The sequence below is a fragment of the Patella vulgata genome, chromosome 3 (genome assembly GCF_932274485.2).
Source record: "Patella vulgata chromosome 3, xgPatVulg1.2, whole genome shotgun sequence".
Classification (NCBI taxonomy): Eukaryota; Metazoa; Mollusca; class Gastropoda; family Patellidae; genus Patella; species Patella vulgata.
Genome location: NC_065881.2, coordinates 84,249,821 through 84,393,999, shown reverse-complemented (window position 1 = coordinate 84,393,999; position 144,179 = coordinate 84,249,821). Strand labels below are relative to the sequence as shown.

The following is a 144,179-nucleotide window of genomic DNA, read 5'->3' as shown; positions in this document are numbered from 1 at the left end:
CTATTTGGTTTATAACACGTCAAAGTCTAGGGAAATAGATTCTAACATTTTGTCTTTCTATCCGAATAACGACATGTTTCACATTGGCAGATAACGGACAACGAGCCAGTTTCTTGTTCGGTATTCGCGAATAACGCGTAACGAGCTAGTTTGTTGTTCGTTATTCAACATATATGAAATTGGTAATATAATAGAGTAACTTTTATAGACAATAAGTCATGAGTGGGGTTTTATGAGCCTAATTAATTTATAACTCTTCAAAAACGTTAGTTTGTTGTTCGTTATTCAACATATTAGTAATATAATAGAGGAACTTTTATAGAAAATACGCCGGGAGTGGGTTTTTATGAACCTAACTGGTTTATAACACTTCAAAGTCTTTGGAAATAGATTCTAACAGGTTGTCTTTCAACCCGAACAACAAACTGGGTCGTTGTTCATTATTCGCCAATATGAAACAGCTTGTTGTTCGGGTAGAAAGACAGGTTGTTAGAATCTATTTCCCAATATAAAACAGCTCGTTGTTCGGTAGAAAGATCGGCTGTTACAATCTATTTCCCAAGACTTTGAGCTTTTATAAAACACTTATAAGGCAGTCATAATAACCCACTCTCGGCGTATTCCCTATAAACATATTTTTAGTATGTTTTCGTGTCCCGCCATACAATCGAATCACGTGATAGCAAATAGACCTTTCAGGGTAACCGATTTTGAGGCTTTTACATTTGTTGTTTATAGACGTGTTAAAACTGACAAATGCATTCCTTCAAACAGTCTGTATTTCAGAAATTCCACTTCATTGACATACATCGGTATCATGATATCTGTTAGATATAGTCATACATAATTATATTTACTTGTCAACATGGGTCGTGGACTGGTGCAATACATGCGTTCCATCAGCGCAGGGGCGGATCCAGAGGCTCAGCTACAAATTGCAAAACAACGCTTTTTTTTAGATAAGTGGTACGGTCGTTATTGTCAGATGGTGGGATGGGCATTTAAAGCGCGAGATAATTATATAAGCATATGTGATATCACAGTTACTGCTTTGCATCAATTAAACTGAATCACAATGTAATCGTATTAATTCATAATAAAAACTGACGTCAAACGGAGACGCCCTCCGTGTGTATATATATGCACAAAATGGCGATAGAGACCATGTACTTCTTAAAACTGTTCAAGGCCGGGGGATGGGGGGAGGAGACGCCCCCCCCCCCCCAAGATACATCGTCTAAGATACCCCTCCCCACCTCCAGCGGATAAAAGTCCTGGATCCACCCCTGCAACGATAATACAATATGAATTGCTACAGTTAAATCTTAAAGACGAAGCTAAGTTTATATAATGACTTACCGGTCTGATCATATCTGTTAGATATAGTGACACTCGTGATATCATACATCCATTCTAGATCTACTTGCCACCACGGATTAAAGTCGGCGTTTTGAGTCATTATACAAGAATCGTTAATACCCCCATCCTTGTTTCCGTCAACGGCCTTACTAGCGGGAATAACTATATTACGACCCATTGAGCTTTGTTTGGTTGGTTTTCCTAAAGCAATGTTGCCACCCCCTGAAAAAAAAAAGAATTTAAAAAGTATAACTGTCTGAACTTATTTCCATTAAAGTAAACGTTTCTGCTCCTCGACCATCCGATTTAATTGCACTCGTTTAACACTGAACAGGGTAAAAGATGATCCCTTTATATGAGTATAATAATTGTAAATTTATGTTCAGGGCAGATGTACAAAAGGATATCTTAAAAATTCTGTAGTATTGACATGGTTACTAATCTTAGGAATTTTGAACGAAACATCTGACCCGTGCAACATCTATAAGGCTTCTTTGAATGGGGCGAATATAAAAAAAATCAGACCAGTACAAATCATTTGAACGATCGTCAGTGTTTGGTGCCAGAGGCAATAACTCTGTAAGGAATTGATTCGTCTTTAAAATATCGACTGGTTTCGTCATAGGGACTAGCCGTGTAATCGTAATATGTTCCAAATCAAAATCGCCGAAAACTCTTCACTTTTGCGTGTTTATACAAAATATTACATCTATGAATGTAAAATTAAACATAATTTACGAAATAAAGATCAATACTTTGAATTGTTCGAAACTGCGTCAAATTTAAGACATAAATGGATTTTTTTGCTGGAAACAAGACATCTTAGACAAATAGAAATAACATTTAAGTATATCGTATGCAACCCTTCCCCTGAACATTGGGCAACACATGAATAGCCTGATGAAATGAAATGGGGTTTAACGTTCTACTGTTTTACCCCGAACTGGGCTAATGAAGACGGGTCTACGCCATATAGTGTGCTATGAGGGAAATTTTGCCCGGACAGCGGCACTACGGCCTATTCTTTTTTTGTACCACCGAATGCTTAGACAGCTGTTCTCCGTTAAATAATTAAGAATATACTGTGTAATTATATATCTTTATAAAGAGGATATTCTGTAGCTAATTATTAATTATCATTTCCTAATATCTGTGGTTTAATGGTCGAGTGACGTTAGTGATGAATTGTTGTTTCAATATATTACACAATGTCTTAATCTCGAGACCGACAATTAAAAAACTTGCACGTACTTTGCAATGAAATACGTCACACGGGTCCAAAATGTTAACTAGTATAAATAATGTACCCTTGACACATTGCCCGTACCCATTGTCCGTACCGTTATTTGAAATAATAATACACCAACATAAAAGGATGACGTCACATGTATATTTTTATTGTTTTCTCTAATGGTAGGCCATATATTGTGACAAAGATACCATATGCTTGTTAAAACAAAAACAAAAATATGTTATATTCCCGATTAAAATGTGGACCTAGACAACTGAAATTAAAGTGTAATATGGTTGTTTTACCTGGTATTTTTTTACATTCATATCTTTGATTACAGGTGTCACTGGTTTCATTCACTGAAACAAAGTTTAAAGATCACTAGAAGAACTCCACGAGTTGTTTTTAAATAATGTAAGTAATTATGTCAACATATTCTTTCCATAAGTAAAACTCGATCCCGAACATCAATGTTACAAGCCACAGGTAAATTTCAACGTTAGCGATTTCCGCCGTTCTCCGTGAGTAGTCGTAACTCTCCACCTTTGAACAAGTCGTGGCGCAATTTTAGTCCAACTCATATTCTAGTTTATTTTTCTATGAGCATGACCAGGGGCGGATTGGGCCCGGGCACGGGCTCCCATGTCGGAGCAGCCTCTTTTACTGACCGCTGAAAAATGAACCCCAAATATGCGATTTGGTGGCATATCTGATTTTAATCTCTGTCAAATAATATATCTCATAAATCGATTAATTTAGGCCAAAACCCCGACCTGCAAATAATTTACAACCATCAGCCTGTGAAATTATCATATCGTCATATTATGCAGGATTCCGAATTCCGGCCCACACCCAGCACACCCGGCCCAGAAAGTCTATTATACCAGCCCATTCCAGACTCCAGTGATGGCGTGGCGGCCCGTTAAAGCCACCGGCCACACACAACATGATCATCATCGCTCCATCGCCGGGCCAATACACCCCTCCCCCCCCCCCCATATAATGTTCAGCAGAAAAGGTTTTTTTTAGACGAATTGGACAAAATTATTTTTTTCATTTTTTGTCCGACCGGCCCGATCGCCCGATGGCCCAATCCGCCCCTGAGCATGACTATACTTGCGCCACGGCTTGATTATTGGTGCAAGTTACGACCACTCACGGTGAACGGCGGAATCGCTTACTTGGACTTTTACCTGTGGCAGGTAACGCTGACATTGATATGTTGATATAATTACTTGCATTAATTAAAAAAGAATATGAATCTTTTCCCATTACCTTTAATTATGGTCAATAAAAATAAAGTATATTGTTGATTAGGTAATCAAATCCAAACAAGCCAACAGTGAGGCTGATGTCCCCCGCCGAAATTGCAAAATAAATAGATGACACATATTAATTAATCGCACATTTATTTTTTTCACTAAGTTTCATCACTCTCTATCAGATAGAATCAAGATTATCTTGTCCCAAACCATCGACAAATGAAATCGATTAGCTCTGCTTAGCTTCAGCTCGAAATGTTAATTATTGAACTCAGTCAAGACATTCACCTAATGAACATCTACATATACATCAAGTTTAAACATTCACCTAATAGACACCTATGCCAAGTTTGAACATTCTACCTCAATTAGAAGGAGAGTTATTGTGTTCCAAAGTTTCTACCAATCAAATTGCTTATCACTCTGCTTACCCTCAGCAAAAAATGTTCATTATCGAACTTAGTTAAGGTATTCATATAATAAATCTATACACCAAGTTTCATCAATCTCACTTAATTAGAACTAAAGTTATCGTGTCCCAAAGCATCAACCAATCAAATTGCTTATCTCTGCTTACCCTAAGCGGAAAATGCTCATCTTCGAACTCCATCAAGGCATTGACCTACTCAACACATACACCAAGTTTGAACATTCTAGCTCAATTAGGAAGAGAGTTATCGTGCCCCAAAGTATCAACCAATCAAATTGCTTATCTCTGCTTACCCTAAGCGGAAAATGCTCATCTTCGAACTCCATCAAGGCATTGACCTAATAAACACATACACCAAGTTTGAACATTCTAGCTCAATTAAAAGTTATCGTGTCCCAAAGCATCAACCAATCAAATTGCTTATCTCTGCTTACCCTAAGCGGAAAATGCTCATCTTCGAACTCCATCAAGGCATTGACCTAATCAACACATACACCAAGTTTGAATATTCTAGCCCAATTAGGAAGAGAGTTATCGTGTCCCAAAGCATCAACCAATCAAATTGCTTATCTCTGCTTACCCTAAGCGGAAAATGCTCATCTTCGAACTCCATCAAGGCATTGACCTAATAAACACATACACCAAGTTTGAACATTCTAGCTCAATTAGGAAGAGAGTTATTGTGTCCCAAAAAGTGTGACGGACAGACAGACGGACAGACAGACAGACGGACGAACCCATTTTAATAGTCCCCTGCTTTCTTCGAAAGGCGGGGGACAATTATGAAAAAAATTGTGATTGGAGAGTAGTCTCGGTCACCCAGAACCTCCTAGTCTTCAATATTTGACGTCAAGTCCATTGCCCATTCGTAACCGGGAGTTTGGTTTTTAATGTGGTTGATTATCCAGTATCTTTTGCAAACTCAAGTAAGAATTGCGCCCCTTCCCATAATAAATCCCATAATTCTTGGATTAATATAAACAAACATGCATCGTACGTGACGACGAATTAGGATTAATTTTAAAAAGAGAGAAATTTAACAATAAAAAAATTAAGAGTGTTTGATGCTGAACTGGCATGCAATCAAATGGATTTTTTGAAATGACATTCTTAAATCAATTTCATGGGCGTAAACATCTTGTTTTAAGAGGAGTTACATGCCTTAGACGTTGTTTATGATAATGCAAAAGACCGGATCATCTAGCCAATGACCTATTAGTCTCAAATGTTGACAACGCATCCAGACTAATATTCGTAGAATATTTTTCTGGGTGATAGAGACTAATTGGAGAGTGTAATCAAGAAAGTAAACACCACAGCCCAGCTTAAAAGAGTGGGACCCTGGGCATAACACAGAATTAAACGGTATGCAAGAAGAAATTACATAATATCTGATCAAATAGAAATGTTCATTTGGAATTTAATATAGTTTTTTTTCTCTTTTTGCCATCAACCCAATAAACCAGGGGGCCTTGTACCTTGGCCCATGTTTAAGCTGGGATTGTAGTGAACACATATGATTGATCGACAATGTACTAAAAGACTCTTTTACAAAATCTTTAAATAATACATTATATAAAAGTCTCACACAGACACCAGATACGAATACTATCTTATTCGAGAGCTAGACGACACAATTGCTGGACTGGGCTGTGTGGGAACGGTTTCTCTGCTATTGTAACCCTGTAGACGGCACATTTGAAAAGCAGTGCCCGGGTCTAAAACATTGGGATGGATATTCCTGCAATTTGGTATTAATTTTGTCGAAAAAAGCGAGCCGTCCAGATTGAATGACAATCGCTAGCACATGGTTTAATCCAGTCTAAATCGATTTGACATTTGATTTAAGCACTGACGATTAGACAAGTTCATGAGGGCTCGTCATAACAAAACGACACCATAACCATAGAATGAATACCCGTTGGCTGGACTGGTTTTAATATTGGTCAATTTGTTTTAAATATTTGAAATCAGCGGCTCATGGTTTCACGGTGAAATAACCACATGACTATTGATTGGAATAGACCAATACTTCGTGTTTGTACAATGTCTAAGACTCTGGATAAGATTTGGTTAGAATATTGCGCACTTTAAGATACATTATGGGAGATTAGATAAAGAGCTGGTAGTTCTCACTATAGTAGTTAAAAACTAGATACTGTAAGGAGAATTTGCTGAAAATTTAACCTAATCCAATAAACATCGCAGGCTAGCGATGCCATCGAGAGTTGATTATGATCTGGATAAGTTAATTAATGTCTAATTAATAATTGATATAACATTTTTGACCTAAAGAAAGACCTGCAATAGGCATATTTATCTCTTGCATATTGTATGTTTAAGTGAAACACAGCGAAATATTATCGAATACTTACTCGGTGTGCCATATACTTCCACTTCACAAAGTGTTAAGAAATTTGACTTTTCAATGGATATCTTGACAAATCTACCTTGGACGCCCTTATTACACCTGATGATGTTGCTACCTGTTTTGTGATCAACCACTGAAGCACAACAGTTACCTTCTGAAGAGTTGTTTATCGTTGGATCAGAATCAAAGACTTCATAATTAACGTCATGGAGGCGTTCAGCTGGATAGAAAGGAAGACGGTTTAATTACATACATTAAAACCAGTATGAAAAAATATATACGATATAAGGTCTCATTACACAGAGAGAGAGAGAGAGGGGGGGGGGGGAGAGGTTTAACGTCGACTTGACAAAAACTAGGTCATTTCAAAACTAACATATGATTCAACTTTATTTCAATAATTTGCTTGTGCGTAGGGGTCTGTAGCAGTGGGAGGAAACCGGAGGACCCAGAGAAAGCCCACGAGGTTGCGAAGGCGACCCTACTCCTTGTCACGTACAACCGGTGATTCGAAACCACGCTAGTTGACAAATGACAGACCTTATGATACAGCGCGGACGTTCTAACTATTAGACCAAGGAACACCTCAAGACCATACCATGTGACGAATAATATTGCGATTCCTATATAGTTCTTACCCCCGTAGATACTTACGATAAAATGTCTGTACTTACCATAATCATCCCCTTCAACCACGTTGTGCACCTCTATAAAACGAATCAGAAATGTCTCCAATAAATCCAGGAGGATCCAGGGTTGATAATCGCCTTTCTCTGTTTGAAAACAGGTACTTGGGTCGTTATCTAAAGCAGCTGTGGGTGGTTGTACTACACCAACAGAGCTCGTTGATATAGAGTTCGAACTGATCACATTATTCTCGTCTATAAAGTATAAGTTATAAAACTAAGACGAATATGCTTAAAGGCAATACTAATGAAATATTCTTTAACGCTTATAGTATATATATAGCCTTCACAAAAAGTAGGGGATATTGAAATGCAAATACCTATGCAGGTTGCGATATGATAAATAGTCATGGACATTTGACATGCTTTGAGAGCATGTTCGTTCACAGATGAAGAACTTATGGCCCCAACAGAACCACTGAGCTGCACATGCGACACGCAGTAACGCCATACATGTGGGAGGGGTTTATTGTCAAATTTGACACTTCAAGGAAGGGTTGATGAAAACTGCCGCGTGCTGGTTTATCTATCCATGTTTGCTTTCCTATCGGTTTACGCTTTACTGTTTAGCTTTTCTTTGCTTTAGTGTGTTACGTTTAATTTTTTAGGGAGACGTGTTCGTCGACGTCAACTTCAACCAACAACACTGCAAGAATTAACCGTGGCACTGCAAGAGGAGTGGGCCAGATTGCCCCAAATCGTGATTGGACGGTTGATTAGGAGCATGCCACGACGAATTGTTGAATGTCTGAGGATTGGTGACGCAATTACTCATTATTAAGACAGAAATCAAAACCGTGCATTTTCACTTTTGACATTGTATCTCATTGTATCTCTGAAATGGGCCGTCAGATAAGCCGCCCATATGAACTGTTTATGTTCATGTGTAGGCAATTGGCCTGCTATTAACATACACTGGTTACCGCTAAAAAAAACAGCAGTGCATTTCCGCAGCTTTGTATTGTTTCTGAATATCCCCTACTTTTTCTGAAGAGTATAAGATGAATGCATAAAGGCAATGTTAATGAAATATTGCCTAAAGCTTAATATGTATCCGATGAATATGCGTAAAGGCAATACTAACGAAATATTCTCTAACGCTTAATATACGATGAATATGAGTAAAGGCAATGCTAATGAAATATTATATAACGCTTAATGCATAAACACGTTAGCCAAGTCCATGGCAGTGAATCAACTGTTCACAATTGTAATATTTAAATTCATCCATGGTTGGGAAATGACTTTTAATCTTTATTCAAAGAGAACAACCTGACACACAGTAAATTAATTACGCGTTCTCTAAAGGACCGCAATAATAAAACAAAATCATAAATACCCATAAATACTACCAATACGCAAATTGCTATAATAGAAAGTAATATAGTGTGTGACGGTTCAGAATCTTACTTGTAATCAGCAAGAACATTATGCAATCTTACCATTCATCAGCGTGAACAGTATAAAAACTTACTGCAGTAATCAACCAATCGGATTAAAATACAGATTTATATTTCGTTTCGTTTTTTATACTTTCGATGGCCTCTCCTACATGAAGATCTTACGGGTTGTAGTGGAAGATCGCGTCAGGTCATGCAAGTGACTTTTGACCATATGACGTTAGACATGTGATTAACCAATCAGCTTTGATGTTTCTAGTGGGTTACTTACAGTTCCGTGTACCTCACGCCAAAGACTCGCCGTAACAGACGTTTCATTGGCTAATCCCTCACATCACCCAGAACGCACAATAAATAGGGTCGACTGTCCAACCTCGTGGGTTTTCTCAGGGTCCTCCAGTTTCTTCCTACTGCTAAAGACCCCTACGCGCAGAATTATTGAAATAAAATGAAACCATATGTTAGTTCCGAAATTACCTAGTTTGTGTAGAGTGGACGTTAAACCATCTCTCTCTCTCTCTCTCTCTCTCTTTCTCTCTTCCGTCTTGCATATTGATTTCATTTTAAGCAAAATCACGTTTCTTTATGACAAATATTTGTCAATCGTCACCCTGTCATTGCGCTCAAACACTTATAATATATTATTAAGCATTATATGGAACAATGGCTCTGACTTCATTTTATTTGTTTTGATCTCAATATATCATATATAATGGACTACATGAAGCGAAACTGTGCGAAACTGTTTAAATTGAAAAAAAAAGACGAATAAATTATTTACCAGTGTAAAAACATCAAATTAGGTCATTTCAGGACTAGTTCAACTTTATTTCAATAATTCGTAGAGTTCTTTAGCAGTGGGAGGAAATCGGAAGATCCGGAGAACGCCCACGAGGTTGGACAGGCGACCCTACTCCTTGTCAAGTACAACCGGGGATTCGAAACCACGCTAGTTTATTCAATGACAGACCTTATGATACAGCGCGCACGTTCTAACTATTCGGCCATCCAACCACAGTCTCATTACAACGAGTAAACACGATTTGTGCTTAGGATATACAGCCTCGTTATATGTACTCACGATATACGGTATCATTTACAAAAGTTTAAGATCATTGGTCGCTAACCGCTACTCATCTTGTTATTCTCCTTGGGGGTGATGCGCTTCGAAAAGCTTATAAGGCTCAGTCAATATCAGTCCGATCGACATGAAAATTAGCATGCGTCATCTTTGAACAATTCTCCATCGAATGAGATAGATGAATTTCATCCGATAACATTGCCACTTCCTGGTCCATAGTACGATCGTATTTGTTTTTTCCCATTTATTTTCCGTCAGTTGTATTCTGTCAATAGACGTGGTTGCGACAGACAAAAATGGTATATATCCATAGATTGGTTTTCAGACTCGCATACGAAAAAGTGGACATGACTACTCAAAACTCGGTCGGGGCCCAAATTGTTACCTTACACAAGGAAGGATAATCTGAGCGAGCAAAATATGCTCGTTATTGAATGTCCAATCCAGATGTACACAATGGTGCGATGAAGTATCCCTCTGACAAAATGTTTATGGACTAGGAAAGAGAGGTCGACCAAGGAACACCTCAAGACAATACCATGTGACGAATAATATTCCCCCGTAGACGTACGTAACTAACGTACGAAAATTAATTGGTGGCTAGCTTTTTTTTTCGCACGTATACAGTGAATGGCCATTTTGCTCAGTAATCCCAGCCAGAATTTGGCTATTTTCTAAATTTGCGTTAAAGTTTAAAATATTTGTTTTAGAAATGAAACACATTAACTATTACTCAATCCCAACGCTAAAAACATCAACAGAATTGATTATGTATATCTGAAATAGACCCGACCGACGCACAAAATAGTGCAATATGGCGGCCTCTATGAACAACCCTCGCAGACGCTGTCATTGAAGACAACGTCAATTCTATGAGTTGTAGATGTTATTTTTGTGAAAAAAATCATTGGAAGAAGAGAGACCATGTTGGGACTGTACGAATTATATAGTCTTTATGGGTGCAACGGACACAATGCTGAAGATAAACCTATTGTTTACAATGTTGACCTCATGACCTGTGATGTGTCGATCACGTGATATGGATATCATGGCTACTGACTGTGTCTGAGTTACTTCTCCGCAGGTAGCGTGTCTCAGATGTTCAGAATGCCCCCGTAGATACGTACGATAAAATGTCTGTACTTACAATAATCATCCTCGTCAGCCACACAGTGCACTACTATAAAACGAATCAGAAATGTCTCCATAAAATCCAGGGTTGATAGTCGTCTTTCTCTGTTTGAAAACAGGAACTTCGGTTGTTATCTATAGAAGCCGAGTTATATAACAACTCACAAGGAATAAGGTCGCCTGTCCAACCTCGTCGGTTTTCTCAGGGTCCTCCGGTTTCTTCCCACTGCTATAGACCCCTACGCGCACGCAAGCAAATTACTGAAATAAAATTGAACCATGTGGTCGTCCCGAAATGACCTAGTTTGTGTCGAGTGGACGTTAAACCCCTCCCTCTCCCCCTCTATATATATATTTATATAATAATAATACATTCTACAGTAGCAGATATCGCTTGTGTGATATATTTCATAAGGAGATATCGCTTTACATTAATTTGATTGGTTAGTTGAAAAGGAAATACTTTGTTTATTTTCAAAGAACAGTTCATTTCTTATTAAAAGTAACTTTTTTTTTTTATTAAAAATGAACTATTGTTATTCAATTGACCTTGATGGAAACACTGGGTCAATATAAAGGACTTTGCAATGGTTGAATTGCTGTCAAAAAATGATGTATCACTACGCCGTAATGTTCAGTAAAGGTGAAATCTACAGCAAAGAACTAGATTTATCTATTTTTGCATTTAAGAAGGGATTGGGTGATCCTAGTGTAGTAAAGACCAGTAAAACGAAATTTTGAACTATAAAAAACGAAACGAAATAGGAGATGTGTTTTAATCAGATTGGTAATTAACAAGAAATGAAATGAAATGAAATGGGGTTTAACGTCCTACTGTTCTGCTCCTAACCTGGGCTAATGAAGAAGGGCATACGCCATACAGTGTGCTATGAGGGAAATTTTGCCCGGGCAGCGGCACTACGGCCTACTCTTATATCGAATTCCAACTGCCAAGGAATCTTTTACGTGCACGCCAATGTGTACACGGGACCTCGGTTTTTCGTCCCATCCGAACGACTAGACAGCTTTTCTTGTCAGCCCCTCCGTCCTGCATCACTGACAAGGGAGAACCACGCCGGAAAATCTGGATGAACTTTCTCGGCCAATGCAGGGATCGAACATCCGACCTCCAGGCTAGCGAGCTAGCGTCTTACCCACTTAGCCACGTGATCCCCAATTAACAAGAACAGTATAAAAACCTACCAATAATCATCATGTAAACCTTCATTCCAGGATCGGATTCTACATCCACTTCTTTTTCATTCCTTGTATAAAGATGGCATTCTCTTCTTTCTTGATGAAAAGCAACCCCCGCACAATGAGGTTCATCTGTACAGGCATACATACACGTATTTTTTGAATTTTTCGACACTATTTTGAGTGCGGGTTTTAATATCACGTCATCCGCAACATTCGTAAATCCGAACCAGTAATCGTGACTACTACAACTTAATTTGAACATCAGGTATAGAAAAAGAAGCATTGTCAGGAACTGTGCAAACATGTTGTAAACTCTTACTATTAACCAAATATTCCTGTTAAAATAAATATGTATATATAAAACTTAATAATAATAAGATATACAACATGACGTCATAACGTTTTCATAAATACATAATGGCGCATAACAGTAATATAAAATATAAGTTTTTGAAAACATCAAATCATATAACATTATGCAGCATTAAGTTTTGGGTGATATTTCTTAATAAATTGCCGTTCTTTATTTACTTGCTTAACGGAATTGGCAATGCGGAATCTGTGTCGGTTCATACTTATGTTGAGTTGTGATTCTGTTGTACCTTTATTTCCGGCTAGGACTTTTTGTTTTGGTGATAGTATACGTGTAGACCGACCATAAACCGTGGTTGGCATTTCTGTTGCAGCAACTAGCCGGGATGATACATGATGCATGGTTAGCACATGCGCGTTGTATCATAAGGCCTGTCATTGAGTCAACTGGCGTTGTTTCGAATCCTAGGTTGTACATGACAAGGAGTAGGGTCGCATGTCCAACCTCGTAGGTTTTCTCCGGGTCCTCCGGTTTCCTCCCACTGCTAAAGACCCCTACGCGCAAGCGAATTATTGAAATAAAATTAAAACCATATGTTAGTCCCGAAATGACCTAGTTTATGTCGAGTGGACGTTAAACCCCATTTCTCTATCTCTATCTCTCTAAATTAGATAAACATAATTTATCTAATTTCATGTAGACAATGTGACAATCATTACGTGGGGGTGGGGGACCCAAAATGCACTTCGAGAAAGAATCAACGGTCACCGGTCAGACATAGTCATCCAAAACGACAAACCGGTCTCAATTCACTTCAACCAACCAAATCATGATATTTCTGATCTCATTGTTACGCCAATAGAAAAGGCTAAGAGTGGTTTTGAAACTACAGAAGAAATTAATTAATTTTTAAATGACAAATTGAAAACAACAGCCCCCCCCCCCCAGGTTTGAATATTGATACGGCTCGCGCAAGCGCAATAACCCCTTTTGTAGTCAAATTTATCGCAACGGCAGCAAGTGCATCCAAAATCATCAGAAAACACTATACTGATCTCCAAGAAAACACCAGGAAATCGTCACACAGAAACTTATAATTGCATACAATTGTGGTTCTCACCCGAGAGCCTCAAATATCAGAATACCACAAGTGACACCGAAGGAAGACCATCAGCGCCACCAACACCAAAAAAACAGCGGAATCAACTTTGTACCTAAACCTGATGTATTGCATGTATTTTTAATAAACTAGAGGAAGTATCACGAACCAAACTTTCATCATCCTACGTCAGGGCTTATGTGGAGACTTATCCTCTTCCCCAAATTCTTAAATCTAATCCAACTCTAATAATAGATATTGGTGGACTAATAACCCAACCCTAACCCTAATAATAGATACCGCGGACTAGTGAGCATTCCCCTAAATTAGAAGGAGAGTTGTTGTGTTCCCAAAGTCCCTGTGCAGAAAATGCTCATTATCGAGCTTAGTCGAGGTACTGATGTAATGAAACTATACACCAAGCTGCATCACTCTCACATAATTAGAACTAGAGTTATCGTGTCCCAAAGCATCTATTAATCAAATTGCTTTTCTCTGCTTATCCCTAAGCAGAAAACGCTCATCTTCGAACACCATCAAGCCATAGCCTAATGAACGTCTACGTTAAGGTTAAACATTCAAGCTCAAATAGAGTTATTGTGTCCAAAAAGTGTGACAGACAGACCCATTTCAATAGTCTCCTGCTTTTTTCAAAGGGCGGGGTACAATTCATTAATGAAGTGTAGTGAGCAAACAGGAGCAAAGCCCGCTAAGAGAACATTCTTCAGTGACAATGACACAGAGCATGTCTAAACTCGTTGACGGCAGTTGACATGGTAAACATGTCTTGAACTGACACTGGAACGATGGCCAAATATTGAAAATTTGTTGATTAAAAATAAAATATTATGATCATTGTAGAAATTAAATATTTTAACCAGGTGGAATTCAGATGTGTCAATCAAATAAAGAAGGTTGCGTTCCCTTTTCACTTGATGTGAATTCTATTTTGTTTTAAAAAAGGTTGCCATATATAATTTCTTAGATATCAAACACAAAGTTAAGCTAACGTGTCTTGATATTTAAAATTAATCAAGGCATGTTTTAAAGTGTCAAACGTTTGTGAAAGGGGAACTTAGTTTTCATAACCACAACTGAAAAAATGCCATATAATTCCATGAGTATTTTAGAAAAAATGAATCGTTGATGTTCTTATGTTATTGTTAAATTAAATATCACCATATAAGATTGTGTGAAACTGAACCATGTGCCAGTATTCTACTCTGATAAGACAGTTCGCGCTAGGTTTTCTCTTTTGAATATGATATACAACCAATTAATTATGCATAAATTGGTTACCATGGTAAACAACAAAATTATTTTTATTTGGCGGATTAAAAAATATTGTAGCAGAAACAAATTAAGATGTGCAAAATGATCTTTTGCACCAAAATTCATATTTAAAATATGGAACCAGGCCATTGTAATTATGGTCATAACACAGTCAAAGAGAAGTATCATGGATTTCGGTAAATTTTAGAAAAACCGAAACAAAAATATATTACTAAAGGAATATGTTGATGAAATTTTGTACAAGAAAATGAAATGAAATGGGGTTTAACGCCCTACTGTTCTGCTCCAAACCGCGCTAATGAAGACGGGCATACGTCATGCAGTGTGCTATGAGGGAAATTTTGCCCGGACAGCGGCACTACTGCCTACTCTTATATATCGAATTCCAACTGTCAAGGGATCTTTAACGTGCACGCACGCCAATGTGTACACGGGACCTCGGTTTATCGCCCCATCCGAACGACTAGACGGCTGTCCTTGTCAGGAAATTTTGTACAAATGTTTGGTACCCCACACATTATATGCACAAAATTTCATCTTGATATATGCAATAGTAATATGCGTTGCTATGATATTCATTTTGGCTGTTTAAAAGGGCAAATTTATCATTTTTTCAATTTGGCAGCACCGCAGCTATGGAAACTTCGGATGGCCATAACCCAGTCAATATTTTTGTGATTTGCATATTTTATATATCAATAGGAAGTTGTTTCAGACCCCTTTCAGAAAAGCATTAAATCACAGTTTTTAAAAATAAGAACATGTAACTGATCTTGTAGTGACGGGTCACATATTACTAATTCTATATCTGGTGAATAACGAACAACAAACTAGCTCGTTGTTCGTTATATTATTTGCCAATATAAAACAGCTCGTCATTCAGGTAGAAAGATAGCTTGTTAGAATCGGTAACACTTTGCAGTGTTATAACCCAATTAGGCTCATAATAAAATACTCCTAGCGTATAAAAGTGCTTTACTATATTAATACATGTAATTCCATCTTTGGTGGGGGGGGGGGGGATCACGTGGGTAAGACGCTGGCTCGCTAGCCCGGAGGTCGGGTGTTCGATCCCTGCATTGGCCGAGAAAGTTCATCCAGATTTTCTGGCGTGGTTTCCCCATGTCAGTGATGCAGGACGGAGGGCCTGACAAGGACAGCTGTCTAGTCCTTCGGATGAGACAACAAACCGAGGTCCCGTGTATACATTGGAATGCACGTAAAAGATCCCTTGGCAGTTGGAATTTGATATAAGAGTAGGCGATAGTGCCGCTGCCCGGGCAAAATTTCCCTCATAGCACACTGTATGACGTATGCCCGTCTTGATTAGCCCTGTATAGGAGCAGAACATTAGGACGTTAAACCCCATTTCATTTCATTTTATTTCATTTTCATCTCTGGTGAATAACGAGCAACCGACCACAAGCTATCGCCAGTACAGTATTATTCTGAAATCGTTTCAACTAACATTTAAAAACTATAACACCCCATATCAACACAAAACCCAATACTAACCCTACCTCTCTCACAACGGAAACCCAACCCTTGTTATATAATGAAATACCCTCAATAATTAGGCCTATTCCATTTTCCCAGATATCTAACCTTACGGCGCTGGGCATACTACAAATGGTTCATCAATGTCCGAACTGACGACACAAGTTTAGAAGTTTTTCTTAAATTTTCACAAGTTTGGAAGTCTGCCACACAGAAACAATACGAAACGAATTCGGGCGGAAGGGAGCATTACTTATAGTGTTAAATTTGATCATTAAGACCCTAACTAAATAATTTCAGTTGAAAGGTATCCGCATGTGATAGTGTTAAATTAGATCATTCAGGCCCTAACTAAATAATTTCAATTGAAAGGTATCCGCGTGTGATTATTTAAAGACTTACCCGTGACTTGGTTATACTCTTCGTTGACATCAAACAAAATATAATTATCTTCAAAATATATCAAAGTTAATCAAATCATAAACTTTGAGATATATCACATTGGTAGCAGTTTTCACTCATCATTCTAAATGCTGGCTGCGCGCACCTGTCTGTAGAATAAAACATAACAATTTTAAAGATATATTGTGACAATTCGTGGATCGATAACAAACAGTCCTATGATACGTCGAGTTTGTTCCAATACATTATCAGCTTTTAATTTATGCGCAGGTGAGCAACTATTTAAAAATAAGTATAGCACACATCTGAAAAGTCCTCGATTCTGATTGGCGGAAATTCACTATCTACTGGAATATACCACCCCTCCATTCTAGTCCTGGGAAGATTCACGGCGAAATAACACAATTACTGAGTACAATGTTTCCAGTAACTATCGCTGCCTTTTAGGCCAATCTTTCACAATATTTAATCCAACACTGGTAACGACGGGCCAAGGCCTTCCTTGTTTAAATGTCAGTATGTTTAAATAATCCTTGTAGCTTACATTTGTCAGATCTCCTTGAAGTATATGTTCCTAAAAGAAATCTCATATCTTCAGTGGACCAATGCTTGTACTTTTTGTTCAAGCCATAACATGACACATGGCCTACAATATACTTAAACAGTAATTTGAATGAATGAATGAAATGTAGCTTTATGGCACGCCAGCTCCAACTGGGATATATTGCTCAAAATATTTTGTGATAACTTTGAGGCAAATTTACAGGAGCTAAATCGCTAGTATTTGGCACCTAGTAATGGACACAAATGGGTTGCAACGCATAAAATACAGGTCCTCTGGTTTCCTCCCACTGCTGAAGACCCCTACGTGCAAACGAATTATTGAAATAAAATTGAACCATGTTTTAGTTCCGAAATGACATAGTTTGTGTCGAATGGACGTTAAACCCCATTTCTCTCTCTCTCTCTTTATCTCTACTTACACTTGTCAATATATTTTTTTCTATATCACCACTAAATATAGGTAAATATAATGGATATGCATCTACTACGATGACCAGCTAAATATAGGTAAATATAATGGATATGCATCTACTACGATGACTGGTTAGAGTGCATCAAATTTCCCACTATCAATATTTTGTATCGGCCAGGTGATTTGATTATGAAACTGGACGAAAAAAACAATAATGTAAACATTTCATTGAAAATGGGTAATATTTACAGGGTCAACATCAACTTTTAACACAATCTGATTAAAATACGTTTCGTTTTTTTATTCTTTCTATGGCCTCTACTACATGAAGATCTGACCAGTTTTAGTGGAAGGACGCGTCAGGGGCCATTCGAGCTGCCTTTGAACCTATGACGTCAGAAATGAAATGAAATGTTGTTTAATGGCACGTCAGCTCCAACCGGGCTATATTACGCCAAACATATCCTGAATCTATCGAGACAAATTAAAACAATATCACATAATTGAATTTATATATGTAAATAAAAACAAACATCACAGAAAATATATTAATTAAAAATAAATATAACAAATCTTTTACATATATAAATATTTAAAACGATATACATGATTAAATATATACAATTAAAATTGAGAATAAAAGTTTGTCTCTTTTAAAAATGTTATTACTTTATCATATAGCTCCGGTTGAGCAAATAGCTGGCGTAATGACTGGCAACGGTAGTATTTAGATCTAATATACTTGAGATGTTTGCACTCAATCAAGATGTGTTTTACTGTCAAAGGAACATGACAGCGAACACAATGACGTCAGATATCAGCATTGATGTTTCTAGTCGGATACCCACAGTTCGGCGCATCGCACGCGAAGAACTCGCTGCGACAGACCGTTTCATTGGCTAAAGTCTCACATCAACCATGTCCTAGTGTAGTAAAGACAACTAAAAAAAACGAAACGAAATAGTATCTGTGTTTTAATCAGATTGCTTTTTAAAACTTTCGATGTTTCCACGTGACATTTATGAACTAAATGTAACATTACAATAAAAAAAACAACTGACAACGATTTGATATTTAAACGATTTTTTAAGGTTTACTTTTCATAGAAAAAAAATAATTGATACATCGTAAGTGAAATGTTCCTAAATGCCCCACATAAATATGAGAAAACTTCCATTAACGACAGTATCATTTGGTACAATATAGAAAGAAAAATGAATCATCATATGATGAAATGAAATGGGGTTCACGCCCTACTGTTCTGCTCCGAACTGGGCTAATGAAGACGGGCATACGACAGTTTGCTATGAGGGAAATTTTGCCCGGACATCGGCCTACTCTTATATCGAATTTAAACTGTCAAGGGATCTTTTATGTGCACGCCAATGTGTACACGGGACCTCGGGTTTTCGTCCCATCCGAACAACTAGACAGCTGTCCTTGTCAGGCCCTCCGTCCTGCATCACTGACAAGAGGGAATGCAGGGATCGAACACCCGACCTCCAGGCTAGCGAGCCAGCGTCTTACCCACTTAGCCACGTGATCCCCCGAGAGAGAGAGAGAGAGAGAGAGAGAGACGGCTTAACGTCCACTCGACACAAACTAGGTCATTTCGGGACTAACACACTGTTCAATTTTATTTCCATAATTCGCGTGCGCATATGGTCTTTAGCAGTGAGAGGAAACTTGGGGGGGGGGCGGAAGAAAACCCACAAGGTTGGACAGGCGACCCTACTCCTTGTCACGTACAACCCGGCAACCGAAACCACTCAATGACAGACTTTATGGTACAGCGAGCACGTGCTAACCATTCAGCCATCCAACCCCCCTATTATCAAATAATAATAGCGATCTAATAAAGGATCAATTTTTAACTGTTGAAAGTGTAGACCTCATGGAATCTGTATGCCTTAAATGTTATGTGTGGTTTAATGGTCGAGAGCGAGACATTAAGTAACATATTGAAACAACACGAGTGACTAGTGATGTAAGCTCGAGGCCATTAAACAACTTAAAATACAGACACTCGCACGTGCTTTGCCCATCTTCATTAGCCCAGTTCGGAGCAGAACAGTAGGACGTTAAACCCCATTTCATTTCTTTTCATTTCCCCCTCTCTATCTCCCCCTCTCTCTCTCTATTTGATAATAGAAAAGTGTTTGCTGATCTCAAAGACATATTATCTGGTATATTATTGATGGATAGGGCATAGTAACAGCTAACTTGGTTATTTGAAGGTGTGGTGAGTTATGACTGGGCATTAGTCATTAAACACATATTGAACTATAACTCCTTGATTGACTTAAGAGATACCATTCCAATAAAAGCTATGAGCGACACAGTGGGTGGACATACAGAGCAAATGTGGACACTCTTGGGGTTACTTCCCTTTATTGGGGGTGGGGGCGAATATTTAGAACGTACGCGCTGTATCATAAGGCCTGTCACTGAGTCAACTGGCGTGGTTTCCAATCCCCAGTTGTAAGGAGTAGCGTAGCCTGTCCAACCTCGTGGGTTTTCTCCGGGTCCTCTGGTTTCCTCCCACTGCTAAAGACCCCTACGCGCAAGCGAATTATTGAAATAAAATTAAACCATATGTTTGTCCCGAAATGACCTAGTTTGTGTCGAGTCAACGTTAAACCCCATTCTCTCTCTCTCTCTCTCTCTCACTCTCTCTCTCTCTATTTTAATTAAAACTGAATACATGTACTTACGCGTTCTATAGCTCCTCTAATTAAATAAGTTGACATACAAGATTTTTCTATCATCACTAAAGTATAAACAAATTTGGGGCGAGCGGGGAGGGGGGGGGGAGTTATGTTCCTCTTAGCAATGGTCATATTACAAGAAGCAGTTTTAATACTAACTTGCTGAATGCATAATATTACAATACTTCGCAAACCGTTCATAGCAGTTACAACTTTCTTCCATTAAGACATTTTTATGAAATCATAATTCCCAAAGATTAAGAGTTGGGCAAGGAAATGATAACCAAGGAACATGGAATCATATAAGATGCAAGAAACTTCAAATGCACGATATCTTTGTTTGAGAGTTTCTGAAAGAAAATGGACTGGGCCGATGGAAAATTAATATGGCTTTTCTTTTTGATCTCGCAGAAACAAAAAACTCAGACAGGATCGAGTGAGAAACGCAGTATATATATATATATATATATATATAAATTCAGACTATACTTCTTCATGCTTCATAAAGTTGGATTTTTCTACTTGATTGCAATAACGCATTATCCAAATTATGATACATGGGTGATTTGGTTACATGTTGTAAAAACAGAAGGTTGAAATAAGTTGTTAAAAGGGATGGTGAAATATTAAGGTAATTCCATCCACCTGTGACTATAAAATCTGTTATCAAAGAAAAGTTGTCACCTAGGGAATCTAAAATTCATTATTTAAATTTTTGCCAATATAATAAATGAGTTACACTAATATGAGCCACTTAGTTTCCACTTCGCCATGGATTATGATTTTGTCAATAAAATAAATGAGTTAGACTAACAAATAGATGATTCCAGATCAGTGTGTGTGAAATCAACCAGTTTAATTCAACATCCCTCTGTCATTGGGGGAGGGGGGGAGCTACCATTGAGCCATTGAGTCAAGTGGCATGGATTCGATTCCCCGCCTGTACGTGACAAGGAGTAGGGTCGCCTATCCAATCTCGTGGGTTTTTCTCCGGGTCCTCCGGTTTCCTCATCCAGTTAAAGACGCCTACGCGCAAGCGAATTATTGAAATAAAATTGAACCATATGTTAGTCCCGAAATAACCTAGTTGGTGTCGAGTGGACGTTAAACCCCATTTCTTTCTCTCCCTTGGGTCCTCTAGCTCATTTGCTTCGTTCAGCACTACACAGTTGCGGGCGCGTAAACATAAAAGTGATTTACGAAGCGTTAGCTGACTTTTCAATGTCTCGTTTTCGTGATAAATATCACTGTAAAATGCGAATTTGATATCAGTTATATTTGAACACTGCCCATGTAAGAGCGTCCTGGTAGAACAATAGGGGGGTGGATGGTCGAATGGTTAGCACGTGCGTGCTGTATCATAAGGCCTATCATTGAGTCAACTGGCGTGGTTTCGAATCCCCGGTCGTACGTGACAAGGAGTAGGGTCGCCTGTGCAACGTCATGGGTTTTCTCCGGGTCCTCCGGTTTCCTCCCACTGCTAAAGACCGCTACGCGCAAGCAATTATTGAAATAAAATTAAACCGTATGTTAGTCCCGAAATGACCTAGTTTGTGTCGAGTTGATGTTAAACCCCATCTCTCTCTCTCTCTCTCTCTCTGTGGTAGAACAATAGATGGTGTTGCCTATAGTTGTTCGCCGATCGTTATCTCGCCGACAAGCAGCTATTTTATCCAGGTTGACATAAAGTTCATGCCACATTATAATTTTTTGCCCCTTGTCACTACGTTTTTGTCAATCACGGCGCTGAGCAGCGTGAATAGAAAATATGTGTCAATATCCTGGCGTTTGGAGTTATTGCTGGGAGCAAATTCTTGTGAAGGAGAGGATCGGAAATGGAAGACAATGGGAAAGAATCTCGAGATCTACCTGTCAATTCCGTCTGTTTAGTGAGAGTTAACAGAACTTTTGTACTTGTCTTTTGTCATCGGCCAACATAGCAAAGGAATCAGAATTATGCTGAATGATGTAAAAGGTTATTGTGCAAATCTTCCCACTAAAGATATATATGTCATTTCAGCACGAATATAAGAAATGCGTTTGCTGACATAGTAAGTGATAATGTCAGTGGGACTAGCCAAACCAGGTTCTATAGTTACCATTGTCTATGGTTACATATAACTAAAAGAAAACGTGTATACACGAGCGTTAATCTATGGGTACAATTTAGGAATATTGGGTGGAAATTAATCTCTGGATAGATAAAGAAAATTAACTAATTTAATGGTCCATTGTTCATTATTGGCTGTTAAGCCGAGGAACGTATTTTGTGAGAAAATGGTTTTCCATTATTATTTTTTTCGACATGTCATCGACTTTCATTTTATTTTATTTACAATGTTACAATCACTTCGATGATTGCGTTCTATATATCGTAGATGTGTACCCCTCTCTCCGAAGTAAATATTTCGACAACCATTACAAGTCAAGATATATATGTGGGTTTTTTTGTGTTACAGTTCATAATGTCGTTGACGTTAAAAGTAAAATTATAAAAATTACTGTGCTGTTACATGGGATATGGTCGAAGATCGGGACATTTAGATACATAAAAACAGGTCCTTGCCGGTCCTTGTGATAGATGAATTGAATTTTGCTTTGGTTAGGAGGCGTTTCAGATTAGGTATCTGTCTTTGTGATTTAATAAATTGAACATTGTCAAATATTGTTCTGAGGTTGTCGTTTGATGCCATGATTGTCCTGCTCTCGTGCATTGTTGAAGGGCGTTGGCATGTTAGGGGTTATGGGTGTAGACAAAGGTAATAATATTATCCGAACTGTCTTTGACTTTAGTAGCGCTCAATATTTGGATATCAATTACCAAAGCCTTATGTATCTCAACTTATATTACCCCGAGGGGGTAATGCTGTTTTAAAAATTTCTTTTTAGCTTACCTTATCTGACAATCCGGAGGTCTTCATCTGTCATAATGGTGCATATTTGTCTTCCTAAAGAAAAGTGCATATTAGTTTTGGCATGGCGTGGATGACATATTCATAACAGAGATAGTTTTTGGTATCTGTTTCTTTAAAATGCATACCCGTTTAAAGTTTTCCCTCGTTTCATTAGAGCCCCCAAGAATGCGATTTGTAGATCGTTTGTTTCAATAGGGAATTTGATATTTAGATCTAAATCAATCATTATTTCTTGTAAATCTGCAACGCTGCATCCCAAATAGAGAATACGTCGCGTAGGAATCGTTTCAACTGATTTTCTAAATAAAATCTGTAATCCATGCCATGTTTAATTTCTACAATGGAGTATAATTTTTCCTTTAGAATTTCCTTTGTTTAATTACTTAATTGTAGTGCCGACTTGGTACCCATCGCTATACCGAGAATCTGTTTGTAAGTTATTTCGCCAAATGTAAAATTGTTGGTAGTTAGGATGATTCGTATAGCTTTGAGGATGACGTATTTTTGTCCCACGCCTTTCGAAAAAAAGCAGGGGATACAATAACTGTCTTTCAAACTGAGCTGGAATGTTCAAACTTGGTAATGTGTGTTTATTAGGTCAATGCTTTGATGGAGTTCGAAGATGAGCAATTTCTGTTTAGGATAAGCAATTTGATTGGTTTAGGCTTTGGGATACGATAACTTTGTTTCTAATTTAGTGGAGTGATGAAACTTGGTGTATAGTTTCATTACACTAATACCTTGACTAAGTTCGATAATGAGCATTTTCTGTTCGGGGTAAGCTGGACCCTTATTCACGAAAACTTAAACTAAGATACAATCGAAATTTTAAGAAATACTGCAATTCGATTGGCTGACCAGTAAAATCAATTTGCATATATCCAATTTGCATATTGGTCAGCCAATCGAATTGCAGTATTTCTTAAAATTTCGATTGTATCTTAGTTTAAGTTTTCGTGAATAAGGGCCAGGAGCGATAAGCAATTTGATTGGTCAAGACTTTCGAACACAATAACTCTGATTCTAATTGCTTTAGAATGTTCACACTTGGTGTAGGTGTTTATTAGGAGAATGCCATGATGCACTTCGAAGATGACATATGTCTGCTTAGGGTAAACAGAGATAAGCAATTTGATTGGTTGTTGCTTTGGGACAAGATAACTTTAGTTCTAATTAAGTGAAAATGAGGACACTTGGTGTATAGCATTGAGGGGGGGGGGGCGAATGGTTAGCACGTGCGCGCTGTATCATACGGCCTGTCATTGAGTCAAATGGCGGGGTTTCGATTCCCCGGTTGTACGTGACAAGGAGTGGGGTCGCCTGTCCCCAACCTTGTGGGTTTTCTCCGGGTCCTACCATTGCTAATGACCCCTACGCGCAAGCGAATGCTTGATATAAAATTGAGCCGAATATTGATTCATTATATCAGTACCTTGACTAAATGCGATGGTGAGAATTTTTTGCTTAAGCTAAGGAGCGTTAAGCAATTTGATTGGTCAAGACTTTGGAACATAACAACTCTGCTTTTAATTGAGGTAGAATGTTTAAACTTGATGTTTATTAGGTGAATGTCTTGACTGATTGAATGATTAACATTTCCCGCTAAAGCTAAGCAGAGTTTATCGATTTCATTGGTCGATGATTTGGGACAAGGTAATCTTGATTCCATCTGATAGAGTGATGATAGTTGAAAAAAATGAATGTGCGATTAATTAATATTTGTCATCTATTTATGTTGGGTTTTCGGCGGGGGACACCACACCCTCACTGTAGGCTTGTTTAAAATTCTTTCATGACTGCATTCAAAATTTTTGTCCAACCAATATTCTAATGTTGCCATACATGTTATAAACATCCAAGGTTACGAAAAAGTCGCCATCATTTAGATTTTGGGGTAATGTATTAACAAAATGTATGTCATTCCGAAAAACAGATTTTACATTTGGCACGTACTGTTTAAGTCAGATATCAATGTGATTTGATAGTTTATTAATAGCAAATGCAATTATTGGTCTGAACGGAATGTCGCCTGGTTGGAAAACACTGATGAATTCGGCATTGTTTGACCTTGATAATCTTGGAATTGTGGACGACCATAAAACTGGCTTGTTTTATACTCGAATTGCAGGAGATAATCCTGTTTGTTGTCCGTCAGTTCGTTTATGTGGTTTTGAATTAAGCTGCTTATTAATGAATGAATGAATGAATGAAATGTGGTCTTATGGCTCGCTAGGTTCAACAGGCCTATATTGCGCCAAACATATGTTGAATGATTCGAGACAAAATATAAGAAATAACAAATATATATTTATATCCATAAATAAAAACAAATATTACAGATAATATATAAAATTAAAAATAATTTTCATAATATTCCGAATTCATAGCGATGGCACCCCCTTGTATCGTTAGATTTCAACGAATTGATAGCAAACTGTACCTCCTTAGACACATTTGATTTTGCATTTCGGTGTACAGGGTGTGGTCACGTCCTTACTCCGCCTGGGGTTGAAATGACTTTTGTTCCTCACAATTCATCCGTTTTACCGAAATATTCCTTAAATGGTAGCTTCCTAGAGACATCGTTGATATCACACTCTGATTCCTGTATATTGGATCTAGGCCTGGGTGTTAATTTTAGGCCTTTCTGTAGTAGGTTTATCTCGTGATGATTTAAAGTAGTCAAGTCTCTAACTCAATATCATCCAAAGTCTTACACATTGAAAACACGAATTATTTGTCAATTCAAATCAACATTGATGTTGTAATGTTACCGGGAAAAGATAGGCTTCTGATATCCAATATTTAAGACAAAATAAACATGTTACCATTGGTACACGAATCGTGTACCATAGTGCGTTTCGGCGTCATTTTTAACAAGTGACCAGAAAGAATGAGGCTAGACATATTCAACAACTTATGTCAAACGGGGACGTCATATCTTATCTGGAGAGCATGCGCAATACACTGGAATAACCAGACGCTAGAAATTGGTATTTGGTTGAGACTCATGCCGTATTTCGCTGGACATAACTGATTTGAAATTGAGTCAAAACGGAAACAATTGAATGTAAATCAGTTTATATACAATCAGATTACATTATTATATGCGTTGCGACCCATTTCGGTCAATTTCTAGGTCCCCAATATTAGCGATTTAGCTCCTTTAAATTATCTTCGGGTGTACTGGTCCTCGCGATTGGGTATTGGGGTCACGTGGTTGGGGTGATGCTGAGTTTTCTTTTTGTATTGGGATGGGACTAGGTGCGATTGGAGTATTTAACAGACTAATGAATTGTTCAACACTGCTCCGGAAAGTAAACAGTTATAAACACAACACTCATTATCTAAGATGGACAGATCACTTTGAACTACCCAATAGTAGAAACCCAACAGTTTTCTATAATTCTCAACGAATTTCAACAGCTTTTCAACAATGGTTTGAAACTTAACATTAAATACAGAAACTCTTGCTTAAGCAGCACAACTACATGATACCCGAGTTTTAGAGAATAGGTAACTAACACAAAAAATGTATACAAATTTGTTAATCTGTTGTATATGGGATCAATGAGTGGAAAAGTAATGGCCCATTGTTAATTAATATTAAGTCGAGGAACGTATTTTTGAATACAATTGTTTTCCATCTTTTCCTGTAGGTGTTGTACATCTGAAAATGTGTCTATTTCCGACGATGTTAAATGAATATCATACGCTGTTAGTACTATTTGAGAGAAGAAATATAGCATATTTAGGAAAACAATCCAGCTGTATTAAGTAATAATATTTAAATAAAGAGTGGGACGTTTTCGCTTTAGCATTACCAAAATAGAATATATATATATATATATAAAATGAAATGAAATGGTGTTTAACGTCCTACTGTTCTTTTTTTAAATACGAAAATGACCATAAATAGCTAAATGTTTTAATGTTTTTCAATACGACATTCAATAGCTAAAAACATTTACTTTCGATACGAAAATGACATTCAATACGACGAAAATCCGCTTTGTAATAATATTTGGTGTAGATGTTGGAATTTGGTCAAAAAAGAAAGCGGATTATTAATTTTTTTTCAGGTAGTGAAATTAAGTCCACAAAATCTGAATAAGGCACATCATAACAATTATCACAGCAACTGAAAAAAAAAAGAACACAATTTACATTACACTAGCTAAATATATTATATCGTACCTATCAATGTCAAAGTATTTGGTTATGTATTTAAAATATTCAATGTTTATACAATATTATGTATTGTGCATTTAATTATGTGTACACCCATGTACATATGTACTATCTATAGAGAAAGGCTTTGCATAGGCTGTCTGTTCTCAAATCCAATTGAGATATCCTAAATCAAATCTGGTTCTTAAGAATAAAAAGTTCATAGAAATACAAACAGTATTTGACCGAAGTTTGAATTCCTGTCACGTGTTTGTTTGTTTTTATACTATTATTCAAGTGATAGAAAATGAATTATAATGTTTTCGTTTCTAATTTCCTTTATTGGTCGATTTGATAAAAGCACCATACCTAATATTTAGTAACGAACATCTTTATGATTGGCAAATGAAGGACAAGGAAGTACAATTATTTCGATGGAAGGGCAATAACTCTGCTAATAATCTTCGTCTTAATTTTCTATATATTTTCTATTTATTTGACGAACAGCTATAATGTGGAACATATTGTGTTACATCATACTTTCTATATTTTATTTACCGAAATTATTCCCCACATATGATTAACGGCTCTAATTTAAAACCAATTATGCAGCATTATTTATAAGTTCTAAATTTAATAGAAGATGCACAAACCTTGTATTTCCCGCCCATTTGAGCTACCTGTTGGACCTTTGGTATTGTTATCTCCATCTCCACATACAACAGACATTTTTCCTGACGTACATCCAACACCAGTACGAGTAAATCGTGACGTACAATCAGCTGTAGAGTTAGCACCTTTGGGGCATTTAAAATCGTGAATCCCCAACGGCACAATACTAGCAAAAGATCTCTCATTAACCTCCACAGCTTGGGGGAATCCCATCTGTCGACATACAACATCCCCTTCGGTCTTTGTAATTCCATCAGCACAGATGGCATAAAACTTGTTATAGTTGTACTGTACAACATTTCCCATTTCTAGGGCTTTACGAAAACTTCCATCCAGTTTCACTGTAATCACAAATCAATTCCAACATTGAGAGTATCTCTAAGCCTGTGTTAGTACCTGCACTATAAGCTTATACCCTAACGAGTCAATAAAGAATACAATTCAACTGAAATTTTGCTGCATCAAACAGACTAATACTTTTACCCATATATTGGCGCCGCTACATCTCGTTGAAATTAACACCAGGACCACCGGCACCGTTTGACTCGAAACCTTGACGCCAGGAGACCCAATATAGCAATCTCCAATAACTACAGACAGTCTCAACATGGCATCGGTTAATGATACTAATCGCTATTATTGCTACTAAATATTCTTAAATATATAATTCAAATATGAAAAGTATACATATAATGAATCTGGGAATTGTTATGTTTGTGGTACTAATGTAATTTATGTATTTGTATGCTTTGTTTCTGGTACAAATGCGATTTATGTATTTGTCTCCGTTTGTGGTACTAACGTTATTTATATATTTGTATGCTTTGTTTATGATACTATTGAAATATGGGAATTGCTGTGTTTGTAGTACAAATGTAATGTATGTATTTGTATGCTTTGTATGTGGTACAAATGTGATTTAAGTATTTATATGCTTTATTTGTCGTACTAATGTGATTTATGTATTTTTATGCTTTGGTGGTTCTAATGTGATTTATGTATTTATATGCTTTGGTGGTACTGACGTGGTTTATGTGTTCATATGCTTTATATGATAATAAGGTGTTTTATATATGTTTGGGGGTATTTGTCTCCGTTTGTGGTACTAACGTTATTTATATATTTGTATGCTTTGTTTATGATACTATTGAAATATGGGAATTGCTGTGTTTGTAGTACAAATGTAATGTATGTATTTGTATGCTTTGTATGTGGTACAAATGTGATTTAAGTATTTATATGCTTTATTTGTCGTACTAATGTGATTTATGTATTTTTATGCTTTGGTGGTTCTAATGTGATTTATGTATTTATATGCTTTGGTGGTACTGACGTGGTTTATGTGTTCATATGCTTTATATGATAATAAGGTGTTTTATATATGTTTGGGGGTACTAAATGTGATGTGTGTTTTTGTAACTTTGGTGGCACTAATGTGATGTATGTATTTATATATTTATACATGTTTGGTGGCACTAATGTGATGTATGTATTTATATATGTTTGGGGGTATTTAATGTGATGTATGTATTTATATGCTGCTCCACGTTTTCTGCACACTAACCTTTTCCGTGGCAATACACAGAGAGAAATTTCTGTTGAACTGGTGAAGTTTTTGTCGTTGCACTCCGCGGTTGAAGACGGGGGTAATTATGGTACTCCTGATTAGTAGAAACATACCACCAATATGTAGCGGATGTTTCATCCATCTGGTAAGGTAGACCACCATGAAAGCCAAGACTATTACACGCAGCTTCAGCCATTCTATTTGGATATGCTCCATTAGAATCAATTACCAACCCTGTTTTACCACCCTTCGTCACCTGGACATATCCGTAGTTACTTCCACCGCCAGATAAAGAATATTTAAAAGCTGAAAATAAATATCATTTAGGACAATTAGTATAGAAGAATTTATTAATTATTGCAGGTCAGGTAAGTAGGATGTTATCAAACAGTCGATGTATATTATGATACGCGTGTTTAAACAGCTTTCTGAATATGTGTGTAATTTAGAATTAGCACGTATGTCACCCACGCGTTCCCTATAAAATGCACCCACCATACTTCCATACTCGGGCTATACACAACATGAATAAACAAAGGAAATGAAATGAGGGCTAACGTCCTACTTTTCTGCACCTATCTTACTAATATAGTCGAACATGGGCTATGAGTGAAATTTTGCTAGGGAAGCAGCGTCTCAGCCTACACTTAATGTAAGCCAAAGTGTCACGGCAAGCATCCCACTGAGACGCATGTTTAATACGCCAATGCATTAGTCGTCGCATTTCGTTCGTTCGTTTCTGATATTTATCGACACTGATTTTATCTATAAACTGTTCAGTTGCAGCAGAGGCGGACTGTAATCGCATACAATAAATCAACATAATAATTATACAATCCAATAAATTCAAGAAAAGATTTTACCGCCCTTTAATGGCAGACAAAAATATCTTACTGTCATTGTAGCAATATGCGACCGCCTGGTGATCCTTAGTACAGTTAAACTTAGTTGCATCTGTTGAAAACTGGCAGGAGGTTAGATTATCCTCCTTTCCAGTACAATTAACATCATATATCCAGGTTACGAGTGGATAACCCCCCGAGTGACTAGTCAAGGCCTTTCCGTGTGTTGAAGTAGTTCCACAGATAACTTTAGCCGCATTATCATTCCACCGATCTACACAGATAGATCCCCAGATACCATGATACATGACCTCCACGCTGCCATCGTCAAAGATGTAACCAGTTTTCGTTACTCCATCTTCTGAAATAAACAATATTCAATCCATTATCTTGTGTGGAAGCCAAAAAGCACAAAAACACGAAAAACCTTAATCTGTACCAATGCATTGTTCATCTCCTAATGTTATGTGTATATATATAGCCATAGATATTGGCTATAAATGTATAATTTTAATATCTAAAACTGTATATAATTATGCATATATGCAAACTAAAACACATTTGTTTTCAGAAAAATAATAATAATAATGAATATTTATATCATTTATATGGTGCGCATTCCATCCAAGCAGTAGAGACTTTTGGCAAGTGGAATTTTGCCCATCCGTATCACGTATCGATATCGTCATGTGATACGTTGCGTCAATGTAGTTTTAGAGTTTTGGCAAATTTTCGCGCCGCGTACGCATGGTAGCTGAGCTGAGTTCTATTACAGCATGATGCCCGTTATCTACCAAGATCAGCATCAGTACTAGTCAAGTACCTGGCCTACACATTCCTCGAGCTCGAAGGTCGCTGAGCTATTTAAAATTTTAAAAACAAATAGTGTCCAATCTTATTAAAACTCGACAGCAATTTTTGGTTTCACTAATGTATCATTTCAGAAAGTATATATACCCCTTTTATAGATTTGAAAGTACCACCTCCGTAAATTTAGCACGTAGAACAAACAGCATGCAGACAGACAGACAGGAAAAATATGAAAACTCCGCTAAAAGCTCATAAATTCCAGTCTTGTATCATGGTTAAAATCACATCAAATATACACCTTCATGTTCTAGGATACACATAGATTCATAAAAACTCTACGGCACAACATTTCAGCGTCAAAAAGTAGCAACCAATATGGTAAAAAGACGACGATGTTATATGGAACTTTTCCGTATAAAAACTGTTCGATACGTGCTGCCGTATCCGTGTGTCGTATCACGTATGAGAAATACTCACGAATTGATGACATCACACTCAAAATCGATACGGATACGCGTTACGGACCAGGAATTGACGCTTGCCAAAAGTCTCCACTATCCCCAATGCACAGGGTCGTATAGCTCATGATGAATTCAAACATATAAAGCTTTCGTTTTGATTTTAAAGTTTCCAATCATTATGAAGATTTGAGATACCCAGGTAAAGATTTCTATGGTTTCGTCGAAATCGTCCAGACTGTGGATTTGTTCTTTGAAACAGACGCCAACTTACCAGTAGAGTTAGAATCAGGTTGGCACAATACAGATGCTCCTATTTCATTCGGACACGACTGTTTGATAGTGGAAGGACAATCTCTTAATCTACTTTCTGTACCAACACAATTAAACGACTTCTTCAGGGTGTCTTTATAAGCAGTTCGAATATAGTGCAAATTTAATGGATATGGAAATAGAGTGCCGTTTTCCCCCATATCCCGTTCCCGGCACACTACTTTGGCGGTGTTTTCATTAAAACCATCGGCACATAAGATCATAGTTTCGCCTTCATCATCATAAACTTTAACAACTCCATATCCAAATAATATGCCACGGACTAAAAATTCAAAAGACACATTACATACACATAACATACACATTTTAAATAAGAATTTTATAATAGAATTAGTACTGATTTCACTAACATATCATCTAATGTACAATTGTGCCACTGATCTCACTGTTCTTCTGATGTACATCATTATGTCACTAGCATATCCTCTAATGTACAGGGGGATCACGGTGGCTAAGTGGGTAAGACGGTGGCTCGATCCCTGCATTGGCCGAGAAAGTTCATCCAGATTTTCCGGCGTGGTTTCCCCTTGTCCGTGATGCAGGACGGAGGGACTGACGAGGACAGCTGTCTAGTCGTTCGGATGGGACGAAAAACCGAGGTCCCGTGTATACATTGTCGTGCACGCAAAAGATCCATTGGCAGTTGGAATTCGATATAAGAGTAGACCGTAGCGCTGCTGCCCGGGCAACATTTCCCTCATAGCACACTCTATGGCGTATGTCTGTCATCATTAGCCCAGTTTAGGAGCAGAACAGTAGAACTTTAAACCCCATTTCATTTCATTTCATTTCTAATGTAAAACAGCTACCAATAAGGTTTAATCTATGCAAGAAGTGATACTTGGTGTTCCAGAAAATGCAAACATTATCTTTCGTGTAAACACAACACACGTAATTGTTCATTGTTAACTGAAAGGCTGAAAGAGTTATTTAGCTCTATATGAATACTGTGTGGTGAAGGTATGATTTCAGTAGGAATATCCCCCCACAAATGGTTCAATTCAGTTCAGTATTTACAAAAATATGATAAATTAAAATTCCATTGGTCTATGGTGCTCGAGCTTAACGAGGCGCCGCCAGTTTATATTCGATTTTAAATAATAAATCTGTATATTAAGCCGTGGTGAGTAATTTGATGAAAATGCAAATCAGGCATCGAGCCGTTCAGATACATCTTATTGAATGTTTTAAATGCAATGGGGTTTAACTTCCTACTGTTCTGCTCCGACGGGCCTAATGAAGACGGGCATACGCCATACAGTGTGATACGGCCTACTCTTATATCGAATTCCAACTCCCAAGGGATCTTTTACGTGCACGCCAATGTGTACACAGGACCTCGGTTTATCGTCCCATTCGAACGACTAGACAGCTGTCCTTGTCAGGCCCTCCGTCCTGCATCACTGACAAGAGGGAACCACGCCGGAAAGTCTGGATGAACTTATTGAATGAAACATGAATTACAATTGAACACACACAAATTACCTGAACTGTCTTTACCTAATATTAGTATGAATAGCTGACCCACCTTTATCAGTAATAGTAAGATCTCCAGTACATATGGCTTGAGCAACAGGGTAGCTATTAGTACAACTAGCTGAAGCTGGAACTGTTGGACAATCGCTAAGACGAGATTCACTGCCAGTACAACCATAGATTGTGTCCATCATCGTATCGTTGCTGATGCTACTAGATAAACGGGATGATATTCTCCCACTCTTGTAACTAAACTCTTTACAAAATACCCGGGCTGTTGTGTCTGTGAAACCTTCCTGACACAGTGTCTGATATTTCTTCTGGCTAGCATTGTAGATAGATACATATCCATGGCTTGCTCTATTATATCTATTTACAAATTTAACTGAAATTATAAATTCAAATCGTAAGCAAATCAGGGGAAGGGGAGGGGGCGAATGGTTAGCGCTGCGCCTTCTATCATAAGGTTAACTGGTGTGACAAGGAGTAGGATCGCCTGTCCAACCTCGTCTGTTTTCTCCGGGTTCTCCGGTTTCCTCCCACTGTTAAAGACCTGTTGAAATAAAATTGAACCATGTGTTAGTCCTGAAATCACGTAGTTTGTGTCGAGCGGACGTTACCTCTCTCTGGTAAGCAAAACAGGTCGGATCACGTGCATATGATTAAAACCTGATTACACTCTTGTACTCTAAAGAATGTATGGACCTTTCATCATTTTGAAATAAGAGAGGAGAGGCGTGGAATCGATACAATGCCAATTAACTCATCGAAAGACTTTATGATCCAAAGTTCAAGCGTTAACCCACCACCAATCCTGCTTCTTAATAGTTTTAATATACGATATTTTGTACAAGAAAATATGACATTTAGCGTTAATAAAGTCAGCCATAATTAATTAAGCTAAAACCCTTAGCCCTCCCATCGGACATATGATTATGAAGTGTCATCGTTATGAAATTGTCCACTCGATTGGAATATAATAAAATGTGTACCTCAGTATTATGCTTTGTAAACCTTTCTAAACCTTCGTCGGGTTTTCCGGCTTAGTTCCCCCTTGTCTGTGAAGCAAGTCGGAGGGCCAGGCAAGAGGCAATGTATCGATGTTTTGATGGGACGAAAAACCGAGGTGTCGTGTACACACTGGCGTGCACGTAAAGATCCCTAGGTAGTAGGAATTCGACATAAGAGTAGCACACTGTATAGTGTATGTCCGTCTTCATAAGCCCAGTCGGTGCAGGGCAGTAGGACGTAAAATCCCCATTTCTAGGGTGACCCACCATAAATAAATATCTCCATATATCTCGACAATTTCGCCACAATATTTATATATATGCCAAGCCTCAAATCAGTTTCACACAATTATAGTCACTAAATAAACGATCATGTTCTACTTAATAAGCTATGACCATTAATCATCTATAAATAATAGACTGAAAACTGGTTCCATGTGTCGTCTATAACATCCAGACACTTTTGAGTAAAAGATAGGTTACGTGCCCTTGTTTTGAAATTAGTCTCGCTTAACCAGTCTATCGACCATTCTAGGGCTGATTGACAGGTCGGGATAATAAAGACTACTTTTTTTACGAAACATAACAGAAAGCTAGAACAAGAAATTGAATTTAGAAATGAGCACGTTAGCTAGCTCAACAATTGTTTTAAGAAGCTTGTAAAAGTAAAATGAAACTACTGCTAGTATCATGTTCCTGTCTAACCCGAGTGTTTCTGAGATATTATTTGTACTAAACCAAAAGATGCCGCTCTTAACGGTACAGTTAATGATAAAGCGATTTAAAAAATGAAACGAACGTAATTTCTAAATCTGCTGTAATAACCAAGAAGCTTAATTTCACTGCTATTCAAAATCGTCAACAATAATTTTTTTACGGCTGTAATAGTTGATAGATTTGTAGAGAATTGCACGTGCCATGGCTATTTATAGTATCATACTGTCAGAAAGTTGGCCTCGACACGGCGAATGTGCACGCTTCAGTGGTAGTCTCGAACTATCAGCGGTGGACTGTATTTCTGTAGGTGCGTGGGCCACCCTACCATTTCATCTCCGGTTTTCAAACCGATTTCGTCACCCGAGATCCAAACCGAATTGTTCTGTTCACAAAAATCAGTTTACAGAAGATATTGCTGACAATTCCAGAGTCACAGAACTGTTCTGGTATTACTGTCATTGGTTCCAAAAAACCCCAATACATCCTTTGTGTCCACAGTATGTTATTTCTGGTTGGATATGGAAAGATAACATACGAATTAGTGGCGAAATTCTTGGAACCAGAGTGTAATATCTCCCTTAACAAGGAGTGAGCATTAAGGAATCTTTGGCCTGAACAACAGAGTTCCTGCCTACTCGCATGCCAATGTTGACGTGCATGCCATTGATGACACAGGTGGACTTCGCTTTCAGTACCATCTGAACAACAAGATCTTGTTACTTGCCAAACCCCCGTGTCCTGCACCACCGACAAGGTATAGGTTATCCTCCACAAAAATATCCCTTTTTATGGATACGAATATTCTCCTTTACTTTTGATTCTCTATTTTCTACCCTAGATCGCACTTTGAACATGGTAGAGACGTTTCTATGTTTATCAGTGCGGTCTGAAATTTGGTTTGTCGCCATTATCTTTCAACGCAAATAACTCAAGTTTTCATAAAGGTTCAGATATTACAGTGACAGTTGAATCAATGCATCATTACTATTTATTGCAGAGATTTTGGCATCAGCTACGGGGCACCCTAATTTACTTATTTACAATATGTATGAATGAATGAGTGAAATGGGGTTTGACGTCCTACTTTTTCTGTTTCAACTGAGCAAATGAAGATGGGCATGCGCCATGCAATGTGCAACGAGGGAAATTACAACCACCAAGGTTTCCTCTACGTGTCATGGTATACACAGGTCGACTAGGGGGAATCACATCGCGAAACTTTTTGGAACTAGACGTTAGTCCTTTTCAGATCTTCCGACAAGGGGGAACCACATCGGGAAACTTCAAGGAACTTTCGCGGCCAGCTCCGGGGTCGTTCACGGGACCTTCGATTTAGCGAGCCAGTGCCTCGTGCACTGAGTCAACGTATATGTCAGAATTATGCATTAAACCACACCCAACCCTCCCATTATGTCTCTGTTGCGAAATGTAGTGGAATTAATTATTTACCTTTTTTAAAACAATATATTGTAGTGTAAGATTTTGTTTTACAGGTTTCAGTCTCTGACCATCCTGTATTACTACAGCTCATCAAGCTAACATCGTCTGGACTACATGTTACATTTGATTTCCAATATCCTATTGAGGGATCTCTCACAATCCTACTAATTGTCCTACCAGCCGATATATAGCCCAACTCTTTACACACTAAATCTCCTGCTAGTGACTTCAAGAAATAAGGTGTTTCATCACATAGATATTTCCAAACACCGTTACGGTTCACTTGTATGGCCCCTTCATTGAAATTAAAACCACCAGTTAAACGAACTTGTTTTTCTGTAAAAGTAAACAAAAAAAAAAAAATAAATAAAAAAAAACTTATTAGAACAATCAACGTGAATTAAAACTAGATTTCTCTTTCAAGAGAGTATTGAGAATTTCGATTGTCAGCCCGGAACGTTTCGAACTTACATAATTAAAATCGAGTGCACGGAATTCAGTTTTGTCACAGTTCTGTCTGTCCCTACAACTGGGGGGGGGGGGGGGGTAGAATCGTGTTTTAGCCGTGTCATAGTTGGTTGAGATTTTTTTTTACCCTGTCGGCGAATGCGTTGTAGTCCAAAATTCCTTTTCAGTCCATGGTCAGTATTTCTGAGCGAATTCAATTCTGAAAGGTAACTTCCAATCGAGTATCTCCCGTGAACGTCCTGAAGACTAAAAGGGGCATAACTCTGTCTACGGTTGACCCTGTGGATTCAGACAAGACATTATCAATGGTGATTCCATGACATTTGCTTGATTGTGGCAATTTTTGTTAGCATACGTAACATCATAATCTTTCTAAAAAAAATCGGGGGGGGGGGGGGGGTTGTGTGGATATCTTTTATTAAAAGGAATATATGGGCTGTGACGTCATCTTGTTACACGCTATCCCTATTTCATGTCTCTTAGTTCCTGATCATTCCGCTTAAAACTCAAAGCATAATGGTAGGTGGTTGTTATTTAAATAGTCTTAGTCCATGTAACCTGTGTATTGAGGTTATTGTTAAAACGGGACAGGGCCTCATCGAGTGGGGGTTATTCAATCCTAAATGCAAAATAACCGCTCCTAAATTCAAATACGCCAGATAATACTTCAGATTGGGCCACTATTGACGCCGTGGTGTTTTACAGGGATGTAGTGGTATCTACTATGCGAATCCTGATCATATATTCCAAATATTTATCGATATCTATACTACTGAGTCAATTAACGTGACAGGGCCTCGTGGGTTTCTCCTAGACCCCACTGCTAAATACCCCTACGTTTAAGCAAGTTATTGGAATAATCTTGTACCCCATTATCTCTTATGTATATAAATGTCAGTCAATAAACTGTGGTTAATACAAACAGTTATTCAGGATAGAGTAGATAACGCTATCTAACACTCATGACTTTATGTTGCTATTTCGGTTGTAAATATTATGTGCAATTCAATAAATTACGTGAAATAAAATGGAGTAGGTATATGAATCACTCATTTGGTAATTGCCGGATTACTAATATTATTGTTTTGAAAGGGAAAGGGGGTGCAATGAAATAGGTTTCGTGTCCTACCATTCTGTGGTTAAAAGGCCAATCCCGATAATATTTTGGAGAATAAAACTGCTTAATTTTGTGTTAAAACTCCTTAACATCCCGTACCTAAGGGCCGAACAACTAATTCAATATTTGTGATATATTTTCAAACAACTTACACCCGTCAGTCTTCATCTGGAAATAGAGACCGGTGTCCCAAGCTGTATTATGCAGTGTCTGGATAAAACCAGACTTTTATTTTATAAAAAACAATGTGTAGGTGGAATTTACCTCTCGTTATCCAGTACGGCACATGGGTCATTCGCTGTATAGACCTCTAAAGAAACGGCGATATATTATCAGGTCACCCAACGAAAAAATTGACCAGAAATCTTAAAAGGGTTACGTGTTTGGATAAGCATTTTTGACGTTCACGTCCAAACAACTCATTATTTTGAGCTGTAACTTTGAGGCAGGGTAAATACACCATTCCTCTATATTTGGCGCTTAAATTTCATACGAACTCGGACTTTTCTTTTTGATACTCTGTTCAAATCGGGATAGTCCCTTTAAGTAAGAGGGGAATATTAAGGATGAATGAATAATGTGAAATGAAATGGGGCTCAGCAACATGAAGAAATGTTTTATTTACTGACAATATCTGATGATAAGTACGGGACTCATGCCCCTTGATTACAAGAACAGCCTTGAGACAGGAATTATCAATGTGTTGATCTATTGCATGTCTTTAAGTTACGACCATACTTGGCCCGATAACTAAGTAACATGTCTGCTATTAATAGTTTGGTGCCTATCAGCCTATCAGCATGACGACCTACAATTTGTAATACAACAAAGAAACATGTCTGCTAATAATGAAAATGGGCTAAAGCCATACAATGTGCTTTTAGCGAAATTTTCCCAGGGCAGCGGCGATGTGGCCTACTCTTATATCGAATTCCAACTGCCAAGGATCTTTTACGTGCACGCCAATGTATACACGGGACCTCGGTTTTTCTTCACATCTGAACGACTATGCCTTATCCCTTGTCAGGCCCTCTGTTCTGCACCACTGACAAGGGGGAACCACGCCTGAAAATCCCGATGAGCTGTCTCGGTCAAGGCAGGGATCGAACAAGCGACCTCCAGGTCAGAGAGCCAACCTCTTACTCAGTCAACGTACTACAACATAAGACAATCAGGTGCTCTAGTAACTAGGTATACTAACTTACCGCTAGCTGTATATACAGGCGTAACAAACAGCAACAATACAGGTAAAAGACAGGTAAAATCAATCACCATATTGATCCACACTTGTAGTAACTTAAAATACAAATTGAAATAGAAATGGCCGACTGTTTTATAACGTTGAGTTATATCGAATCATTTTCCTTTTATTGATTGCGCAAGCTTGAGTCTCTAGATTTATAATCACTCAAAAATAATCGCAAGCCACACTGACAAACAAAGACTTTTTGTATTGCAACATTTTGATAATAAGCCATTGCTAGGCAGATGAGGTATGTGTGTTACACCCACTCTATCCTTGTAATTATTTCTTTTCCCCAATCGTTTAAACATTGCATAGTGTAAGATAAGATAGCGACGGGAAGTTAACTTGTGGTTCGTTGTTTGCTTGGACATGGGTAACAGGACCTACTCTTATATCGAATTCCAACTATCAAGGGATCTTTTACGTGCACGCCAATGTGTACACGGGACCTCGGGTTTTTCGTCTCATCCAAACGACTAGGCCCTCTGTCATGCATCACTGACAAGTGGAAATCACGCCGGAAAATCTGGATGAACTTTCTAGGCCAATGCAGGGATCGAACATCCGGCCTCCAGGCTAGCGTGCCAGCGTCTTACCCACTTAGCCACCGTGATCCCTTAGGCTCTAATGGACATTGTCGTCATATGCAGTTTTGGCTAATATGATAATGGATAACTTTATTGAACAAGGAACTCAACCCCAGGCGCTTCTCTTCTTGATCGTCTTCGAAATAGCCCAACTACGACCAACACCAAACTTGACATGCTTCGTCATTTTACAATTGATGTCACAACGTCAAGATGGCTGCGATGATATTATGCTTGGCTCTTTGCCCACTCGTATTTTTGATATAATAACCTTATTCTATCCATCACTGCACATGCTGTCGTTTGAATTATATTAAAATTTAAGACACGTGTACAATACAATGATTGTTTTAAACGTACTTAAAATTTAAACAGTTGCACCAAAGGAGTAGTGTAGTGTCGCCTAATCACTGGTAAAGCCCCCAGGGGGCAATTGAATTATTGAAATAATACTGAACAAGAGAATAGTCAAGAACTGTCCTAGTTAAACCCCAATTCTCCCTATCTCACCGCATGACATAGTGTATGTCGAGTTACACCTCATTTCCCTCTATATATGTATAGTGTTGTATACTCGTGCATTGAAAATGATAAACTATATACAGCAGGAGATCTCGGATTCGCTCCCGGTCTTGGCCGATAAAGTTCCTCTAATTTTTCCAGCGTGGTTTCCCCTTGCCAATGGTGTAGGAAATCTCGAGTTCTCTCCCGGTCTTGGCGGATAAAGTTCCTCTAAATTTTCCAGCGTGGTTTCCCCTTGCCAGTGGTGTAGGAAGACCGAGGGCCTATCAAGGAATATAAACCAGCCAGCTAGAGATCGAAGCGCGACACTCTAGGCCACTAGGCCATCCCAACCTGCCTGTCACTGGCGCCGGACGGTGAGTCTGACAATCTAAATTGCCCAGTTACCAATAGTTCTAGCCTGTTATTTAATTCTGTCTGATTTTAGTTGTATCTTTATACTCATCTAGAGTAATAGTGTCACATTGTCTGCATAATGGGGTATTCTACTCTGCATTTAGTAACGGAAAATACATTTAGTTTATAATACACTTCTATATTTAGTAACGGAAAATACATTTAGTTTATAATACACTTCTATATTAAGTAACGGAAAATACATTTTGTAAATTTGGTAAGGTATCTAGGTAAAATTTTAAAATCACCAGTTTCACATTTTAAGCCATTGAAGAAGGTAAGTTAGTTTATTTAAAATAAATGGTTCTTTTCGATTACTAGAATGTTCAATTTGCCGTCAAACTGAATCTATATCGATGTCATCCGATTGATTTGCATTCCGATTATAGTTATTGTGCAGTGCGAGGGGAGGCAGATGCGTTTCTACTTCAATCTCCTTAAAATTTGTCTGCTTTTCTCCCACTACTGAAAGACCCCTACGTCCAGGCGAATTGTTGAAATATAATTACATCATGTGTTAGTCCCACAGTTTGTGTCAGGTGGACGTTAACGGTTGTATGGCTCTTTTCTTTGGAACCTTAAATTAGACGAACATGGGTCTAAATGCACATATTAATATACTATGAACTGTCCAAATTAAAAGACAATCGTTTACGCCTCCTGTGTCTATTCTACATGTCTTTGTATTATTTATCTTTTGTATTATTCCGCATTATCTTGGTGGAAATGTGTTTCTTAGTTCATTACAAAATTTTAAATATTATGGAAAATACTTAGTTGGAGGTTTAGTTGCTCTCGCCACCTCTTCTGAGAACGTTCTTCCATACCCACGCTGGTATTCAAGAGTCCAGTACCTTGACCACTCAATATGGCATTTAGAAAATGGCAAATCACCAGTTTGCTTTATGTAGCATTTGTTTAAGTAGACTGTGAATCGTGCACACAAATCCTATTTTCCTAGTGATGGGGTTAACGTCCACTCGACACAAACTAGGTCATTTCGGGCTAATACATGGTTCATGCGCGTAGGGATCTTTAGCAGTGGGAAGAAACCGGAGGACCCGGAGAAAACCCACAAGGCCGGACATGCGACCCCACTCCTTGTCACGTACAGCCGGTTAATCGAAACCACGCCAGTTGACTGGATGACAGACCTTAGGCCGTACAAATTACTGATCTAAAATAATGATATCAAGTAATATGGGTAGATAGTGACTAATTAACTAACTTAATTAATGGCAACACATCTAAATAATTATACGATACACCTGTCCAGATAACCAATAAGCTGTGGGGGGTCACAAAGTATATGATTTGTTCGTTATTAGTAAATTGTGCCTTGTGTAGTATGGGTATTTTTGTATTAGGCTATAAGCATAAGGTGTGTATGTATGTATACATGCAGTCTAGAAGGATAGCGTGTGTTTATTAATGTCTACACATTATGAACATAGTGTATATACACAGCCAGTGAACCAATTCTAACACATTGTACAATATAGAACACTAAAATCGATACTTCCCTGGCTATATTTCTATATACAGATTAATATTTATGTTCCCATACAAAGAGTATTATTGGTATGGTAATTACCTAAAACATGTTGTACTTGTAGATATTATTAGGGATCGAGGCTAGATTTTAACACTTGTCTTCAAAAGGCGAGATCAACAGCTTATCTGCGCTGACAGAGAAAGAAAACGTTGGCATATTAAATAACCGACATTCAATTTATATTTTATCTGTCCGGGCTGTCATCAACCCACCCACAGTTTCACGGGTTTGGACACCAGTGTTCAAAATTTGCGACGGTTCTTAGTCTACTAGCATGGGATTGTGATTATCATATACACGTCTGTATTGAAGAGAGGGAGAGAGGGATGGGAGTTTAACGTCCACTCGACACTAACTAGGTCATTTCAGGACTAACATATGGTTCAATTATATATTCAATAATTCGCTCGCGCGTAGGGTTTTTTTGGGTAGTGGGAGGAATTATACACAAAGTAGAACCATTTGCCGTAAGACACAAGACGAAAATTCACTCGGTAATTATTCGCCGCTTACAATGAAAATATATCTTCATTACATCTAAAAATGTTCGAAAGTGAACCTCTCTGTAGTTAAATTATTGAAAAGTGAATAGAACATTATGAAAGATTTCGGAAAGATTTCACAAGAAGCGCATCATTTGTCTGGAGCGGTGTCATTATCTACAGATGAGTTTGGGTATTGTCAGGGGTCAACTCTATGATTGAATGCCACAACTGAGACATGCCAGGCGGAGAGACATTTTAATAAAGGCAAAGCATATGAAATAAAATTTTCATTCGAATTACGTAGGGTCGCTTGTACACCATAGTTAACAAATGACTTATTCCCAGTTAATAAAAATCTATTTATAGTGTTGTGAAATAACGCCACGATAGCGTGGTGATAGAAAGTCAGGTTGTACTATTTTGTATGGCATATATAAAGTCCTACTGCAATGTTTTGATGTTTTGTATAATATAGTGTGTTGTAAATTAGAGTCATACTGTAATGTTTGGTAAAGTGTTCTCTGTAGAGTTTTCTATATTAGACAAGAACTATAATAAGGTGTTAACTGATTAATCACTCACTATCATCTGCTGTTACTTTTCAGACCGACTCATTTCAAATCTAGTCGTACATTCCCATGTTTTCTTATAAAACAACGTAATATGGGAGAATATAAGGAACAAAGACAAGAACCGGATATTAACGATACTGGATGCTCTGTAGACGACTATTCCTCACACATCACACCTAAAGATGGCAGATCTGTTCAATCGAAACACGCTTTTCAATACAATCACCAAGGAATGGATAAACCAGTGAGGAAATGCAGTTCAGAAGGAAACTCAGCCAAGTCAGGCCTAGCATCGTTCACTGGTAAAAAAGAAAATGGTCATTTGGCGATAAAATTTAATACACAAATGAGAATTGAAGAATCTCAAAATTTCCCATTGGAACATCGATCTGCTAAATGCGATGGAATTACAACATGTGCTCATTTACTTTGTAATAATCCAGGAATGTGTGATGGCGGCCAGGTAGAATCATGTGTACCGACCACTGGGAAATCGGATCTACTACAAAACACCGCGGAACCGAAGCACGAGGAGAGAGAAACTGCTGAAGAGCTCGACGAATATATACATGTACAATATGTATTTCATGGAAATAAACCCAGGGATGCTATTGGACCAAATCTGGCAGAGGAAAATAAAAAGCTGAAGCAAGAAAATGAAAAACTAAAACAAGAAAACGAAAGGTTAAAACAAGTAAAGGGTAGAACAAACGAAGTTAAATCAGGTTCTCAAACCGGTAAGATTTTATTGATAATCATTATGTGCCAAAACTTTAAAAATACCGTTTCCGTTTTTCACAATCAATTATTTGGCATTTTATCAGCATTACCTGAGATTTGAAGCTTGTTATGTGAACTTTGAGGCTTATTCAAAAAATAAGCTAAAGGTGCATTATTTAAGTACTAAATCTGTCTATTGTAGGTCTTCCTTTATGCCTCAAATGTTATATAAACTATTAATTAGAAATGAAATGAAATGGGGTTCAATGCCCTTTAACTAATGATTTAAATGTATAAAGCTATTTAAAAAAATAATTGTATATTCTAAAATACAAAACTATTCTGAATATTAACTATGTGTCCACAATAGCACAACAAAATGTGTCAAGACTTGCGTCTGATTTTTTCAACATCGACATTCCAGAAATGCATCAATTAGTAATAATGTATAGGTTTAGAATGATGTATAGATCTAGTTTGCAAGGAATTGTTACTCCAGTAATCAAAAATATATTATGAATGTAAAATGATTTTGTTTTCTTTCAATGCAAGCATCTGATTTTATACTCTTCAAAAAAAGAAACGCATAGTGACATTTCGTCGTCGGTATACCCTCGCTCTAGCATTGCCTCGTTGCAACAGGAGAGGGAGAGAGAAATGGGGTTTAACGTCCACTCGACACAAACTAGGTCATTTCGGGACTAAGATATGGTTTAATTTTATTTCAATAATTCGCTTGCGCGTAGGGGTCTTTAGCAGTGGGCGGAAACCGGAGGACCCGGAGAAAACCCACGAGGTTGGACAGGCGACCCTACTCCTTGTCACGTACAACCGGGGATTCGAAACCACGCCAGTCGACTCAATGATAGACTTTATGATACAGCGCGCGCACGCTAACCATTCAGCCATCCAACCCCCCTCGTTGCAACAGGAACCGGAACCGCGAATCGTCGCTGAACCAAGCTGTTCTCCAGCGTTGCTATTGCCATACCCTGTGTGTCTGAACCCATTGAATTCGGATTTGACGGTGTCGGCTCGGGACGTCTGGCTCGTAATCCGGTTTCACGTAGGCGTTTATGGACTGTCTGGTCTGAGATCCTCCGCCGTCCAGGAATTACTGCTGTAGTAGAGGTCGCTGTTGTGAATTGTCTCCGCAAATGACAGGTGGGTTTACTCTTGTCTGGCCTGGGCTTGGGCGGTCACGTGTTGAACTTCGCTGACGGTACCTATCCCAAAGGTACTCTTTGAAAGATTCAGCAGCCTGGCTACATCTATCTGGGATTCACCTGCTTATCACTAACTGTTAACGTTGTTGCGTTGGTCTTCGTTCAGATGTGGTATCACTTGGCAACATGTACAACTGATTTTGAAACCGAGAACCCCGGCATTTTAAAGGCCTTAGATTTGGGTTTCATGTGAAATGTTTGTGACGTTGTGAAACTCATGTGTCTTTGTGCAATCAAGCAAAAACAAATTTCGGCAAAAAGTATGACCAGTCACAATTAGTTACCCTACATTGAAAACCAATAATGAATTTCTGTTATCCTTACATAATGACATTAAAAACAAGTTAGATTTATGGAAACAATGGTCCGGTTCAAATAAGAAAATGATGAAATATGGGCTGTGCGTTTCATTTTTTGAAGAGTATATTTTGAACGTGGATTAAGCCGTGCAAGATATATTGTTCAGAAAGAGTATCTTGTTGTTTGTTACAGTTGTAATACCGTTGACGAAAAGAAGTGGTAGGATGGCAAAGGAAGATCGAATGAAGTTTATTGTCCTAATGCCGTATCTTATTGAACAATTATATCCAAATAATCTAATTACCATGCTGTTTTCAAAGTTTCTCATCAACGAAGATGAAGCTGAAAAACTTAGGATAATACTAAAGAATGAGAGCAAGGGAAGGTGCACCGAGGAAATGGTATACATGTTACTTAGATGTGGCAATTATGCATACATAATTTTCCTGAAGTGTTTAGAATTAACGGGCTATTCGACTTCCTGGCTTATTATTGCAATACATATATATATAAAAAAACGTAACCCGCTCATCACCAGGACCAAATAGTATTAAGCATTACTTCTGGCAGTAAAATACACCTGAAGTCCTGTAACAGGCGCACCACCAGAACACAGTAGTATTAAGCATTACTTCTGGCCGTAAAATACACTTGAACGTCCTGTAACAGGCGCACCGCCAGAACCAGGTAGTATTAAGCATTACTTCTGGCCGTAAAATACACCTGAACATCCTGTAGTGATTGAATTCATGCAATATTTACTGAAAATATATTAAGGGTCATACTATACAAAATTAAAATTTCAACAACGTTTCTTACCTTTATTTGTCAGAAGTGTTTGAGGGCATCATTAAATATCCTGGTCACCAGTATCATGAATTGATCACAAAAGACCATCCAAAACGTGAAGAGTTTATCAAAAAGGTAGAATTAGAATTAGAAGAAATATTTGATTCAACGGAGTTAGTAGTCATTACAACATTAAGGTAAGTATAATGAGCCGACTCTGACTATATGCGGGTGTCCAATTGTCAGTCCGGAACGACGAGAATGCATTCGATTTAGACGGAATAAAGTCCGGTTAAAGTCATAGCTTTGCAAGTCACGATAATTGATGTGGTGTCAGAAAGCACGTGACCTAATCAGAGCCTTCAGACCTAAACAGGAGCATTTTTCTGTCAGTAAGGCCTTGAGTATAGCAAAACAGTGACGGCAAGGAAATATGTTATAGGTATTCACATTCTGCTTATCCTTAATTTAGTTGATTTCATAAGACATATAGGCAAAAAAAAGGATAATTAATATTGACAGTTCCTGTCGGTGAGTGGTAAGACATTTGGCAGAATTATGGAAAATGGAAACTTCAAAAGCTGTATGGTATGCATTTAATCTCGTAATAGAAGCTTCATGCCTCTTAATTAACCCTGGGCTTATGGTCTCAGGTTTTCGTAATACTCTTATTCAGGGTACTTCCATATTAATTTGTTAAAATAATCTTTTACAGGAAGGGCTGTGTTCAGGTAACGTTTCATCTGCTATCACTGGGTTCAAAGAATGAACGCGAACTTCGTGAAGTTTTAGAATCCAAGGTGAAATCTGGATACATTGGTGATAGCAAAGTATCTACAGAAGGATTTTCATTTAAGAAAATTGAAAGAGGTATTCATTGATTACTGACCTTTTTGTTTCATATATTTGCATATCACCCAAATTGATTTCTAATCATATTCTTGTACTTTGATGTAATTTGTTGTTTGTATGTATGGCATAATAATTGACATATGATTGTAATTTCATCTCTTTTTACAACAAAGGCAATGGCGAGGAAATGGACACTGACGGCAATGGCGTTCACGATTCGCAACTCGTAACACAGGAAACTTTTAATCAACAAAAACGAAAGATTGAGCAATTGCAGGGGTTTAATATGAGATTGCTACAACATATTGCTGAATTAGAAACAGAACTCGAAGAAGGTTGGTAACGACTGAACAAAATATTACCTAAACTATCCTTGGCTTTCGAAAACCTGTTGCGAATCATTGTCAATTGAAACACAATGGATTAAGCTATTATTATAGACGTGATATTCTTAATTATTTATAATACACAACCACCACCAACCTTTGCAAGGAGTTAAAACATTTCCCATTAAAACTCTAATTCTTAAATTGGCAGGCTACATAAAATAGGTTTGTTTACTGTGGTAGTATGGATGCCCGTTGATGCCATGATATTTTCTCGAATTCTCAAAGCGAAACTGGAGCGAGTAGTCGAGAGGTGAGAAGCAGAAGGGCTGCAAGTCGAGAAAGGCAAGGGGTTTCAAACGCGAAAATGCAAGAAGTCGAGGATGAAGGCTGAAGATTACAAAAAGATCACAGCTGGGTTCCATAGTTTACAACATGCGACATTATAGGGATATAAACTAGAGCTAACAGTCCTAATTTCTACATTATTCAACAAAAAGCTGATTAATAATGACAAATTAATCTGGCTTTAAGAGATTATTTGTATATGGATGCTACGTAGATAAATTATTAATTTAACCCTACACGAGTTCTCGCTTTAAAAAGTATTTATTAAAACATGTTATTAAAATTGTATTTTTAAGATGAGGAAAACTCTAACGAAAGAATGACCGACCTTGAGAATGAAAACCAAACCTTGCAGTTGCAAATAAAAGCCTTATCGTCCAAACTCCAAGAGAACGAACAGAGAAAATATGACGAACAGGAAGTATACTACATTGGATCTTCAGAAAGTAAAAAGAGTACAGGTACTTAGTTTATAGAATTTTATACCAAAATGCATTTTTGCTCCCGATATTTTTACAGTAGTCATGCACGATACGCCCACATTTTGAAAAAAACATGGACAGAGAATTGGGAATATCAGTATGGCTCTTTGTCTCATTGTCCCAATATTTCACATCGAAAAAAATATGTTAAAAACTGTACCCTCTAAATCGTTAAGATGGTTTTCAATAAAGGTGGGGTAACTTGGAATTGAAAGATTATATACTGAGCGCCATTGAAAACGCATCACTTAGTTTTTCGTATAGCAAAATGATCCTGTAAACATATCTTATTTATTTTGCTTCTTATTGTGAATAATATTCAAATGGGAACACATCAATAACAACACATTTCTACACTGATGGATGTTTAATCTGTAATCAAGGGTACAAAGTCAGAGGGGTCAAAACCAAAAGTACGACCCCTGCAAATGTGTAGGGCGGTCCGGTGATGAAATGTGAAGCCTCCCCACACCATTACACTTTCCCCACCCCATCGATCCGTTTCGGAGACGCAGCAGTCTGCAAGACGTTCCCCAAGACGTCTCCACACACGTTGACGGCCATCAGCGTGATAAACATAAAAGCGACTCTCATCACTGAAGAGCACACTTTGCCAGTCTACTCTTCTCCATGTCTGATGTCCTTGAGCCCATATCAAACGCCGCTGACGGTGATGATCCCTGAGGATAGCTCCAACATAGGGTCGCAGTCCTACTTCTCTTAGACGACGTCTTACGGTGTTGGCACTTACTGGTCTGGATGTAGCGGTCTTGAGTCTGGGTTGTAACGCGTTGTTGACCAAGACGTTAGTGGACTGATGACAATTGGAGTGTCTGGCAATAGCACGCGTAGACATGCCAGCCCTGGACATTCCCATGGCTTCATTCCGTTGATTTTCAGTAAGTCTCGGCATCTCTAGCTCGATTTCTTCACACGTCCAAGATTGACGTTTCACAGTTCATGTACTGCACATTAAGTTGAAAACATGCTTTTAAAGGGCTCACACACAATGCTGCACGTGAATATTGGGTTTTTCATGTGCATCTTGTGCAATTTTTTTTTTTGCACACGGGCCGATATTTTTTGTGTTTGGGAGCATTGTGTGAAACAATAGTTTATAGTATTGCATAATATTATACATACAAAACCACCTAGTAATAAAATATTTGGGAAAAAAAAGTGATGTGTTTTCTATAGCGACGTTAAATACTGACAGTGTTCGTACGCTCATGGAATCAATGTTGCCCACCAAATTTGAAAACCATGTTAGCCGCTATCACATTCACAACGGTTTTGGCTAAGGGGGCATAACTCCGGAACAAATGGTCACGAAAACCTATTTATTATTAAAGCTGAATTTTGATTACAAAACTACAGAAATAATTAAATAAAAAAAAAAGTTAACGCCCTAAGCAGTCGCCATACCTGTTTTCCTGTTTTCAATTTGTAGAACAAACAGTAGATATAAAGAAAAAAAAAGATTTTAGCTGTGAAGATTATATATACACTTTTTTTTGCTTGTATTTTTTCTGGAGATTTCCGGTTATAATTTTGTGTAGATCAAATTAGCGAGTGGACATTTTTCAAGGTGCTATATTATATCCTGTTTGAAGATAAAGATCAAGATTTAGATAAAGAGCTGGTTGTAATTGCTATAATAGTTCCAAAATAGATAATTGAAAATGAATATATCGAAATTTCAGTCAAATTACTTTATTCTGAAATCGCTATCACTGTTTGAAGTTTTGGCATAGGTTTATTTTGGTAGCAACGTTACATGGTCATGGAGACTCAGTCTCGCTTCCCCATTTTTAAAGTAAATCATTAAATGGCTATCGTATTTCTGTCCTTTTACATGTGCACCACCGAGTGCTCTAGAAAATTGATTATAGGCTTGGCATGTGAATAAATGTCTGAATAAAAATTTATATAACATTTGAAGCCAAAATAATTCCCTGCAGTAGACAGATTTAACTGGTACATAATGCATCTTAAACTGGAGCGAGTAGTCGAGAGGTGAGAAGCAGAAGGGCTGCAAGTCGAGAAAGGCAAGGGGTTTCAAACGCGAAAATGCAAGAAGTCGAGGATGAAGGCTGAAGATTACAAAAAGATCACAGCTGGGTTCCATAGTTTACAATATGCGACATTATAGGGATATAAACTAGAGCTAACAGTCCTAATTTCTACATTATTCAACAAAAAGCTGATTAATAATGACAAATTAACCTGGCTTTAAGAGATTATTTGTATATGGATGTTACGTAGATAAATTTTTAATTTAACCCTACACGAGTTCTCGCTTTAAAAAGTATTTATTAAAACATGTTATTAAAATTGTATTTTTAAGATGAGGAAAACTCTAACGAAAGAATAGCCGACCTTGAGAATGAAAACCAAACCTTGCAGTTGCAAATAAAAGCCTTATCGTCCGAACTCCAAGAGAACGAACAGATTCTTTGTAAAGTACAACTACTTGTTCAACAGAGAAAATATGACGAACAGGAAGTATATTTGGAATGTCCAGTGGAGTCATACTACATTGGATCTTCAGAAAGTAAAAAGAGTACAGGTACTTAGTTTATAGAATTTTATACCAAAATGCATTTTTGCTCCCGATATTTTTACAGTAGTCATGCACGATACGCCCACATTTTGAAAAAAACATGGACAGATAATTGGGAATATCAGTATGGCTCTTTGTCTCATTGTCCCAATATTTCACATCGAAAAAAATATGTTAAAAACTGTACCCTCTAAATCGTTAAGATGGTTTTCAATAAAGGTGGGGTAACTTGGAATTGAAAGATTATATACTGAGCGCCATTGAAAACGCATCACTTAGTTTTTCGTATAACAAAATGATCCTGTAAACATATCTTATTTATTTTGCTTCTTATTGTGAATAATATTCAAATGGGAACACATCAATAACAACACATTTCTACACTGATGGATGTTTAATCTGTAATCAAGGGTACAAAGTCAGAGGGGTCAAAACCAAAAGTACGACACAGATGTCAGTAGCGCGTGTGTCCTCCACGGGCCATCATCACGGTAGGCTACAGCATTAACGCGACCCCTGCAAATGTGTAGGGCGGTCCGGTGATGAAATGTGAAGCCTCCCCACACCATTACACTTTCCCCACCCCATCGATCCGTTTCGGAGACGCAGCAGTCTGTAAGACGTTCCCCAAGACGTCTCCACACACGTTGACGGCCATCAGCGTGATAAACATAAAAGCGACTCTCATCACTGAAGAGCACACTTTGCCAGTCTACTCTTCTCCATGTCTGATGTCCTTGAGCCCATATCAAACGCCCCTGACGGTGATGATCCCCGAGGATAGCTCCAACATAGGGTCGTCGTGCACTGAGTCCTACTTCTCTTAGACGACGTCTTATGGTGTTGGCACTTACTGGTCCGGATGTAGCGGTCTTGAGTCTGGGTTGTAACGCGTTGTTGACCAAGACGTTGACGGTCACGTGTTGATCCAGTAACTCGAACACGTTCCACCAACTTACAATAGTGGACTGATGACAATTGGAGTGTCTGGCAATAGCACGTGTAGACATGCCAGCCCTGGACATTCCCATGGCTTCATTCCGTTGATTTTCAGTAAGTCTCGGCATCTCTAGCTCGATTTCTTCACACGTCCAAGATTGACGTTTCACAGTTCATGTACTGCACATTAAGTTGAAAACATGCTTTTCAAGGGCTCACACACAATGCTGCACGTGAATATTGGGTTTTTCATGTGCATCTTGTGCAATTTCTTTTTTGCACACGGGCCGATATTTTTTGTGTTTGGGAGCATTGTGTGAAACAATAGTTCATAGTATTGCATAATATTATACATACAAAACCACCTAGTAATAAAATATTTGTGAAAAAAAAGTGATGTGTTTTCTATGGCGACGTTAAATACTGACAGTGTTCGTACGCTCATGGAATCAATGTTGCACACCAAATTTGAAAACCATGTTAGCCGCTATCACATTCACAACGGTTTTGGCTAAGGGGGCATAACTCCGGAACAAATGGTCACGAAAACCTATTTATTATTAAAGCTGAATTTTGATTACAAAACTACAGAAATAATTAAATAAAAAAAAAAGTTAACGCCCTAAGCAGTCGCCATACCTGTTTTCCTGTTTTCAATTTGTAGAACAAACAGTAGATATAAAGAAAAAAAAAGATTTTAGCTGTGAAGATTATATATACACTTTTTTTTGCTTGTATATTTTCTGGAGATTTCCGGTTATAATTTTGTGTAGATCAAATTAGCGAGTGGACATTTTTCAAGGTGCTATATTATATCCTGTTTGAAGATAAAGATCAAGATTTAGATAAAGAGCTGGTTGTAATTGCTATAATAGTTCCAAAATAGATAATTGAAAATTAATATATCGAAATTTCAGTCAAATTACTTTATTCTGAAATCGCTATCACTGTTTGAAGTTTTGGCATAGGTTTATTTTGGTAGCAACGTTACATGGTCATGGAGACTCAGTCTCGCTTCCCCATTTTTAAAGTAAATCATTAAATGGCTATCGTATTTCTGTCCTTTTACATGTGCACCACCGAGTGCTCTAGAAAATTGATTATAGGCTTGGCATGTGAATAAATGTCTGAATAAAAATTTATATAACATTTGAAGCCAAAATAATTCCCTGCAGTAGACAGATTTAACTGGTACATAATGCATCTTAAACTGGAGCGAGTAGTCGAGAGGTGACAAGCAGAAGGGCTGCAAGTCGAGAAAGGCAAGGGGTTTCAAACGCGAAAATGCAAAAAGTCGAGGATGAAGGCTGAAGATTACAAAAAGATCACAGCTGGGTTCCATAGTTTACAATATGCGACATTATAGGGATATAAACTAGAGCTAACAGTCCTAATTTCTACATTATTCAACAAAAAGCTGATTAATAATGACAAATTAACCTGGCTTTAAGAGATTATTTGTATATGGATGTTACGTAGATAAATTTTTAATTTAACCCTACACGAGTTCTCGCTTTAAAAAGTATTTATTAAAACATGTTATTAAAATTATATTTTTAAGATGAGGAAAACTCTAACGAAAGAAAAGCCGACCTTGAGAATGAAAACCAAACCTTGCAGTTGCAAATAAAAGCCTTATCGTCCAAACTCCAAGAGAACGAACAGAGAAAATATGACGAACAGGAAGTATACTACATTGGATCTTCAGAAAGTAAAAAGAGTACAGGTACTTAGTTTATAGAATTTTATACCAAAATGCATTTTTGCTCCCGATATTTTTACAGTAGTCATGCACGATACGCCCACATTTTGAAAAAAACATGGACAGAGAATTGGGAATATCAGTATGGCTCTTTGTCTCATTGTCCCAATATTTCACATCGAAAAAAATATGTTAAAAACTGTACCCTCTAAATCGTTAAGATGGTTTTCAATAAAGGTGGGGTAACTTGGAATTGAAAGATTATATACTGAGCGCCATTGAAAACGCATCACTTAGTTTTTCGTATAACAAAATGATCCTGTAAACATATCTTATTTATTTTGCTTCTTATTGTGAATAATATTCAAATGGGAACACATCAATAACAACACATTTCTACACTGATGGATGTTTAATCTGTAATCAAGGGTACAAAGTCAGAGGGGTCAAAACCAAAAGTACGACCCCTGCAAATGTGTAGGGCGGTCCGGTGATGAAATGTGAAGCCTCCCCACACCATTACACTTTCCCCACCCCATCGATCCGTTTCGGAGACGCAGCAGTCTGCAAGACGTTTCCCAAGACGTCTCCACACACGTTGACGGCCATCAGCGTGATAAACATAAAAGCGACTCTCATCACTGAAGAGCACACTTTGCCAGTCTACTCTTCTCCATGTCTGATGTCCTTGAGCCCATATCAAACGCCGCTGACGGTGATGATCCCTGAGGATAGCTCCAACATAGGGTCGCAGTCCTACTTCTCTTAGACGACGTCTTACGGTGTTGGCACTTACTGGTCCGGATGTAGCGGTCTTGAGTCTGGGTTGTAACGCGTTGTTGACCAAGACGTTAGTGGACTGATGACAATTGGAGTGTCTGGCAATAGCACGTGTAGACATGCCAGCCCTGGACATTCCCATGGCTTCATTCCGTTGATTTTCAGTAAGTCTCGGCATCTCTAGCTCGATTTCTTCACACGTCCAAGATTGACGTTTCACAGTTCATGTACTGCACATTAAGTTGAAAACATGCTTTTAAAGGGCTCACACACAATGCTGCACGTGAATATTGGGTTTTTCATGTGCATCTTGTGCAATTTTTTTTTTTGCACACGGGCCGATATTTTTTGTGTTTGGGAGCATTGTGTGAAACAATAGTTTATAGTATTGCATAATATTATACATACAAAACCACCTAGTAATAAAATATTTGGGAAAAAAAAGTGATGTGTTTTCTATAGCGACGTTAAATACTGACAGTGTTCGTACGCTCATGGAATCAATGTTGCCCACCAAATTTGAAAACCATGTTAGCCGCTATCACATTCACAACGGTTTTGGCTAAGGGGGCATAACTCCGGAACAAATGGTCACGAAAACCTATTTATTATTAAAGCTGAATTTTGATTACAAAACTACAGAAATAATTAAATAAAAAAAAAAGTTAACGCCCTAAGCAGTCGCCATACCTGTTTTCAATTTGTAGAACAAACAGTAGATATAAAGAAAAAAAAAGATTTTAGCTGTGAAGATTATATATACACTTTTTTTTGCTTGTATTTTTTCTGGAGATTTCCGGTTATAATTTTGTGTAGATCAAATTAGCGAGTGGACATTTTTCAAGGTGCTATATTATATCCTGTTTGAAGATAAAGATCAAGATTTAGATAAAGAGCTGGTTGTAATTGCTATAATAGTTCCAAAATAGATAATTGAAAATTAATATATCGAAATTTCAGTCAAATTACTTTATTCTGAAATCGCTATCACTGTTTGAAGTTTTGGCATAGGTTTATTTTGATAGCAACGTTACATGGTCATGGAGACTCAGTCTCGCTTCCCCATTTTTAAAGTAAATCATTAAATGGCTATCGTATTTCTGTCCTTTTACATGTGCACCACCGAGTGCTCTAGAAAATTGATTATAGGCTTGGCATGTGAATAAATGTCTGAATAAAAATTTATATAACATTTGAAGCCAAAATAATTTCCTGCAGTAGACAGATTTAACTGGTACATAATGCATCTTAAACTGGAGCGAGTAGTCGAGAGGTGAGAAGCAGAAGGGCTGCAAGTCGAGAAAGGCAAGGGGTTTCAAACGCGAAAATGCAAGAAGTCGAGGATGAAGGCTGAAGATTACAAAAAGATCACAGCTGGGTTCCATAGTTTACAATATGCGACATTATAGGGATATAAACTAGAGCTAACAGTCCTAATTTCTACATGATTAATAATGACAAATTAACCTGGCTTTAAGAGATTATTTGTATATGGATGTTACGTAGATAAATTTTTAATTTAACCCTACACGAGTTCTCGCTTTAAAAAGTATTTATTAAAACATGTTATTAAAATTGTATTTTTAAGATGAGGAAAACTCTAACGAAAGAAAAGCCGACCTTGAGAATGAAAACCAAACCTTGCAGTTGCAAATAAAAGCCTTATCGTCCAAACTCCAAGAGAACGAACAGAGAAAATATGACGAACAGGAAGTATACTACATTGGATCTTCAGAAAGTAAAAAGAGTACAGGTACTTAGTTTATAGAATTTTATACCAAAATGCATTTTTGCTCCCGATATTTTTACAGTAGTCATGCACGATACGCCCACATTTTGAAAAAAACATGGACAGAGAATTGGGAATATCAGTATGGCTCTTTGTCTCATTGTCCCAATATTTCACATCGAAAAAAATATGTTAAAAACTGTACCCTCTAAATCGTTAAGATGGTTTTCAATAAAGGTGGGGTAACTTGGAATTGAAAGATTATATACTGAGCGCCATTGAAAACGCATCACTTAGTTTTTCGTATAACAAAATGATCCTGTAAACATATCTTATTTATTTTGCTTCTTATTGTGAATAATATTCAAATGGGAACACATCAATAACAACACATTTCTACACTGATGGATGTTTAATCTGTAATCAAGGGTACAAAGTCAGAGGGGTCAAAACCAAAAGTACGACCCCTGCAAATGTGTAGGGCGGTCCGGTGATGAAATGTGAAGCCTCCCCACACCATTACACTTTCCCCACCCCATCGATCCGTTTCGGAGACGCAGCAGTCTGCAAGACGTTTCCCAAGACGTTTCCACACACGTTGACGGCCATCAGCGTGATAAACATAAAAGCGACTCTCATCACTGAAGAGCACACTTTGCCAGTCTACTCTTCTCCATGTCTGATGTCCTTGAGCCCATATCAAACGCCGCTGACGGTGATGATCCCTGAGGATAGCTCCAACATAGGGTCGCAGTCCTACTTCTCTTAGACGACGTCTTACGGTGTTGGCACTTACTGGTCCGGATGTAGCGGTCTTGAGTCTGGGTTGTAACGCGTTGTTGACCAAGACGTTAGTGGACTGATGACAATTGGAGTGTCTGGCAATAGCACGTGTAGACATGCCAGCCCTGGACATTCCCATGGCTTCATTCCGTTGATTTTCAGTAAGTCTCGGCATCTCTAGCTCGATTTCTTCACACGTCCAAGATTGACGTTTCACAGTTCATGTACTGCACATTAAGTTGAAAACATGCTTTTAAAGGACTCACACACAATGCTGCACGTGAATATTGGGTTTTTCATGTGCATCTTGTGCAATTTTTTTTTTTGCACACGGGCCGATATTTTTTGTGTTTGGGAGCATTGTGTGAAACAATAGTTTATAGTATTGCATAATATTATACATACAAAACCACCTAGTAATAAAATATTTGGGAAAAAAAAGTGATGTGTTTTCTATAGCGACGTTAAATACTGACAGTGTTCGTACGCTCATGGAATCAATGTTGCCCACCAAATTTGAAAACCATGTTAGCCGCTATCACATTCACAACGGTTTTGGCTAAGGGGGCATAACTCCGGAACAAATGGTCACGAAAACCTATTTATTATTAAAGCTGAATTTTGATTACAAAACTACAGAAATAATTAAATAAAAAAAAAAGTTAACGCCCTAAGCAGTCGCCATACCTGTTTTTAATTTGTAGAACAAACAGTAGATATAAAGAAAAAAAAAGATTTTAGCTGTGAAGATTATATATACACTTTTTTTTGCTTGTATTTTTTCTGGAGATTTCCGGTTATAATTTTGTGTAGATCAAATTAGCGAGTGGACATTTTTCAAGGTGCTATATTATATCCTGTTTGAAGATAAAGATCAAGATTTAGATAAAGAGCTGGTTGTAATTGCTATAATAGTTCCAAAATAGATAATTGAAAATTAATATATCGAAATTTCAGTCAAATTACTTTATTCTGAAATCGCTATCACTGTTTGAAGTTTTGGCATAGGTTTATTTTGGTAGCAACGTTACATGGTCATGGAGACTCAGTCTCGCTTCCCCATTTTTAAAGTAAATCATTAAATGGCTATCGTATTTCTGTCCTTTTACATGTGCACCACCGAGTGCTCTAGAAAATTGATTATAGGCTTGGCATGTGAATAAATGTCTGAATAAAAATTTATATAACATTTGAAGCCAAAATAATTCCCTGCAGTAGACAGATTTAACTGGTACATAATGCATCTTAAACTGGAGCGAGTAGTCGAGAGGTGACAAGCAGAAGGGCTGCAAGTCGAGAAAGGCAAGGGGTTTCAAACGCGAAAATGCAAGAAGTCGAGGATGAAGGCTGAAGATTACAAAAAGATCACAGCTGGGTTCCATAGTTTACAATATGCGACATTATAGGGATATAAACTAGAGCTAACAGTCCTAATTTCTACATTATTCAACAAAAAGCTGATTAATAATGACAAATTAACCTGGCTTTAAGAGATTATTTGTATATGGATGTTACGTAGATAAATTTTTAATTTAACCCTACACGAGTTCTCGCTTTAAAAAGTATTTATTAAAACATGTTATTAAAATTATATTTTTAAGATGAGGAAAACTCTAACGAAAGAAAAGCCGACCTTGAGAATGAAAACCAAACCTTGCAGTTGCAAATAAAAGCCTTATCGTCCAAACTCCAAGAGAACGAACAGAGAAAATATGACGAACAGGAAGTATACTACATTGGATCTTCAGAAAGTAAAAAGAGTACAGGTACTTAGTTTATAGAATTTTATACCAAAATGCATTTTTGCTCCCGATATTTTTACAGTAGTCATGCACGATACGCCCACATTTTGAAAAAAACATGGACAGAGAATTGGGAATATCAGTATGGCTCTTTGTCTCATTGTCCCAATATTTCACATCGAAAAAAATATGTTAAAAACTGTACCCTCTAAATCGTTAAGATGGTTTTCAATAAAGGTGGGGTAACTTGGAATTGAAAGATTATATACTGAGCGCCATTGAAAACGCATCACTTAGTTTTTCGTATAACAAAATGATCCTGTAAACATATCTTATTTATTTTGCTTCTTATTGTGAATAATATTCAAATGGGAACACATCAATAACAACACATTTCTACACTGATGGATGTTTAATCTGTAATCAAGGGTACAAAGTCAGAGGGGTCAAAACCAAAAGTACGACCCCTGCAAATGTGTAGGGCGGTCCGGTGATGAAATGTGAAGCCTCCCCACACCATTACACTTTCCCCACCCCATCGATCCGTTTCGGAGACGCAGCAGTCTGCAAGACGTTCCCCAAGACGTCTCCACACACGTTGACGGCCATCAGCGTGATAAACATAAAAGCGACTCTCATCACTGAAGAGCACACTTTGCCAGTCTACTCTTCTCCATGTCTGATGTCCTTGAGCCCATATCAAACGCCGCTGACGGTGATGATCCCTGAGGATAGCTCCAACATAGGGTCGCAGTCCTACTTCTCTTAGACGACGTCTTACGGTGTTGGCACTTACTGGTCCGGATGTAGCGGTCTTGAGTCTGGGTTGTAACGCGTTGTTGACCAAGACGTTAGTGGACTGATGACAATTGGAGTGTCTGGCAATAGCACGTGTAGACATGCCAGCCCTGGACATTCCCATGGCTTCATTCCGTTGATTTTCAGTAAGTCTCGGCATCTCTAGCTCGATTTCTTCACACGTCCAAGATTGACGTTTCACAGTTCATGTACTGCACATTAAGTTGAAAACATGCTTTTAAAGGGCTCACACACAATGCTGCACGTGAATATTGGGTTTTTCATGTGCATCTTGTGCAATTTTTTTTTTTGCACACGGGCCGATATTTTTTGTGTTTGGGAGCATTGTGTGAAACAATAGTTTATAGTATTGCATAATATTATACATACAAAACCACCTAGTAATAAAATATTTGGGAAAAAAAAGTGATGTGTTTTCTATAGCGACGTTAAATACTGACAGTGTTCGTACGCTCATGGAATCAATGTTGCCCACCAAATTTGAAAACCATGTTAGCCGCTATCACATTCACAACGGTTTTGGCTAAGGGGGCATAACTCCGGAACAAATGGTCACGAAAACCTATTTATTATTAAAGCTGAATTTTGATTACAAAACTACAGAAATAATTAAATAAAAAAAAAAGTTAACGCCCTAAGCAGTCGCCATACCTGTTTTCCTGTTTTCAATTTGTAGAACAAACAGTAGATATAAAGAAAAAAAAAGATTTTAGCTGTGAAGATTATATATACACTTTTTTTTGCTTGTATTTTTTCTGGAGATTTCCGGTTATAATTTTGTGTAGATCAAATTAGCGAGTGGACATTTTTCAAGGTGCTATATTATATCCTGTTTGAAGATAAAGATCAAGATTTAGATAAAGAGCTGGTTGTAATTGCTATAATAGTTCCAAAATAGATAATTGAAAATTAATATATCGAAATTTCAGTCAAATTACTTTATTCTGAAATCGCTATGACTGTTTGAAGTTTTGGCATAGGTTTATTTTGGTAGCAACGTTACATGGTCATGGAGACTCAGTCTCGCTTTCCCATTTTTAAAGCAAATCATTAAATGGCTATCGTATTTCTGTCCTTTTACATGTGCACCACCGAGTGCTCTAGAAAATTGATTATAGGCTTGGCATGTGAATAAATGTCTGAATAAAAATTTATATAACATTTGAAGCCAAAATAATTCCCTGCAGTAGACAGATTTAACTGGTACATAATGCATCTTTAAACTTAGTATTTGCTATCTATATAATATAATGCAAACAACGTTTTTGTTCATATATAGCAGAAATTCAGTACTTATATTATTACAGTCTGCTTAACATACGTCTAAAATCTATATTTGTGATAGGTGTAAGCAATAACATGATGAAAAGAGCACTACCAGGACCAAGTCCACCATCTACAAATGATCCCGAAACATCAAAAGAAGATAAAGCAGCACATATAGCTATTCATGATTTTAAACCGTCAGAAGATGGCGATTTAAAATTAATACAAGTAAGTAAATAATATAGAATAACAATTGACAAAGTGGCAAAATTGTGTAGTGATAGCTCTGTTTTTGATTATTTTTTTTGCATACTGATTCTAAAATATAGTTCACATATTAATAAGTTACTAAGGACAAAGTTTCGAAGGTTGAAACACGAATGTGTGCTTTCTGGTAAGTATTTATTTTTACTTTGATTGAGAGAGGGTTATACTAGCATTGCAATATTTATTTTTTTAGGGGATTGCTATATTTATTTTTATAGGGGATGGGGCGTGGGGGTATACTACTATAGGATGGGAATATACTATTATTGATATATTTATTTTTATAGGGGGTGGCATATAGGATATTAGGTAAAAAATCAGAACATCGGTTGCTAGCAGAAAACCCAAACAAGTAAGGACAAAATATTCAAGTGTTTCATCAAAAAATATTGATCAACTCAATAGTAATCTACAATTATAAAACAAATAAGGATAGCACTTAATGTTAACTTGCACTTATAATTTAATATTTATCAACTCTCAAGTTATTTACAATAATTATTACCAAAAACATAATTATTCTGTTTTTGAACTATGCAAATCACATCGGATCTTGAGATATGTTCTCATGTGATACGTTATAAGATTGCAACTTTAAAAGGTTCTGATTGATACTACAAAACATTTAAAGATCTTTATGCTAGAATTTAAGTCAAATATAAAGTCTTAAGGCCAATTAAAAATCTAATATAATTTTTTTATATTATTTTCAGGACAAGAGGCTATTTCCCTTCAATTTATGATAAAAAGAAACATGGTCTTGAAAAATATCGGTATGTACTGGTATTATTTGTGAAAAGTACGGTTTTTGGAACTTAATTAGTCTTGATTGGCTGTTATACTGGGTAATAAAATTCTTACAGTAATTTCCGGGTAATAAAGATGAAGCGGTTAGCGATGGGGCATTTTGCTGGAAGACGTTTGCTTTCATCTGAGGTGCTATGCAATTCCTACATCAGTGCTAAACATATGCGAAATTCACCGAAAACTGTTACCTTCACTTTAGGAAAAGCGCTAGAAGCCAATCAAACTTTAATTATTTCTGACTGAATGGGATTGGGGAACAGGCCTAACATATGTAAAACCACTCTCACTGATTGTTACTGCATGGGTTTGTTACTCTTGATCAGTTGTAACGACCTCTCTGGACGACCTGGGATACTTACTGCTAGGGGAATATGTGTCATTACCTGACAGACTACTTTTTATATTCAAAAGTGCTTAATTACATAAACAGTGTTTACATTAAAAGATAAATAATAGTTTGTTTACAATCACATTTATGTTTTCGGTAGCTGGTATTATAAAGACATTACTCGTGATAGAACAAAATCTATATTAAAGAAGCAGGCAGTAGAGGGAAGTTTTTTAGTTCGGGATTCAACCAGTCATCCTGGTTTATACACAGTCTCCATCTACACGGAGACGGGTAAAGACAGGTAAGTTACATACAAATCAGACTATATATAATGCTACAGAATGAACAGCGGGTACAGACTCGCATTCGATACACAATTAGTTACGAACAAATCAGACTGTTTAATGTTCCAGAATAAACGGCAGATACAGACTCGCAGTCGATGCACAACAACAATTAAGTAGTCTTGTCAGAAGGCATAACGGTGCTAAAATTATTACCCTTGACCAAACGAAACCAGTGTTTGTAATATAGAAATAGATATTAAATATTATTATAAAGAAAGATATAGCAACGGACAATTCTAATTACCCTTGTAAGTAGAGCTCTAGTGCGACATGTATTAGAGCAATTTGGTCATTACAGTATTCAAATCTTATACATCGCTTCGTACTTGTCTATATTAGAACATACTATTGTCACAGGAATGAAATATGTGTGTCATTTTTGCGCACACTGGGTACTGGAAATTATAGGGAACATTGGCCAGCAAATGCATCCTTGTATTAATTGAAACTAGAATTTCAACCCATTAGCTGTTTATCGTACTGACTTTAGTAATGATGATAGAGACTAGACGGAAATTTCCTTTACATTATCTAGTTTTTAACTATTAAAGTGAGAACTGCCAACTTGTTATCGAGTCTCCCATAATGTATCTTTAAAATCATATGTGTGGCCCAATATAGCCCGGTTGGGGCTGATGTGTCATCAGTCTCACATCATTTCAATTTTTTCACCTTATTGAACCCTGTGAACGATCTGTCGAACAAAATAATCATCCTGTCTTTAGTTCAATTAGTTAAACCTTGTGAGCATTCGATCTGTATGAAATCGATGCCTGTGTCTTGTAAATGTTCCCATTAACTTCAAAACATAACTATGGGACATCCTTCATCCCCTGCTTGGACGACTTAGCTTATTTTCTGTCCATCTCTTGTAAAATGTGGGCGCATCTTACATAGATAATTGGTGTTGAGTTTATAACTGTTTAGTTTCTTGAGCAGTGTTGAGTAATAAAAGATACATTAGTTAAGAGTTTAATAAAAAAAATTGGTCATTCTTGCAATAATAATTCAAACATAGATGATAAAAAAAGAAAATATGGAAAATTTCATTCAAATTACTTCATTCTCAGACAAGTTATCATGGTTTGTAGTTTTGACAAGATATGTGCACAGTGGTAATCGGGACTTAGCCTCTCTTTCCCATTTTTAAATTGAATTTTCAAATGGCGAACAGTTTTAATCTAGTTAATATCTCAAGTATCAGATGCCATCGAGAGTCGATTATGGTCTTGTTTTGTTAATACATGTCTAGTTAATAGTAGTTTATATAACATTTCGTGCCTAAAGAAAGACCTGCAATAGGCAAATTTAGCTCTTGCATAATGTATGTGTAATTACCCTTAACATAAACATAAGCAGCACATGATTCCTGAATGTTTATACGTTTGAATCTTTCAGGGGAGACACTGTATCACATTACCATATTATGAAGAATGCCAAAGACATGTTTTATATTTCTCATCTACATTGTTTTGAAACCATTCCTGAACTTATACATTACCATAAGCATAATTCCGGAGGTAGGATAACACTTTTACTGGAAATTATTCACAATGTAAACATACACAAATGATTAAACATTGAGCACTCGCTGTATATTTGATAATGACCGGTTATATGAACGTTGGTATGAAATGAAATGGGATTTAAACTCCTATTTTTCTACACCAAACCGAACTAATGAAGAAGGGACGTACCTTGCAGTGTACTGTGAGGGAATGTTTTAAGTTGTGACAAGATAGTCCTGGGTTTTGAATTACCATAATAATCTTATCATTAGTGAGAGTTCTGTTATATTATACTCTAATAATCAAGCCATAAGAGTCACTCTGATATAACGGCTTTTAAAATGTAGCGCATTACAGTGGTCAGTCAAGTCAGGCCATCTGAACACCACTATCGAAGAAAATAGCAAGATGGCAGTAGAGATTATAAAAGATAAATCAAAGATTTAGTTTAACTTGTTGTGCAATGGATAAAGTAACATGCAGCGTGATGTGGTTTGATTGGATTGTAATAATATTGTTTATTCCAATACCATGGGTTTTCTCTGTGGTCTCCGGGTTCCTCCATTGGTTAAAGTGCCCTGTGCCTACATACATTTGATCACATGTACTCACGAAATGACCCCCTCTCTCTCTCTACTTTGGCTATTTACATACACATATACTATTTTAGGTTTGATTACCAGATTACGAGAACCACCAAACCAACTTAATAAACCAACAACAGCTGATTTGGATCACAGTAAGTAAATGTATTATATATTTTACAGCAATAAATCTTCCGTAGAGTAGAGTACATTCCGATCATTTCAATTTAAGGCCTGTGGGTACAAAACAATTTGGCATGCACGTAAAAGAACCTCTGACAGTTGAAATGCAATATAAGAGTAGGCTCTAGCGCCACTATACGGTTTTCTTACGTGTACGCCAAGGTGCATACTGGACCTTGATTATTCGTCACACCCGAACAACTATACGTTGTCCTTTGTCAGATTTTTGACTTTAGGCATTCATTAGCAGTTCACTATATGTTTAATGCAAGGTAATTGTATTTCCAAATGTTTATTCGTTATTAGTATGCAGTTATTGTCATAGCATGTCTGTGTTCTAGTTACTAACTGCAAATAACTTGTACTAAAATATCCAACTAATTAGAAAAATTGTCGACAACCCTCTTAATCCATTTCTACGGAGATATGGAGTTATTTCTCCGTTACTTTATACCACAATATACTATGATGCCCTTCAAGGCTGCTGGTTTGTGTATACATTATTTGGCCGACAATACTACATTCTTTTTTGGTAACAGGCGAATGGGAAATTGATCCAGCTACTTTAAAAATATGTGAAGAGCTTGCTTCTGGTTGTTTTGGTGTACGTATTACTTATATTTAGATATATATTATTGTTTGTCATGCTTATATTATCATCTTTATAAATTTATATTCATTTATTGTCCCTCAGCCTTCCTAATTTAAGTCAGCTAGAGTGAATAAACCTGGTTTAGGTGTTTATTAGTTGAATGCCTTGATGGAGTATGATCATGCGCTTAAACAATTTGGTTGGTCCATGCTTTGGGGCACGATAACTTTGGTTCTAAGTAAGTGAGAGTGGTAAAACTTGGCGTATAGTTTCATTACATCAATACCTTGACTAAGTTACATGATGACTAGTTTCTGGTTAGGCTAACCAGAGACTCAAAACTGATTGGTCGAGACTTTGGAATACACAATTTTCAAACCTGGTGTAGGTGTTTATTAGGCGAATGCCTTGACACTGTTCGATCATGCTCATTTTTCAATAAGGCTAAGCAGAGATGAGCAATTTGAATGGTTAAGACTTTTGAATACGATAACATTGGTTCTAATTGGGTGCGATTGGCGACACTCAGGGTATAGATTCATTATATCAATATGGGAATTACCTGCTTAGCCTAAGTAGCCAAAAGCAGTTTGCTTAGTCAAGACTTTGAAACATAACAACCCTGCTTTTAATCGACCGAGTTCGACCGTGAACATTTTCTGCTCGATACTTGCCAAAAAGATGAATGTGCAATTAATTAGTATGCAGCGGTGGCCATCAGTCTCGCTGTTAGCTTGTATATGTTTTTGTTTATATCAGTTTGTCATGAGTATTCACAGGCACTTGAAGGGATTAATATAAAACTTCTTACTACTGCTTGACTATATATTACAGTATCATAGAAAGTTTCTCACTGGCCATGTTAATTTCACGCTTTCAAGATATTTCGTTTGCTATCATCTCACAATACTCACTAGTTCTAACATTTCCAGTCATTTTATTGCCAACGAGAGTTTATTTGATCATTATACAACTTCCAATGTAATCAAATTGGTCATTTTACAGAGTTATTAAAAATCAAACTTGAAACGTGATCATTTGGCTATTCGTATATCTTCGACGGACCGGAAGTAAGACGAACTGAGATCAAAGGAATTCCCTTTTGCTTTTGTTTGTAGCAGTCTGTATCACCCAGTCCCTTTATAAACCTACCCTTACTCGAAATTTGTCTAGGGACTGGGTGATTAGACAGCACCAAAACACAAACATGCGTGTTTGCCCGGTGAAAAATATCAGGCTTTTGAAGTTATAGGGAGGCACTAGACACTGTTTTACACTGATTTTAAATATTTTAAATTTATTAGTCAATTTAAAAAAATAACGGTTTCTGAAAAAGTGATGAAACAAATAATTTTTTTATAATGATCGATGCTTGAAAAATCTATTATAGCAGATATCGGCGTAAACTTGATCAGAGATCTCCGGTTTTTTTTGATATTTTTTTATTTCGGGCACTTCATTTTTGCCGAATAAAAGGCAAAATGGTTTTTTTTCCTCAAAAATATATTAATTTTTTATCACTTTACCTGCCTACCTGAGAGATATGCCCCCCCCCCCACACACACACACACACATACACTGTTTTACGTCTATACAAATTGCAAAAATAAAATTGTTTAATTATAGATATCACCTTTATAAAGCCATTTTACTTCTGATCAGTTAAATTTCCTAAGTATGTATTTTCCTATGTATGTTACCTAGCAATGAGAGTATTCAGCTGCCATTCTGAGATTCTTAATTCGCGATCAGCTATGAAGGTCAATTTTAGTATTAGTAACACGCCTCGACCACTCATAAATCAGTGCTTCCCCAACATGAAGTCGTTGACCTCATTTCGTCTTACTTCCGGTACAACAAAGATACGAATAGCCAAGTGATCACGCTTCATGTTTGAAGTGCCTGTGTGAATATTATAGACGTGATCAAATTATTGTAGATTCAAATATTTTATATGCCTACAGTATAGTTGGCGTATATTGTCATCACTTCGTTTAGTGATCAGTTGTGTGTGGGCATGGGTTACACTATTAGTTCGTCAGGTTCTTCAAGATACAACTCCATATAATACTTTTAGCATTCTACCAAACATATAATGTACAGAACTTCTTAAAGGGAACGCCTCCTTAGTAAGATTGTCTTGAGGGAGCCTTACTGCTAGGTCAGCGCTTTGGCCTTCTCCTAGTTCCAACTAGTTCTGGTTTTAGCTTGGGCCCTGGTTCCATCTTAACTTACTTACCCTCGTCCTGATCCCCTCTTTATACTCATTGGCCGTTGTCAGATGTCAAGCCCCAAAGAGTCGGCTCTTCAGTCGAGAATAGACTATGCTCTGATTCTGTAATGTATTTGTTGCAGTTCTACCTTTGTGTCCTACGTGCCTACTACTCTATTCGCGCAGTAGCCTGCATGGATATTGTAACCCTTTGGTGGTTGGAGAGCAGGCAGGGATGAATCTTTTAAAATTACATTAATGGCTTCCCAGTCAAAGAAGACTCGTTTGAAACGTATGTCGACCGAGGATACGGAACCTAATAATATACCAAATAAAAAAAACCCGAACCTGGCCTATATTTCTGGTTATACAGAGTACGGATGATACTAATTTAGCAAAAACCACTCCTTTCTTGATTGCTTAAGGTCGCCTCACAAGGTGTTACCTACGTCAAACGTATATCCATCAGACGTAATGGTAATATTATCCAAACCAACACCTATATCCTGACCTTTGATAAACCAGATCTACCTAGGATGATAAAAGCTGGTTTTCTTGCCATTCCACTTACCTCTTACATCCCAAATCCATTGCGTTGCTTTCATTGTCAGCGCTTTGGACAAAGTAAAAACGTATGTAAAGGGAACGCAACGTGTGCTCGATGTGGACAAGATAGTCACGAAAGTACATCTTGTCAACCCGACCACCGTTGTATTAACTGCAAAGGGCCTCATTTTGCTTATTCCAGAGAGTGCCCTACATGGAAGAAAAAAAAAAGTTCAGCAGGTCAAAACAGAAAAAAACATACCATATCCTGAAGCAAGGAAGTTGGTTGAGGCTGCAACCCCAACATTTGCAATGTCTTTTGCAAATGCAGCCAAGCCGAAGTCCACTTCCATTGCTTGTCAGACACCTGCTGAATTTCCGGCTGCGACGGAATTCTCGTCACAGAAGAAACCTATACCTCCAAAACATGTCAATGTTTCCCTCAGCACCCAGACTAATAATAAGTCTGGGGAGTCTGGGATTGAGGAGACTGTGCCCCCCACTCCTCAACCACTTGGTGGAGATCAACCCAAAAACACTAACAAGGAACGTTCTCGTAAGGGCATTTCAAAAAGTTCAAAATTAAGTACCTTCCGTAGTAGGAAGGGTGACGAGGATCCTGTCGGAACCTTTAACAGGTTCGGGATACAGGACAATCTCATGGATGTTGTTGTAGAAATACATGACCCCAAACAACATCACAGAACTCCTGTTAAACCTCCCTGAAAATGGCCAATTCCACAATTCAATGTAATTGTCGTGGTCTTAAACCAAATTTTAAAGAAGTTCAAATATTAATTCAAAAATTTATCCCCATAGCTATTTGTTTGCAAGAAATTTTTTTTAAAGAATTCAGATATCTTAACACTGAGACACATTTTGTTGCCTGTCATCATTTTGCTAATAATGATGGTAGAGCACACGGTGGTGTTTCCATTTTCCTTAATGGAAATGTTCCGCAGAGTAAAGTCACCCTCAAATCGCCTATACAGGCAGTTGCAGTGAGGGTCACTCTACATATTCCTACCACACTCTGCTCTGTATATTAACCACCTAGTTTACATCTGAACCCCAGAGATCTTTATGACCTTGTTGCGCAACTTCCCCTCCCGTTTATAATAACGGGAGATTTCAGTGGTCACCATTCACTCTGGGGTAGTCCAGATGATAATATCAGAGGTAAACAAATAGCGGACTTCATTAACATTAACAATTATTAAATGATGACTCGCCTACTTATCTACATCCTGCCACAGCTTCTTTTTCTTCCCTTGATCTAACCATTTGCTCTCCGGTCCTGTTTCAGGATTTTACATGGAGGCAATAATCATGCAGGCAATAAACAATAAGCAGCTTGTATCTGCTACTATCACACGAGTTTAACGGCAAGGACACCGTCCTTTGCTGGCTCCCCAATCATGTTGATATTAAAGGGAATGATCAAGCAAACTTAGCTGCCAAGTCTGCTTTAGATCTTCCCATGTCACAATTTCTTTTGCCTTTCACCGATTTCAGATCGTCCATTAACTTTTTTATATATGACCGCTGGCAACGGTCTTGGGATCTTGCAGACACAAATAAACTTCATCAGGAGACTGGCCAAGCTCCTATAGAACCAACAGGAGGGATAAGGTTGTTTTGTGTCGCTCTCGCATTGGTCATACTTTTTTAACTCATATTTTCATTTTGAAGCGAGAGCCTCAACCAGAATGTGAAGACTGTCATGTTCCTTTGACAGTTAAGCACATTTTGATTGAGTGCAAGCATTTCAAGAATATTAGATCGAATTTTCACCGTTGTCAGTCATTACATCACATATTTGCCCAATCGGGATTATATGGTAAAGCGTTAGACTTTTTAAAAGAGACAGGATTATATCATAAGTTTTAATTGTATATATATATTATTTCATTTTTGTATTTAATATTTATATGCATAAAAGTTGTATTTTATTTTTAATTTTACAAACTGTGATATTGTTTTTATTTATGCATATAATGATTTTCTGTGATATAATTGAGCCTGTCTCGTAATATTCACCATATCTTTGGCGCAATATAGCCCGGTTGGAGCTGACGTGCCATAAAACCACATTTCTTTCTTTCTTTCTTCGAAGAGCGCCACCTGGTCCAGAAAATATATATTATAGTACATATAGACTTATGTGAACTGTATTAATATTGACTGTGATATAGCCCTTGGTGGAATGAGGAAACTGGACTATAAATGGGTGTCATCTGATCCAGCAGTTTTATTGCTAAGATTAAGCTACACATATGGATTAACAAGTTTTAATTATATTTTCAGATCGTATATAAAGGCCTGTTTAATGGCCTTCCGGTGGCTGTTAAAACAATGAAAGATTTAAGTATGTCTGAGGCGGGTTTTATGGACGAGGCTAGAACAATGACGTAAGTAACACTTACAGGGTTGTAAACACCTGTGTATGTTGCAGACAGAATGAGATGTTTAACAGGCGATGTTGAGTTTTTGAGTTTGTACACTCAATTTTGACTAAATGTGCAGTTTAGTCGAGCAAAACCAATTGTATTATATCGGCTAAAGTAATGATCAAAACCAATAATAATCAAATAGTCTATGTAAATAGTCTTTGTTTTTGAGTGCTGTCATATCCAAAAACTTCAACTGGTAACTGATTTATACAAGAAGATATTTAAGTTTTTGATGATTATTTTCCTTGCAGACAATTAAGTCACCCGAACCTTGTACAGTTATATGGTGTTGTTACGAAGACAAAGCCATTTTGTATTATAACAGAATTAATGAGAAATGGTACGTTTAAATTAAACTGTTCTTGCTTGAGGGCGACACTCTTTGAAATAACCCGGATTCTCCACCAACTGAAGTATGATCAACATGAAGGTTTACATGCTTGTTCCTTTGACAATTGCACTTCGATCGATAAACTTTGATTTTTGATGTCACATTTCCACGATTTCAGCGTATAGCGACATGCTTGATTGCTAGTGCATAGTTTTCAAAATTTATCATACCCTTTCTCTTTCCAGGTGCATTATCAACGTATTTGAAGCGTCATAAGACAACAATATTAAAGAAGTCGGCGACCATGTTAGATTTTTGTTTACAAGTGTGCTCAGGAATGGTTTATTTAGAACAGCGAGGATTTATACATCGTGACTTAGCGGCCAGAAATTGTCTGGTGGGAGAAAACCAGGTGATTAAAGTGGCTGATTTTGGTTTATCTAGGTAAGTCTATATTTTGGTTTAACTGGGTATCTCTATAATATGTTGGTTTAACAAGGAAAGCTTTAATGTTGGTTTAAACATGTATTATGCAAGAGCTAAATCTGCCTATTGAGCACTGGGCAAAAATGTCAGGGTATCACTAACTGGCAAACCGACTGGTGTCTGCCAGCTTATTGTGTGCTAGCTTGACTGAGGGAGCGGTTGTTATTTCTTGATTACATGGTAAGACGATTTCGGGAACATTGAGGGGTGCCAACGTACAAAACACTCTGCAATTAAACGGCGGAAAATGTAGTTGACAGAAAATAATTAAGAATTTACTTAGGCCTTAAAATGTATGATAAATGGATTGGACAGTGAGTAACGGAAAATACATTCTGAAAAATGAACCCTCCCACAATGAATTGAGATGACTGACTTTGAGATGTCTAACCGCAGTTTATTTATAGCTTGTGGTATCTTCCGACGAATGCAAAGTTTTGAGAGGGCTGTGAATCAAATTTTTGACAGATTAATTAGTTTGAATATGTTTTTAGTCCAAATATATCATCAAATCACACAGTTTATACGCGGGGAAGTATCTTTAATTAGATATTAATTAATTGATCCAGGATATAATCAACTCTCGATGCCATTGTTAGCCTGCGATCTTTAGTGGATTTGAATACATTTTGTGATGGATAATTGAACGTAAAAAAGGATAATCGAGACTTTGTTTATTATAAAACCAACTTTAGTACTGATAACCAAGCCTAGCCGAAAACTGAATCGTTAATATCTTAATTGGTTCAGGGTGTAGCAATTTGGCTGAACTTTTTAGCATTTTCGGTTTTCATTATCTATATTTTAACTATTATAGCGAGAACTGTCAGCTCTTTATCCAATCTTCTTACCCAGTCCCCCTTTAACAAGATATGTCTATATTCAGCGACTTGAAGTTAGTTTATGGTTTGTGGTTCGTTATTCACCAATAGTTTGTAGTTTGTTAATGGCGAATATCAGAATTAGTAATGCAATAAAGGCGCTTTTAAAAGCAGTACGTCAGTGTGGGTTTTTATAAGCTGAATTGAGTTATATCACTTCAAGATCTTAGGATATATATTCTAATAAGCTATCTCTCTAACGAGCATTTTTATACTACTAATTCCATATCTAGCGAATGACGAACTACAAACTAGTTCGTGGTTCGTTATTCGCCAACTGTGTATATTTTGGTTAAACTAGGTATGTTCATATTTTGGTTAAATGGGGTGTTTATATTTCGGTTAAACAAGGTATGTCTAGATATTGGTTATGCCAGTTAATTCTATATATTGGTTATGCTAGGTAAGTCTAGATATTGGTAATGCTAGGTAAGTCTAGATATTGGTTATGCTAGGTATTTCTTTATTTATGTTAATTAAAACTGGTTAATTCTGCATAAAGACGATGGCAAACAATCTGAAGCACTATTTAGAAAAAAAAATACAAAATTTCAGCTTACATGTGGAGTGAGCCAAATCCCAAGCTGCACAAGTACTGGTATAACCATATGATTTATACACATTTGCATTTATGTGTGCAAGAGTTATAAAGTTGTAAGTGATCTTTGTGAGTTTGAAGTCACTCATGCATTTATTTTTACGGTTGTTAAGTATTGTGCTTTATTTTGTTAAGGGTTGTAAGGAATGATGTTATAACATCTCAGTAAAACAATACTTTGCCCATTTTAAGACTAAAGTGTATAGTTTTCTGTAGTGACGCGTGCAATGCTAAGGAGCAAAAGCTTTCCATTACTCTTCTTTGCATTCATATTCGCAAAGGTGCTTGAAGTGGATATTTGTTTTTTTCCATACTCTCTGAACGAGTAGGCAATTCATGTTTTTCTGGTACATATTATCACATTTAAAATATAATTAGGTATGTATCATACAGAGATATATTTTAGATATGTGTTGGATGATGAATATCGAAGTTCTGTTGGAACAAAGTTTCCTGTCAAGTGGGCAGCACCAGAAGTTCTGTGTTATAAATTATTCAGCAGCAAATCAGATGTATGGGCTTTTGGTAAGTTTTACATCGAAACAGCAAAAACAATTCGCTACGTGAATGTTTCATTGCCTGCGAGTTAACATAGTGTTAGTTTTTCTAGAAATGGGGAATTCCCAGTTATTCCTGGTAGAAGCGCTTGTATGGTATGTTGTTATTCGTTGTATATTGTGATGGTATAAGCACTTGCTGTGTATAAATCATTTTTATATTGTGATGATATAAGCACTTTTGGGGTATAGATATGTTATTATCACTTGCCGGGTATAAACTTGTCATTTGTATATTGCGATAGTATAAACATTTGCTGAGTATAGATATGTTATGTGTATATTGCTGGGTTTAAAGGACAATATCGGTGCCAGTCATTAACACATATGTGATAGAACTGGTTAAACACGTTCCAAATATTTTTTTAGCACAGAGATCATTACTACGATAGCTGAGTAATCAATGTTTCAACAATAGGAAGTGACGAACGCAAAAGGAAAACACGAGTTATCCCTTTATATAACTGAATGAAGTGACGGGTGATAACAGATGCATGGGCGAATTTCTGCTCACTAATAATTCCTTCGAAGACCAAAAGTTGTTGTATGGGACTGTGAAAGGATATCTGTCAATTCATAAACAAAATTGACTCTCACTAGATAAGAGAACATGAAAGAAAAATAGAAAAAGTCCGTGCATTACACCATGTTTTATAAGTATAGAATGAATAAACACCCGTGAATGTACGGACTGTTTCTATTTATCTCGTGTTCTCTTATCTAATGACATGCAATTACTTTTTTAAATTGTCAGATATACTCTTACAGTCTCATATAACAACTTTTGGTCTTCGAAGGAATTTTTAGTGAGTAGACATTCGCTCATGTATCTGTTATCACCCGTCACTTCAGCCAGTTACATAGAGTGATAACTCGTGTTTTCCTTTTGCGTTCGTCACTTCCTATTGTTGAAGCATTGATTATTCATCTATCGTAGTAATGATCACAGTGATAAAATAATATTTGGAACGTGTTTAACCAGTTCTATCACATATGTGATAATGACTGGCACCAATATTGTCCTTTAAACATGTATTTATCATTTGTATATGAACAGGTATACTAGTATGGGAGATATTTACAGCTGGAGAAACACCGTATGGTAAAATGGAGTACTCAGAAATTGTAGATTATATTGTCGATTCGGATAAAAGATTAGAAAAACCTGATTCCTGTCCAGAATTATTGTACAGTTTAATGAAAAAGTGTTGGAGTGAGGTATGTTTTCAATTATTATTGAAAGACATTATAGGTTGTCTCTCAGTCCATATCCCTGGTTTTTATGTTTGCTTTCTGAATTATTTGACAGCACCTTTGTAGACTACTGTATATAACAGAATAGGTTCACTTTTATATGTTGGGGGGGGGCGCAAATTGTTTAACTTGCGTGTGTTGAATCAGAAGATCTGTCATTGAGACACGTGACGTGACAAGGAGTAGGGTCGCCTGTCCAACCTCGTGTTTTTTTCGGGTCCTACGTTTTCTTCCCACAGCTAAAGACCACTAGAAGGAGGCCAATTATTGAAATTATATTGAACCATATCCTAGTCCCGAAAGGACCTAGTTTGTGTCGAGTGGAATTAAATTATTAATCAGTGAAAATTCTTTCTTCCGGAATTATCTAAGGTTAAATTTGAATGTACTTGATTGAAATTAATACACTCGTTTACATAGTAAAGTTTCATCCGAAGAATTCGGCTTTACAGAATTTATTCCACCTCTACATATTTGGATTATATATATTCACAGAAATGTATTCACAGTAGAAAACTAACACAATCACTGGCTTATCATACATAAGCACAACATCTCCATAAGTACCCTTGTGGCGTACTTGTGTATAATAAACAAGTGTTAGCTTTGTTATGTTTTCAATCGCGAAACGCTCCACTAACGGATTGTTACCAGAAAATGCCTCATATCGTCCATCTTGAATATTTAAATGTTCCCAAAGGTGCCAGGGTGGCATCATCCTGATTCTGAATCTACATCGAAGATATAATATTATCCACCCAAAATCTATGTTTCAATATATTACACACCTTTTTAGGGAATTTTACGAGTTTCTCTCCAAAATGAGCATTTGAAATTAACCCCCCCCCCCCAGTGGAATTAGCCATCACTTTAGGAAGAATACTCAAACTCACTGGATCCAGAGGGTCGACTCCTCATACAAATCCACTTCAAGGCGAGGTCCGAGAGAATCTGACACATATTTTACCCCACTAAGTAACCAGAAAATTTCCCCAAGGGTGCCAGTGTGGCATCATCCGGATTCTGAATCTACACATTGAAGATTTGAAGATATATATAATCCATCAATAAACGTTAGGTGGACTATATTTGCACGTCAAGGCTTAAAATGGGGTTTGGCTGCCGGACTATTGGTTTGGAGATGAAATGGAAACTTCTTGGCAGAAAAAACCGCCGTCTTTAAGGATAAATATTTGGTTAATATGTTGTTTTTATTTTTCTTGCAGAAACCTGAGAATCGACCCAGATTTAAAGATATATTACGGGAGCTACATAGATTGACAGATGCCGCAGATTGTCCTTATATACCTCATTGATCTCTCTCTTACATACAGTAATCCTTTCTGCATACATTTTATACCTAGACCACACCAATTTGAACCTTTGCTTTTCGTGGATTTAGACCTGGGTGATATTTCGGTTTTTCGATATAAAACAGTCACAGAAGAAAATACCGTAAAAAAATACCATCTTCAGAAAAATTTCAAAAAGTTGAACATACTGCGATTTTTCTGGATGATATTTGCTTCTGATCAATTTCTATGCACTTTGAGGAATTGTTTATATCGATACTTTAATTTTTTAAAGGAATCAATGATTTTCTGATTGAAATAAATTTTAATAAAGCAGAAATATAAATAGTGCAACTATCTTGAGAGAACAAGTAGACTGATTATCAACGTGTGATGGTGGTCCGTGATCCGAAAAACCATATTATTTGATTTAATAAATGTTCCCTTTTTTTTTTAAAAAAAAAAGCACTAATGTTTTATGATTTGATTAAATATTTTTGTATTGTAAAATTCATTTTCACGAAGGCATACGTTTGAACAAGAAAAACAACGATAATAAAAACATACACGGCCGATAGAACACAGACTTTTTTATGTTGTTTTTTTTTTCTCTTTTTTTTGCGCCTCCTTCAAATGTAAATATACTTAATTTAAATCAAATATCAGAATTTATGTATTGGATGTGACAATTGTACTAAACCACAACAACATAGACCAACATTTTTAGTAATGCTAGGTTCCTACTATCACGATTCTTGCTAGGGTTAAAACCGTGGTTTTAATCGTGGAATAATCGTGGTGATCCTATCAGGTCTTATCATATGTTGAGGTAATAGCAATCGTATTGGTCGTATCAGATCGTGAACTCAATGGGGACCTGGCAGTAGTCGTCGTGGCTATATAGAGAATCTCCTGCCAGTCTATTTTGATATTAAAAAATATCAACGCAAGTTGATAAAGTAACAAAAAACGAGGCTCTGCGGATTTATTTTTTACTTTATCAACGAGTGTTGATATTTGTTGATATCAAAAAAGGCGAGTAGGAGATTTTATTTATCACCCAATCCCTTCTTACATACACAAATAGATAAATATAATTCTTTGCTGTAGATTTCACTTTTACTGAACATTACGGCGTAGTGATACATCATTTTTTGACAGCAATTCAACCATTGCAAAGTCCTTTATATTGACCCAGTGTTTCTATTAAGGTCAATTGAATAACAATAGTTCATTTTTGATTAAAAAAAAGTTACTTTTAATAAGAAATGAACTGTTCTTTGAAAATAAAAAAAAATAGTTCCTTTTCAACTAACCAATCAAATTCCTGTAAAGCGATATCGCAGTAGATTATGAAATATATCACACAAGCGATATCTACTGTAGAATGTATTATTGGGTGATAAATATAGATATAATCAGCTCATTTAATGTTTTTTGTAAATTCGGTACTGTTGTATATTCGAAAAGTTTTTTAAATATTGACTACAAAGTATCAAGTACATACTCAGGGGTTATTTCCAACTTTTTATGTATGTTTATTTACATTTAAAAAGTGATAAACTGAAGTTATTGACATTGCATACAATATCGCCATATAGCTATCTAGTCAAGTATTGATTCTTATTCGTATTATTTGTTGTTTGTGTGAAAATGTTATAGTTGAGAAAATTCGATTTTATTGATGTTAATTTCCTTATATATACATCAGGGTTTAGTTGTGAAAAAAAAAGAGAGACCGGAATATGTGAATACTTGGTCTATTTCATATTGCTTACAATAGGAACCAAGTAAGTCCTCACAATTAACGATTTTACCGATATAAGACAATTACATCTTAGGTGTATAATTACCTATTTGAAGTCACGAGACAAGATATTTGTAACTAAATAATAAGTAGATCACACAAAGCCTCATAAGACAAAACGTATGTACATGTATACGATTAGATGTGGGTCTTATATGGAGGATAATCAGCATTTTTCAACTCTTTACTTTTCTACAGTAAAATTATTCAACTGAAACCGAAGTTAAAATATTTTTACATTTTCTTTTCACATTTTCATTTCGTATGTTATTTTTACTATTACATTTTAGATGGATTTTAGTGTGTTGTTTGTCAATTTATGTCTTTTTTTAATGTGTATGTATAAGTAAGTATTATTGTTAAACTGAATTGCGATATATTTATATATCTGCATGTATGTAGTTTTTAAAAATATATTACAAAATACCAATTCAGTCAAATATTTTCTGAATGATTTCTTTAGATATTTTCTGAATGATTTCTTTAAATATTTTCTGAATGATTTCTTTAAATATTTTCTGAATGATTTCTTTAAATACCTATGTATTTATTTTTAATTTGAGTTTATTTGAGTATTTGATAATCCATTTAGAGATTGAAGTTTCTCAATCAAGTATGTAATTAAAGGGAAATACAAAATCCTTAAAGATTAAGTTTTTGTTGAAATTCGACTGTTGACCAGTTTATAATTGTTCATTTGACATGTATAACCAAGCTTAACACATAGATATGACGTCACCCTTTGATATTTTTCAAATCAGTATATAGGAGAATGTACGCTTTTCTTCAACAATCGTCAATTATTTATAAAACTGTCCATTATTTATTGTAAATAATGGACAGTTTAACCAATAATAGACACTTATCTGAAAAATGAACATGTATTTTGGGATAATTTATTCTCTGAACAAATTAAATTACAGTACATGAAATTACATTAAAAATTAATAGTTATCGAAATGTCACATGACCGAATGTTGATTTCACGTGTTTGTCCATGTATAGAATTTACGGTTTCCATATTGTCTATTTTGCTGTCCGCGAATTTTGGTTTCTTTCCTACATAAAGAATTCCCCTTAAATCCGCCTGGGTATGTCACTGGTCTGTTTATTAGTACGTTCGGCACTTGATCGATAACATATTTTTATACGCCCACACTTCCATATGGACATATATTGACGTCGCGTATGACCATCCGTTCACATTTTGTTTGTGGACACTCGACATGTCATAAATATAGGTTATAAATATACCAGAGATCTCGGTTCCTTTCGATATTGGCTTGTATTGGAATATGGATTATAGCCCATGATTGTACACTTTAGAGGTAACAATTTTATCCCATTTTGATGAAACTGAACTTGTATGTTTATAACCCAAAGATCTAGATCCCTTGCGATATTGGCACATACGGACCGTAACTTCCTGGATTATGGCCCCTGATTGAACAAACAAAAGACGTGTTTTTAGCTTGTGAAACCTATACAGGTCACAATTGTTATCAGATTTTAATAACCGTTCAAATATATCACCGTTACACAATAATGACGGTTGAGTTTGAATTTCGTGAATTGGTTTATGTCCATGAACCTGTGTCACTGTCACTTATATCAGAGTATATATTGAATTTCATATTACCCTCCATATTAACCACAGTACTAAGAATATTATCAATATTTAAATCATTTTCGTGAGCACCCTTTTCATCACAACTTTGACAGCTATTATCCCCCATATTAAGAACATCACAGTTTTTACGACTATTATCTTCCATATCGAATATATCGCCAAATGTAATAAGTACCCAAATGCTTATCACAAATATGCTCATCATTATTATTTGTTTTCGAATTAGGAGATAAACACTTCCTGTTACGTATTAAGAGGGGGTATATTTAGGAGATAAACACTTCCTGTTACGTATTTAGAGGGGTTTATTGTCCATTTAACCATGCTTGAATCATTAGAACACGAGACGCGACAGCGTCGAGTTGTTCTAATGGATAATTCAAGCATGGTTAAATGGACAATAAACACCCGATAAATACGTAACAAGAACGTGTTTATCGATATTGTAGCACAAATATTTGGAGATTCTCTTTGGAAGTATTTAGGAAACATTTTTACACTCATTTTAAAAAGTCGTTATTTGGTCACGCGCTTGCGTTCATTTTTCAAAATATTACCTGCAAATTTAAAATGTTTGAGTCTCGAGTTGCTGGTAAATGAATTATGAAAGAAAATGTTATTCGGATATCGACAACAAAAAATATTTTTAACGTTTGAAGATTTTTAAAAGAACAAGAAATTAGTATTATTGCGGTATTTCGAGACGAATGTCAACGTGATTGAATAAATTCCGCCCTGCTATCCTAGACTAAAAGAGGAGAAACTCTTGGCAACAAAAATGACTTCGCTTCGGGAGTTTCATGTAAGTTTCCAGCCTTTATTATTTTATTTTGCAGACTGTTATCACAATGTTGTAGCTAGTTCTTCTTTACACAATTGAAGTTCATACTTCCATCCTCTAAAATACCATATAAACCATGATAATGATGTCTAGTCTAAGATGCCAGTGGTTGCTATGTATAGCAATGCAAAAGCTTGTTTATATTTTTCAATCGGACTAAAACTGAATATTTAGTAGCATTCCAACCCCCTTCCCATTTAAGAAACCCCCCAAAAATTAAAAATCGGTTAACAAATAAAAAAGTTATTGCACTTTTAAGACCCCAAATTGATTGATGTCAGTATACACTTTTTTTAAAAAAATATGCCAAAAAAGCGACCGAAGACCATTTCTCAGCAACTTTTGGAGATATTGGCATCAAATTTTCAGGAAATATCCTTCCAACCATTAACTATCTATTGAATTTTTTAAATTTGGGCTATATAATTTATTTGTTTTGATATTGGGTCTGCAACATGGATAAAACCCCCAAATTTTGTTAATTTGCGTTGAAGACTTTTTAAGATAGAATTCACATATGATGGCCCTCAAATAACGGGTATTGCTTTATTCTGGTAGAATTAATCCTTATAACAACTTCCGACACTGCTCCTCGATATGTAGGTACCTAGGGATGTTTGATGTGTGCCACCAATACGTACGCACAACATTGTTTTTCATTCAACTTATCATTGTCAGGTTCTATGATCCTCGAAACAAAGTGAATTCTGGGGATGGAGCACTGGACATCCTATACTCTAGCCCATTCTCTTTTCTGGCAACAGGGAGCCACGGTAGCTCAGTGGGTAGGACGTTGGCTCACTCAACTGGATGTGCCGTGTTCAATTCCTGCATTGGCCGAGCAAATTCATTGTGTTATACACACCAGCCTCCCCGCGGATGTACGAGGGGAGGCCTAGCAAGTTACAACATAGTCATTTGGGTAGAATGGAAAACTCATGTCCCGTGTGCGCATAAAAGAACCCTAGACAGTTGGAATTCGAAATAAGAGTAGGCTCTGCACTAGGCTGTTGGACGGCTGTTTTGCAAAATTTCCTCTCATAGCACACTGCAATGGCGTGTTCCCCTCACTCACGTCCTCACCGTCTTCATTAGCCCAGTAGGAGTAGAACATTAAACTCCATTTCATTTTCTTGTAACAGATTCCATATGGCTGTCATTTGATCACCAACAAAATAGAAAGTAATCCAAGATATAATTTTTAAAAAAAATTAATTTCAGGGAAGTGTTATTAGAATCAATAAAATATTGTAACAATACAAGAGAAAGAATTCAAACCGTGCACCAGACTATATACCCCTAAAAAGAACACGCGAAAATCGTGCCCCTGAACTTTTCTTCCACATGATTTGTTTTCCTGAGTTCTGGCACTAGTTCCAACGGTTGATGAATGAAATATAGGTCAATATAACAAGAAAAGGGGTCATTTTATGAGAAAATACGTTTACTTCCAGTGACGAGCGTCGTTTTTGCCTTTTTGTAATCATTTTATTTTTTCAAAATATAAAAAATCAGTCATAAATACGTTTCTGAATGACCAAACCACGCTCTACACAAACTCTGTTTTCTCCTCTTCACGAAAAGTAAAAAGTCATTGGTGTTGGTGGTCATACACCTTCCCGAAGTCGCGGAACAAAAACGGCACATTTTGCCGTCAGATTTTTTGATAGTGATAAAAGCAGTATCAGTGGCGCCCCTAGCGAGCTTTTGCATTGCTTCTATGTAGCTGTTCTGACGTGCTGTCAACAAATGACAATTTTGGCAATGATAATGATTAGGCCTATATTTCAGCTGCTACATTCGAATCCCTCATATTGTATTTTCAAGCGATTCCTTGTGACTAATGACTTATTATTAGGTAGATCATGCTTGTCAGATTTTGAAAGCATGATTTTTAAAAAAAATCCACCACTTGATTAATAACAATTGGTGAGTGAAGCTCGCCTACAAAAAAAGAAAACATAGGCCTACTGACACTGTCACTGCCTAGTTACGAATATATTTGGATACCTGAAAACGATTTTAATTAATTTATGACTGATTTTCTACTGTTTTATGTATTTCAGAAATGTGATTTCATAAAAGATGATGTTTGAAAATGGTGTGATAGTCATGTGTGCAGAATTCCTTGAAGATATTTGCCAATAAAGATTTGAGTTGAGGAAGATCATTGAGCACAAAAATGAAAAAAGTACACTGTTATATTTATACGCAGTAATTCGCCTTGATAATTTAGAGGGGGTTTATTGTCCATTCGACCACACTTTTCGACCAATCAGAATCGAGGAAATTTCTAATTTGTGTTACAATGTGTTATAAACATGTCGTCTCCACTTGAAGACATCTTACTAAATGAATATTTTGGACTGTCTGTGTGTGCTTGCATATATGATTGGAGTGTTTTGTCATATGCATTCATGTGCATGTAGTTTTAAGTATTTATCCATTATTTTTGTGGCTTGTTCGTTTAGAAAACTATCCATTATTTGTATCTTTATGGTGGTATATTTTAAGTTTGATAATAGTCCAAGACTGTCCATTATGTAAATACAAAAAAAACCTTCGGGCCTAAATCCCGCCATAATAAATATTTTGTAGATGTTTTAATATAAAACAGTGTTGAATTGATAAGGTTTGACTAAACGATTCGAATGTGTATTAACTAGCACCTGTCAGAAACGCATCCTAATATATTGATATACCATTTATATTCTGTTTGACGTCTCTACAGTCTTTTATTATAACAACTCACCTATTTACTTAAACCATCTTGTAGTTACCTGGTGAAATATGTCTTCCCCTTTTTAATGTCGATATCAGAAGGTTAGCTTCTTTATGCAAGGGAGATAAATCTATTTTAATATTCGTGGGTTCAAGCTAATAACTCTCTTCCCTATTGACATCAATCTTTATTTTTAAATATTCTGATGATTTTAATATACAAAGAGTCAAGCATGTAGTAATCATCTGATCAAAATATCGAAACGGGGCGGGGACATCCCTCTACTACCAATTCATGAATAGTTGCTCAAATCTGGCAGAAAATGTAAATCAGAATACTCTTAACCAAATCTATACGCACACGTCAACAAAATGTGACATACAAAATAATAGTAATAATTGAGGAGTTTTATATAGCGTCTTCCCGATGTTAACAGATACTCAAAAGGAAAGTTTTTAGTGTGCGGATTTAAATTGATTAAAAGTCTGTTGATTCTTGATCATCTGTTGTGGAAGTTCGTTCCATAATCTAGGACCAGCTGAACTGAAAGACATATACCCATATGACTGTTTGGGGGTAGGAGGTGTTGCTATAATTAGAGTAATAGTCAGTGGAAACAATTACTAGCCTAGTCTTACTCCATAAACCAAATACAGACCACATGAACTATTTGGCGTGAGTCCAGGCAAGGTGGGGCGGGGGGGGGGGGGAGACAAGCTGCTCATCCAGAGCATATTTTGTTGTCCTACATTCATCGAAATGATGTCGAACAAACAAACATGAGAATCATTGGACCTGACCCTAGATGGGTAGCAATATTTTCCCAGACCCTCTGGTCTCCCATTTGACGTTGTCTCCCACCCGGATCCCCCCACACCCTTTTGCTTAAATTCATTGACACGCGCATGATTATCACCAATTTATATTCTTATATTAACTAGACGTCGTTCCTTGCCAGACCGTCCATCCGTGACAACCACACCCGACAATCACAAACTCCTTTCTCGGCCATCACTGGGATTGAACACAGTACAATTTGATTATCAGAGCGGGACAAATATGGATAATGAATGAATGAATTAAATATGGTTTTATGGCACGTCAGCTCGAATCGGGCTATATTGTGCCAGACACTGGGATTGAACACAGTACAATTTGATTATCAGAGCGGGACAAATATGGATAATGAATGAATGAATTAAATATGGTTTTATGGCACGTCAGCTCGAACCGGGCTATCTTGTGAAAGACAAACTATATAATATTACAAAGTATTCATGTACACAAATGAGTACATGGTGACAGCCAAATGAGTCACTTGGGGTAATTTATACACTAAATTAATTAAATATTTAAATTTGTCTGGATTACTCCAATAATAGACAAGTTACAGCATCGGATTTCGCAAAAAAATGTTTTTTAAAGTTAAGCTCAAGTAGCTATTTTACATCGTAGCGTTAATTGAGCATGTCCGTTGGCTGTTACCGGTCACATATCACAATATATTAAATAATTAAAAATAAAAAAACACAATTTCGTGTACACTCATATTTAAAAATGAACAACAAGGTGATATATATATTTACAATTAAAATTGTCGATAAAAATCTGCCTATTCTAAAGGGTCTAGTAGTTTGCAAATGTGAAGAATAAAGCCGATGTGCACAATTCACTTACCCATTCACATAAGTAAATGGTGAAGAATACTTGGTGTGATTTATTCTTAGGTTTATAATTTATTCAAATACGAGGTCATATAATCAAATATCACATAAAATGTACAAATGATAGTGGCATATCTCCAAGACCTGTATTTGTTATAAATTTTAAAAACACTAGGCCTCGTTGATTAAGGTTTTAAAGCTGACCTCCGATTACAAAACAACAGAAATAATTAAATAAAGACAAGCTAACGCCCTAAACAATCGCCATACTTGTAAAACAAGCATGGATACCGATTAGGGCGTATGAGAAGAGAGGCTGGTCACGCCCACATTCAGTATTAAAACTACCAATTACCCACTACACAGTTAATTAGAATACTTGGTTAATGTATTTCTGAAATTTCTTGTGTAAGCTTTGGGTATTCTTGTTTAAATCAAAATTTAATCAATGCACTAATGAAGAAGACATTATATATATTCGCCAAATTTTTCTGACAAGTTCAGAATTTCTAGTATAACCAGTTAGTAAAATGCTAGTTCGGCAATGACCCAGTTTGTGACCAGTGGTCACTTAACCCTATTGATCTCCCTTTTTCTAGCTTTTAAAGATCAGGCTTAGATTCTTGAAACCTCTTTAAATCTAGTCCCTTGTCGGTACTGTCAACATGTTCAGCAATGTTTCCTGTAATCAAAATGAAAGATCATTATTAATCTTCAATTCACAGGCATAGCAGCATAGAATGTGTGGTGATGGGTGTATACACAGTGCCTCGGTTTTTCGTCCCATTCGAACGACAAGACGGTTGTTCATGTGAGACCCCCCGTCATGCACCACTGACAAGGGGAAGCCATGTCGGAAAATCGCGATGAACTCTCTCGGCCAATGCAGTGAACTGTAAGAGTATGTATGTGGTGGTATACTGGTGGTGGTTGTGTTGTTGGTGGTGGTGCTAAGCAGGTTAGCTCTAGACCAGTAGGTTAATCTGTATATTACAGACATCGCTGTATTTCAACTTTAAGAAATTAATGTGTGAAATGGAAACATGGTGGTATCCAGTATTTCAAGTGTATTCAGCTATATGTACTACCCGCACAAATGCCTACAGACAAAGTAACTCAATATCAACCTGTTTATGATATTAAACCCGAGAGAGAGGTGGGCTTGGCGTTCATTCGACACAAACTAGTTCATTTGGGACTAACATATGGTTCAATTTTATTTCAATAATTCGTTTGTGCGTAGGGGTCTTTAGCAGTGGAGATGAAACCGGAGGACCTGGAGCAAACCCACAGGGTTGGACAGGCGACCCTACTCCTTGTCACATACAACCGGGGAATCGAAATCACGCCGGTTAGCTCAATGACAGATCTTATGATACAGCGTTAACCTTTCGGCCACCCACCCCACCTGATATTCAAACATGAACTAGGATCAATACTCGCCTTTATCGAACATGTCTACTACATATGATAAATCCAACTTATGTAGACATCGTATAAAATAAGGATATGAATTGGGATCATATGTAGACGTTAATATTCTTGATAATCTCCCTGCCGCCAATTTGATGTCACCTCTATTAAAACATCTGGCCAAAAACCTCCTGTTATAATAATCCATACCACTGCTACCTTTCAGTAATTCTTGCAGGGGTTTTATTTTGTCTGGGTGATGAGTTACCAGATAATCTATGATCCGTAGGACCCTTTCTCGGTCCTCAGCTAACTTGCCCCATTCAACCTCTTTGTTAACAATAGTTGATCCTGAAATGTAACAAATGGTTGTATTACAATCAGTGTATTGTTTTCTATATTATTATGTTTAAGATCTTGATAAATTTACTATGATATCAGTATTGTTGCTAAAAATAAAATACAAATTAAAAAATGGTGTTTAACGGCATACACATGGTAAAATGTTCAACACTCGATGAAAATTCTTTTTAATGTTTACGGAAGCCTCTATGGGTAAACAGGGTTTTTGGAGAAGGTGCAGTAACCCCGGAACTGAAGGTCGCAGATCACTGAGTAGGCCCCCTACCAATAAGTTTCATCAACCCATTATCCCAATGCTACACTCAGGGGCCATAATGTATGAAAGTATGGTCGGATATGCGAGACTATCGAAAGGAATCTAGTTTTTGGAATATAAATATACATTTTAAGTTTTATCACAATCGGATAAATATTTAAACCAGCCCTTTTGTGAGCCAGGTCCGATTTTCACGAAATTTGAACTCAAACCGCCATTAGAGTGTGACGGTGATACAATTGAACGGTTTTCAAAATCGGATCAAAATTGGTCCACAGGCTAAAAGCGCTATTTTTCGTAGAATCTAAAACGCGATTTTTCGAACGAGAGAGAGAGAGAGGGAGAGAGAGAGAGAGAGAGGGCGGGGGTAAAGTCCTCTCGACACATATTTTTCAATTGTATTTTAATAATTCACTTGTGCGTAGGGGTCTTTATCAGGGGGAGGAAACCGGAGGACCGAGACAAAACCCACGGGATTGGACAGGCGACCCTACTCTATGCCACGTACAACCGGTGAATTGAAAACACGCCAGTTAACTGAGTGACAGACCTGGTGAGACAACGAGTACGCGCTAACCATTCGGCCATTCAACCCCCAGTCCTGCGATATGGAATCAAGTAATATATTATAGTATCTGAATGACACAAGGTATTCAGCTATATGTACTACCCACATACAGATATTAAAACATGAAATAATAATATGATCAATACTCACCTGTAGCGTACATACCTACTTCACATGTACACTGATATGGACTGGGAGTAGATGTTATTATTTTTGATAATCAGCGTGAGGTCATCTTGATAAAACTTTTATAATAGATACATCGGGTGATAAATATACTGTTATCATCAACAACACCTTTTTATCTTTCAGTAATTGTACCGGCGGTTTTATTTTGTCACGAAGGGGAATTTTGAAAAAAAACCAAACAAATGCGATTTGTTGCATTCTGACACATCTCCCGAATTAGAAAGCGACCTGTATGATTAAGCCCCCCCCCCCCACCCCCACCCCCACACACACACACCCGCGCGCGCCAACTGTACGCGCATAGCCAACTGGATACCAAAATACCAGGGTTAGACTAACTCCACTTTACTTTATGAACATTTTCATGATATTCCTCTGTAGCCAAACTTACAAGATCGCATACATAGAAAACCGAGTCGAACACTTACGTAGCATTGATTTGACAGTAATTCTCGAAGACGCGTCTCTTTAAACGATTTTTGAAGAGCGATAATGAGTTAATTCTGGATTGTTCCATGTCCACAGGCTCCAGTAAGTCGACGAAAGTTTACATATAATTAGAATCGAGAAATATCTTAGCTTAAACAACAAATACAAACATAATGAAAAGTTGTCAGGCTGGTCCAACGAAACATTTTCAAAGCTGACCAATCTTACGTACTGGGTTTAGAGTTTTTTAGTGCTATTCCGATGTGTGGCACTTGCTTTTGGTTGTCTATATCCCCGGGGTACTTTAAATCTAAGACCCACCAAGGTCCAGTGTAGTAGCATGGATTGTCTGTCAGACGTGGACAGCGGACATGTCGCAAAACCGATCGCCACATCCGGCGTCTGACCCATGCACCGTTTTTTACTACATATTCGATCCCTGCATTGAAGAGAAAGTTCATCCAGATTTTCCGGCGTGGTTTCCCCTTGTCAGTGATGCAGGACGGAGGGCCTGTCAAGGGCAGCTGTCTAGTCGTTCGGATGGGACGAAAGACCGAGGTCCCGTCTACAAATTGGCGTGTACGTAAAAAATCCCTTGGCAGTTGGAATTCGGTATAAGAGTAGGCCGTAGCGCCGCTGCCCGGGCAAACTTTCCCTCATAGCACACTGTATGGCGTATGCACGCCTTCATTAGCCCAGTTTAGGAACAAAACAGTAGGACGTTAAACCCCATTTCATTTCATTTCATTTCATTTCTTACTACATATTTTGGAACAGCTCTTGTGCTCGTCTAGTATTGTCTCTGGTTGTATTTCTAATTCTTTAACTGGTTAGGACGTATCTTTAAATGCCACTCGGACATAAGACGTTGTGTATTTCTTTAAATCATTCTGACATTTCTCATTATTGACAACTTCACATTGTGATCGAATATACTGCATCTTGATTACAGATTTATATTAAGCTCCGATACATAGGATACAAGCTTAGATTATAATAAAGTCATTCGCTCTATCCCTCAACCCAGATGTTGCCACTTGGACATCAACGGTCTCTCATAACGCACGCGCATCTCGAGTGTTTTTCTAAGCTTGGATTCTCGCTACCCATTTTCTCATTGGTCCAATTTGACGTAATTTAGTCGTGTGGTTGGTCATGTCTCATGCCTTGCATACCAGCAGACACTCATTTCCAAATTTGGCCAACAGACACATTCCATTCCTTACCATTAAGATGGCATAATGTGTTTATTAATTTATAATTCAATTCATGTATCATATCATCACAAACTATACCCTTCTGTGTTTCTCCCAATATTTCATAAACATTTTAATTTTGACAATGGAGAATAATTAATCAAGGCAATAATATTAATATACATATGCGTTCTTTAGCACAAATCCCGCCATCCATATTACTAGACCAAATTATTCTCCTTAGAATTACACCCATGACCAAAACAAATAGGGAATTAAACAGATAAATTGAGCGGACGGGTTGGGGTGTTTCGAAATTGGATATTGTCAAGGTAGTGGCAAAACACAGGTTGTGAGAATGGCAGCTGGTTGATCCAGGGTGGTCCAGACAAGAGCTGTTGTTGGGGTTAGGGGTTTGGTATCTTGCTGGAGTTTTCACTGCAATCCCTGGGGAATGCTCACTAGTCCGCGGTTCATTAGTCCACCGATATTTATTATAGGGGTTGGGTTAGGGTTATGGCACACTAGTCAGCGGGTTCATTAGTCCATCAATATCTATTATTAGGGTTAGGGTTAGGGTTCGGATTATGTTTTTTGATACCCATATTTATAGTATTTGTTATAGTGGCGACTAGTGAACCCGCGGACTAGTGAACCCCTCTCCAATCTCTAACTGATAAGAAATGTTTTCTCATTTTGCATATTTCACCAGGAATCGGACGACGCACAGGAATCGACACACGATCTATGACGTTGTAGACAAGTTACATCCCACTGGTAAAGGACCCAACATACAATGGAACCTTGGCTCGAATTGATATAGTTTGTGCCGAGCGAATGTTAAATCCCATTTCTCACTCTCTGTGCTAAATGTACTGGTCCGCGGAGTCAAGCAGTTAGGATCGTGGGCTATACCACTTATGGCTATGTTCTAATTTGTTCGCAGTAAAACAAACAACAGATGTATCCATTCTTTAATGTATATCAAAGAATAATATTTACATATATAGTATATACAGAGTATATGATGTTATACCTTAATTTATAATTTGTTTCTAGTAAAACCACCGATGTATCCATTCTTTAATGCATATCAACGAATAATACATACATGGAATAGGTATATAGTATATCCAGTACAAGTACGAGCGTATAAACTATACTATAATCTATATTAAAGAATAATATATATTTACAAACATAGATTAGATATATAGTATCTACGTACAGAGTATATGTTGCTGTACTTTAATTTATATACAATAATAACATATGTTTACATACATAGATTAGGTATATAGTGTATCAATTACAAGGTAAGTGTTATTATAAATGAAATGAAATATGGTTTTATGGCGCGTCAGCTCCAACCGGGCTATATTGCGCCACACATATGGTGGTTCTTTCGAGACAGGCTAAATGGTGTCACAAGATTTTATATGCATAAATAAAAACAATATCACAGTATATCAAATTTAATAATAAAAAACAATCTTTGATGCATATAAACATTTAAAATATGATATATTACATATAGATATATATATACAAATTAAAATTTATAATAACAACCTGTCTCTTTTAAAAAGTTTAGCATTTCACAATATAACTCTGGTTGGGCAAACAAGTGATATAATGACTGGCAACGGTAATATCGTGATCTTATATGTTTGAGATGCTTGCACTCAATCAAAATGTGCTTAACTGTCAAAGGAACATGACAGTTTTCACATTCTGGTTGAGGCTCTCGCTTTAATATGAAAATGTGAGTTAAAAAAGAATGACCAATACGAGAACGACACAAAACAACTTCATCCCTCCTGTTGGTTCTATAGGAGCTTGGCCAATCTCCTAAGAGAGGCTTAATGTGATGAAGTTTATTTGTGCCTGCAAGATCCCAAGACCGTTGCCAGCGGTCATAAATAAAATGATTTTATACATGATTTAAAATCTTTATATGGTATTAAAAAGGGTGATTGGGGAAGATCTAAAGCAGCTTTGGCAGCAAAATCTGCTTGATCATTCCCCCTTATACCAACGTGACTGGGGAGCCAGCAAAAGACAACGTCTTTGCTGCTAAACTCGTACGATAGTAGCAGACGATAAACATCTGCTACTAATGGGTGTTCAAGCTGTTTATTGTTAATTGCCTGAAGCGAGGACAGAGAATCAGTAAAGTTGATATGCTTTAAAGATGAAGAGGATTGTATGAACTCCAAGGCCTGAAGAATGGCCTGAAGCTCAGCTGTAAATATTGAAGCAGCAGATGGAAGACATACAGAAATGGTCTCAGATGGTGTCACGGTAGCAGAAGCTACCCGGTCGTCATCTTTAGAACCATCTGTGTAAATAGGAGCATAATCACCATACTTAGACCTTAACTCTCTAAAGAGAGATTGGAACACCGCAGAGCTAGTATCTCTCTTTTTATGTTGAGTAAGATCGAAATCGATCTTTGGGGAGATATAGCCCACGGTGGAGTCCTAAAGACAGGGATATTCGCAATACCAGCCTCAGACAAAAGGGGTTGTATGCGAATACCGAACGATGGAATAACATTAGTCTTCACCAGATACAAATGCTCATGATATGTCTAAATATGGTGTTAAATGAAAAATGATTTGGTAAAGATGCCATTTTCGTAGCATACTGCAGGGCAAGTTTATCACGTCTGTTGTGCAGCGAGGGCTCATGCGCCTCGACGTATAAACTGTCCACTGGAGATGTACGAAATGCTCCTAAACTGATTCTAAGTCCCTGGTTGTTTATGGTGTCGAGCCCTTTGAGATAAGACTCGCGGGCAGACCCATACACAATACACCCATAATCGAGTTTTGATCTAACTAATGCTCGATATAATCGAAGCAAGACCTTACGATCTGCTCCCCAGTCAGTATTTGATAAGACTCTCAATATGTTGAGGGCTTTCAGACATTTCTTTTTGAGGCTTTTAATGTGGGGGATAAATGATAATTTCTTATCAAATATCAGCCCCAGAAATTTGGTTTGATCCACAACTGGAAGGCGATTGCCATCCAAGAATAAAGTGTTATTATACTATAATTTATATACAATAATAACATATATTTACATACATAGATTAGGTATATAGTGTATCCATTAAAAGGTAAGTGTTACTATACTTTAATTTATATACACGAATAAAATATATAAGGTATATAGTTAATGTTATACCCAGTTTGGAATTTACAGTCCATTTCTTATAATCAACATTTGCAATAATGACCTCTCCTAAAGACCACTAAATTTTATGTCAATATATCTTCGTTGTTGAGTTACAGCAATAAACATGTCCCAAAATAGCTATTTTTGGGTTATGCTGTCTCACTTCAATAGATTTCATTTTGAAACTTAAATTAATGTATTATCTGTGACTAAATGTATGGTTATAGAACATTTCCTATAATAAATGTTGGTAGTTGAATTATACAAATAGACAGTATATTACGGATTTATAACTACAATAAAACCAAGTACGAACAATCCAAACCATAAGACAAAATTCGAAGTCCTAAGTCACACGTATCCCTGTAGTTGAAGCTTAGATGACAAATGCCTCGATCTACTTAAAAAATCAGAATAAAATGAACAAGCTCTCGCGTAACAAATTAGTTGAGACACAAACACTCCATAAGCTGGTGATATTGGAAATGAAATGAAATGAAATGTTGTTTAATGGCACGTCAGCTCCAACCGGGCTATATTGCGCCAAACATATGGTGATTTATGCGAGACAAGTTAAATAAATATCACAGAAATAGTATTATATGCATAAATAAAAACAATATCACAGTAACTAAAATTAAAAATGAAATAAACCTTTTATGCATATTAATATTTAAAATACAAAAATGAAGTGATAAATATACAATTAAAATTTATGATAAAAACATGTCTCTTTTAAAAAGTCTAGTATGTTACAATATAAACCCGGTTGGGCAAATAGATGACGTAGAGACTGGCAACGGTAATATTTCGATCTTACGTTCTTGAGATGATTGCACTCAATCAAGATGTGTTTTACTGTCAAAGGAACATGACAGTGAACACATTCTGGTTGAGGCTCTCGCTTCAAAATGAAAATATGATTTTAAAAAGTATGACCAATGCGAGAGCGGCACAAAACAACTTCATCCCTCCTGCTGGTTCTATAGGAGCTTGGCCAATCTCCTAAAAGAGGTTTAATGTGATGAAGTTTATTTGTGCCTGCAAGATCCCAAGACCGTTGCCAGCGGCCATAAATGAAATTATTTATAATAAATTTAAAATCTTTATATGGCGTTAAAAATTCAGATATGGGAAGATCTAAAGCAGACTTGGCAGCCGAGTCTGCTTGATCATTCCCTTTGATATCCATATGACTGGGGAGCCAGCAAAGGACAATGTCCTTGCTGGTACTCTCGAATGATAGTAGCAGACGATAAATGTCTGCCACTAATGGGTGATCAAGCTGTTTGTTGTTTATTGCTTGTAGGGAGGACAAAGAATCAGTAAATATTATATATTTAAATATAGATGATGATTGAATGAACTCCAAGGCCTGTAGAATGGCCTGGAGTTCAGCTGTAAAGATGGAAGAAGCAGGTGGAAGGCGGACAGAAATTGTCTCAGATGGAGTCACAGTAGCCGAAGCTACCCGATCATTGGTGATATTGGAATGTTACTACTAATAAATGGGAAGTTAACAATCGGAAAGTCAAAGTCATCACGTTTATCGTACAATTTAACATTAAGTTTATGGCAATTGTCAAAATCGAGACGCAGATCCAAGTAGGAAGCGTAATTGTCACTGTCAGTAGTGTTTTTAATTTCGAGCTCATCAGGATATATGAATTCTACATAATCACTAAATTTTGGATTATTCAGTGATAGAACATAGGTGAAATTAAAATGTCTGACTAATCGTTTATTTGATTTTACGAGTGCCTGTATGTAATCGGCCTCGTAGGAATAGAGAAACAAATCAGCAAGCAAAGGTGCACAGTTGGTGGCCATGGGGATACCTACCACTTGCTGATAAATTTCCCCTCCAAATTCAACAAAGGTATTATCAATTAAAAAATCCAACATCTGAATTATCTTGTTGGCGGTGAATTTATTTTTGGAATCACTATGGTTCTTAACAAAATATGTGGAATTGTAATTAACAACTAAATATTGATATCTAACATTTCCCGATTTAGATGAAAAGACACTGTGAATAATGTCTTTTAACCGGGCTTTTAATTTACTATGGGTAATTTTAGTGTACAAAGTAGAAAAGTCAAACGTTTGTATAGATGAGATTGAAGCAAGTGATCTAGATTGTAAACCATCAAGTAGTTCTTTGGAATTTTTTAATATCCACATTTGATTAAAACCACTACGAGAGTATATTTTGTCACAGTATTTTTGAATACCCTCTTTCACTGCCGTTAGTATAGATGTCAATACTTTTGAAAGTGGTTTTGTGGAACAACGGGATGAACCTGCTATAAAACGTTGCTTGTGGGGATTTTTATGTAGTTTAGGTATCCAATATAACAAGGGCAGATCTGTATAGATATCTCCACGTGGAGTACCAAATGAAGTGAGTACAGATCAGTGATTGGATATAATTTCATCCTTACTAAGCGTAGAGCGTTTATACGTAGCACTGTCGATTGATTTCCCGAAATTAAGTTCTTTGAACAGGCAGTCATAATAATATAGTTTACATATAAACACTAAGTTATTGGACACTTTGTCAGCCGGTACAATGACTACTTGTCATGTAAGGCGTTGAGATTTTCAACAATGCTAACATCATTGAAAATAGATTTAGGCCTAGTATCATCTAACAAACGTTGCATATAAATTCTTCTTTTAAGTAAACGACTGATAGACTTAGACCAATCTGAGAGAGTATCAGAGATAACATCTTCCCTCTTGGCCAATGATCTGGCGTATTTCTGTAAAATTTTCAGAATCACAGTGGACATGTGCATGAAAATCACTGAAAACTTACAATACAATGTGATCTTTAGAAATATTATACATTTCAATCTACAATATTTTTATTTATTTGAATTTGAACTTGATTTTGTTCTCTTTTTAAAGGTTACGGACACTACATGGTCTATTTTTCACAAAAAAAACGGCTCAACTGTTTTTCTTCAAATGATCACCTACGCATGGGGGTGGATGGCCGAATGATTAGCACGTGCGCGGTATCATAAGGTCTGCCACAGAGTCAACTGGCGTGGTTTCGATTGTACGTGACAAGGAATAGGGCCGCCTGTCCAACCTCATGGGTTCTCTCTCTCTTAAATGTCACCAGGTATTTTATTTTATTTTATTAAAAGAGTTGTTGCCGGTGGTTTAAAAATATTGACGACATCTGTACTGAATGTAAGAGTCGACAGAATGTAGAAAGGGAAATAATTTAAATTATGATTTCCGCGTATCACCACCATTTGGAAATACCATCATCCGTATGGCGAATTATATAACGGTATCACAATCATTGTCACCATACTTATCACCATAAAATTCAAGATAATCAAAAACGTAATCACCACTTGGAAGTCTATTCATTCGTATGTAATCTTGTCTTAGTTCATGATCGGTATTGAGAGTACAATTCTGGTAGTTATATTGACTATAATCATCATCTCTATCTGTATCTATATCATAGCCATCATAATCATCTAAATCCTTACAGCCATCATCAATATGGTCTAAGTTGTAATCTGGTGGGCGTAGAACATCATTTAGTACAAGAAAACCATTAACTAAATGAGATAATTCTAAATACTTAACCTTCTCCGTTATTCCCAATAATGTCCATTCCACAGAAACCAGACTTTCAATCGGATTTATAAAATCAGCCTCACAGAAGATGTTAACAGTATCGCCAGCAAGGATGTGTTTTGCATTGTTCAGTATTACCATTAGATAGAAGTAATTTAAAACAAGTCAAATCAAACACACTCTGATAAATACCCAGATATTGTAGGGCAGATCTTCCTGAATAGTCTAACACGGTAACTATGGCACCAGTCTGAAGTAGTTTCCTTGTAAGAACTCTATCGTTTTTCATAGCAGCCATCATTAAACTAGTTCTCCCTCTATTGTCGTGGATATTTACATTAATACCATCAACACCAAGTAAACTATCAATACAAGCCATGTATATTGGATATATCTGTTTACAATAATTCTTAACACCATTTACCTGTCTCTTGTTCAAACCATCTTTAAACATCGTAAATCCAATGATACAAAGATGTCGAGTCGTGTGACCCTGGTTATTTTGTGCATTTATCTCTAGTCTGGGATGACGTGTCAACAGTTCTAAATATTTACTGTTTAATATAAAGGAAGCTATCATAGTAGGCGTGTTGGATTTAGAATAGAGATGGTTGATGTCTAGCTCGTTATTTAACAACCAGCTAAACTTCTTGACAGAATAACCATACTTAACATAAGCTAAAAGATGGAGCATGTTTTCTCCTTCAGCTGTAACACCATTAACAATCAACTTTACCCTAATGTAATAACTGAACATCCCTAACCTCTTACAGTTTAAAATACCATGTAATAACCTAACTCCGTTGTTGTGTGACATCAGGTTTGAACCTGAATCTACTAAAAGTTTAAAGACGGCTGTAGAATTGATCAGGTGATATCCAACACAATAACTAATTATCCGTTAAACTTAGATCAGAATGTGGAATCAATAGTTTTAATATACTGATATCGACTTGGTGTTGTATATGGTGAATATAAGCCGTTCGTCCTAGTTCGATTTGATGGTTTACATTACAACCAGCTTCTAATAAAATGTTAATCAATTTACATTTTAATCGAACATGTATGTCCTTTTCTGCCTCTAACTTCAACCGCATTCTGTAAAATTCACCAAGACAGAACGGCGACATAGAACAACGGGGTATTACCTTTATAATCTGGTTGGTCTATGTCTATTCCCATGTTTATGATTGTATTAACGAGCTGTATATATTTCTCTTCTGATTCCTCATATGAATATATATAACCTAAAACGCAGTGAAGAATGTTGCATTTAAAACTATCAACATAATGTATATCGACACCGCGCTTTAACAGATATATCACAACTTCACACAATCCGTCTCTAGCGGCTATAAATATAGGCGTCATTTTACCGTCATTCACCTGGTTGACGTCTACACCAGCATCAACTAAATTAACCACGCATTGTAACAAATCACGTCTATCAGTGTTCTTAACACTGTCATTGTCATAGCTATCTAAAAGTATATGTATCAAGTTGTTTTGACGGCTATCAACATAATGTAAATCAATACCATGCTTTAACATATATTTCACGACGTCATACAATCCTTTTCTAGCGGCTACAACTACAGGTGTTACTTTATCACCATTCACGTGTTTGACGTCTACACCAGCATCAACTAATTTTACTACACATTGTAATAATAAATCCCGTCTACCCGTATTGTTATTTAGGTAATATATGTTAGAGCTATCTAAAAGTATATGGATCAGGTTGTTCTGACAGCTCTCAATATAATGTAAATCAACTCCATGTTCTAACAGATATATTACAACTTCATACAACCCTTTACTAGCAGCTATAGATATAGGTGTATCTTTCTCTTCATTTAACTGATTGGTGTCTGCACCAGCGTCGACCAATTTACCCACACAATTTAACCGCCCCTTAGTATTGTCATATCTGCTACCGCAGTAATCGTACGTTAAAAGTAAGTGCAGTAGATTGTTCTGGCGACTATCAACATAATGAATATCAACACCATGTTCTAATAGATACGTCACAACTCCATGCAGCTGTTTTCTAACAGCTATAGATATAGGTGTATCTTTATCTTCATTCAACGGATTGGCGTCGACTAATTTAACTATACATTGTATTAAACGATCTTCGCATGTTCCGTCAAGCATGTAGTTAATTGTGTAGCTATATAAAAGTAAGTGCAGTAGGTTGCTCTGGCGACTATCAACCCATTGCACACCAATACCATGGTCTACAAGATATATTACAACTTCATACCAACGGGATTTAGCGGCTATAAGTAAAACTTGTTTCTTATCTTGTAATGATAATGTTTCAACTACTTCTTCTATATTTCCACCTTTTTCGGCTTGGCGTAGTACTGACTTCAGTGCCCTAAAAGATATCAAACATGTTGTTTGAGTTATAAAGATGATATAAATATCAATTCAAAAAAAGTAGGGGATATTTGATTTTTAAGTGTTATTAAAGTCACCTAATGAAACTGACGAAGAAACAAATGACAAAATGAAATGAAGTTCACATTCATCGATTTATTCCAAATGATCATTCATCGATTTATTCCAAATGATCGTTAGACTAAGTAAGGCACAGACTGACCATTATAAGGGTAAAATGATACCCGGGGTCAAACAGCAAAGTTACCACAGCATCACAACCAAGTCAGTAACGGGTAAATCCTCCTCTGTTTGCCAAACAAGCATTGATCCGACGTGGCATACTCCTAATGAGACGTCTAAGGTCATTTTGGTCCAGATTGTCCCATTCCTGTTCTTGGACATTGGCAGGACGTTGTTGACGTTGACGTAACCTCTGTCCAAGCATGTCCCAGACATGCTCGATGGGGGAGAGGTCGGGACTCAGTGCTGGCCAAGGTAATGTGGTGATGTTCTGTTGTTGGAGGTAACATGTAACGATCCTGGCCCTGTGACATCTTGCGTTGTCATCCTGGAAGATGAAACGGCGGCCATGACGTCGTGCGAACGGCACAACATGGACTGCCAAGATGTTGTCCCGGTAGTACTGGCCTGTAACACGCCCTGCAACAACATGTAAAGCCGCTCTTCCAGCAACAGTGATGCCTCCCCACACCATAACAGAACCACCCCCAAATCGATCATGTCTGATGACGTTAACGTCTTGGAAGCGCTCGTTTCGACGACGCCACACCCTCCTACGTCTGTCCAAAAAATCAACAGTGAACCTTGACTCATCTGAAAACATCACATTGCTCCAGCGTCGATTATCCCAGTGTTGACGATCCCTACACCAACGACGTCTTGCCTGAATGTGATGATCTCTCAAACAAAGGATCACGCGAGGACGTCGGGCGCGAAGGTGACCCCTATGCAGTCGATTCCGAATTGTCTGGCCACTCACTCTCACACCAGTGTCTGTTTGAAGACGAGCGCTGATCTGATTTGCTGTGATGACACGATTTCTCAAGGCCAAGGTACGGATAAATCGATCCTGGGCTTGAGTTGTCGCCCTTGGTCGACCTGAGCGTGGTCTGTCCTGTACAGATTGTGTATCACGGTATCTGGTCCATAGCCTGCTTATGACAGACTGAGAAACATTCATCGTCCGCGCCACAACCGCCTGTGTTGTGCCGATCTGTAGCATGCCAAGGGCACGTAACCTTTCATTTTGGGTAAGCCGACGCATATCAAAATTTGTTTTCTGGTCACTAAAACAATTAAACTGATGTTTCCACCCTGGAATTCAATGCCACAATGACTGTAACATTCAAAGTCAGAGTCGTGCAAATCTTGGGTTGGACCCCCATGATGATCCCAAGCATCACCTGCATTCCATGCGGTAGCTATTGGTGCTTTTGGGCGTCACATGTAACTGGAAATGTTTCTTCTGTTAGGTTCTATAGTGACTTTTTTCGTAGTCATTTGCATATTTTAGTATTATGCCCCCAAAATCAAATATCCCCTACTTTTTTTTAATAGTATACAATAACTATTTACAAACTCAACGTATTCTGCCTCATGAATTTCTTCAAGTTAAATTTAATCAAAAAATAATCAAATACAGCTATATTATAAAACAAATCGATTTTTTAAATACGTAATTTTGTAAATGCACATGAATTATCTGTTTAGTTAGAGTGTTATTATAATCTGTCCACCAGAGTTGTTTGTAAACACAATACCTTAACCCAGTTACACTGATGTTCACCGTATCTACAAAAGGCAAACAATAGTTAACTCGGATGTTCAGAGTGTCTACAATAGGCTAGTGGACAGATTCTTAAGCCAGGGCCCTGTTTCACGAAATTTTAACTAAAGATAAAATACAAATTTTAGTAGATACTTCAATTTTGATTGGCTAAGCACTAAAATCAACCGAATATTATCCAATCAAATTACTAAAATTTGGATTTTATCTTAGTTAAAATTTCGTGAAATAGGCCCCTGGTCTATTAAATATACGAACCTTTCAGCATCCATCCTGTTTAGCTGTTGGTATAATGTATATCAAGTAGACGTTATTATCTCATCATCACTAAAATACACAAATAAATAGTGACTATTAGTTATGTACACATGTAACATGATCGTCAACGCCACCAATATTCACATACTTCCACTCTACGAACTTGATTAACCGTCGCCTTTACATAATATGTTTAACCATTGGCCCATTGACACTGATTCTGCCAAAGTATTCTCTTGAACTTAAAATGATTCAGTTAAATCAAATACATTTTTGTTACTGTTTTCAATTCAGTAATACGGTTAATCTTTTTGGTATCCCCCTTCTATAACTACACTGATCAGACAGTCATTTGGGTATTCCCCTTATATAACTACACTGCAGTCGTGTCAACTAACTTGTTTTTTTTCCGTGAGACTCACGGATTCGGGAACTTTCTCCCGAACTCCCGTAGGGGGGAGATTTTCTCACGGAAAATGGCAACTTTCACAAAGAGAGGTAAACTACCTTTACTTCCGTTTCATAAATCATTCTGATTGGCTGAATTTAGCCGGAAACTTATAATTTAGATAACACGGTTGACAGCTCCCACGTGTAAATAAAGTATATTGTAATGATAATAGAGTACATTGGCGTACCTGATAAAATGGAGAAATTACAAGTTTCGTTCCATTACTATCAATTTTCATAATGACTAGTAAACGACTGTGCGATTTTCACAATTCTCTCGCGAAGAGTAAACGTTACATGTAAAAATAGAAATAGAAGCCTTATGCAACGTGCGTAATGCTACAGTTAATATAACTTCTGGTGGCATATCCGATTCACGACGACATGTTCAATCGGAAAACCATAATAGAATTGGCAAAGCTGTTGATTCCAGTAATGTGACATCTTTTGTCAATTTTATACCAACACAAGTCAACAAAACAAATCGGGCAGAAACACTTTTTGCAATGATGGTGGCAGAGCACAATTTATCTTGTCTGGCTGCAGTAATGTTTCTTGGCAGCAAATAAGCCAAAGAATTTCAGTGTGGTAGAACTAAAACTACTATGATAGATAAATATGCTCTGGGCTCAAATTTTACAGCTGAAGTTAAACATATGTGCCAAGGTACATTTATTACTTTAATGGATGAATCAAATGACAGAGGCCACAACAAGAACATGGCGATTTTAGTGAGAGTTATTAATGAAGTGAAAGAATGTATCGAGACAAAATTCCTTAACATGCCAGTGTGCAATATTGTCCCATCCAGCAATTTATTCAGTGCCATTGACAAATCTTTCAACTGAGTAGCATTTTTTATACGTCCACATTCATAATGTGAACGTATTATGCCGTCGCCCCTGTCTGTGTGTGTGTGTGTGTGTATGTATGTATGTATGTGTGTGTGTGTGTGTGTGTGTGTCTGTGGTTCGCCTACAGGGCGCAATTCTTCATGGATTTTCTTCAAACTTGGTATACTTATTCCTTATACCCCAAGGAAGATCCCTATTGTTTTTGGTGCATGCCCGACCCCCCGGGGCAGAGCCACGCCCATTTCTAGTATTTGTTTGTTTGTCGTCTACAGGCCACATTTCTTAACTAATAATCTTGAAACTTTGCATACACATTCTTTGTACCCTAAGGAACATCCCTATCGTTTGGGGTGCATGCCCAACCCCCAGGGGCAGAGCCACGCCCATTTTCTTTTCGTGTGTCTTTGTGTCGCCTACAGGGCGCAATTCTTACTGGATTTTCTTCAAACTTGGTATACTTATTCCTTATACCCCAAGGAAGATCCCTATTGTTTTTGGTGCATGCCCGACCCCCAGGGGCAGAGCCACGCCCATTTCTAGTTATAAAGAGCTGACAGTTCTCACTATAATAGTGAGACCGTAGAGAATGGAAAGATAATATATAGAAAATCAATCAAATTACTTCATTCTCAGCGGAGTAATCGCCGTTGGAAGAATAGTGTAGTCTCGGTTGTTATTGCTATCGTTGTTACGATAATAAACAAAGTCTCCATTATCCATTTTAAATTAAATTATTAACTAATTCAACCAACCGCTGCTCTAGAGAGTTGATTATGGATTTAGCATTCTAATAATGATTTATATAACATTTGAGGCCAAACGAAAGATCTGCAATAGGCAGATTAAGCTCTTACATAATGTATTTTTAATCATATTAATTTGAAGCGACTTGATGTTGCAATGTAAATTTTGAGTCTATTAGCATTATTTGTTTGTACTGGATGTCACTAGTTGGTGTGCTCGGAGCCGGAATCTTCCGCCTGTTTGTTAAATCTATCTAGTAGAAATTCAGTATAGTACAATGTGTATATATGATTTTAAAAAGGAATACCGACCTCTTGACATTTACATCCCTTTAAACATATTTTATTTCTTCAGTCGATTTATAGCTTTCTTCTTTGCTCACATGTTTGTTTTTAAAGTGTGGGGTTAATGGAAGAATATAGGGTTATACGAAGACCGACTAGATTTAAATACATTAATCTTAATGATTTGAAAACCAGATCCGCTGGCAAGAAAGTTTTGTTTTAATAGTCTTCTCACTGGTCTTCCTCAAACTCAACTAAAATTCAGCGAATCCAGAATCTCACAGCAAGAGTGCACACAGGATCCTCATATCGCGGCCACATAATCCAAGTACAACAAACCCTTCGTTGGTTACAGTTAGAGCCCGGATCGGCTTTAAAGTACCCTGCCTAACTTATCATTGTGTCAGTGGAGAGCTCCTGGTTATCTCTGTGAATCAATACAACAGTATATTCCTAAAAGACAGTTGCGTTCAAACAATCTCAATCAACTAGTAATACCAAAGTGGAAATTTAGAAGTTGGATTCACTCCCAGTTGAACTGCGTTTTGTTACTTATTTGTCAATCTTAATGTATTGTGTGTAATTATATTAAAGCCAATCTTAAATTTTCGATTAAAAACTCATCTTTTCAAAATTCATTACAAAAATTTAAAAAAAACGTAGAGCCAATGAACTTTTGCATATAGTTTTCGTATGCGCAATGAATATGTTTTGTGAATTTGGCGCCATATAAATGGACACATTATTATACGTCCACATTCATATATTGCCGTCGCCCCTGTCTGTGCGTGTGTGTGTGTGTGTATGTGTGTATGTCTGTGTGTCGCCTACAGGCCACAATTCTTAAGTGATCATCTTCAAACTTTACATACTTATTCCTTATACCCTAAGGATGATCCATATTATTTTGGGTGCATGCCCGACCCCCAGGGACAGAGCCACGCCCATTTTTTGTATTTGTTTGTTTGTCGTCTACAGGCCACATTTCTTAACGTATCATCTTGAAACTATGCATACTTATTCTTTGTACCCTAAGGAACATCCCTATCGTTTGGGATGCATGCCCGACCCCAAGGGGCAGAGCCACGCCCAATTTCTTTTCTTTGTATGTCTGTGTGTCGCCTATAGGCTACAATTCTTAATCAATCGTCTTGAAAAATTTTCATATGAATTGCTTATACCCTAAGTATGATCCCTATTGTTTTTGGTGCATGCCCGATCCCCAGGGGCAGAGCCACGCCCATTCCTTATATTTATTTATTTGTTTGTCATCTACAGACCGCATTTCTTAACGTATCATCTTGAAACTATGCATACTTATTCTTTGTACCACAAGGAACATCCCTATCGTTTGGGGTGCATGCCCGACCCCAGGGGCAGAGCCACGCCCATTTTCTTTTCTTTTTATGTCTGTGTGTCGCCTATAGGCCACAATTCTTAATCAATCGTCTTGAAAAATTTTCATATGAATTGCTTATACCCTAAGTATGATCCCTATTGTTTTTGGTGCATGCCCGACCCCCAGGGGCAGAACCACGCCCATTCCTTATATTTATTTATTTGTTTGTCATCTACAGACAGCATTTCTTAACGTATCAACTTAACATACTTATTCCTTATACCCTAAAGATGATCCCTATTGTTTTTGGTGCATGCTCGCCTCCCCGGGGCAGAGCCACGCCCATTTTTTGTATTTGTTTGTTTATCGTCTACAGGCCACATTTCTTAACGTATCATCTTGAAACTATGCATACTTATTCTTTGTACCCCAAGGAACATCCCTATCGTTTTGGGTGCATGCCCAACCCCCAGGGGCAAAGCCACACCCATTTTCTTTTTTATGTCTGTGTGTCGCCTACAGGCCACAATTCTTAATCAATCGTCTTGAAATTTTTTCATATGAATTGCTTATACCCTAACGATGATCCCTATTGTTTTTCTACCCCCAGGGGCAGAGCCACGCCCATTTTCTTTTCTTTTTATGTCTGTGTGTCACCTACAGGCCACAATTCTTAATCAATCGTCTTGAAAAAATTTCATATGAATTGCTTATACCCTAACGATGATCCCTATTGTTTTTGGTGCATGCCCGACCGCCAGGGGCAGAGCCACGCCCATCCCTTATATTTATTTATTTGTTTGTCATCTACAGATCGCATTTCTTATCGTATCACCTTAAAACCTAGCATACATATTCCTTCTATCCTAAGGAACATCCCTATTATTTGTGGTGAATACCCAACCCCCAGTGGCAGAGCTACGCCCATTTTCTTTTTTTATGTCTGTGTGTCACTTGCAGACCGCATTTCTTAATCGATCATCTTGAAAACTTTTTTATACTTATTCCTTATAGCCTAAGGCTACTTTTTATACTTATTCCTTAATCCTAAGGCCGACCTCTATTATTATTTTTGGTGCATGCTCGACCCCTAGGCACAGAGCCACGCCTAATGTTTGTGTGTCTTGTGTTTTGCCTACAGACCGCAATTCTTAACAGATCCTTTTGAAACTTTGCATACCTATTCGAAACGTCATGCTTTTGGAATAAAGACATCGATTGTTTTAAAATAAAAATTGTGTTCTGTTAATGTGAACGAAGTGTTAAACTGATAGCAGTCCTACAACCCAGTTTTATTTCACAGACCCTCAATGCAAACTGGACCATATCAAACAAAACAGGAATGTGGACGTATATTGCTGCGTTAGCGATGCTCTTGTTTTTATTTAAATAGGTTTTATTACACCCTTTTGAGTAATAGAGAACACTTATCTGTTTAATGAGTTAGTGAGTTGATTAAATACATATTGTTATTTTGTTTATTATTCAGGGACCATGGCCTTCACTGGAACAATCTAGTGGCTTATTGTTCTGACAATGCCAGTGTTATGATTGGGAAAAACAATTCTATATTGTCAAGAATCAAAGAAGAGCAGCCATATGTGTTTGATCTTGGGTGCATTTGTCACTTGGCAAATCTTGCTTTAAATAAGTTGACTCTTGTCAGTTGACCATATGCTTATGGAAATAAATTATCATTTCCATTTAAGGTAAGCTTTATGACCCAAGATATTTAATTTTTTTATTTTGAAAGCCATTATATTTATATTCTAGCTTCAAAAGAACTGAGATATACAACTCATTTTTCTCCTTTTCGAGATAATTGACAGCCATTTTATTTATATTCTAGCTCCAAAACGAACTGAGATATATCAGACATTTCAAGAGTTTTGTGAGGTTGAGCCACATCAGCTCATAAAACATGTACAAACAAGATGGCTGGGTCTTGACAGGTGTCTTAAGAGGACACTAGAACAAATACATGCCTTAAAATCTAATTTTGAGTCGAGTTCAGACATGCTACTTAGCAAATGAAGAGTTGCATTTGTATTGCATGTTTTTAAAATTCATATTGAACCCTCTTAATGAATTCAATACAGCTTTTCAGGCTGATGAAAGCAAAATCTGTTTTTATACTCGGATATGACTCGCCTCTTGAGGAAATACTTGGGTAAGTTTGTGAACTTACAAACGTTCCATATATGGTCAAATAAAGTCAGCTAGCAGATGACATCCTGGCTGTTGGTGTGAAAACCAGAGATTATATGAGCAGTATTGATGATGATATCATGGTTAGCAGGTTCTTCAAGTAAGTAATGAATTCTTGGTTTAAACAGTATCTATTTCGAGACTATTATACAATGTAAAAAGCATAAATAAAAGGATACAAACACAAGCCGAGTAGGCTTATATTAATTTGCTTCCTTCTGGTTTGGGTGTACAATATATGTATAATGTCGAATTATATATGATACATACAAAAACTAATTACATTATTTAGTTATAGTACAAATAAGCAGATAAATGATTTTGTATAAATACATAAATGAATAAATAAATTATCCACCAGGATAAATTTGACATACTATTTATTGCTTTTTTCTGATTACATTTATATTTGACCTATTTATAATTAGTTTTGAAATGTGCCAAAGCTCTGGGATTTCCTGTAACAGATGAGCTTGAGGAGCAATATGCAGACTATAACCTGATGTCTGAAACAGAGCTTCCACAAAATAGTCTGTCACAGGATTGGTACTGGATCAGAATGACAAAAATGAGGCTCATGGATAGTTCTCAAAGATGTAGCCAACTGGCTAATTTAGCATTCAAATTAATTCTAATTCCTAATTACAACGCAGAAACAGAGAGATTATTTTCTCTAGTAGAAAAATCAAAACTGCGGAAAGGACAGAATTAGATAATTCTACAATTTGCAGCCTTCTTTCGTGCAAAATAAACTCCTGTAAACCATGTTTTAAAACAGTGTCAAGTCATCAGTTGTTGAAGGACGCCAAAGCTGCCGCAAGCAAATACAAGAAAGAGCACGGAATAGTAAATAGTCTCATAGCAAAAGTGTTAAAGACTTGTGTAAAAAATGAAATGGGGTTTAACGTCCTACTGTTCTGCTCCTATACTGGGCTAATGAAGACGGGCATACGCCATACATTGTGCTATGAGTGAAATTTTGCCCGGGCAGCGGCACTATCGCCTACTCTTATATCGAATTCCAACTGCCAAGGGATCTTTTACGTGCATTCCAATGTATACACGGGATCTCGGTTTTTCGTTTCATCCGAAGGACTAGACAGTTGTCCTTGTCAGGCCCTCCGTCTTCCATCACTGACAAGGGGGGACCACGCCGGAAAATCTGGGTGAACTTTCTCGGCCAATGCAGGGATCGAACACCCGACGCCTTACCCACGTGGTCCCCCAACTTGTGTAAAATAGTGCTAAAGACTTGTGTATATAATTAAAGTGTAAAAAAAACCGTGAATATAGGTGACTAAAAATGATGGTTTTGGAAGAAGAAATAATTTCCTTGATTTTCCTATTTTTTCAATGCAGGTCTCCTGTTTTTTTCATATCTGGGGGTTAACACGTCTGCTATACAGATCAGATAGTCATTTAGGTACCCCCCTTCTATAACTGAACTGATTAGACAGTTATTTACGTATTCCCCTTATATAACTAGACTGATCAGAAAGTCATTTAGGTATTCCCCTTATATAACTACACATATTGGACAGCCATTTGTGTATTACGCGTATCTAACTAGACTGATAAATTTTAGGTATTCGCCTTAGATAACTGCACTGATCAGACAGTCATTTGGGTATTCCTCTTATATAACTACACGGATCAGACAGCCATTTGGGTATTACCCTTATATAACTAGACTGATCAGACAGTCATTTGCTAGATAATAAAGAATGGCAATTTAATATTAAAGAGATATCACCCAACACTAACACTAACAAAAATGGATTTAGTTATTTCTTTCTAAAACTTCCCCAAAAGGCCGACAATGCAAATCCAAATATGCTTCTTTCAGTCTTGACCAAAATCCCAACAAATACTGCCATGCAAAAGAGGGTGTGGTGGGTGACTACGCTTGGCGAATTTAGCAAAATACACCATTAGATAAACACCTGTCCGGCTGATTTTGTGAACTCTGCTGTGAGGTTTTATTATCGCCATCACTGATGGATTAGCAATTCTGGTTGATATTTTGAGGTCAAAGGTTTATATTCGTCATTTGGAAATATACTGTAGATCCTTCGGACGCCGTCGGTAGGCTACATTGACTAAAGTAAACCTATTTTGGTTATTTGATTCATCCTAAGATCAACTGAGCCTATTATCTGAACTACGTTGTTTCAATTGGCACGATGAAAATATAAAAGGTATGCCGACATAAACTGATTTCAACACTGGTCATATATACGTACCTTACATTTAAATTGATCCACGTGAACTAGGGAAATGACAAATAGCATCTGGTGTCAGAGTGTTTAGCAATGAGATCAATTTTACCCAGAATTTAATCCTGTTATACAGTTCCTGATAAAAGACACGTTCTTAATCATCCATATCATTTCATGTTTTGTTCATCTATATTATAATAAACAATTTCATGTTTTCTATCATCTATATATAGTACAAATAGCTGAATACCTTATATCACTCAGATTATAGATTACTTGCTTTCATATCAGGACTGGTAGGTTTGATGGCCGAATAGTTAGCGCATGCGCGCTGTAACATAAGGTCTGTCATTGAGTAAACTGGTGTGGTTTCTATTCCCCGTTAGTACCTGGCAAGGAGTAAGGTCGCCTGTCCAACCTCGTTGGTTTTCACCGGGTCCTCGCCCCACTGTTAAAGACCCCTATGCGCAAGCGAATTATTGAAATAAAATTAAACCATATGTTAGTCCCGAAATGACCTACGTTGTGTCGTGTGGACGTAAAACCCCATCCCTCTATCTATATCTATCTTGAAAACATGGGCTCTATCGTGTAGCGATATGAACAATTATCTATTTTTACAGGATCAATTATTACCTCTAATATCTCACGTCAAGGTATGGTATTTATTGTTAACAGTATATGTGGGACAAAGACTGTCATCTAATATTAGACGAGACGCTTACTACCAACCACGAACTTTCTTTCACGTATAGTTTCACAGCTTTATTAATACAATTTGATTATTTGGCAATATACCATAAAGTCTTTGTTGATTGTCAAATTGTTTTTTGTTTATTTGTGTGTTTGTGTTATTTGGGGTGAGTTAGGGTCATGGGAATAGTATGTGGCGAACCATTATACAACACTGACTTGCTTATTTAAGATATAATATATTTGAGAACCGAAAGAAAAGTGGGAATATTCGCCAATACATATTGTTGTAAACTGATATGAGCACTTGTTTTATAAATTTGCAGTCTGTAGGCGAGAGTTTATAATTCTACACAGTCACTTGTTAACGCAATGAAAATATCGTTTACAGGGCAACTGGCCATGTGCCTACAACAATCCACAAAGGTTGTCACATATTGAAGTCTTAAGGAGAGGGATTATAACTCTACACAAGCCTATGTTAATGCAATTTAAAATATACTTTGCCTTGCAACGAGATATTACGTCCACATAATCTAAGTCATTTTAGCAATCCACAAGGGTTGTCGCATATTTATTCTAATGTTGGCAATGCAAACATTTACGAAATACGTACTGATCAAATATATAAACCGATGAGGTTATTATTTTAAAATGATCAAAGTCCTCCTGGCTTTCAATCTAATACTAATATTTATTGTACAAACAAATACCGGTAATTAGATTGAAATAGACAGAGAGGGAGAAATGGTACAATTTTATTTCAATAATTCGCTAGCGCTTAGGGTTCGTCAGAAGTGGGAAAACACCCGAGGACCCGGAGAAAACCCACAAGGTTGGACAGGCGACAATACTCTTTGTCACGTACAATCGAGGAATCGAAACCTGTTGACTATCTCGGGCGAAATTCGCAGTAGTAAAGTAGTTAATAACATACGTTTCTAACAGAAATGAAAGGAAATGGGGTTTAACTTCCTACTATTCTTCTCCGACTGGGCTATTAAATGAAAACGAGCAAGCGCCATACTGTGTGCTATGAGGTAAATTTTGCCTGGGCAGCGGCACTATCGCCTACTATTATGCCGAATTCTAACTACCAAGTGATCTTTTACGTGCACACCAATGTATACACGGCTTTTCGTATCATCCGAATAACTAGACAGCTGCCCTTGCCAGGCCCTCCGTCCTGCACCACTGACAAGGTGATCTCTAGGATGGCGTGTCAGAGTCTTAGCCGCCGTGGTCCCGTTTCTAACAGTAAGTGAATCTTACCATAAAAATATAACCTCATTCACTCTAGAAGACATCTTTAAAGCATTGCTTTTATGACTGTCATTTCTCAAGGGAGAGAGAGAGAGAGAAATGGGTTTTAACGTCCACTCGACACAAACTAGGTCATTTCGGGACTAACATATGGTTTAATTTTATTTACATAATTCGCTTGCGCGTAGGGGTCTTTAGCAGTGGGGGGACCCTGAGAAAACCCACGAGGTTGGACAGGCGACCCTACTCCTTGTCACGTACAACCGGGGATTCGAAACCACTCCAGTCGACTCAATGACAGACTTTATGATACAGCGCGCGCACGCTAACCATTCAGCCATGTCATTTCTCGAATTGTCGTGTTAAGGTCATACACTTGAACAACATACTGAAGATTTTATCAATGATAATTCGCTTAAACTGACTGGACGACGAATCATATGATATTCGGTATGTTCAATACTTTATTCATTTCTTTGTGCACAACTTCAATAGATCGCTATGTCACTCAACGGCTTCAAAACATTTCTTTGTGCACAACTTCAATAGCACGACTTTAAAACATTCCTTGAATAGCAGTAGAAACTTGCTTGGACACCGCTACACTGAAAAAACTCTTGTGTTGGATCTCAAGTCCTTAATTGATGATGTCGAATTTTAAGATAACATTTATTTTATTCTCTGTAATAATATGATTCCTTTTTTAAAAACAAACAAAAAAAACCCAAACAATATTGTTATTGAGAAAATCGGAATGAGATTGGAGAACTGGCTTAGCCTATGTAAAACTGTTCTTCTTGAATTTGAATGTAGAGGATTCATCCCAATTTAACTTGATTTCTATAATATTTGTATTTCTCTAAAACCTTATATTAATTATTACAAGCAGTGTGTGTATAGTGGGATACCTGTAATATCTCCTAAAACAACGTATTTTATAACAGTTTTAGTCTATTATTATCTAATTATAAACTATTTAATTAATCAGGCATACAGATTATCCTGATTATATCCTTTGATTATTTTCACATCTTGTCTCAGAAAATTTGCAGACACAATTAGGTTATTACAATGTCTGCGCTTGTAAGAGACTGATTAATATTGACCCAATAAACATGATACACCAAAGAATATTCTCGGAGGATGTGAAAATTAGAACCATAGTGTTATATTTAAGATTTGGATGGGCGTGGAAAAAGCAGAGTTAATCTTCATTGGTTCAAATCGAAATTATAAATTTATTGCTAACCTATAAATAACCAATCAAAATGAAAAACTCTTAAAAAAAAATAAAAATATTTATTTCAGTATTTTGCGATATCACCATGGAAACGAGCATTAATCCCTACTGTACTACAACACGGCAACCGTGTTCTTAAGCTTTGTGTAATTTCTTCCCGGATTAATATTTCAATGTAGTGCATAATTAATCATATTAGTGATTGGTTTGGTTGTTATAAAATTTAAATTATATCTTTTGGGGGTTGAAGTAGGAATGATGTGTACCCATCTCTTGTATTCCCAATGCTTGTTTTAGGGTAATTTAAATCCCCTTTCTTTTTGATGGGGGGGGGGGCATTGTATAACTCAATTTTATTAATATTGGAATTGTTTGTTTATTAACATTCCAAATGTCTATTAAGTGTTGATTTGGCAGTATTAATTTAATATTTCCGATCTGTCATTTATCAAACATTACAGTTTTAAAAGAGCAAAAGAAGGGGTGCTGCATGGGAAAGGTTGCTAAACTGGAAATAAATTGGAAAAATACAACACAAATCTTTGTCTGTGGTTTCAACACAGGTTTTTTCAGTGTACTCCACAACAATTGATACGTTCTTCGGGGCTTTGTGCAAGTAAAAAAGCTTCAAAAGCATAATTCTCAACACGCCATAGAAGTTTGTATCGAAATAAGTAATAATATAACAAATATTGAAGAGTGAGCCACTAAAATATTTACCAAACAATTTTTCTTAGTGGTAATGCGTTCTACATTTTCGAAGTGCAGGGCGCCGTGACATCGCCCAGGTGAAATCTCACCAAATATCGCGTCGCATTTGTTACTACGAACCACTACTACACGAGAATATAAATATGGACATATATGGAAAGTGACTTTTGATCAGGTGTGACGGAGTGTGCACGCTATTTCTGGCTTGGAGGACTTGGGAGGACATTTTAAGCCCGGCCCATACCGCCACGACGTGCCCAGACTCTACCCAACGCAACGTCTTGTCTCAGATAATCAGTGCAGTGTGGACAGTCCCACGACCACGATTTGATGGATTTCCGTCGCGTCGTGTCCCGTCGGCCCGATTGAACATGTTCAATCGTAGTCGAATGCAGTTGGTTGCAGTCGTAACTTATCGTGTTTGTGTGGACACTCACACGGCGCGATCAATTGTCTTACTGATGTTTAGCCAATCAGAGAGTAGAATTTAGTCATGTGACTGTGCAGCACATTTCTTTTTACGAGCAGTCAACTTCAACGGCATCTTGGCAAAATATAATGTCACTTTTATGATTCCGGTTTACTTTTGGAATCACTCGCTAGAGGGAAGTGGCGCAACTCACGACGCATAATCTGTGAGAGTCGGGCCTGTGTGGACTGGTACCGTCGTAGGCAAGTGAAGTAAAGGCGCGACCCGATTTTTTTTTTACAACTACCCACGACGCTGAGTCCTGTCAGCTTGTGTGTAGTCGTAACGGTATGGGCCGGGCTTTAAGTTGGCAAGGAAAGATATATCGCGTAGTCGTTGGATTTTATAAATCATAAAATTATGCAGTAACTAACGTTTTACCTTTATTGCAATAGGAATTGGTTATTATATGTTAAACTGTGTACATTACAATTTGAGGCCAGTTTAATTAGAAATGAAGGGTGGTACAGGGAGTAACTTTTTGTGTCATCAAATCATGACAAAACTTACTTAAAGAAGTTCTTGGAACGATCCACTACTGTGGTACCATCAGATGTGGTACCATTTCGAGCAGACCTAAACTGCTCGTGAACTCAAGAGGTCTGCCATCTTATACAGAGTTAAACATAAATTATGCAAGAGCGAATTTAATCTGCCTATTTTAGGTCTTTCTTTAGGCCTGAGATGTTATCTAAATCGTTAATTAGACATTAATTAACCTATCCAGAACGTATTCAACTCTTGTAACATAACACATACTCTTTTTATTAAACATATTTTATTACTGCATAATATATATACATATGGTGGTTGGATCAGGAGATATCTAACTAAAGATGTTCTCCGTAGGTCACAGAAAACCCAACTCCCTTTGACTCTCAAAACCAATCTTAAATAACGTAGTGTCATCTCTGCCGCCTGAATCCTGATTGGTTTACAGGTTACATAAACAATTAAACTGATTGGCTAACTCGTAGTCACATTGAGTTTGATTGACAGTAAGATAATCCAACATAAACTAATTACTAGAATTCGCACCTCTAAGCTCTAAAGCAACAATGTTAACACCTGTCATGGATTCTGACTGATACACGTTTGTACAAGCTATCACGTCTTACATAATATTATGTTTTAAGTCTACGACTGATACAGATAAAAGGCGTGCGGAATTTAGAAGTTTATACAACGCAGGTAATTAACAATGAAACTAATTATTAATGATCACCCATTCTAACTTTAAACAATAGGTGTCAATATCTGTTGTGCTTAAATCTTATCTCATATAGGTACTCCGAGCATACAAGTGAGTACCACCTATCAGCTGTTAGATAAGATTAAACTTGTAATTAATCTGTCTATTAGAATGTCAAAAATAAGGAAAGAATGAAAAAAATATAAAATACTGACATAGATTCAAATACAATATTAAATTTTAGGTCTCAAATGATATTGTATTACACTCTCGGTGCCATCGTTACCCTGCGATATTTACTGGAATTGAATGTATTTCGTGATGGATGAATTAACGTCAAAATGGAAAATCGTCACTTTGCTTTTAATCGTCCCGGCTTTTGTAATGATGATCGAGGCTAGGCATAAAATTCAATCGTTAATATCTCGGTTCAGAGTGGAGCAATTTGACTGAAATTTTCAGCATATTCTCTTCACGTTATCTATTTTTTACTATTATAATGACCCTTTAAAAAAATGACTTCCGAATTGCCGCTGTGAAACAGCTCGGTGCTGTTTTTCTGTCGTGTAATCGATTATAACTGTTTGTTCAATCTCTGATGAATCCGGAGCTATCGTAGATCACTGAGTACGATGTTGGCTGACTAACCCGAAGTTCCACAGGTACAATAGGTCACCAAGTTAATCTCTGGTGAATACGGAACCAACATGGCCTTGTGAGTAAGACGCTGGCTGACTATTCTGTAGTTCCGGTAGCTTACATCTCGGCAGAGTGAGACGTTAAAACTCATTTCATTTCTTTTCGGCTGATAATTCAGTGAGTAAATCTAAACAATATGTGAACAAGTAAAGAGATAAATATAAACGAGAGGGAGAGAGAGAGAGATTTGGGTACTAATTATCATAAAACTATTTTAGTTGCATAATTCTCGTGCGCGTAAGGATTTTCAGCAGGGAATAATAAGGAGTGCAGGACCCGGAGAAATCCCACCGCGAGTTTGGACAAATTATTATTATTACAGCATATTTATATTGCACCCTTTCATATAACATGTTCCGGGGCACTTTACAAAGTGACAATGTATATCACACATAAACAACAAGATTATGGGCATGTTAACGATTGTATACAGAGTCAGTTAAACGCCTGATTAAATAAATGTGTTTTAAGTTGTTTTTTAAAAGAATATAGAGATGTACAACATCTTAAACTAAATGGTAGATTATTCCATAAAACAGGTGCTTGATAACTAAAAGAGCGCTGACCATAGGAGACTAGTTGAACAGTTTTGGGCTTTAAAAGTAGTTTATCTGATGTACGTAATGTTCGGCCAGGTGTATAAAGTTCTAAAAGATCTGAGAGGTAAACAGGAGCTAAATTATTTAAACATTTAAAAGTAAGTAATAAAATCAATTCGATATTTAACAGGTAACCAGTGTAAATTATATAAAACAGGAGTTATGTGGTCACATTTCTTAGTTAAAGTAACAAGTCTAGCCGCAGTATTCTGTACTTTTTGTAATTTATCTATAAGGTTTAAAGGTAAACCAACTAAAAGTGAATTAAAGTTATCTGATCGAGAAGTGACCAGAGAATTAACAAGTGACTTAGTGGCCTCTACAGTTACACATTTACGTATTTTACCTATATTTCTAATATTAAAATAGCACAATTTACAAATATTATTTACTTGAGCTCCCATAAGCATAAAACTATCAAAGATAGCGCCAATATTACGAGCAGAATAAGATGAAAATATATCACAATTACCAATTACAACAGGGGGGTTATCTTGTGCAGATTTACTTAATTGATGCCTTGAGCCTAATAACAAATATTCGGTTTTATCATCATTCAATTTTAGAAAGTTCTTTGACATCCATTTTCTAATTTCACTAATACAGTTCTCAAGTTGCAATTTTGATAAATTGAAAGAAGATGGACAATTAGGTGTAAATGAAATATATAATTGAGTATCATCGGCATACAAATGAAAGCTGAGAACATATTTTCTGACAATATCTCCTAATGGTGATATAGACCTTATTTTCTAATGGGCACCTATAAACTACAGGCTGCCATCAGAATGACTAAACTCAAGAATCTCGTGGATGAATATTTAAAAAAAATAAAAAATATTTCAACTAATGTGTTTTTTATACGCCCATATTTTCATGTGGACGTATATTGTCGTCGCCCCTGTCTGATAGTGTGTTCGTCCGTGTTTCCACATTGTATTTGGGGACACTCTACATGTCACAATGTTTATCCAATTTTGACGAAACTTGACATATAGTGTTATCTACCGATGATCTCAGTTCATTTCGATAATCACGCATACGCACTCAAATAGCTCCCAATTTTTATCGGATTTAAAAAAAAACCAAAAAGGTTTAAACATATCACTGTATGTGTACACAGTGGCCTGCACGTAAAAGTTCCATTGGCAGTTGGAATTCGATTTAAGAGTAGGCGGTATTTCCGCTGTCCGGGCACAATTTCCCTTATCGCACACGGCAAGGCATATGCCCGTCTTCATAAGCCCAGTAGGAACAACACAGTAGGACGTTAACGCCCATTTCATTTTAATGTCAGGTCTACATTTCGTTGACGTTAAACACATCTTGCAATGTATGGTAAACTTGTAGCTAATTAAAAGTTTGTTGATTGTCGGGTGACGCCCTGATATCATCGTCCGCAGACATCTTAAAGTGTTCGAAAAATCTAACTTATGGGTATGTTTTTAATCCAGTGGAATACAACCTGGAGGATTATTCTTGATTAGGTTAATTAAATGTTAAATAACGAATCAGTATACATATTAGTGTGGATTAAGTCGTGGGGTATTTTCCCCAAAAAAGTTAAACACGCACAGTTACTTTAAGAAGTTGCGGACCGTAAACATTCCGAAGGCGTATATACAATCATCCACATGATAGCGTTTATAACGATCTTTAAGAAGCGTACAGTTGAGAGTTGTTATAAAAATTCTGAAGGCGTATTTACAATCACTCTCATGATAGTGTTCACAACGATCCTTATGCACACTCCTCGCAGTGTTTCGTTTGATTAGAGCTAAACCAATTACTCTCCGCTTTAAAGAAGGCAAATTCTTGTTCTAAATTAACAACCAGTAGCTACCTGCGTAACAATACCAAACAGAGCTCCAAATTGGACCAAATATGTTTACATAACGTTACGTCACGACTCACGATTTTATTATGCCCAATTAACCAGTGCATAGCAGAATATTGCAGAAAAACTAATCGTGTGACAAACGAGGCTATCAGTACGGACATAATGTAAACAATACTGTTTTGAGTCGAACAACAATTTCACCGTTTTTAATACCTTAAATCACTGTCCAAAGTTTTAGGAAAGGCCCCTTAGTAAAAGAAGGGCTGCCATGTTGCTGTGCTTGGGGATAGATTTGATTGAACGGGAAGAATATAGACACACTCACTCAAAAGTTCAAGTATCAGAAGCTAATTCAGTAATGGCCAGAGAGGGATTTCTCGGATCATTGCTTCAGGAATATGATCCTTATGAAGGGTAGAGAACTGTAAACAGTTTGCAGGCGTATTTACAATCACCCACATGATACATATATTTCACGTTTCATCAAAATCGGGTTAAAATTGTAACCTCTAGAGTGTCCACAAGCTACAACACGTGGTTATTCGTACAATCGGGGTCATAACCCATGAAGTTATGGTCCGAGACATGCCAATATCGACAGGAATCTAGATCTTTGTGAGGTAGACCTATATTTCAAGTTTCGTCAAATTCGGATCAAAATTGTGACCTGTAGAGTGTCCACAAACAAATTGTGGACGGACAGAAGTCCGGACGTAGGGGCGACGACAATAAACGTCCACATGAAAATGTTGGCGTATAAAAAACCCTACGCACAATCATATTATTGAGACAAAACACAATCATATCTTAGCCCTCAAATGCACGTGTCAAATGTACGTTAAATTCCATTTCCCTCTCGGCTAAATGTGCGGGTCCATAGATTCAATTTGGTGGAATACTAATTTATACTATTCAAAAAAAGTAGGGGATATTTGATTTTGGGGGCATAATACTAAAATATGCAAATGACTACGAAAAAAGTCACTATAGAACCTAAGAGAAGAAACATTTCCAGTTACATGTGACGCCCAAACGCACCAATAGCTACCGCATGGAATGCAGGTGATGCTTGGGATCATCATGGGGGTCCAACCCAAGATTTGCACGACTCTGACTTTGAATGTTACAGTCATTGTGGCATTGAATTCCAGGGTGGAAACATCAGTTTAATTGTTTTAGTGACCAGAAAACAAATTTTAATATGCGTCGGCTTACCCAAAATGAAAGGTTACGTGCCCTTGGCATGCTACAGATCGGCACAACACAGGCGGTTGTGGCGTGGACGATGAATGTTTCTCAGTCTGTCATAAGCAGGCTATGGTCCAGATACCGTGATACACAATCTGTACAGGACAGACTTTATGATACAGCGCGCGCACGCTAACCATTCAGCCATGTCATTTCTCGAATTGTCGTGTTAAGGTCATACACTTGAACAACATACTGAAGATTTTATCAATGATAATTCGCTTAAACTGACTGGACGACGAATCATATGATATTCGGTATGTTCAATACTTTATTCATTTCTTTGTGCACAACTTCAATAGATCGCTATGTCACTCAACGGCTTCAAAACATTTCTTTGTGCACAACTTCAATAGCACGACTTTAAAACATTCCTTGAATAGCAGTAGAAACTTGCTTGGACACCGCTACACTGAAAAAACTCTTGTGTTGGATCTCAAGTCCTTAATTGATGATGTCGAATTTTAAGATAACATTTATTTTATTCTCTGTAATAATATGATTCCTTTTTTAAAAACAAACAAAAAAAAACCAAACAATATTGTTATTGAGAAAATCGGAATGAGATTGGAGAACTGGCTTAGCCTATGTAAAACTGTTCTTCTTGAATTTGAATGTAGAGGATTCATCCCAATTTAACTTGATTTCTATAATATTTGTATTTCTCTAAAACCTTATATTAATTATTACAAGCAGTGTGTGTATAGTGGGATACCTGTAATATCTCCTAAAACAACGTATTTTATAACAGTTTTAGTCTATTATTATCTAATTATAAACTATTTAATTAATCAGGCATACAGATTATCCTGATTATATCCTTTGATTATTTTCACATCTTGTCTCAGAAAATTTGCAGACACAATTAGGTTATTACAATGTCTGCGCTTGTAAGAGACTGATTAATATTGACCCAATAAACATGATACACCAAAGAATATTCTCGGAGGATGTGAAAATTAGAACCATAGTGTTATATTTAAGATTTGGATGGGCGTGGAAAAAGCAGAGTTAATCTTCATTGGTTCAAATCGAAATTATAAATTTATTGCTAACCTATAAATAACCAATCAAAATGAAAAACTCTTAAAAAAAAATAAAAATATTTATTTCAGTATTTTGCGATATCACCATGGAAACGAGCATTAATCCCTACTGTACTACAACACGGCAACCGTGTTCTTAAGCTTTGTGTAATTTCTTCCCGGATTAATATTTCAATGTAGTGCATAATTAATCATATTAGTGATTGGTTTGGTTGTTATAAAATTTAAATTATATCTTTTGGGGGTTGAAGTAGGAATGATGTGTACCCATCTCTTGTATTCCCAATGCTTGTTTTAGGGTAATTTAAATCCCCTTTCTTTTTGATGGGGGGGGGGCATTGTATAACTCAATTTTATTAATATTGGAATTGTTTGTTTATTAACATTCCAAATGTCTATTAAGTGTTGATTTGGCAGTATTAATTTAATATTTCCGATCTGTCATTTATCAAACATTACAGTTTTAAAAGAGCAAAAGAAGGGGTGCTGCATGGGAAAGGTTGCTAAACTGGAAATAAATTGGAAAAATACAACACAAATCTTTGTCTGTGGTTTCAACACAGGTTTTTTCAGTGTACTCCACAACAATTGATACGTTCTTCGGGGCTTTGTGCAAGTAAAAAAGCTTCAAAAGCATAATTCTCAACACGCCATAGAAGTTTGTATCGAAATAAGTAATAATATAACAAATATTGAAGAGTGAGCCACTAAAATATTTACCAAACAATTTTTCTTAGTGGTAATGCGTTCTACATTTTCGAAGTGCAGGGCGCCGTGACATCGCCCAGGTGAAATCTCACCAAATATCGCGTCGCATTTGTTACTACGAACCACTACTACACGAGAATATAAATATGGACATATATGGAAAGTGACTTTTGATCAGGTGTGACGGAGTGTGCACGCTATTTCTGGCTTGGAGGACATGGGAGGACATTTTAAGCCCGGCCCATACCGCCACGACGTGCCCAGACTCTACCCAACGCAACGTCTTGTCTCAGATAATCAGTGCAGTGTGGACAGTCCCACGACCACGATTTGATCGATTTCCGTCGCGTCGTGTCCCGTCGGCCCGATTGAACATGTTCAATCGTAGTCGAATGCAGTTGGTTGCAGTCGTAACTTATCGTGTTTGTGTGGACACTCACACGGCGCGATCAATTGTCTTACTGATGTTTAGCCAATCAGAGAGTAGAATGTAGTCATGTGACTGTGCAGCACATTTCTTTTTACGAGCAGTCAACTTCAACGGCATCTTGGCAAAATATAATGTCACTTTTATGATTCCGGTTTACTTTTGGAATCACTCGCTAGAGGGAAGTGGCGCAACTCACGACGCATAATCTGTGAGAGTCGGGCCTGTGTGGACTGGTACCGTCGTAGGCAAGTGAAGTAAAGGCGCGACCCGATTTTTTTTTACAACTACCCAAGACGCTGAGTCCTGTCAGCTTGTGTGTAGTCGTAACGGTATGGGCCGGGCTTTAAGTTGACAAGGAAAGATATATCGCGTAGTCGTTGGATTTTATAAATCATAAAATTATGCAGTAACTAACGTTTTACCTTTATTGCAATGGGAATTGGTTATTATATGTTAAACTGTGTACATTACAATTTGAGGCCAGTTTAATTAGAAATGAAGGGTGGTACAGGGAGTAACTTTTTGTGTCATCAAATCATGACAAAACTTACTTAAAGAAGTTCTTGGAACGATCCACTACTGTGGTACCATCAGATGTGGTACCATTTCGAGCAGACCTAAACTGCTCGTGAACTCAAGAGGTCTGCCATCTTATACAGAGTTAAACATAAATTATGCAAGAGCGAATTTAATCTGCCTATTTTAGGTCTTTCTTTAGGCCTGAGATGTTATCTAAATCGTTAATTAGACATTAATTAACCTATCCAGAACGTATTCAACTCTTGTAACATAACACATACTCTTTTTATTAAACATATTTTATTACTGCATAATATATATACATATGGTGGTTGGATCAGGAGATATCTAACTAAAGATGTTCTCCGTAGGTCACAGAAAACCCAACTCCCTTTGACTCTCAAAACCAATCTTAAATAACGTAGTGTCATCTCTGCCGCCTGAATCCTGATTGGTTTACAGGTTACATAAACAATTAAACTGATTGGCTAACTCGTAGTCACATTGAGTTTGATTGACAGTAAGATAATCCAACATAAACTAATTACTAGAATTCGCACCTCTAAGCTCTAAAGCAACAATGTTAACACCTGTCATGGATTCTGACTGATACACGTTTGTACAAGCTATCACGTCTTACATAATATTATGTTTTAAGTCTACGACTGATACAGATAAAAGGCGTGCGGAATTTAGAAGTTTATACAACGCAGGTAATTAACAATGAAACTAATTATTAATGATCACCCATTCTAACTTTAAACAATAGGTGTCAATATCTGTTGTGCTTAAATCTTATCTCATATAGGTACTCCGAGCATACAAGTGAGTACCACCTATCAGCTGTTAGATAAGATTAAACTTGTAATTAATCTGTCTATTAGAATGTCAAAAATAAGGAAAGAATGAAAAAAATATAAAATACTGACATAGATTCAAATACAATATTAAATTTTAGGTCTCAAATGATATTGTATTACACTCTCGGTGCCATCGTTACCCTGCGATATTTACTGGAATTGAATGTATTTCGTGATGGATGAATTAACGTCAAAATGGAAAATCGTCACTTTGCTTTTAATCGTCCCGGCTTTTGTAATGATGATCGAGGCTAGGCATAAAATTCAATCGTTAATATCTCGGTTCAGAGTGGAGCAATTTGACTGAAATTTTCAGCATATTCTCTTCACGTTATCTATTTTTTACTATTATAATGACCCTTTAAAAAAATGACTTCCGAATTGCCGCTGTAAAACAGCTCGGTGCTGTTTTTCTGTCGTGTAATCGATTATAACTGTTTGTTCAATCTCTGATGAATCCGGAGCTATCGTAGATCACTGAGTACGATGTTGGCTGACTAACCCGAAGTTCCACAGGTACAATACGTCACCAAGTTAATCTCTGGTGAATACGGAACCAACATGGCCTTGTGAGTAAGACGCTGGCTGACTATTCTGTAGTTCCGGTAGCTTACATCTCGGCAGAGTGAGACGTTAAAACTCATTTCATTTCTTTTCGGCTGATAATTCAGTGAGTAAATCTAAACAATATGTGAACAAGTAAAGAGATAAATATAAACGAGAGGGAGAGAGAGAGAGATTTGGGTACTAATTATCATAAAACTATTTTAGTTGCATAATTCTCGTGCGCGTAAGGATTTTCAGCAGGGAATAATAAGGAGTGCAGGACCCGGAGAAATCCCACCGCGAGTTTGGACAAATTATTATTATTATTATTACAGCATATTTATATTGCACCCTTTCATATAACATGTTCCGGGGCACTTTACAAAGTGACAATGTATATCACACATAAACAACAAGATTATGGGCATGTTAACGATTGTATACAGAGTCAGTTAAACGCCTGATTAAATAAATGTGTTTTAAGTTGTTTTTTAAAAGAATATAGAGATGTACAACATCTTAAACTAAATGGTAGATTATTCCATAAAACAGGTGCTTGATAACTAAAAGAGCGCTGACCATAGGAGACTAGTTGAACAGTTTTGGGCTTTAAAAGTAGTTTATCTGATGTACGTAATGTTCGGCCAGGTGTATAAAGTTCTAAAAGATCTGAGAGGTAAACAGGAGCTAAATTATTTAAACATTTAAAAGTAAGTAATAAAATCAATTCGATATTTAACAGGTAACCAGTGTAAATTATATAAAACAGGAGTTATGTGGTCACATTTCTTAGTTAAAGTAACAAGTCTAGCCGCAGTATTCTGTACTTTTTGTAATTTATCTATAAGGTTTAAAGGTAAACCAACTAAAAGTGAATTAAAGTTATCTAATCGAGAAGTGACCAGAGAATTAACAAGTGACTTAGTGGCCTCTACAGTTACACATTTACGTATTTTACCTATATTTCTAATATTAAAATAGCACAATTTACAAATATTATTTACTTGAGCTCCCATAAGCATAAAACTATCAAAGATAGCGCCAATATTACGAGCAGAATAAGATGAAAATATATCACAATTACCAATTACAACAGGGGGGTTATCTTGTGCAGATTTACTTAATTGATGCCTTGAGCCTAATAACAAATATTCGGTTTTATCATCATTCAATTTTAGAAAGTTCTTTGACATCCATTTTCTAATTTCACTAATACAGTTCTCAAGTTGCAATTTTGATAAATTGAAAGAAGATGGACAATTAGGTGTAAATGAAATATATAATTGAGTATCATCGGCATACAAATGAAAGCTGAGAACATATTTTCTGACAATATCTCCTAATGGTGATATAGACCTTATTTTCTAATGGGCACCTATAAACTACAGGCTGCCATCAGAATGACTAAACTCAAGAATCTCGTGGATGAATATTTAAAAAAAATAAAAAATATTTCAACTAATGTGTTTTTTATACGCCCATATTTTCATGTGGACGTATATTGTCGTCGCCCCTGTCTGATAGTGTGTTCGTCCGTGTTTCCACATTGTATTTGGGGACACTCTTCATGTCACAATGTTTATCCAATTTTGACGAAACTTGACATATAGTGTTATCTACCGATGATCTCAGTTCATTTCGATAATCACGCATACGCACTCAAATAGCTCCCAATTTTTATCGGATTTAAAAAAAACCCAAAAAGGTTTAAACATATCACTGTATGTGTACACAGTGGCCTGCACGTAAAAGTTCCATTGGCAGTTGGAATTCGATTTAAGAGTAGGCGGTATTTCCGCTGTCCGGGCACAATTTCCCTTATCGCACACGGCAAGGCATATGTCCGTCTTCATAAGCCCAGTAGGAACAACACAGTAGGACGTTAACGCCCATTTCATTTTAATGTCAGGTCTACATTTCGTTGACGTTAAACACATCTTGCAATGTATGGTAAACTTGTAGCTAATTAAAAGTTTGTTGATTGTCGGGTGACGCCCTGATATCATCGTCCGCAGACATCTTAAAGTGTTCGAAAAATCTAACTTATGGGTATGTTTTTAATCCAGTGGAATACAACCTGGAGGATTATTCTTGATTAGGTTAATTAAATGTTAAATAACGAATCAGTATACATATTAGTGTGGATTAAGTCGTGGGGTATTTTCCCCAAAAAAGTTAAACACGCACAGTTACTTTAAGAAGTTGCGGACTGTAAACATTCCGAAGGCGTATATACAATCATCCACATGATAGCGTTTATAACGATCTTTAAGAAGCGTACAGTTGAGAGTTGTTATAAAAATTCTGAAGGCGTATTTACAATCACTCTCATGATAGTGTTCACAACGATCCTTATGCACACTCCTCGCAGTGTTTCGTTTGATTAGAGCTAAACCAATTACTCTCCGCTTTAAAGAAGGCAAATTCTTGTTCTAAATTAACAACCAGTAGCTACCTTCGTAACAATACCAAACAGAGCTCCAAATTGGACCAAATATGTTTACATAACGTTACGTCACGACTCACGATTTTATTATGCCCAATTAACCAGTGCATAGCAGAATATTGCAGAAAAACTAATCGTGTGACAAACGAGGCTATCAGTACGGACATAATGTAAACAATACTGTTTTGAGTCGAACAACAATTTCACCGTTTTTAATACCTTAAATCACTGTCCAAAGTTTTAGGAAAGGCCCCTTAGTAAAAGAAGGGCTGCCATGTTGCTGTGCTTGGGGATAGATTTGATTGAACGGGAAGAATATAGACACACTCACTCAAAAGTTCAAGTATTAGAAGCTAATTCAGTAATGGCCAGAGAGGGATTTCTCGGATCATTGCTTCAGGAATATGATCCTTATGAAGCGTAGAGAACTGTAAACAGTTTGCAGGCGTATTTACAATCACCCACATGATACATATATTTCACGTTTCATCAAAATCGGGTTAAAATTGTAACCTCTAGAGTGTCCACAAGCTACAACACGTGGTTATTCGTACAATCGGGGTCATAACCCATGAAGTTATGGTCCGAGACATGCCAATATCGACAGGAATCTAGATCTTTGTGAGGTAGACCTATATTTCAAGTTTCGTCAAAATCGGATCAAAATTGTGACCTGTAGAGTGTCCACAAACAAATTGTGGACGGACAGAAGTCCGGACGTAGGGGCGACGACAATAAACGTCCACATGAAAATGTTGGCGTATAAAAAACCCTACGCACAATCGAATTATTGAGACAAAACACAATCATATCTTAGCCCTCAAATGCACGTGTCAAATGTACGTTAAATTCCATTTCCCTCTCGGCTAAATGTGCGGGTCCATAGATTCAATTTGGTGGAATACTAATTTATACTATTCAAAAAAAGTAGGGGATATTTGATTTTGGGGGCATAATACTAAAATATGCAAATGACTACGAAAAAAGTCACTATAGAACCTAAGAGAAGAAACATTTCCAGTTACATGTGACGCCCAAACGCACCAATAGCTACCGCATGGAATGCAGGTGATGCTTGGGATCATCATGGGGGTCCAACCCAAGATTTGCACGACTCTGACTTTGAATGTTACAGTCATTGTGGCATTGAATTCCAGGGTGGAAACATCAGTTTAATTGTTTTAGTGACCAGAAAACAAATTTTAATATGCGTCGGCTTACCCAAAATGAAAGGTTACGTGCCCTTGGCATGCTACAGATCGGCACAACACAGGCGGTTGTGGCGTGGACGATGAATGTTTCTCAGTCTGTCATAAGCAGGCTATGGTCCAGATACCGTGATACACAATCTGTACAGGACAGACCACGCTCAGGTCGACCAAGGGCGACAACTCAAGCCCAGGATCGATTTATCCGTACCTTGGCCTTGAGAAATCGTGTCATCACAGCAAATCAGATCAGCGCTCGTCTTCAAACAGACACTGGTGTGAGAGTGAGTGGCCAGACGATTCGGAATCGACTGCATAGGGGTCACCTTCGCGCCCGACGTCCTCGCCTGATCCCTTGTTTGAGAGATCATCACATTCAGGCAAGACGTCGTTGGTGTAGGGATCGTCAACACTGGGATAATCGACGCTGGAGCAATGTGATGTTTTCAGATGAGTCAAGGTTCACTGTTGATTTTTTGGACAGACGTAGGAGGGTGTGGCGTCGTCGAAACGAGCGCTTCCAAGACGTTAACGTCATCAGACATGATCGATTTGGGGATGGTTCTGTTATGGTGTGGGGAGGCATCACTGTTGCTGGAAGAACGGCTTTACATGTTGTTGCAGGGCGTGTTACAGGCCAGTACTACCGGGACAACATCTTGGCAGTCCATGTTGTGCCGTTCGCACGACGTCATGGCCGCCGTTTCATCTTCCAGGATGACAAAGCAAGATGTCACAGGGCCAGGATCTTTACAGGTTACCTCCAACAACAGAACATCACCACATTACCTTGGCCAGCACTGAGTCCCGACCTCTCCCCCATCGAGCATGTCTGGGACATGCTTGGACAGAGGTTACGTCAACGTCAACAACGTCCTGCCAATGTCCAAGAATTTGCTGCTGCGTTGCAACAGGAATGGGACAATCTGGACCAAAATGACCTTAGACGTCTCATTAGGAGTATGCCACGTCGGATCAATGATTGTTTGGCAAACAGAGGAGGATTTACCCGTTACTGACTTGGTTGTGATGCTGTGGTAACTTTGCTGTTTGACCCCGGGTATCATTTTACCCTTATAATGGGCAGTCTGTGCCTTACTTAGTCTAACGATCATTTGGAATAAATCGATGAATGTGAACTTCATTTCATTTTGTCATTTGTTTCTTCGTCAGTTTCATTAGGTGACTTTAATAACACTTAAAAATCAAATATCCCCTACTTTTTTTGAATAGTATATTTGCGACAAACTCAAATACACACGTTCCTTTTTTAAAAAAATATATACAAGAATAATATAGATTTACATACATAGATTAGGTATACAGTGTATCAATTACAAGGTAAGTGTCACTACACTATAATTTATAATTTTTATACAAGATAGATATATATTTACATACATATAAATTAGGTATATAGTGTATCAATTACAAGCTAGGTGTTTCTATACTATAATTTATATACACGAATAAAATATATAAGGTATATAGTTGATGTTATACACAATTTGGAAACAATTTCCAGAATTTACAGTCCATTTCTTATATTCAACATTTGCAATAATGATCTCTCCTAAAGACCGCCAAATTTTAGGTCAATATATCTTCGAAGTTGAGTTACATCAATAAACATGTCCCAAAATAGCCATTTTTTGCGTTATGCTGTCTCACTTCAATAGATTGTATTTTGAACCTTAAATTGATGTATTTTATGCGACTTTTTGGATATCAATGTATGCTTATAGAACATTTCCTGTTACACATTTGGGTAGTTTAATTATACAAATAGACAGTGCGTTACGGGAGTTATAATAATAATAATATATTGCATTTGATAATGCGCCACATCCACCCAGGTGAGTGCTCTGTGCGCGGTGTAGATGTGAAAGTAGCTGTAGAATTTAGTTATCTATTCAAAGTTTTGTTTAAAGAGGAAAGTCTTCAGTTGAGTCTTGAATGTAGAGAGGTTTGACTGGGTGGCAGAGAATTCCATTTAATAGATGCAGAGTAAGAGAAGGATCTTTTTCTTTTCCAAAGGATGTTGAGTGGACGCGAGGCACTGTGAAGAGAAGTTGGTTCTGCGAGCGAAGTGACCTTGATGGCTGGTAGAGAGGAAAGAGTTCTGATAGGTAGACTGGGGCAAGGTTGTGGAGACACTTGTAGGCGAGCAGGAGGAGTTTGAAGTCTATTCTTGAGGATATGGGAAGCCAGTGGAGAGATTTTAGTACAGGTGTAATATGGTCAATTTTCTTGGTCTTGGTTGCTTTTCTGGCTGCAGTATTCTGCAGAATCTGGAGACGTCTTATTTGCTGCTGAGAGATGTTTGCCAAAAGAGAGTTACAATAGTCGATCCGTGAGATTACAAGTGACAGAATTAATTTAGTTGCGGCATTTTGGCTTAGATAGTTCCTGATTTTACTGATGTTTGCCAGATGCAGATTTGCAGTTTTTGTGATATGTGAAACTTGATCGTTCATTATAAGATGTTGGTCCAGCCAGACTCCAAGTTTCTTGACCTTAATTGTTGTTGTGACAGTGGCATCTCCTATGATGATAGACACAGGTTGTTCAATCTTGCCAAATTTTGATTTTGGACCAATGAGAATGAATTCGGTTTTTTCCTCGTTCAACTTTAGAAAACTGTTTTGCATCCACTGTTTGATGTCTGAGCAACATGATTCGACTTTGCCTGGGCATGATTTGATAGTGTCAACGTGGGTAGATAGATACAGCTGATTGTCATCAGCGTATTGGTGCTGGTTTACCCCATGCTTTGAGGCAATAGCACTGAGCGGTAAGGTGTAGAGGGTGAATAGTACCGGACCCAAGACTGATCCGTGGGGGACACCCTGTTGAAGAAGCTCTGGCGATGATGTTTCTCCTTCAACCACAATACGCTGAGATCTGTTACAGAGGTATGAAGTGAACCAGGTTAGGACCTGCCGAGATCATTTTCCAGTCTTGATATTAACATTTCATGACTAATGGTATCAAAGGCCGAGGAGAGATCGGGGAGAATGAGGGATGAAACCTGACCCTTGTCTGCTGCTATGTGTAGATCATTTGTAACCTTTAGAAGAGCAGTCTCAGTACTGTGGTAAGCCCGATATGCGGATTGGTGTTTCTCTAAAAGATTGTTTGCACTCACGTATGAAGATAGGCGGGTGGACACAGCTTTTTCAAGAACTTTTGACAGATAGGGGAGGTTCGAGACCGGTCTGTAATTCTTCAATTGGTTCTTGTCTAATCCAGGCTTTTTCAGTGAAGGTCGAACGATAGCCTCTTTGAATGAGAATGGCACAGATCCAGTTGATATTGATAGATTGATGATTTTAGTTATGGGTCCGATAAGGGTATCCAAACATTCTAATAGAAGAGTGGTAGGTATTGGGTCGAGTTCGCAGCTTTTCGTTGGCAATGTCTTGATGATCTTCTTAACCTCCTCGGATGTAAAAGGTTGTATGTCCAACCAGGTATGATCAGGTTCGCATTTGTCAGCAATGGGTGACTTGTCTGGAATACCATTGGCGGCTAGACTGTTGTGTATCGTATCGATCTTTTCTTTAAAGTAGGTCGACATGTCTGTTGCTGCTTGTTGGGCTGTCTGGCCATCTGGCCTCGATGAAGTTCCCTGGCATCTGTCTCCAAGTCAAGCACTTTGTTACTGATGTATTCGGTCTTGGATTTGCGAATCATATGATTGACTTTGATGCGTTGTTTGACAAACATCTGACGGTGGATTTCCAGTCCAGTTCACTTCCATTGTTTTTCAAGCTTTCGTCGTAGCTTCTTCTCAACTTTGATGCTGTCGTTATAGCACGGAAATGACTAAATTACGAAAGCATGGTCTATTTTTCACAAAATCCGGTAGAGTATGTTGAGGTTCTCAACTGGTTTTCTTCAAACTGGTTGGATGGGCGAATGGTTAGCACGTACGCGCTGTATCATCAAGTCGGTTTCCTCCCACTACTAAAGACTCCTACGCGCAAGCGAATTATTCAACAAATTATGACCTTAAGACACTCATCAATATGGTCTAGGCTGTAATCACCATCTTTATCATCATCTACCTCACCATTAGGAAATATAGATGTTTCTATGAAATGTTGTCTTAGTTCATGATCCGTATTGAGAGTAACATACTGGTAGTTATATTGACTATAATCATCATTTCTATCTTTATCTATATCATAACCATCATAATCATCATCATCATCAAAATAATTACAGTCATAATCCATATGGTCTAAGTTGTAATCATGTGGGTGGAGAACATCTTTTAGTAGGAGAAAATCATTTAATTCACGAGGTAATTCTAGATCCTTCATCTTCTCCTTTATTCCCAATCCAAGATTCTGTCTGATGAATCTTCTACAAATTGACTTAAGAGATACATTACTACAGAAACTAATGAATTCTTCCCTGTCTCGAGAGCGAATTTTGTCGTTATCTTCATATTGTTTGTCTTCCTGGTCAAAATTTAAAGAAGTCATAATTTGCTCCCCTTGGGCGCCACTAAGATATAACAGTTTTCTAAGTGTATCCCTTTCTTGGAGGCTTAACTCATCCAGAACAATTTGGTTATAGTTACTTTCAACTGGGGATGTTACTAGTATATTAAGACAACAGTTTTTAGCAACTAAATACCTAATAAAACGAACTGCTCGACATGGTTCCCATAAGCGAGGAAAACACAGGACTGTTTGAATAATCTTGTTACCATCTATACAGGGTAAATTGAGAAGACCAGTATAACCGTTAGATAGAAGTAATTTGAAACAAGTCAAATCAAACACACTCTGATAAATATTAAGATATTGTAGAGCAGACCTTCCTGAATAGTCTAACACGGTAACTATGGCACCAGTCTGAAGTAGTTTCCTTGTAAGAACTCTGTCGTTTTTCATAGCAGCCATCATTAAACTAGTTCTACCTCCACCATCTTGAATGTTAACATCTATTCCCCTAACACCAAGTAAAGTATCAATACAAGCCATGTATATTGGATATATCTGTTTACAACAATTCTTAACAACATCATTTACCTGTCTCTTGTTCAAGCCATCTTTAAACATCGTAAAACCAATGATGCACAGATGAAGTGCTGTATGACCCTGGTTATTTTGTGTATTGATATCTAGTCTAGAGTGGCGTGTCAACAGTTCTAAATATTTGCTGTTTAATAGAAAGGCAGCTATCATAGTAGGAGTGTTGGTTTTAGAACAGGGGTGGTTGATGTCTAGATCGTTACTTAGCAACCAGTAAAATTTCTTTAAAGAATATTCATAGTTAACACCAGCTAAAAGATGATGCATATTTTCTCCTTCAGCTGTAACGCCATTAACAATCAAATTTAGACTAAGGCAATAATTGAACACCCACAGCCTCTTAGATTTTAAGATATCATGAAATAACTTAACTCCGTTGTTAAGAGACATCAGATCTGAACCTGAATCCACTAAAAGTTTAAAGACGGTTGTCGAATTGAACATGTGATACTGAACACAATAACTAATTGCTGTATTGCCATTATTATCAGTTAAACTTAGATCTGAATGCGGAATCAACAGTTTTAATATACTGATATCAGCTTGTTGTATTATATGATGCATTAACGCCGTTTGCCCTCTAGTGTTTTGATGGTTCACATTACAACCTGCTTTTAACAAAATGTTAATCAATTTACATTGCAATAGACACTGGATATTCTTTCCTCTATCTAATTTCATAGGTATTCCTTTCGCTGTATCCAGACATTCGCTGTATCCAGACATGTGATTAGAATGAGGTTTGTTTGTACCGACAAGGAACAACGGGGTATTGCCTTTATAGTCAGGTTGGTTTATGCCCGATTCTGTGTTTATTAAGGTATTAACGAAATGTATATATTTCTCTTCAAATTGCACAAAGCGATACATATACCATAACACATAGTGAAGAATATTCCCTTTCAAACTATCAATATCAACTCCATGCTTTAACAGATAAATCACAACGTTACTCAATCCATATCTAGCGGCTGTAAGTAGAGGTGTCTCTTTTTCATCATTCACCTGGTTGACGTCGACGCCAGCATCAACTAATTTTACTACACGTTGTAACAACTCATATTCACCTGTATTGTCCTCACGGCTATACATATATAAAAGTTTGTGCATCAGGTTGTTTTTGTCACCATCAACATAATGTTTATCCCCACCATGCTCTAACATATAGATCACCAGTTCATACCATCCTTTACTAGCAGCTATAGATAAAGGTGTATCTTTAGATTCATTCAACCGGTTCACATCTACACCACCACCAACTAATTTATCCACACATTGTAACAAAGCATGTAAACCTCTATTGGCATAACTGTCATAGCTATCTAAAAGTATGTGTATTAGATTGTTGTGGCGCCCATCAACATAATTTATATCAACACCATGCTTTAACAGATATGTCATAACTTCACACAACCCTTTTCTAGCAGCTATAACTATAGGTGTTTCTTTATCGTCATTAACCTGTTTGGCGTCTACACCAGCTTCAACTAATTTAACTATACATTGTCCTAACCAATCTCGTCGTGTTTTATTGTAACACTCGTTAAAGCTATCTGAAAGTATGTGAATCAAGTTGTTCTGGCGGCCGTCAACATAATGCATATCAGCACCACGCTCTAACAGACACATCACAACTTCATACAATCCTTTACTAGCAGCTAAAGATAAAGGTGTATCTTTATCCTTATTCACCAGGTTGATGTCTATACCAGCATCAACTAATTCATCTACACGGCGTTTTAACAAAATACGCCCTAATGAAGTTTCATATATGAAATAGGTTCTTAAAAGCCGATGCAACTGATTGTTCTGATCGTAATCAACATAATGTACATCAACATCTCGGTTTAACTCTCTGAATCTATTAAACATTCTACTTGTAGCAGCCACTTTCCGTATTTGTCCTGCTGTTTGTTCTTGTTGCCTAAAATATATTAAACACTGTGTTTTAGTTTTAAAGCTAATTTACATACAATGCCATTAATGATGTAAAAACGCAATTTATTCTGCCCCATTAATCTCTATAAGCTTCAAATACAGCAAATATACAAACTTTATCCATACTTTTTAGTTAATTGAATCTGTCCACCATCAAGATACCGTGCCATCAGTTAACCGCGACGGTCATCGTATCTATAATATCTAACACTGGTAAGTTGATACCATTGACTTATGAACCTGGGACTTTTTGTCATCAGAGTAGTAATTATTCTAAACTAATGTGAAGTATGTATATAATGTGGTTACAATTGTCATTAATTAACTGTATAAGATGTCACTAATGGTGTAAAACCGTAACTATATATTTTAATCCTTGGCTTAATCATGCCCAAACATGGACAAATTACAAGCCATTTTAATGAACTAATAAACATTATGTGTAAAATTACGTCTTTGATCTGCTAGTCTCGAATATATTGATTTATAAAAGTTATTAGATGCTTAGTCAACGATATTAACTTTACAGTGTAAATATTTTTTTTACCCCAGTTAACCCTGATGTTTATCCAATCTATAGGCCAACTATACCATATCCCAGTTTACCCTGATCGTTAGCGTATCTACAATAGGCTAACTATACATTACCCCAGTGAACCCTGATGTTCCGAGTATGTACAATATGCTAACTATACCGTACCCACTTAAACCGTATACATAATAGGCTAGTGTGGAGGGTGGACATATCATAAAGTTTTGTCTATTTCATATACGAACCTTTCTGCATTCACCCTGTTTAGCTGTTGGTCTATAACAAGTGGACGTCATTATCTCAATACTACTAAAATATACAAATACATAAAGACTATTAGTTATGTTATGTCATTATCTCAATACTACTAAAATATACATAAAGACTATTAGTTATGTACATATATAACTTGATCGTCAGTTCCACCAACATCCACATACTTCCGCACTTTTCGTTTTATTTATATATAACATGATCATCATTTATGTCAACATAATGACATCCCCCCTCCACCCACGGACACCTACACCTACGGACACCTACACCTACTACCCCCCCCCCCCAATCAAAACAGTTGTGTTCAGGGGCATCATAAACACTTATTTAAAGATGTGGAGACCTAGAAATTTTATTAATACATTATGTCAACATAATGACCCCCCTCCCCCCATTGTAGACATTTGACCCCCTATATCTCGAAAACGCCCCCTCAAACGACTGATCACCATCCAGATTCGGAATCTACACAAAAAAAACTGATCTAGAAAAACTTGGTCTTATAAATTCACAGCTCGGGTAGCGATCCCCTCACTCAGCCACAGGACTATTGGTTTCTTTTGATAATCACACATATCCGAACGTAACTTCCTGAATTATGGCCCCTGATTGGTCGAAAAATCGCATTACTTGTGGATTCTCTAGAGGTCACAATTTTTTTCCAATTTTAAAAACCGTTTAGATATATCACCATTCCAGCATAATGAAGGTTGAATTGGAATTTTGGAAAAATCGAAATGAAACTGCCCGACAAAATGGCCGCTCTTTGTATGCAAATTGTGTATAAGTATGTAATTCAAAGGTTACTGACCCTCTAGGGGTCACAATTTTTATCCCATTTTGATGAAACTTAAAATATATCTTTATATTCCAAACATCTAAGTCCCTTTTGATATTTGCGCGTTTCAGACCATTACTTTCCGGATTATGGCCCCTGATTGTACAATAAAATCGTTTTGGTTTTTAGCTTGTTCTCTATCCATCTCTTGCAAAACGTGGGTGTATCCTGCCTGGCAGCCGCTGGTTAACAATATTGTTTATATACGTTTTTAGGAAAATAACATGTGTTTCAGTCTGTGGCAATCCCAAATTCAAACGGCGTGTGATTTTCTAACCACAGGTTTTGCCTTTAATATCCTCTGATTCCTGTTATTAATCAGATAAATGGTTGATTTCGCTCAAAGACGTCGCGAGTTACCCAAACATTGACACTGACCGTGAGAGATTATCTCGTAAATTTCCACCACAATAACATTTTAAATCATAAACAAATTAGCCTTGACACTAGTTTAGCCATAGATCTCATATTCATTTTCTTCTCCAAATATTGAAAACAAATCAATTGCGTTTCAAATAAAGACGTATCTAAACGTGAACTTTAGGTCAAACTATTCTCATGTTCACCTAACGTTATTATTATTATTTCACAAATCCCTAATTATATTACACAGCTCGTCGACAAGCTTGGTATTACATACCTTTACACTATTTCCGTAATGCGATTTTGTCAGGCAGTTTGGATCGTATTTTTACGACATTCGTAATTATGGTGTAACGGATTATAAAATCAAATAACGATTGTTACCTCTAAATAGTCCACAGGCTAAGAACGGGATTATTCGTACAATCAGGGGTCATAATCCACGAAGTAACAGAAATGAAATGAAATGGGGTTTAACGTCCTACTGTTCTGCTCCTAACCTGGGCTAATGAAGACGGGCATTGTGCTATGAGGGAAATTTTGCCCGGACAGCGGCACTACGGCCTACTCTTATATCGAATTCCAATTGCCCAAGGATCTTTTACCAGCACCCCAATGTGTACACGGGACCTCGGTTTTTCGTCGAAGTAACAGAAGGTTGTGATTTTACGTGCACGGATGTAAGATGGATTTTTTATATTATATATACCGTTACGTAATAATTGTTTTATTATAGGCCTAGATAGTAGATTAAATTGTTGCAAGTTTGTCTTTTTTTCAGGCATTTTTGGCAGATGAAATATTCCATTTGGTGGAATAAAATATGAACAATTTTTTTTTATAAAAATTATTATCCATTTTAGCGGAAAAAAATGAAAGCCAGTGTGTGCCCTGATTGCACGTAGACAAATTCGACCTGGACAATTGAGACTACAACAACTTCCGAGTCGAAACTCGAAAAATCGACAGCACGACAGCAAGCCAAAATGACAGGTCGGTTTTTTTTTCTCATTTCTAATTTCGAGTTGCATTTTTGCTTGGTATGCGTGTTGGGTGCCTTCTTATTGACAAGATCAAAACAAAAATATTACTCAGTTGAAAGACGGTATACCAAGGCAAAATGCACGTCGAAAATTAGAAATTAGGAAAAACGGGGGGCGCTATTACCGCGTTTATTTCTTAGTTTCCTATTTTGGAGTCGATTTTGGCTTGTGTATTTTTCGACTTCCGCGTTCTGAATGGGCGAAAAGTAGAAATTGTGAATGATAGTTATAGGCTTCCATAATATAACCTATTATTTAGACAGTTGCCCGTAAGCACCTCTCTCCGGATCATAACCTACCTTAAGCCACTGGTGACTGTTGGTGGCCAATGTCCCTGTGGTTATAAATGGTGTCTATGGCCTTGTGGTTATAACCTACTATAACACACTTGAATGGTGACGCTGATGGTAGCCTATATCCCAGTGGTTATAACCTACTTTAAACCAATGGACCGGTGACTAATGGTGGCCAATAACCGTTGTTCTTACCCACTTTAAACACACCGGCCTTTCTCCCTGGGGGGTTACGAACTTGGACTGGTGACTCTGATGTTGGTCTTTATCCCCGGGGTTCGCTGCCACCCAGTGGTCCTAAACTTCTGAAACCCCTGTCCAAAACATGGCGGCAAAGCGGTGAGAACACTAGACTTAAAAACCAGAATCTCTTGGGTTCGAATATCTTAGACCAATAAGGATTATGGAGTCATTTTAGCCCATTTCTCTCATGTATCGTGCATGTATGACATAGAAAGAGTTACGTAGTGGTTTTGTTCTGATAGACGACCAAGGCCCACCGTGTCCAGATTAACTTCTTGGCCAAAATAAATCGGGATGTAGATAGGGTGACCCACCATAAATAAATATCTCCAAATATCTCGACAATTACGCCACAATATTTATATATATGCCAAGCCTCAAATCAGTTTCACACAATTATAGTCACTAAATAAACGATCATGTTGTACTTAATAAGCTATGGCCATTCATCATCTATAAATAATAGACTGAAAACTGGTTCCAAGTGTCGTCCATAACATCCAGACACTTTTGAGCAAAAGATAAGTTACGTCCCCTTGTTTTGAAAGTAGTCTCGCTTAACCAGTCTATCGACCATTATACGTCTGATTGACAGGTCGGGATAATCAAGACTACTTTTTTTACGAAACATAACAGAAAGCTAGAACAAGAAATTGAATTTAGAAATAAGCACTTTAGACAACTCAACAATTGTTTTAAGAAACTTGTAAAACTAAAATGAAACTACTGCTAGTATCATGTTCCTGCTAAAGAAAGTGATTCAGAGATAGTATTTGTACTAAACCAAAAGAAGCCGCTCTTAACGGTACAGTTAATGATAAAGCAATTTAAAAAATAAAACAAACGTAATTTCTAAAGCTGCTGTAATAACCAAGAAGCTAAATTTTACTGCTATTCAAAATCGTCAACAATAGATTTTTTACGGCTGTAATAGTTGATAGATTTGTAGAGAATTGCACGTGCCATGGCTATTTATCGACTCAAAGAGAGTGCGGGGTAGTCAGAAATCAGTTCGAGACACGCAACTGAAGCGTGCACATTTAGCCGTGTCGAGACCAACTTTCTGTGGAGTACACGGGTCACCCTAATGTAGACATATTGTTTCGAAATGGGATGATGTCCAGGTTGTGACAAAATACAAGATGCGAAAATGACAGCAGAGTGTCTCCCAGGTGATTCGGGCCAGATCTGTATGGTGTCTTACTGCTGTCTTTTACTTATGACCAATATTCGTTGTAGTTAAAAGGGAGACAATCGGGGATGTTGTGATCGACTCTTTCCTGTGGGTCCTTCAGTTTTCCCCAACTGGTAAAGGTCCCTACCCGCCGGCGAAATTTTAAAACACCCAGTATGTTAGTCCCGAAAATACCTAGTTTTTGTTTGTTTGTGCGGGTGTGTCTACAAACTTTTCTGGTTTTTTTTTATAATTTATATACAAGTATAAGGTATATTTACAGGCCTAACCATTACTAGGTAGGTGTTGCTATACTTTGAATTTGATAACAATAACAAATATCCATTAGACAAATACAATTAAAACTTTCAATAAACATGTCTCTTTTTAATACTGTATTTAGTTCTTCATACTGTGACAACAATTTTCAATAACAGAAGTCATACATGGTAGATGTTACTATATCATAATTTATATGTGTTTAATGAAATAAAATAAAATGGGGTTTAACGTTCTACTGTTCTGCTTCGACTGGGCTAATGAAGACGGCCATAAGCCATACAGTGTGCAATGAGGAAAATTTTGACAGGGCATACATCATACAATGTGATATGAGGGGAATTTGGCCGGGACAGCATTTCTAATTGCCAAAGCATATTTTAAGTTCACACCAATGTGTACTCGGGACCTCGACTTTTCGTACCATCCGAACGACTAGATAGCTGTGCTTGTCAGGACCTCCGTCTTGCCGCACTGGCGTTCCAAAATCGTAACATCGTCTCTGAATACCATTCGTGTAATATTATGGGCCGAGAAAGATTACCCTTTTCACCACAAAGAAATATACTGTTTTTGAGAAAATATTGTCTTAGTTCATGATCCGTATTGAGAGTGGAATACTGGTAGTTATATTGACTATAATCATCATCTCTATCTTTATCTATAATTAAGCACGTAATTTAACTAGACTGTGTGAATAATGTCTGTATTAATAACACACTTTTGTAACATTAATTACTATTTATACCAATCTTTAATCAATAAATGAAAATAAGGAATCTTACCGAAACCATATAACCCCACTCAATCCCTAAGACACATCCAAAATATCTATGTCTCCTATGACTGTTATTTCTCAAATAATTTGTATGCACCGATCGAAGCTTTGATCAGTGATCATTCGCATAATCTGACTGGGCGAGGAATCATATAATATTCGGTATGATCAATACTTTATTCATTTCTTTGTGCACAACTTCAAAAGACTTTAAAACATTATTTGAATAGTAATATCTATAACTGTAGAAACCTATTCAGACAGCCTACAGAAAACAAAATATGATTAATGACAAATATTGTGCAATATCACTTAGATTTTGGAAAGTGTCCAATTAAACACCGTAGACTACAAATCAGAATTCTGCACGTAGTCTAAAACCATTCTTCAATCCTATTCCGACACTTTGTAATATTGTGTTAGCCGCGGTAGACTACGTTGGCGTGCACGGAAAATATCCTTTCACACTTGCAAATGCTATACCAGTCTTCATTAGCCCAGTGCATACAAAAAGTAGGACTTGAATAAACTTCGTTCGATTTCATTTCATTTTATGTCTGTGGTGTTTTTTGCCTATATCTGACACCATCACAAATGTTTAATGTGGAACATTAAGTTGACCATTACACGAGATTAACCACTTTATGGAAGCAACAGTAACGTGTTTTAATAAATATGGGTAATACAAACAACCACATAGATGGTGGCCTATGTATCAAGAGGTTACAGTCTACCACTGGGATTAACGTTCAATCAGTTGCCTTCGACAAATGAAAACCATGGTAGTCAAATGATTGAAATGGTGTTTTATGACACGTCAGCTCCAACTGGGCCATATTGCGCTAAACATATGGTGAATTTAACGAGACAAATTAAAACATTATCACAGAAATGTATTCATAAAACCAAATATCACAGAAAGTATAAATGTCAATAAAACCAAATATCACAGAAAGTATAATTAAAACCAAATATATCAAATCCTTTACATATATAAATATTTAAAACATAATATATTATAGACCATATGCAATTAAAATTTGGAATAAAAATATGTCTCTTTTTAAAAAAATTAGAGCTTTGATATATTTCTCCGGTTGGGAAAATAACTGACGTACTGACTGCCAACGGTAATATTTTGATCTTATGGACTTGGGATGGTTGCATTCAATCAAAATGTGCTTAACTGTCCAAGGAACATGACAGTGTTCACATTCTGGCTGAGGCCCTCGCTTCAAAATGGAAATGTGTGTTAAAAACGAATGACCTTTGCGATAGCGACACAAAACCCACGGTGGAGTCCTAAAGAAGGGGGTATTCGCAAGCCTCAGACAAAGGAGTTGTATGCGAATAGTCTAAAACCAAACGACAGTTTGTAATGATGGTAGCTCACGTTGGCGTGCGCGTAAAATATCCATTGACACTTACAAATGTAATGAGGAGTTGGCCGCCGTAGCGTATGTCAGTCTTTATTAACTCGGTTTATACAAAAAATAGGACGTGAATAAACTCTGTGGCGTTTGTTTCTTATATCTGACACCATCACAAATGTTTAAAGTAGAACATTAAAGTTGAACTCCAGTTACAAAAATAGCGAAATAATTAAATAAAAAAAAGTTAACGCTCCCAAGCCGTCATACTTGTTTACAATTTGTGAAATAAATATGGCGGACATCAAGCTTATGACCTGGAAAGGTTAGCCGCTCTCACTTCCAGTTTGCTTCTTGTCAGCCAGCTGTACACATTCGGTCTTATTCTCTACACACGCTTCACTGATTGCTCTATTTTTTCCCAACAGTATACCAAATTATTGAAGATTGCAAAATGTCTGATCCGGTAAGCCTGTAAATAATTATACGAACTGCGTCTACGACTATATAGCCTAGGCTTTACTCTAAAACAAAAGATGCAAAAAGATGGCTTACCCCAACCTGAAATTTCCAACCAAAACAAATCACCTACATAAACTATTGTCTTCTTCATATTATTATTGCCACGTCTTCTTGTGAATATCTTACACAAATGTAAAACACCCAAAAAGTTATCGCCGCATAATGTCCAGTGTAATTATAACTAATACTATGCAATAAACAGATAGTTTAGATTATATTTTCACAAGTCGCCATGTTCGATGTTGTATGTTGTTCACGAAAACGATCAAGGGACATATCTACATTTTTTGGGGCGGCTCCCATTGGGGAGTGTTTGAAACCCCTGTCCAAACCTCAGTAGTGGTACGGACACCGGACTGAACAACAATACTCTTTTGGGTTGGAATACACTTTGATAAATTTTAATATCAAGATACTGTATAGCAGTTCTGTCTGAGTAGTCTAGCATGGTAGCTATGGCACCAGCCTGAAGTAAACTAGTTCTACCTCTATTGTCTTTAATATTTACATCTATTCCATCAACACCAAGTAAAATATGAACACAAGTCATGTATATTGGATATATCTGTGTACAATAATTCTTAATAATAACGGCATAGGTTTAGAAGAACCTTCTGGAATTTTCAAGTCCATCTCTCTCTGGTATATGGGGATCACGTGGCTAAGTGGGTAAGACGCTAGCTCGCTAGCCTGGAGGTCGGGTGTTCGATCCCTGCATTGGCCGAGAAAGTTCATCCAGATTTTCCGGCGTGGTTCTCCCTTGTCAGTGATAATTTTAGAAAATAAAAAAAGTATTTGTGATACTTTTCGGTAATCAATACCTTCTACGGTGAATAAATCCCACATCCCCACTTAGTCATAAACTTGCATGTTGTAGAGCATTTCCGACAGTCTATTTTTCAAAATTTTCTTGGCGAGGTCCCCAATAGACTCGCTACTTTGGCGCTCACAAGGGGAATTCGTTGAGGTTCGCAAGTCCGTGCGTTTGACATTTTGTTCTCTAGTCGGATAAACTAGTGATCAGGCGACGAACGGTATCTGGGCAGATCTATTTATCTCGACGATCGGTGCCTGACAGAATACTGTAAGACAGCATTTCCGGCAGTCTATTTTTCAAAATTTTCGGGGGGAGGACTCCCTACTTTGACGCTCGTGAGTGGGCTTCGTCGTGATTCGCAAGTCCGTTCGTTTGACACTTTACCTCATCGATCAGTGCCTGAATTACTGCCAGGCTGCATTTCCGGCAACCTGTTTTTCAAAATTTTCTGGGGGAGGCCCCCTACCCCTAGTTGAAGCTCGTGCCTTTGCCCCCTTAACCTTGGATTTTGCCCCAGCTTTGCCCCTTCAATCACCGACGGCTGGCTCCGCCACTGGTTTGGTGCTATTTATTCCGGGCTAATATTCGTTGAAGTTAAAGACAACCTTGGCTGGTGTTATCCGCTCCTTCCTTTCCTGAGCTGGTCCTCCGGTTTCCTCTCACTGCTAAAAACTCCTACGCGCAATCGAATTATTTAGTAAATACCATTCTCCTCTCTGCTAAATGTGCCGATCCATTGACGCAAATGGTGGCAAAGTGGCTAAGAAGATGGGTCGCTAGTCTGGAGGTCGCATGTTCGATCCCTGCATTCGCCGAGAAAGTTCATCGTGCAGGGCGGTCAGTGGTGCAGGGCGGTGTGCCTGACAAGGACAGCTGTCTAGTCGTTCGGATGGGACGAAAAACCGAGGTCCCATGTATACATTGGCGTGCACGTAAAAGATCCCTTGGCAGTTGGAATTCGATAGAAGAGTAGGCCACAGTGTCGCTCCCCGTCTTCATTAGAACAGTAGGACGTTAAACCCCATTTCATTTCATTTCTCTCAATACACATCATGAACTAAGACAAGATTTCATAAAAACATATAATTCCCCGATGACAACGATGATTTCTTAATCAGCGATGGAAATAATGTCAACATCACTAAAATATACAAATAAATTAAGACTATATATACACATATAACATACTTCTGCACTTTTCCTCTCAAGGTTTTTACATATTATAACAGTGCCATCAATTTTCACATAACGACACGTTTCGTTAACACTATACCATACTCTAGGTCTGTACGGCTGGGTGTGTTTGGTGGACATATTCTACAGTACAACATATTTAACATACAAACTTTCAGCCTTAGATCAACCGTCTTGTTTAAAGCTTAACTCCGAATACAAAATTACAAAACTACATAAATAATTAAATAAAAAATAAGTTATCGTCCTGTTTGGTGTAAGACAGTTTTTCTCTTTATTTTTTTAGAGCAAAGGTACATCGTGGTTGGCTTATTTCATCTAATTAATAAAATAATATGTACCTGATCAAACATGATAATTGTGTGGCAATAATATTTTCAGTAAGCTTATAGTAGTGATAGTGAAAAATCATAGGTCAATCAGGAGGTAATTGGTAGTTGACGAGCTAACCAGATGTGCACACTTTGCTTGACACGACATATACTGGATGTCGGCGTGGCCTTCCTGTGTTTTTGTTACCCCTAAACGATCGCCATGTTTGTTCTACAAATTGAAAACAAGTATGGCGGTTGATTAGGGCGCTAACATTTTTTTATTTAATTATCTCTGTAGTTTTGTAATCGGACTTCAGCTTTAACTGTGGTCTTTCAAACTGTTTTACAGAGGTATTGCGAAAGCCTCCTTATAACACTGTATAAGATGATTGTTCTTTATAAGTTCAAATGCCTTTTACATGTGACGTCACATAATGCGGCGTCGATCATTGGTTCGATGGCGTGTGCATTGTTTACATAAGACGTGGTCGCGGTAGAGTGGTGCATTTTACTCCTTATAAATAGGAAATATTTTTTATCCAAATACACTTCAAACACCTTTTTTTTTCAGGAGGACAAAAGTTAATATTGCGCGCTGATTAATCCACACTGACGTCGTCCCTTTCA

General features: G+C 37.1%; 4 protein-coding genes, 2 long non-coding RNA genes and 1 pseudogene across 6 annotated transcripts in view; 4 read left to right on the top strand and 3 right to left on the bottom strand.

Annotated features, from left to right (window-relative positions):
* Positions 1-1,575, bottom strand: part of LOC126816485 (fucolectin-1-like) — a 2,396-nt gene extending 821 nt beyond the window's left edge. The window contains exon 1 of the mRNA XM_050543107.2: positions 1,360-1,575. Within this exon, the coding sequence (XP_050399064.2) occupies positions 1,360-1,537 (178 nt within the window). The 5' untranslated portion in view covers positions 1,538-1,575. The remainder of the gene's footprint in view (positions 1-1,359) is intronic.
* Positions 1,576-47,558: 45,983 nt separating this feature from the next.
* On the top strand, positions 47,559-51,280 carry LOC126815058 (uncharacterized). Its single transcript, XR_008787434.1, has 4 exons — positions 47,559-47,702; positions 47,858-48,019; positions 48,655-48,819; positions 51,188-51,280. It is a non-coding gene; the product is annotated as an uncharacterized LOC126815058 (long non-coding RNA).
* Positions 51,281-51,360: 80 nt separating this feature from the next.
* LOC130012326 (uncharacterized) lies at positions 51,361-59,096 on the top strand. The gene is made up of 4 exons (XR_008787746.1): positions 51,361-51,409; positions 53,904-54,068; positions 56,413-56,577; positions 58,938-59,096. It is a non-coding gene; the product is annotated as an uncharacterized LOC130012326 (long non-coding RNA).
* Positions 59,097-61,256: 2,160 nt separating this feature from the next.
* On the top strand, positions 61,257-76,839 carry LOC126815064 (tyrosine-protein kinase Btk29A-like). Its single transcript, XM_050540597.2, has 13 exons — positions 61,257-61,391; positions 61,718-61,782; positions 62,144-62,203; positions 62,726-62,869; positions 64,314-64,435; positions 65,094-65,162; positions 65,730-65,794; positions 70,848-70,951; positions 71,245-71,333; positions 71,570-71,768; positions 73,696-73,814; positions 74,904-75,064; positions 76,327-76,839. Exons 1-13 carry the CDS (start codon positions 61,257-61,259, stop codon positions 76,414-76,416), a joined length of 1,422 nt encoding a protein of 473 aa, XP_050396554.1. The 3' UTR covers positions 76,417-76,839.
* Positions 76,840-89,691: 12,852 nt separating this feature from the next.
* Positions 89,692-98,173, bottom strand: LOC126815065 (uncharacterized; the record flags this gene model as incomplete). The annotated part of the gene is made up of 3 exons (XM_050540598.1): positions 89,692-89,709; positions 97,784-97,893; positions 98,083-98,173. Coding segments are annotated over 3 exons (219 nt in total), but the record flags the coding sequence as incomplete, so codon positions are not given.
* Positions 98,174-106,439: 8,266 nt separating this feature from the next.
* Positions 106,440-109,084, top strand: LOC126815066 (uncharacterized; annotated as a pseudogene).
* Positions 109,085-127,755: 18,671 nt separating this feature from the next.
* LOC126816437 (serine/threonine-protein phosphatase 6 regulatory ankyrin repeat subunit A) lies at positions 127,756-139,472 on the bottom strand. Its single transcript, XM_050542993.2, has 3 exons — positions 139,343-139,472; positions 134,294-134,357; positions 127,756-133,502 (listed from the first exon to the last, which is right to left on the bottom strand). The coding sequence occupies exon 3, from the start codon at positions 133,448-133,450 to the stop codon at positions 130,529-130,531; it is 2,922 nt and encodes a 973-aa protein (XP_050398950.1). The 5' UTR covers positions 133,451-133,502; positions 134,294-134,357; positions 139,343-139,472; the 3' UTR covers positions 127,756-130,528.
* Between the last annotated feature and the right edge of the window lie 4,707 nt (positions 139,473-144,179).

Bases quoted from the DNA above. Each gene is read 5' to 3' on its own strand.
- LOC126815064 (XM_050540597.2), top strand. From the start codon at position 61,257: ATGATGAAAAGAGCACTACCAGGACCAAGTCCACCATCTACAAATGAT. The intron at 62,204-62,725 runs GTATGTACTGGT...TGTTTTCGGTAG, and splicing joins CATGGTCTTGAAAAATATCG to CTGGTATTATAAAGACATTA. The intron at 75,065-76,326 runs GTATGTTTTCAA...TTTTTCTTGCAG, and splicing joins TGAAAAAGTGTTGGAGTGAG to AAACCTGAGAATCGACCCAG.
- LOC126816437 (XM_050542993.2), bottom strand. From the start codon at position 133,450: ATGTTTAATAGATTCAGAGAGTTAAACCGAGATGTTGATGTACATTAT.